We start from the raw sequence: 144,179 nt of genomic DNA, 5'->3' as shown, positions 1-144,179 counted from the left end.
CGTATTTAAATATTTGTTTGAATTTATTATATTTTCTTAATTCAAAATACAAAAACAATCATTAATCTTTTATTATTTGTTATTTATAAAACCAAAAAAAAATATGGAACCGCGAGATAATTATTTTGTTGACAAAAAATGTAGTAAAATAGATTCCAAGTCTTAAACATCTTTAAATTCTCTACAAGACCCAATTAGCTTGAACTGAAAACGATTCTGTAATACACCGTTAATTAATTAAATTTAAATAGAAAACATAAAAAACGGTCTTAATTGATTGAAATCAATATTAAATAGTTAAATTGGCGGTTTTATGCATAACTTTCGACAATATTAAATAGATTGGATGCTTTTAAATTATTTTATCAAAAGGTCAAAAACAGTTCAAAACTGGAACATCTCCCTAAAATTGAGGAATTTGATTTCGAGCACTCTGCAACATTTCCATTATCATAGTTTATTCTATCTTATATAGTCTTCTCTTAAGTAATCTTAAGTGAAATGTCTTATTTAAATTCTTGCGGTCAATGGACTATCTTATATATATTTCCAGTTCAGGAAATGAATCATTGATTGTGCTGATAAACTCAATTCATTGAGAGCCATGCAATTACTCTAACATATACCATCAGTTTACTGCTTCTCCTCTATCTTCCCAATAGAAACTGGGTTAATTCAGATGGACACACAATTAATTTCAGAGAAAGCATTTAGTTAGTGTATCTTCGAGAAAAAGTGTATTTTTTCCCCTTCACAGCACTTTTAAGTAATTTATTTTGGGTGCAAAATAGAAATGGGTGTTTCACTGCAAATTACTCTTAAATTGAAAAGTAACAGGGTGTCTGAGTAATGGGGGATGTCACAACACAAGTAACTTATGTAAGTTTTATTTATGGTTAATTGCTTTAAAATTGAGCAATTTCCTTTCAATTTGTTGCTGCCTTTAAAATAGCAAAAAAAATCAAGGAAAAATCTCTCCTTCTGAACTATTTAAATTTAAATCAAAAAGATTTATATGCAGTGATTTATTGGTCAATAAACTTGAAGAAATCGTATTTTAATTTGATCAAAAAATGATTTATAGAGATATTTTATTCAGTTTTCAAACTATCTGGGAAGAGTCTCTGGAAACGTGACTATTATTGATAGAAAACTCCCTCTAGTTCATCCCCGACATGGCACAGATCCAACAAATGCATATTTCTATCTAAGCTAAGCATGAACAATTACTGCGTGTAGCTATACGTAGAATTTTGAGATATTTAGGTAGATTAACCACTTTGTGATACTTTTAGCCAAGGTTATAGCCAAGATTTTTTGAATTAAATTGGGGCTAAATTAAAAATTACAGTAGACTCTCTCTCAATTGGGCATTTGGGGCAAAATGTCCGGTTTATCGATAGATTTGGGTGTCAAAGCCTTTGTAAATTCCACAAAAAGCGCTCAATTATAAAGAATCGCGATAAAATATGAGGAACTACAGCGAATTTGAGCGAATTAGCTTCATAATTAAACTTGAAAATTATCAACAAATTTTTTCGCCCGATTGAAAAAGAGCCGATTGAGTGAGAGTCTACTGTATCGTAATTGGTTTGAAGAGAATATTTTTGGAGGATTATCCCTCAAATAAACATTTTTCGAAAGAATTTTCTTGGAAAAAGGCAATACACTAATTTCAATTCAATCTTTATGAATTTGAGCTTATTAGAAAACCAACTGAATCTCTATAAATACGGTCTTCAGGTTTAAGGTTTATCCATGTGGCTTAACTGCTCTAACTTCTTATCAGCCTAGACTTTTTTTTGGATAATTTTGACTTAAAATTAAATATTAAGGGCAAATTATCTAGAACTAGGTTAAACCTCCAGTATGAAACCCGTATTTTGAACTGTTTTTTTTATGAAATTCGATTCATGGGTCTATTTCTGCAGCGATTTTACCGGTTTTGACGGATTGAGATTTGAGTAGATTCTTTTGGAGGATACTGCTTTGTGCCTTGAGAATAATCTATCAAAAGAACCGGGTTTTTGAAAAAAAAATCTTTCCATTAGATAAATCGGCAAAATCCTGTTTAGGTTCGATTTTAATGATTTTAAGGGTTTCAAAAAGTTGCTAAACTTTTTCATTGATTTTTCTAAGAATGAATATTAGCCTTTTTTCCTTAAATAAAAGTCATAAAAAGTAGCTTCAATTTTCTCTTGAAACTTGCTTTGGAGGTTTTATACAAGGACTCTGTTTATATTTCACCATAAATTTATTTCCTCATTGAATTTTAATATGTCAAATTTTATTTGGAAAAACCAGAATATTGTCTGGATAAATTCTCTAAAATATTTCCACCGAGCTTTTCTTATTCTGGTAAAGAAAAATATTCTTTTGTTTGTATAAAAACCTAATTGCAGAAGACAAAATTGTTTTTTTCTACAAAAATGCAATGTTAAACAAATTTTCAGTATTTTTGGCAGACGTGGAAAGCTTGATAGAATTCCTTAAAGCTTTCCTAATACGACATTGCACCTTTTTACGAACAGAAATCAAAAGATCCTTCAAAGTCCTCCCAAAAACCGATTTTGACGTTTTTTAACATTAGATTGTGTGGAACGTTTCTTAAAACAATTCATCATGAATCCGTTTTTAATTCAATTTAAATGATTTTGGGCTTTTTGGAGAGCTCATATGATTTAATAAGACATTTTAAGCCTGTAAAGGATTTATAAGGACCGTATAAGGTGCTTGACCTGTTCTTAGGGTAACGTGTGGTATTTCGGGACACTTTTTAGCACTTTCAAGTTTCAAACAGCTTAACGATTTCTCAAATATTTTGTTTCTTTGTTTATACAGATATTTATGTTCCTTATGCTATCCAGAATAAGATTCTTATCGAAAAATGTTGAAAAGTGCGTAATTTGTTATACAAAATAGCAAAAAATGTAAAGAAGTAAGAGTGGTATATTTCGGGACACTTGGGTATTTCGGGACAGACAAAAGTCGCTATTATGCAAATAAATTTCACCGAGCCTGATTATTTACCTTTAAGTAGAAGTTCTATACTTCACTCTTTCATAAAAATTTTGTTTAAATTTCACTTTTAAACTGACTTATATTGAAGAAAAAAAACTAAACACTGTTTGTGTTGACATCTGCAAAATTGACCACACTGAAGGTTTTGTAAAAAGTGAAATATGACACTCACAATTCACGCGTATTTCACGCTTTAAATCAAATAAAATTTCAAAAGTTTTATGTTTATCTGATACGTAAAGAGCTTAATATTTCATATAGAACTTAAAAATAATTAAAAAACAAATATTTATAGGATTTTTTATGTATCCCAAAATACCCATATTAAGTTCAGAAAAGCACCTTGTCCAAAAATACCACACGTTACCCTATGCGGGCTTCAGTCCTAAGGCTTAGCCATCTGGTTTAACCTAACTAATTCATAACTAATTTTGATATTGGAGTAGTTATTACAGGTAAATGATCTATTAGATTCCAAAAAAAAAACAATAAAATTGATTGCAATTTATTATTTTGAGACTTTGAAGATTTTGAGGAACTGGGCTAAACTTCTAGTTTGAAGAACATTTTAGGATGGCCTGATTCGAAGTCTTCTTGAATTATTTTTAGTTTTACACTTTTTATTTTGAATTTATGATCCCTTTTGTTTTGAACACATTGAACTAGATGGTTTAATGCAGGGGCCCAAAAAGCTTAATAAAAAGTTAAGCTATTTTTCACTTTTCCTTGTAAACATTTTGCAGATATTGTACCGCGACTTGAACAAATTTCCTCCTAGTTCTTGTATTATTTCAGCGAACATTATGTAATATGTATTTTTATTTTTCGAAATATATCAGACTGATTAGTCAATTCTCTTTAAGAAAAAACTAGCCATTAGTCGAAAACGTATTGAAAAATGAATGTCGAGAGGCCCCTGGTTTAATCCCTAAATGAGATGCTGGTGTTTACAAATCGGTATAATTAATTTTTGTTCACATTAGGTACTAGAACTAGATTACTCAAAAATAATAATCTAAAAAAATAAACATTTAAAATTTTTCATGAATGAGTTATTTTGATGAAATATCAAAATTAGTACAAGAAAGTAATTTTCAAAAATTAAAAGAATACCTATTTCATTAAGAAAAATAAAATATCTCCTTTTGCAGTTTTCTCGATTTACAAATTAAAATGTGTCAAGCAGCGTAATCCCCAAAAGCATTAAATTGCAATAGAAAATTTTATATAAAATCACAAAAAAAATATATTTTAGTAAATTGGCAAAAATCAGTGAATGCATCCTATAGCAGTGTGCGGTGGCAGCCAAAATCCTGAATGTTCAAAATCATAAAAGGGATAAAATTATATGGAGGAAAATGTTTAGGATAATTTCCCAAGACACAGAAAATTTCCGAAAAATTAAGAATTCGAGACTTTGGCCCATTCGGAATTTTGGCTTTCGGGATTTTAATTTATTGCTACTACAAATATTGCTTACAAAAATTGAGATACTAACCTCAATGTACGTTGCATTGCTTTGTGTTGTAAGGAGGTTTGAGCTGGGGATTCGCGGGGACATTTGCTGACTCGTGAGCACATCTGGTGGCAAATTGACCACAAGAACAGCCCCACGGGGCTGCAGTTGAATCATTTCCCTCGTAGATGGGACATTTATCACCCGACTGGCCGAAGTACAAGCCACTGGCATAAGTTTCCTCTGTTCCACCTGACTACCATGACTGCTGATGCTATTCATCGATTCAGAGCCAGGAAGTTGAACTTGCAGGCGTCGTGGTGAAGCATTTGGATGACTCTGGGGCAGAATGGCCGATGGAACTGCCACAGCAGTGGTCGTTGGTAGAGGCTGCGGAGGCGATGGTGGTGGTAAACTCATCACCCGAACACTTTGTGTTGATCCATAGACATCCAGGAAGGCATAGAGTTCGAGACTCTGATCCACATGCATCACCACTGTGGCTGGACCACCATTCTTACTTATAGTCACCTCACCCTTCACCGTCACACAAAAGGTGATTTCATCACCGCGATTTGGCGTCGAAGCAATATCCTTGCTCACCACCCAGTATTCCGGACGATCCAGCAAGAGATCCGAATCATCGGGCAGATCTGTGGGCATCAGTGTAGCCGGATCACATGATGTCAACCCCAGAGCCAGAGCACCAACATACATTGATTCAGTCCTTAGGACCTGAACAATGAGAATTTCCCCAATTCTCAACGGACGAGCCGTAAAGACATATCCCTGACAGAATTCCGTATCCATCCTCGTGGCAATACATCGATCCATGGACAGACGGATATTGCGTCCCTTTGTCCGATGGAAGGGTAATGGAACAAGGGGAGTATTTGGAGGGGGTGTAAAACGAATTGGTGGAAGAATCTCATCAGATCCACTTCCCAGACCCGTTTGTACCGACAATGCTTGGATATTTGGTATAATCCTCTCCACTTCTGCATCTGGAATTGATCTTCTTGGCTGCTGATACCTGTGATTGATGTAATTCCTCGAATCTAGGAACTCAATTGCCGTACAATTCCCATAGATATCAATAATTGTCCAGAGTGGATTTCTCGTTTCAATTCCCGGAATAAACACTCCCTTTTCCTCACCATTGATCCCAAAATGAACATCCCCGGACGCTGTGACATAGTAAAAGAGGATATTGTCACGTTCACAGTAGCTCTCATTGAGTGCCTTTACCCAATATCCCGGTTTATTTGTGAGATCTGGGCAAGCATATTTGGGCAGTCCATATCTAAGTGTCATTGGATCATTGTAGGTGAAACCAAAACGAATAACTCCGCTCCAATTGTTGGATATCTCATTGAATTTGACGCAAACGCGCTCATTGACCCGTACAGGACGTGAACTAAATGTTATACCCTTGCAGAAACTCTCATGGCGCCGTGCTACCCGGCGCTCATTGGAGATCCGAATATTTTCCCCATGGACCTGATGAAATGTCAGCGGTGGTAAATTGTTGGGACTTGGACATGGTACAGCACTTCGTGTTGCTGAAAAGATACAATTCAGAAAGGTAAAAAAAAAAACCTTATGGTTAAGAACCAACAATTGTTTATGAGACATTAGAATTTATCTTTCTCCTTCTGCCTTTTATGATTCCACGTACTCTCTATATATCGCAATCTTATCCTCAGTAAAGTTTTCTCCTTTCAAAAACTTCCCCAGAGCAATTTTGAGGTAGAACAGAGTAAAACATCTGCTCAACACATGCTCTCACCAGACGGAAAATATACTCCAACATAGTATAACTCAAAATAGCATTTCACTCCACAGTCTTCTTCTCTGGCTTGAAGCAAAGAGGAGACCCTCAAAATACCTCAAAAAATTCTCACAAAAGCCTATCTCTTCTCTACCAAAATTTCTTCCATCCCTCAAATTCACATCGAAGGCCTTCGATGGCTAAAGCCAATGGGAAGATGAGCCAGATGTTTGTACAATGATAGGTATAAAGCCAGGGGACAGCATGAGGTGTGTTTTTTGAAAGAAATCCCTCTACTCTCTGAGAATTTTTCAGGGACTATATTACTCTTCGTGCATTTCCCACATGAAAAAGTGAAGAGAATCAATTTGATATTTTGTGTGTCTCAAAACCAGCTGTCGCCAGTATTGAGATAAAAATAAGTACATATTCCTGCGGGGAGGAGACACCCTTGTATAGAACTGCATTTCCAACAACAAAATGTAAATTCTATTATCAGGCAAAACTTTGAACTTCTTCGAAGAAGTTTAAATTTACATCTTGAGAATGTTTCTACAAATTTGCCACATATGTTCACTGAGTGAGAAGATGGAGATCTCCCACTTGGATGCTAAAAGTACAGTGTTGAACAAAACTTCTTGTGAAATGCAGAGGAAATTCTTGATATCTTATTCACGATAGAGACAAAATTTAAAGTATTTCAACCAATGGAAAGTGTATAAGGTATTACAAAGCGAGATATAAATTTTTCATTTCGAAAATAATCATCTTCTTTTGGCTAATATTTGTAGAAATTATTGTGGGTAGGAAAGTTATAAGTTTTGAAAATAAAAAAGAGTTAAACTCTGGCAAGTAAAAAAAAACTAAATTATTTTATAGGGGGAAACTGGGGCACCACCAAACACGGGGTAGCAACATACACTGCGATTTTTTAATCAGATATTCGACTTCTAAGGACAAGACCTATATGAATTTATAGGCACTTTAGGGATTCTTGTCTACTGAAGAAATGGTTGAGATAGTCCAAGTAGTTAAGAAATAAAAATTAGTGTTCAGTGCTACTCCGTGTTTGGTGGTACCCCGGTTTCCCCTAATCTGAAATTTTTTCTTGAAAAACTAAGATTTTAAAGCTCTATTTAAACGAGGATATTTCGAAATGTACCCCTTTGTACGTTGGTGATCTCAGTTGAAAGTTTAGTAGCATTTTCATTACTACTCTTTTCTCTTTATTAAGTTCAGTCTTAAAAAAAAAGTATTTTGTTACAGAAATCACAGTTCTATTGAGCACAAAACTAATTTTACATTGACGCAAAGAAGATTAATCTTCTAAAGCGAATTATGGTAAAATCGAGTAATTCGGAGTTATTTCTAAATCTGAATTTTGAGGTTTCTTCACTGTTTTAGATGGACAAAAGAAAAAAAAAACATGAAGAAGTGCTTTTGAGTGTAGAGCGGTCTTCAAATTAGAGGTTTAGCCCAGTTACCAAAGATCTTAAAATCCTAAATAGCAACCAATTTCATTAATTTTTCAATACCAAACAGAGATCATTTTTTTATAACGCAATTAAGTTAAAATTTTCCAAAAAATCTTAGCTGATAAGAAATTAGAGAAGTTAAGCTTTATGCTCTAGACATATTTACGAGTTAAGAGTGAGACGGATTTACATAATTATAATTAAAAAAAAAATAAAATTCCCACCAGTTTCCCACTAACTAGGGTAAATGTCCTAATTCAAAACCATTTCCAGATGCTTTAACTTTGGCAGAAGATTCAACACATTAAGTTCATATTTTTTCTGAAGAGAATTACATAAAGTTGCTCCTTGACTCTTCTAGAATGTTACTGTTTAGTGAAAATTCTTTAGATATAATTTGGAAACTTCTTAAATACAAGAAAAATACGCGAGCGTAAAATGCTTCTATTGGAAATATATTAATCCAAATGGAGACAAGGGAAAGTTTCTAATTGAAGACAAACAGTGTAAGTGAAAACGAAAGGCTTCCAAAACCTTGTTGAGTTGCTCTTGAGTGCAGGATTTATTCTTATTCCTGGTCTTTTCTCCTTTTCCATTTAAAACAATAAGAAAATCTAACCAAAAGAATCATACTTCCGGGGTTTCCTATTGAAGCATTTGCAGATACTTCAGAAAAACCAAATTTGGAGCAAAATTAACTAAATAATGAAACTCTGGTATAGAAAATATATAAATATAATAATTTAGTACTGTATTTATCGTGAAAACCATGACGTTTCCATTTGGAGTAGCGAAAAATTTCCATTTGGAGCAGGTTTTGAATTAGCTTAATTTACCCTAAGCCTTTAGTCAGCTTAAGCCGGAGAGACGTATTAATCAGAAACTGATGGAAATAGAATCTGTTCATTATTTTGATTATAATTATGTTAAGCCGTATGTCTGTTTAGGGCATTTGGTCTGAAGCCCATATAAGAGCCTAAATAGACTCAGGCTAATCCTCGGGAAAATTTAGCATTTAGCCTGTAAAATTTGGCAGTATAGGTTTATTCGAAACTGTTATACACAGAAGGCTTAGGATTATAGATTAGAGGTTCCTCGCTTAGATTTCCTTTTCCAAACCCTTTACTCTCAAATTTTAAAGGATATTTTCGAGAATTAGCCTGAGCCTATTTGGATCCTAAAGTTTACACGTGGGTTTCCTTTCTCATTGCCTATGTGAAACAGTGGAGAAACATAAAAATCCGAATCCGAAAGGATTCCGAATTACTCCATCACTGAGAAAAAAGGGGATGCGATTAACTTTTTTAACTTACAATGCACCTAAAAAGCACAATATTTACACCTATTTCGGATCAATAATGCAGGGTAAAATTAACATTACCGGAATGTTATTTTAACTTTTTCGGATTTCTCTCAGTGATTTTACTCTTATGAGTAATGATCTATTTCTTCATTATTTTATCGCTTTGTGTACTCCACTGTATGTCCATCTTCTTCAAAATTTGTTACATTTAGACTATAATATGATACAACTTCTGAGCACCACATGATCAAAAAGATACTGATAGAAAGTTAGAAAGTACATAGTGATTTTTTTGGCCAAAGAGTTGCCGAAAAAACTAAAGTTTTAATACCTCTAAAATTGACAAGTTGATTGGCACTGAAAAATTCTCTTACCCACCAAAATTATACCTTAATTTCCCATAAGACGGCTCCCATAAGGATTAATATCTTTCTTTGACACTCATGCCACAACGCACATTAAGATATAGAATGTCCCATAGGTCTTTTCCCATACGTGCCATCGCGCTTTATTTTGGGAGGGAAAATCTTTGTAGGAGATTTAATCGCATTTGACTCGATCTTGGTGTTGTTAGGCAGAACAGCAGAGAACTGCACATCTGTATATAATTTTCACAAGATATTTCTCGATGGGGGATTGTGGTTTGCAATACCCTTGGGTAATTCTACACTTTATCACATTCTATATTAATAGGAAAATCCACCCTCATACTTGAATTTTAATTGAGTGGGGGAGTGTGTATTTTATTCATTATATTATGTTTTCGCTTGAAGTAAAGTAATAGTCATGTCATTCCAAGGACGGTCAGCAATCTATTGCCAGTGAGATTAATCCTCACAAGATGAGAACCAAGGATATTTTAACCATCAAAGCGCAAATTTATGATTGAGAAACTCCACATTTTGCTTTCAATGGCGAGTTTTCCAATTATCATTTATACACATTCCCGGCCCAATCAAAGGGTTCAAAATCGTGCAGAGTCTTTTCTACAAAATTGAATAGCTCGTATGTCTGGAGTGGCTAAACTCCCCACATCACTCCATCCAACCTGCAGATGTATCCATGCCTTACAACTTATTATTTATTATGGTTGAAAGAACAAAGAATATATTATCTTCATTTTGAATAATTATTTACGCTCGTATACTACGTGTTAAAATTTTTCCTCTTATAACCACTACACTTGAGAAATCAAATTCATGGCTCAAGTAATGGGCAAGACTCTTTTATTTTATCTTTTTTTACTAAACCACAAAAATTATTACATAAAAGATCCATAGTTTTTGGGCAACTTTTTTTTCTGCCTTTTTCCTCTTTCATACTCCACCAAAAATACTGGTGTTCATGACGCTTTTATCAACAGGAAAAGCGACATTCAAACCAACAGCTGCAACTTCCCTCAGCATTTGTTCACCAATATCCTGTTTTAAGATGAGGGGTTCAACCAAAAACACACACACACATTGCCACGATTTTAAAAACGAGGGGTGAAAATGCACTAAATGGAAAGAAGAGAGTATTTTTTGGTGAATTAAACTTCCCTCTATACCAGGGATAAACGCAGAATTTTTCAATTGCAATGAGCGAATTATTCTACATCTCTTGAATGGATACATGAAATGATGGTTTCCCTGAAGAATAAACCCTCCTGAAGTGTACAAAAACGTAATATCATGCTACGAAATGGGACTGTGAGAAGAAAGGGTATGAATTAAGTTGAAATGAAATTGGTGTTTTTCACCATAGTAGAAGCTCTTCTGCAAATTATGCCACAAACAAGGACACACTACAGTCATATGCAAAAGAAACATGTACAAAAATTGCAATGGAAGAAAACACACGCAACCCTTCTCTAATACACTATAAAATGGGAAAAATTTTTGAGTATAAACTGGGGAAGGAAAATACAGAAGTAGCTTATGTGAATTAAGGAGTCATTTCCATGGAGAAGTACATGAAGCAGAACTTTGAATTTCCTGTAATTCTTCTTCAATTTCTCTCCGACATTCTTCATGCAACAGTGAATTTTGTGCATTTTTCATGTCTTAGTCTTCTTCCACCTTCCTCCAAGTGCAGCCAGGATGACGAATGAAAAATTTTTTTTTACTTGAATATCAAAGCACCATTGGGTATTAAATTGCATATATTGAATGTGTGCGGATGTGATTGAAGCGACCAGAATGATGGGAATCCGCTGGGGATATCGTGAAGTTGGACACGAATTTCAGCAAATTTCCCACGGTTCAGATTTCATCACCATCCAATATTAGAGAATGCAAGAAGCAAAAGACGGAAAAGGTCAAAAAGTGAACGCTCACAGTCTCATAACATACGATGAAACCCAAATGGTGGGAAATGCGTCAATTTTCTCTTCTACCATAGGTGAATACCACCTCATACAACACTTGCAAAATTGTTACCTCTTTAGTGTCTCACAACATGTTTTTATATAGATTAGAAATGGCAATGTTTTATATCCATTATTGCATATTATGAATGAAATATTTCTCTTGATGGAGAATTCAAGACATTCCTTCAACCTATCCGTATCTCTCACATCAGACACATTGCTCAGCCAGAACAACATATACACAAAAAAAAAAGAAACCACGACATCGTGAATAGTGACGAAAACAATTGAATAATGGAACGATTCAATTTAAATCGTGACTTGGAAGATTATGTGTTAATGTCCTATAGGGACTTCTCTATAATGCATTTTCGGTGCAATCACACTGCACCGAAATAGGAATTGATTGATGCGTGAGCTTAGATGAAAGGAAAGGCTAAGAAATATTTAATTTTCAACTTACAGAAATATTTTAAAGTCATTAGGCTTCTTTAAATAGATCTCTTTAGTGAAGAAAATTAATCTGACACTTTGAGTCTTTAGAGAATAATTATTGCGTGAGAAAGACTTCTTTTGATGTTAAACGATGAATCGTTAAAGAGTTCTTATACTCCAATGGAATGTTGGAAAAGTTTGATTTGGAATATATCTGTGTAAAAAGAAATATTGCTCGGTTTGAAACATTCGAAAAACTTTATTTTTAATTTTGATATTAATAACTTTAACTTAGAGGAATAGGAAGACGTGGGGCAGTTTTGAAATAGAGGTTTTGCTCCTATTTTTTTTTATAATGGAATTGAGACTTATCATAATGTAATATAGCTTCGCAATTGGTATTCGGAGCTGAATTATATTATTAAAAGGTACCAGTTTCACTTAAAAGTGGGAGAAATAAGCCCAATTTCAAAGCTGCCCCACTTCCACCTATAATCTTCCTCCAGAATTTGATATACAGTGTGTTACTTTGGAAAACGACGTTAATAAAGTTATAGTTAATATTACTAAAGATCGAATAATAATATTCACATTATTTTTCCTTCTATCAGAAGTATAAGGTGAATCCATTTTAGTTTCACCTGAATAAATCACCAAAAAAAAAAACGTTTTTAGCCGAATACTTGAACTCTTTATCTATATTTTATATGTTATCTGAAAGTCGATTTTGATGATTATTTTTGTTTTCCGAAACTAATTTAGGAAGCATAGTATCGATTTCACAGTTTTAATTTTGGGATCATTAGTAACACTCCATATTTTTGAAAGTCTACATAATTTTTTTGAAAATATTAGATATTTTTCAGAAAAATTATCCTATTGGAATTCATTTGGACATGTTCAGAATTCAAGACTTGTCCCAATCTATTGATCACTAAATTCTACAGTGTCTACAGTACATTTCTTGACCTTTTAACCTTGAAAAATCCTTAACGGACAAACCAACGAGCATTGGGACGATTTTTCTCAAACTTCAAATTTGCAAAATGATGTCGAAATGACTCCATGGAGGTATCAATATCGAAAAATTATTTGAGTTTGAGCAATTGAAATACCAATTTTGCCTGAGTGTACGTCCATTTCGTGACTAACCAGGTGTAATTGTTTAAATTTGAGAACAACAAAAAAAAATACCACGCTCTGAATGGTGTCTTGTGAAAAACATCACCCAGTTGATATTTTGTAACACACACTCCATTTCTCTCTAATACCAATAATCTCCTCTTTTAGCTCAACATCCATACTTCGTATTTCGCGTCACCCACTTCTTCAACTCTTCTCCCAGTTCACAATGTTGTCGTGTCTCTTTCTCTAAACGTGAAAAACTATCTATAGACCAATTAACTATACCAAAAGATTCCCACGGCAGCAAAACGGTTAACATCAAAAGAAAATGTGTATATTTATGTTTACCATTGCAATTCCAAAGAAAGAGATGAGATATGAGAATATGCAATAAATCATTGTGCTTTGTGAGCAATAATGTTATTTTTCCTATTAATTAATTTGGACAATATTTTAATGTAAGATCTATTTTTCTTCCATCGCTTTTCTACTAACCTAATCCCATGCGAAATTTGATTTTCTTAAACAGTTTCATCTTTCGCTGAGTTGGTGGTACAAAGAGATCCATATTTTTGCATGAACACGATGCTGGTCCACCACTTCTGCATGCTTCCGAATTTAGTTCATTCTTATTCTTTTGAACACTTGACAAACCCATGACTTAAACACTGACTGAACTTTGAACTTTCTTTGACAAAATCAAGCACCAAAACTTTACAAACTTACAATACTATTTGTATTACTTTCTTAAGACAATAGCAAAAAAAAACGACTTAGATGGTATATTGTGCGTGATAATTGTATTTCCGATTGATGATTAAAGTCTTGGCATTCCCACCCGCTGTTTGTAACTAAATTTCCTCCTCTTTGGACGAGAAGCACGTCACGAAGAACTGTATTCCCCCAGCGGAACCACAACGACCCACAACCACTCGCGACAGCGTCTCTCAGTAAACTGATGCCAAGACCATATGAAGTGAGTGTGATTTGTGTGATATTCCAAGCAAAGCACACCAGAACGGCTGGCAAACGCCGTTGAACTCCCTACCCATCCGTTCTTGGTGTCTTCCTCTCTGTTTCTTCGATCGTACAGACAAAACATTGACCACTTTGCAATCGAATGGGCACAAATAAATTTTGAAAAAAATTTTCAGTAAGCGCAATAACAATATAAAATTGCTAATTGTTTGAGAATTCAGTAATTTGTCAAATATTAAAATTTTAACTAATAAAAAACAGGGGTGATATGATAACTTATTTTCGATACTATCGAATCGACTGTCGATTCTGAGAAATTTAAACGATAGCAGGACTTCCTGTAACTGAAATAGATATTTATAAACAGTCGCATTCTTTTAAGAATGTCACAATGAATGGCCCAACAATGCGTAAAAAGGCGACATTCACTTAGTCTACGAGATATAGTTTTATCGACACTGTCGACTCGATAGTGTCGAAAAGTTATCATTCCACTCCAGCTTTCAACGGAAAAAAAATGGAACCAAAATGAATACATTTTATGCAACTTACCGATGATTGTTAGGAAAAATTATTCACTGGTAAAAATAAAAGAATCAAATTGATCTAAATTCGATCCTTTTGCTAAGGATGGATCGGATTTCAAACTTTGAATGCATATTTTTCATAACAGAAACATGTTAATTTGATCCATCCTTTGCAAAAGGATCAAATTTGGATCAATTTGATCCTTTTATTTTTACCAGTGTTAGTTTGCTTGAATTTATTTCAATGATTAAATCTGTCAAAAACTTGGCGAAGAAACTTTCTTAGTTAAATATTTAATGGAGTGAAATTTTCCGAGTTTACCAATATATTTAGAAAAGTTAAAAAATTTTCTTGGATACGATTATGATGCATAAGAAGTGAAGCAGTCTTTAGGTTAAGGACAGAACATACAAATTTATCTCATAATGAACAAAGAAGTTCCTCCTATATGTCGTCAGTTGGATCAGCATTTGTCGTAACTTCCTCATCGCCTCATCAACACTTCTTCTAACACCATGGAAATACACACACTATACAAGAACCCCTGATGAGGTGATGAGGAAGTTACGACAATTGCTGATCCAACTGACATTGTGATCCAATTCACATTGTGAAGTGTGTAATTTACAAATAACCGTGAAGGATATTTTATTACATTGCACAAATATATTTAAGAAACATCAAGAAATAAGGCTAAGTGAAAACATAGCTGAAATTCTATCAATAAATATTGACATTCTTATATTTTTAATATTGGTTATTGGTAGTGTCTGCAATACTACAGCTTGGTGCATTCTTTATATTTTAATAAAGCAAATCTTGGTTAATCATTAAAACGCTTAATGATTCAAATATCTTGGGTTCAAATCCCCTTAGTCACCAGAAATTTTTTTTTAAATAAGTTGTTTGAACCATACGTCCACTTTATTGCATTTAATTCAACAGGACTTGAATTTAACAGCAACCTCATGCATTTCTTGAAAAAAAGTAATAAATATATTTATCCATGTCTAGAGATATTATTTGTGAGAAATCCTAATTCCTCCGTGGGATGTAGTGGAGCACTTAATTTTATTTTTAAGTAAATAAAATACTCTTTAAAACAATAAAATATTATTATAGTTCCATTGCATATTCTGATTTTCTGGAGCTTGAAAACAATTAAAATCCGTAGCCTAAGAGAAAATGAAATGGAACTAAAATATTTTATTTATTTTAAAAATGGATTTAATTGTGAATCAAAAACAATTGAAATTTCCCCTTCGATTGCAAAGGTGCGTCACGTGAACCGTAGAAAGTACACTACATACACACTCAATTTACTACACGAAAAATTCATTCGAAGAACTTTATGAATTATTCCCGCAACACTCTATCGCTATTTTTACGAGGCTCCAAAACATTGTAGAAATGGTAGAAATAATTGGGATAAATTGCCACTCAACCCTACAATTGAACTCAACGTATTGCCTCTTCTAATTGGAAGCTTATTATACCTATATCCAAAATAAAGGGGTTAGATTCCCCCCGTCCCCAAATCATCATTCTAGAACACCTCTTCAACCAAGCCCCAAGTATTATTATCATTCCTTATCATGCAACCAAACAATCGTCATATCGACCAAACCAAATATAATGTATGTGTTGTGCCTTGAGAGAGCCACCGGCAGCTGTTGGTTACTCTCTAAACAATTAATACCCTCTTGAGCGCTGACACGCGCCTGTAGCCAATGGCAAAGCAGAATTTTGGGGTCTGCTTCAACATCCAGCCGGCAGCTTGCATGACTTTTTTTTTATCGTCTCTCGCACTTCCCTCTATACCTCTCACATACTGGATGCCGCATATTCTTGATCATTTTGGCAAGGAAATACACACTAGCATAGAGCCTTCCATCAAGCAGATGTACCCACATTAATACGTCAATTGGGGAGCAAGCACATGGGGATAAAGTGCGCATATTAATGTGCCTTGCTCTTAATTGGGATCAATTCATTTCATCTCTCTGGGCAGTGCATTTTTTCAAGATGTTCTTCTTTTGAGAAAGTGGACAAATTGCATTTTAACGTGCATTTCTGAAAAAATTAGCGAAAAGCTGAAAGATGTCACAGATGCACCCTAAATCATTAAAAATCGGAAAAGGTGTTCATGCACTTCTTTGTTCTGCTTTATGAACATTAATAATCAGAATACAACCTGCAACCTTTTCTTGAAGAACATACTTTTTCGAAAATTGGATTCTTTACAAATTCTGAAGGTAAAATCCTTTAAGATTTTCTTCAAAGATCTCATTAAATTTCTGTCACTGTGATACCCATTGATGATGGTCTTAAGGCGCCTTGAAAGAGTTAACTGTGAATCTTTAAATAATGTGCTAAAGATTTGTAAAATTGGAAAGGGATGTAAGAATGCTAGGTTCAAATCGGATTTACAAAACTAATTTCCAAGTAAAATATTTATTTCTAATTAACCAAATTCCCAAAAAGATTTAGGAAAGTAACACTCCATTGTATTCCTAATGTTTCCCACGGAAAAAAATATCTTTTACAAACGGTATTACTAGAAAATCTTAAACCTGAAAAATATTTTTGGACAGTAATTTTACCGGCTTTATGTTGCATTTCATAGAATTTTAGTGACTATAAAAAAACAGCATAAAATATGAAATTGGCATCGTTTATTATTTTTATCAGTTAACCAATTTCAAATGAAATCTCTACCTGAAACTACTGAAAAATTTTCTCTAAGAACCTTAAGTGTATATCACCACCCGTTTCACCTATAGGCCAATAAAAAACAGATAAATTATTTCATGAACCGTAAATAATGTGTCACAACTTAAAAGTGTGTATCATATGTCATTTTAAAGACATTTATTAAAGTTATAATAATTTACAGCTTTCTCAGATGTATTGAGAGTAAATATGGGAAATCCTTCCGAGTTTACTTTTCAAATTCTCACATTTTACAAACATTTTATCAAATCAAATATCTCAATGGTTATATCGGTTAATAGTTTAATATTGTAAGACTATCACGTTGGAATGAACAGATGATTATTTATTAGATGACTTAAATGGACCTAATTATACTGTCTGTACAAAAATTATTTTTCGAAATACTGAAAAGAATATCATGCTTTAAGAAAGTAGGAGGATTAAGGAAAAATAAAGATTATATTTTTCTTCTTAGGATCGACTTATAGGAAGGGTCTCTCAAAGACGCGAGTTCACTATCTCTCATTGTCTGGCCTTTGTACAAACGACTATGGCATACACAGGTGAACACACAGGCACAATGGTTAGACATAATATTTTCGGAGCTTTTATGTCCACAATAAGAGAAATCCTAAAAAGTTAAAATAACATTCTGGAAATGTTAATTTTACCCTGCAGTGATCCGAAAACGGTGTAAATATTACCCTTTTTAGGTGTATTATGGGTTAAAGTTACCCTTCTTTCATGTTGAAGGTGTAAAATTAACATTAAAAAATGTTAATATAATTTTTACACCCGAAAAGTGTTAAAGTAATGACGAAAAAATATTAATCGTAACCTCTTTTTTTCTCAGTGCATTAACTCTTTCTTTAAGTCGACATAAATATAGATCGACCAGCATTTTTGTAAAAAAATAAATTTGGTTAGAATGTAAATAAAATGAATAACGTAAATTGTAAATGTCCAAAAATAGTGAAATATTCTTGGAAAATGCAAAACAAAGAAGTTATGAATTACATTGGTATTTTCGGTTTTATTTAAAGAGATCCATGATCATTTTTCAGTTTTTTAGGGGCCACAATGGAATATTTTACTGACCAAAATTGAATTTTTCTCTGATCATTTTGAATATCTCACTGATCAGTTTGCTGAATAACCAAATAATGTTTTTTTTTTCTAGAAATATTTTAAATGAGAATTCGTAGAAAGGAGCTGAATCAAGATAGGTATACTATTTACATCCCTACCACGGTTCAACTCATAACAATGTCTTCAATTTTTGTCGAAATTTAATGCAACTACTCGAATGGATTTTATACGCTGATGCAAAGCACAATAACCGAGTATACAAGCCATCATTAAAAATCTATCAATATTTTCACAGTAAATAAACTTTGTAAAGAAGGTTTATAGCTTTCTTATAGTAAGAAGTAATTCTTGCGAGAGTAAAAATCGCGCGCATCTATGATTTTCTAAATAATTCTTTTATTAGACAACCATCAATGATGGATTTATTAGAGCACAACGCTGAAGTAGATTACATTTTTTAACTTTTATTGAATCACATTAAAACAGATATTGAGTCACGTGCCGGGATATAAAAATGCACAACGTTACATTTTATATGAGTGTGTTTTTTGGTCGAACCTCCCCAATTTCAAGCCCTATAAATTTCATTGTTTTAAATTTGTCTGTACAACCACGACAAATTGAACAATGGCTCATTATTTGGAGATGTTCGGTGTTTTATGCAAAGTAGCTAATTTAACTAAACACACCCACGTGAGATGTTTTTAAAAATTACCTTTAACAATTTTTGGCAATATGTTTTTTGCTTGACTTTTTTATTTAACACATTTTCTACGCTCTGTGGGTGACTCTTTTTTTTATGGCAAAAATTGAAAAATTCTCACGTAACTTTAACATGAGAGTGAATGGTAGTGAAAAGGATTTTTTTTTGTTCATTTACTTTGGTCCATGACATCTGTCCTCAGGGCTATGATGGAAAAAACTATATTCATTTGTTATGTACTAAACGGATATTTCTATATATTATTTTGTTTTTCTCTTTCATTCGCTCCCGGCTCAATGCATCGGTTAGTGGTCTAAAAAACATCTACTGTGAATTGATCTCTTGGTGCTTAGGTAAAAAGACTCGATGTTGAGTATAGTGGGAGAAAGAGAGAATATATACGAAACAAGAAACCCATAGTACAAAATGCCGTGTAAATAGAAAGCACAAAGGAGAGATAGTGAACCAAAGTTTCCTTCAGTGCATTGCCTTACAAATCTCATACCTTCACTATTAAATGGACCTTTTCTCTCTCTATCTGTATACCTCACTAAATTGTAACTTATATAAGCTAGTCTCAAATAATCTGTGAATTTCTCTATTATTATACGAGACTTGCTGATGGAAACGACAATACGTTAGTTCTTCTTCAACTATTGAAAATATTTTAGGGATGAGACATGGTTTTGAGGCTGGTGTATTTGTGGAATGTGATTGTATTTTAGCTATCTTTGTTTCTAATAATGGAAGATGATACACATCATCATCCAAATGTTGAATTTTACGACCCAAAATGATTTTCAAGCTTTAGTCAATCAAAACTTCCGCGTACAAATGCAGTAAGAAATATTGCTTAAGAATTATATCTTCAGGGAAGCATTTATAGTTCTAAAGCGGATGTTAGATAGAGTAATTATATAAATAAATATTTATATGCGTTTATGAGAGGATGTTGCTAAAACTTACTCTTCTTCTTCGTTCGTCTTCTTTGACACACTATTTGATTTCGCCTACGATAAATTTTCACTTGAATATGAATGGAGCTCATTTTGTCTGCGGAAACACCACAAAATTTGTCATTCAACTGGTAAACTTGTTGATTCTCAAGGAGGTATATCTCTATATATCTTCTTTCTTTATACAATTAGTTACATTAGCTACTATTTCCGGTCATATTGATCTCCTCTGTCTTGTATCTTTTCTCTCCTAAATCGAATCAAATTGGAATCTTATAACAAGTCACACGGGATGTATATATCGAATTGTATATATGTATATATATATTAAAGATTCCCTCCTTGATGAAGCGCGCGCTTTTTTAGGATGGAAAAGTGTAGATGTTTTGAAATCAAAAATGAAAATCACGTCTATTTTACAGCAACGTTCCAGCTACACTGGAAGTCTCTGGTGGCATGAGTGAGAAGACAGGGCACATGATTTCATTCTTTGTTCACTCCAGTATAAAACTCAACACTACTACTCCATATGCCTTTCCTTTGAGCCACTCTTGCGTGGTATGGCTTCGTGTGATCAACAAATGCTCCCAACATTTTTCTCTTGAATAAAGCCACCGAGGAAATTATGTACAACACATAATCATATGATACATCAGCAAACTCAGAATGTTGGTATAATAATTTTCATGAATTCTCATGTGCCCATCCATGAAAAGTTATGTACATAAGATAAAAAAAAGAAATATATATTTCACTTTTTTACCCCTCTCTTTTCTTGCCCATTTTCAACTAAAAAGAGTCCGAATGTTTGCAAAAACTCTTCTATATATATTTCTTGATCAAACATTTTTAGATGGCACACTCACTACTTTTCATCTATCGACACAACTTTTTGGCACTTTTTGTCAATCCCACACCATAACATTAATTCATTAGCATGCTCACTTCTATTGAACATCAAATATATGAATCATAACAGTAAAATTTAATAGGAATGTCCTTCAGCTTATTTTTTTTCCTACTTCTTATCGTCCAATCTCGCCTAAACGATATTTCAGAAAGCAATACTATTGCGTTCAATTGATTCTTCACCTGATTCAAAATTAATAAGCCATTTATGTTGCTTTCGAGGCAAATGTGAATCTTGCATTTGCCCCATCGATCGACAGGATAATTCATTGGAATTCATGGCACCTGCCACGGTGCTTTTGCATCTGTTCCTTTCCCAAAACATTTACCTCTTAAGAACAGCGTTAATTTGACTGCATTGGGTTCAATCTAGATTTCTCAACTATTATATGTGAAAGAAATGGGGAATGCCAGATTTGAAATTATAATCACTGAACAAGCTTGGAAGTAAGGCATTTCACTATCTTAATGATTCCTTTTAGGCAGACCCTTAGCAGATGGACAATTCAGTTTTTCAGATTCTAAAAATCCGTGATAAGTCTATTAACATCTGCTTATGGAAGATTCCAATTGTAAATTAATTCCAAATGCATAAAAATCCAGTTTGGGGTTGAAGCTGGGTGACTTAAAATGAATTGCCTTTCAACTCTTTCAAAGTGTACAAAAATTGGATTAATGTGCAAGGTCTGACTATCTTTTTGAGATGAAAATTAATATTAAGACACAATTAAAAATAATTGCTTTACATACAATGTATATCGAAAATATCTTATCTATGAACTATTCATCATATTCAATTGTTTCAGTGGTATACTGAAAGAAATAAGTGTTGAAACAAATCCACACGGAAAGACACTTAGTATCACATTAAAAACCTACTTTGAATTATTTTTTTTAATAAGTGCAATGAGTGCAGTGACAAGTCTCATTTATATTTAGGTTGATGCTTATCATGTCAGAGAAAGTGAGTGTTAGTGCAAGTCTCATAGGGGAGACTGGGGCACATGTAACCGTTTTCGATAGATGCGAATTTGAGGTGATTTTCCAAGGACACCGTAATTTTTTGGAAAATCTTTCTTAGCTAATGTTTTACCCTTGGGTATAGGCAATACATCGAAGGTAATGCGGATGCTGGAAAACAATTGAGTTTTCCATAAAAATAAAATTTGTGTCACTGTGCATTTTTCTCTTTTCGCAAAATACCTGGGGTAGAAGTAAACACTTTCTGGGGAGGATGTAAAGACCCTTTTTTCCACCCTTGAAATTAACTTTGCACCACTTTCGATTATTTTAATTACTTAAGAGATATATAAAGACTGCATATTTTTCAAAAAGTCACGATAATTTTTACAAAGAATAATTAAAATAGCAAAAAAAACTAAAAGTATGCATATCAAAGACATTTTTCAATGGAGTTTCCCCATATTTTGACATCATGTGACTTTTTATTGAACACAGCACCACCAATTTTTTTCGTAATCTATGAATTATAGATATTTCGCATGAAGGTCAATTTCCTGCTCTTTTACCTACTCATTTTGTGAAATTGAAATTGCCTGTTTACATCTACCCCAAATGCAGTTTTCTGACCAATTATTTATTCTTTTGAAATAATGTGAATCTCAATTTCTTTTCTTTTCAAAGAAGTGGTATTGCTACATTTCGATTATTTTACACAGTTTTTAATTTCCAGGCGGAAATCCAAATGACCAAAATAATCGAAATATCAACATTTTCGGGAAAAATGATTTTTATTTTTAAAGTATTAGGATTTTATTGACCAATTCATCTGTGGACATACATCCCCATGCCCATGGTATCTATGAATGCTTATGGGTTTTATCCTCTGGAGTCTTAAAATTAATGAAAAAAATCACAGTGTTTACAACTACCCCAGTTTACTACTGCCCCAGTTCCCCCTACTATAATGGACCTAATGCATGTCAACACTCATATAGCTAGATATCGAGTGCCGAATTAACACTCATGAGGCTCATTGAGCAATTGTCTATTCATAAATTTTCAAGTAAAAGTTCATCTCGACTGAGGAATATGCATAAATGTTTTTGATTTGGGTACATACTTCAGTCGAGATAATTTTTGTTTGACAATGTTTATAATAGGGTATCGAATAGGAATGTGCTTTACGGCATCTACACAGTAAGAGAAATTTCTTTAAAAAATTCCTTTTTAAAGAAAATTTCCCCTATCCTTGTTGACAGAAACGTCAGAATTAAAAAAAGCATTTTTTGACAAAAATTGCTTCTAGTGTGTAGACACCATTATAGTGTTTCATGAAAGCACGTACACCAATATACAAATGTTCCGGAAGTAAGAACTTCGAGTTAAATAAATAAAGTTAACAGAAAAAAAATTAAAAAGAAATAAAAAGGAAAATAAAGAAATTGAAAATAAGCAAAATAAAGAAATTTATTCGTTTTTTTATTTGTGTTGTTGTATAAAAATTATTTTAATCCTCTTTTTCATGTAAATCATAAATATTAAAATATAATAAAGAAGACTGTAGAAAAAGAAAGTTATAACATAAAAGCTTCTATATACACCCAAAAAAGGTTGAAACAAGCCTCATGCGTAATCCCAAACCTCAACTGACGGTTATTTCGAATTTTTGATTTACATTAAGACAACACTCATTTCACATTTCAATTTGTTTCTCAACAATTATGTGAAAGAAATAGGGAATTCCAGATTTGAAATTATAAGTTCAAGTAACACTCAACCTTCTCTCACTCAGTGTAATATTGGAGTCTAGCCGTAATAGTGAGTTGAGAAAACAAGTGTTAAGAATTTCTTATTTTGATTTCTTTTTGAAATAAGTTTAAGGTGCTAAATTACGAAAGATAGCGACTTGGAGTCTTTGAATAATCCCCTACAAGTTGTCCTTAGAATCGTCGACAATAGCTATATTTTACTCCCGTCCTTCTCTTTATCTTTCAAAAAAGTATTTTTTTGGATTTCTGTAAAATATCTTTAATTTCAAAAATTTTTCTTTCATTTTGGTATGTTTTTTTACGTATTGCAAAGAACTACCCATGTATTTTTTTAACTAAATGTTTAAAGAAGTCTTAGATCCGTTAATCGCAGTTTAATTCTCAGTCATAAACGATTTACTGGAGATCATTGAAAAATCGCAAAAAAAGAGCAACTATGAGACATTCGTTCCTCAACTTGCCATTGTACCTAGTATTCAAGGTAACATTTGAAAATGAAGAATATATAATCCATTTATAATAGAAATATTCCCTGATACTATTCCTAATCCCTATTTTTTCATAAAACTCACGATTTTTTTTTTGGAACGGAGGGAGTACTACATTTTCTGAGCTTTAGAATTTTAAAAATAGTTTTTTTTTCGATTTCAGTCACAAGTGAGTCGTTCAAAATCATAATGTTCTTTGGTATTACACAAGACCTTTCATTTGCGCTATCAATCATTAAATTTTGACAAATACTCACAGGTTTATTGTGATTTAAAAAATAATAATAAGTGTATTCCATATTTCGATTATTCTATATTTCAAGTCATTCGGATTTATGTCAAATGACCGATATATTAAAATCATCAAGTATAATTGTCTGTGAGAAAATTTCAAATTTTAACCAACATGTTCCCAAAGCTCTTGACTTTTGTTATGTTTAGATAAACTCAATCATCAATTCATTACTCTTAAAAGCAATTATTGTAAATTTATGAGAGTTTTCCGAACAACTACTATTAATTTTCTTTTCACTAATTTTCCTCTTCAATGAAAAGTTAAATGGGAAACTCTTGGGAAAAACTTTATTAAACCGAATAATTTTGATTATCATCAGAGAGTTTACAAAAACCAATTTCTTTTAATTGCACTTTTTTCTCCATCGATATTTTGGTTCCTCGAGAGAAGAAAATTTGTCCCAAATGCTTCAACTGACATTGATGTTTGTGGTATTTTGTGCATGCAACTTTTGGTGCACCAGCCACATAAAGTATCATCTGCTCACTTGCACCTTTTGTTGGCAAATGGGTAAATTTTGTAATTTAGCGATGGACATCACCTGCTATATCTTTCTGTCTTGGAGAAGTGCTGCATCAAAATATTCTCTACAAATATATATATTGATTTATACTGCCTCAGAGAAATGAGCCCCGAACACCGTCTGCTATTGCTTTCCCTCTAGCAGATGCTCATTTCCTATTGGGAATTGGGAGGCCCTTTTTTCAGGCAGAAGGTGTGCATCCCTCTTTTTTTTTCTCGAAAATGATCCACTAGAGTCCCCCTTCTGAGAAAGATGGAAAGACTCCACCACGTCGGTGGGTACTATTTTTTGTTACTTGCAATTTCAATAGATCGGTCTCGTTTGGATTCCCATCATGCTCTAAGTTCCGGTGAGAGATGCACAGCAAAAATAAACAATCTCGTACGCTTCATGACTACACCCAATGATTTCTTGTCATTGATAGAGGTTTTCTTGTGTCTCTTTCACTAATATAATACAGGGTTATTTCAAAGATTTTAAAAATCGTGGTATTAATAGATAAATAGGCTCGAACTTCTAAAGTTTTTTTTTTACAGACAACTGCTGTATGAAAATTCAAATTATAGATTTTTTTAGTGACAAACGAATTATACTTAGTTTAATTTGAAATTCACTAAACCGAAAATGTGTTACTCCTAAATCTGAAGCAAATTAGTTATTACAAGTATTAAAATTTAAAAAGGGAGATATTTTTTTTTCGAAAAATTGTGGCATTAGCGATTGAACTTTTACCTTGACTTTTTTAGGGATATTCCATTTAATCCAAATTCACACCCTTTTCTTTCGATTCTTTAGAGTCGGGAAATTAATTCTTTATGGCTCCGGCACACCTTTTAGATCAGAAAAATTTCATGAAGTCGAAATTCGAAACCCTTTCTTTCTCACATGTTTTGCATATGTCTATCTCATTCTCTCGCATACCAAATTCGATTGAGCTAAATTGAATTTAGAGTGATGTTTAAGAGAAGAAGAAGAGTGCGAGAGAATAAGATAGACATATGCAAAACATGTGAAAAAGAAAGAGATCCGAAATTCGACTTCATGAAATTTTCTTGATCTAAAAGGTGTGCCCGAGCCATTAGCAATAGATTGCTTAAATTTGTTTGCAAAACACAAAGTTCTCTTAAAATCATCAAATTATGAGTGAATTTAATATCACGTACGATAAAAAGGAATGGAGCCTGTTTATAGACCCACCGAAAAGAAGCCTCAAAGCTGTCCTTCTTTATCACGGAATCACCTCAATACTCAATCTCGACTCACAAAAAACTTTGCGCCTAAATTTGTCGTTCAGCACTAACAGCACAAATTCAATTAACTCACTCAGAAACTCTATTAAAAATACAGAAGATAGAGTGTTAGATTTTGGAAATATTTTCGTACAAAGATGACTTTTTTGTAAAGTATTAAAAAAGGCATATTTATTTATATGGCGCGAGGAGCCCTCTATCAAGCCATATGTATAAAATTCTATGTGCTCAGAATTATTTCGGAAGGTATAGGGAAATATCATAAAAATGCACTCGAATGTAGTGTGAACGTGTGTTTCATAGGTGTCTTAAGTCTAAGTCTCTAAGGTTTTAATAAGTCTCTATGGTCTTAAGCAATCTTGGCTTCTTTAGCAATCTATTGCTGAAGAATTAATTTCCCGACTCCAAAGAATCGAATCTCAAAAATCCCAAAAACAATTTGCTATAAGATAGAATTTTTGTATTTTCAAAAATGACTAAGAACAATAAATGAGACATTAAGAGAATTCACAGGAGGCGTCTCTATGGTCAAATATATACCTCCAAGGACCCTCTATATTTTCCCAAAGAGAGCACCGAAATATCGGGTATAATTTGTTATATATGATTTTTTTAAACCTCAGTCCAAAGCATTTTTTGGAGATTTTTTAGGAAAACCTCATTATTTCACCCTCAAGGGGTGGTTTTACAGATTTCATGTACTAATATAAAGTTGTAGGGTAACTCTTCACCTTTCCAACGGATATCTAAAATTTAAATTCCGTTCACTAGAACCGGAGATATAATTAATAAAGTAAAACAAAACAGCTAAATGGCAAAAAAAATAAATTCTCAGAATTGCGATGTGATTGAAAAAAATTAAAGTCATTTTATAAATCAGCACACCCAATAGCATAATAATCAACTAATACTTCCTAAGAATTTTTTTCATTGTATACCTGTGTTATTATAGGTTCAACTGACCATTGTTAGCATCGTCACAATCCCATATGTATAACATTGGACAGTCGATATCACAATCGCATTTTGCAAGTTTCACATCGGGCATTATGATATGAATGATATAAAATCAAATTGGTGATGTTAACTTTCATTTGTCAGTATAAACGCCTGTATCTAATAGGAATTACCGAATTTACTATTTTTTTAGTTCTTAGAAAGGATAATAGGGAGGAAATACAGTGGGACCTCGATAAAGTCAACTAATAATTTCCAGGCCTGTTGACTCTATTGGATTCGTTGACTCTATCGGAGTCCGAGAAAAAATCAAAAGAGATATTATTTTATGGTTGTACTGGATCATTGATAAATTCAACACGATAGTCGAATATTTTATTTAATTAACCCATAAATTCTACACCCTCTGGTTCAAAAAAGTCGTATGTTTGGGCAAAAGTTGGGGATTAAGAAATGATTTTACGGAATATTTATATTATTAGTAAATATCTTAAGTATAAATTACTCTCCATGCGGTAATATTAAGGTCCGCCCACGATGTAAAGATAGCGAAATGGTGTCTTAAAGATTTCTCTTTTTTTTACTTTTATAATTAAAATTATTAACGTTATTAACTAGAATTCATTTTAAAGTTTTAGTGTAAAAGATAATATTGACAGTAGATCTTTCCGTTATGCCGTAACTATGGCTCTAAACTTCACAAAAATAGCAATACAAACATTTTTTTCTTATTTCTTCTTGTTCTGTAATATGGACGCTAAATGGTTAGAGATATCGACTTGGAGTCTTCAGACCACCCTGGGGATTAAGAGTTAACCTGAGAGGATTATTAATATAACTCTCATTTTCTCGCCACCGCTCCCGTTCACCATCAAAAAACGTATTTTTTGCGATTACAAGAAAACACGTCATAGGGTTTTTTTTTCGAAAGATGAAAGGGAGAGGTGGGGTGGACAAGAGAGTTGTATTAATAATCTTCAAGTTTATTTAAAGGGGGGGGGGGGGGGGGGTAGGGTCGTCCAAAGACTTCAAGTCGATATTTTTAACCATTCAGCACTTAAATCTTAAATGTACAAAAAAAATCGTTTTTTGCTTACCAATTTTAATTTTCTGTTGTTTATTTTTGTTTTTGATCCAATTTTTTTTTAATTAAAAAATTAACTTTAAATAAATTTACATGTTTTAAAAGAGATTTTTTTATGGTCGTCTATCATGTAAATTTTTCAACGAAGTAAGTTCTTTAAAAAGTTCGAATAAATTTATAAAATGTTTCGTCACTATGTTATACTAAAAAAAAATCTAGCATCTTGTACTTTTTTGTTTTAGTAATTTAAGTTCATATTTTTTGTTTGTGCTATAATATTATTCACTTCCAAATTAATGATAGCTCAAAATTCCTTATATTGCGATCATAGGCTTAATAAAAAATCTTAAAACGAGAGAGATAAGCAAAGAGAACTTTCAATCGGTGAAAAAGCTTAAAATCATGAAAAGAAAATTATTTTGGTGGATAATGATTACATGGTTAATATACGAATTTTATCATAATATTACCATATCCTTATATAGGGTGTCCCAGAAAATACGCAAGATTTAAATTGAGCGGCATTTCAGAAACAAAGGTCCCCAACGAATAATAAAAATACTACGTGACAGTTTATAGATTAGGGTTATTAAAAATCCATCACTAAATGACAGACCAATGCTTTTTTGTTCTAAAAAAATATTTAAGAAATAATTAAATAATTTAATTTAATTTAATAATAAATAATTAGTCCATTAGATCATGTAATTTTAGACCATTACATTTTTTTATTCGGTTATTCAAAGTTACAAGCCTAAGTCAACAGACCTACATTCACCTGTGTGTATTAAAAGAGGACTTTTAACCCTGAATTATCGAAATTTAGCCACATTTGTCCAAAAAGGTAATGAAAACCTTAGACGAAAGGATTCATATGCCAGCAAAGCCATGAAGGTTAATTACTGGATGCGATATTTAATACATAAACCCTATGTTATGTACTTTGTTTTCCAATTTAAAAAAAAAGTGTAATTGAGAAAAAAATGTGTTTTTTATTTAATTTAAATCTTGCGTAATTTATGGGACACCCTATATAAATGTTTTTTTCTAGTGCTTAAAGTGTTACGTTGATACACAAAAAGAGTGGTTTTACCCCTCTAACGGTGTTTTCTTTAATATGCGAAAAAAGTTCTAAAACAATGTTTTCTAGGATAATTAAGATCCAATACAGTCGAAAAAGCCATCCATTCTTCATTATCTTTTTTAGTTTAGGCGCTAGGTGAGAAAATAAAAAATTTTTTTGAAACTCTTTTTGCTTCTAAAATTCACATTTTTAGTTTTTTCAATTTTTTTAAATAAAATATACAAAGTAGAATGACATATCTTTCAGTAAAAAATAAATTTATTTTAGTCAGATAACTTTAAATCGGTATTTTTATGGAAATTGGAAATGAGTTTTTTTGCACAAATATTTTTTGTTGTTTTTTCTCTGACCTGTTACACAAAACTGGGAATAGCAACAAAACGGAGAGTCAAAATGAGTTCAAACTTTCAAGAGATGTTTATAAGACTATTACCGAGGACACTATAGCACTTTTAAATAAATAAAACCTTTATTATCGCTGTAAATGTGATTTTTGTGAAGACCGCCTGGAGGCGGTCTTACCCGTTAGAGGATTAATTTCGAAAAAAAATCATAATAAAGTCATATAATATTATTAGTTCAATAATAAAGGAAAAATTGACACTATCGGAGTCAATTTGGGTCCAAGTTGACTCTAACGGAGTCCGTAGAGTAAAAAAAATAGCTGTTGACTCTATCGGGGGTTAACTCTATCGAGGTCCCACTGTAATAACCTACCACTTACATTTAAAATATTTCTAGGAATCTCATGTCAAATTCTCGAACGTAACCAATCACAGTAGGTTACTAGTTATTGTTCGTTTTTCGATTGCCTATCAGAAATTTAGACAAGGCCAAAACCAATTAGGGTAAGTGTGCCAAATTCCGGCATAGTTGCATGCAAGCGCCAAAGTCTCAAGTTTGAAATGTAATATCTTTAATAGAAATTGATTTTTTTTCATTCCTTCTACTTTAGGAGTGTTACTTAGAACCTTGTAGACAGTTTATCGTCTTTATTTACTTTAAAATCGTTCTTAATACATTTTAAAATGAATAAAAATGTAGACATAGCTTGGGTGCCCTATTTCGGCCATCTTCATTCTCATAGTTCCTTGCCCTTCGGGAATTCTTCCAATGTCTTTTTCACGTCATCTCATTTGTCGAAGCTACATTTTTTTGTTATTCTTTTGCATTGTATAATCTCTGGAGTATGTAAAAACTAAAAATTCATGGAAATTCGAGGAACAAAAAAGGTGGCCGAAATTGCAAGCTGGCCAGAATTTGGCGCACTTACCCTATCTCGTACAACACTCCATTCGAGACACTTTCCCTTCTTTTAAGCACTGAGTCACAATTATCTTTAAAAAATATATTAACCAGGAACCAGTCAGAGATTTATCTGCTTATGTTTGTGGATTTGGACTCTAGTGGTTTCTTATTGCTCCGTACAAATTTAATGAAAGACCCTGTGCTAGGAGTTACCGTATTCCCACCGCGTTGCTGTCGCTCAGAACTAGTAGAGCGGCGCCAAGACTCTCTCAAGATTTCTGGCTCCGATGAGTTGTGAGCCAGAATAAAAAATCCTCCATCCAGCAACAACTTATTTCTCACAAATTACTTGACGAAAGCCATAATTGCTCTCAAGAACGTTAGATAACAAATAGTTTTTTTGTTCATGCTCCTTCCAGTTTGTGATAATATTCATTCAGCCTCTCAGCCACTGCCGGGACAATAAATTGCGCAAAATTGCGTGATAATATAAGATTTTGTATATAACAGAGAGGAGGCACGTGGATTGCAAAGCCCATAACTGCAATTTATGGGAATCTCTGTGCGGAAATTAAACTTTTTAGCAAAAATAAGCAAACCCACCCCAGCAATTTTCTCATAAACACCGAATGCAGAGGTACCTCTGCAATTAATTTGCATTGGAGTTGGAGATCCAGAAGTCGTAAAAGACAGTCAATAAACTTACTTGTTTTGTTGGTTGATATTCGAGTCCCCATTTTCCACAAAAAATAAAAAAAAAGATTGCTATGCAGGCTCTGGCCAGAGGCTGGGTTCCTCGGAATTTTCACTTCACAGCGCTTCCATGATGTGTGGACGCATGAGGCCGATTACAGATAAAGTGTATCACATTCCAATGCAATCTTACAATCTAATTATTCACTATTTTGTTTAGTGCTTTAGCGAAAAAATATATTTTACATCATTTTTAGAGACATTTCACTTTTTATATGAGAAAAAAAACATGACATCCCGGCTGTCAGCTGGAAATCCAATATCGAACAAAATATCGCCAAGGGCATCGATATATCGTTTAATCCGATTTTTTATTTGAAATTCAACTGACTTTTTTCCAATAAGAATTTAAAGATTTTCATGTTTTTCCTTATAAAAGAAGAAAGAATATGCACTTAATTAAACTTATATTTATAGAAAATTAGTATACGTTTGAAATTTAATCATAGATTTTCTTGAATAAATTTATTAAACAATGTTTTTTTGGGTTTTTAAATTTCCAAGACTGTTCCGACTGTCCTAGTACGCCATGGGACATTTCCGATATTTTTCCTACGCTTAGAGTTCATGGGATATGGGGATCGCCCTAACCAAAATATTTTGGTAACGTAAATAGAATTTACGTGTTCCGTTCAATTTGGAATATCTTGCATAATAAATAGTGTGGTTTGCATTCTAAACATATATAAGCAGAAGATTCATCTGCAGATACAGGTGTTAAGTTGCTGGATAAACACTTCGAAGAATTCTTGTTGTGCGTGACACTTTCCCATATCAAATGAAGAAAATCATGGAGCAAGGAGGATTACTCTCAATGAAATTCCGCGGGACACTTCAAGGAGTACTAATTGGGGACTGCTGCGGTTGTCCATATGAGGGAGAACCAATGGAACCTGGCACCAAAGTTGTACTGAAGAAGTTTCTGGAGAAGCTATCCGGAATCTATTTTAGCGCTCCTTATAAGCCCTATACTGACGACACAGCAATGACTATTTCTGTGGCAGAAGAGCTAATTGAGAACAAAGGAGTGGATCAATCGAGATTGGCCAAACGCTTTGTGCAGAGCTACGTAAAAGCCCCAAATCGCGGGTACGGAAGTGGCATCAATGAGCTGTTCAACAAATTCCAAGGTGCAAAATTCGAGAATGTTAAGCAATTGGCTAGGGAACAGTTTTCCGGAAGAGGTTCCTTTGGGAATGGAGCAGCTATGCGAGTTGCTCCGGTGCCTCTTTTCTGTGTTCGCAGTGAATCTGAGCTCGTGGAGATGGTCAGGACACAGGCAGAAATTACACACAGCCACAAGTTGGGAGTGAATGGGGCTATTTTGCAGGCACTAGCTATCCATCAGAGTCTCCATCTGAATCCCATGAAACCCATAGATACTCAGCATTTCATTGAGGAGCTCATGAGGAAGATGAAGCCAATTGAGCAGGATAATGATGAGTAAATAAGAAAAACATTTTGTAAAAAAAAAAAATAGTTTTAGGAAGACAAATTTATCTTGGGGCAGAAATGGTACTAGATTTCTTTTCTTCCAGCATCGATGATGGTGATCCTGAGCCATATAACCGCCAACTGACGGAAATCACAAAGCTCCTGGACAAAGGAAATCCTTCTGAGGAGGCTGTGGTCAATAGCCTCGGCCACAGCGTCTGTGCCCTCTATTCCGTCCCAACTGCCATTTACTGCTTCCTGCGCAGCCTTTCAGAAATCGATGGAATTGCCACAGATAATCCCTTCAAGCGATGCCTGGAGTATGCAATCTCCCTAGGCGGTGATACAGACACCATAGCCAGTATGGCTTGCGCCATTTCCGGAGCATTTTACGGAGAATCTATAATTCCGCCGTCGCTGCTGAAGCACTGTGAGGCTTCTGAGAAGATCACCAATCTCGCGGATTCCCTCAGTAAGGTTCTGCAAGAGTAGCTGAATAGCTTCTCCAAGTGCCTTGAGGAAATCTCACCCCAAGAGGGTTTTTTTCTTCCGCATGGAGCCAGTGAATGGGCTCAAATGATTTGCTAATTGGACAGAAAGGTGCAAGGACAATGCACAATATATTTTGGGTAATAATGTTTGTAAGTTGTTGAGGCACGTCATGTTAGAAGAAAGATGTATCTAAAAAATAAAATGACTGCTAGAAAGAATTTTCTAAAATTTGGATTTATTGTGTCTGATTTTTATTTCGTTTTACAAGCTGGAATTCTTTACGATACCCTACCTTTTCGTCCTTCCTAATGAAACGTGCCTGGGACAAAATCTTTGGAAAGAACAAAGAATGACTCAAAGATTTGAGCAATTTCTAGAGGTAAATGATTCGCGGATCTCTTACAATCTTGTTAGAATTACTCTAAATCAGGTCAAAAAATCATTTTTTAATTTTTTTTTATTTTTATAACATTTGAAAAATATTTTCTGAAAATTTCAAGTCAATCGAAGTAAAAGCCAATGATAAGCCTAGATCAGCTTATAGAAGTGCGATTCCTTCATTACAAATTTGGATTGTGGCAAACTCGAACGATAATATTTATGCATAAATAATGCAAATTTCGTTTAATAATTCTTAAACTATTTGTAACATATTACACTGTGCGACAAAATTTAGGTTTTTGTGGGTGTTTCTGACGAGAGTACAAAAAATTGTTCAGGGGGTCATTTAGAAATCTCAAATCTGAAATGCGTTTGTCCGGGTCACGTCTGGATTTTTTAATATAGGGTAAGTGTGCCAAATTCCGGCCAGCTTGCAATTCCGGCCACCTTTTTTGTTCCTCGAATTTCCATGAATTTTTAGTTTTTACATACTCCAGAGATTATACAATGCAAAAGAATAACAAAAAATGTAGCTTCGACAAACGAGATGACGTGAAAAAGATATTGGAAGAATTCCCGAAGGGCAAGGAACTATGAGAATGAAGGTGGCCGAAATAGGGCACCAAAGCTATGTCTACATTTTTATTCATTTTAAAATGTATTAAGAATGATTTTAAAATAAATAAAGACGATAAACTGTCTGCAAGGTTCTAAGCAACAATTCCTTAAGTAGAAGGAATGAAAAAAATCAATTTCTATTAAAGATATTACATTTCAAACTTGAGACTTTGGCGCTTGCATGCAACTATGCCGGAATTTGGCACACTTACCCTATGCATTTTTAGTTTTTTGCTGTTTTATAAAATTCAAAAATTTATATCTCCGGTTCTAATTATCCGGTGGTAGTCACATAAAGCTAAAATGACGCGTACTTTCATCCTCTATAACTTTCGTAAACATATCAACAACCTACGATGAAAATAAAGTGTATTTTTTAAAGATTTTTTGAAAAAGTACACCCAAAATTGTTCATTTTTCTGTGTCTTTTTCCATCTTCTAATAATTCTCCCACTTAGATAGAATATTTTATATGCCAACTACGGTAAAGTGGTACAAGTTGGACAGTGGTAAAAGTTGGACAATGGTACAATTTGGACAGATCTTTTTGTCTTGATAAATTTAGTACTTCATTTTTATTTGTATATTTTTAATGCTTTAGTTTTATAATTTGGTGCCTTGTGCTTAAAAACAAATTTTGTACTGTATTTATCAAGAAAAAAACCATGTCTAACTTGTACCGGCGAATTGTCCAACTTGTAACACTAATTCCAAATTATATCACTTTACCCTACTATGCCTAAAAGTGAGTATATTTAATATTCTTTCATATCTTTTTAGTTTGAATTTTCTATTTTAATTCGTTTAATTTATTGAAAATAAAGTACATTAAAATCTCTTATTATATTTAATTATATTGGTATCTTTGTCTAACCTACTGAAGAGCATTCTCTTTTGCACTCTCACTTACACATTTCATATAAAAAGAGGTGAAATGAAAGAAAGAGACGTATATAGAAATAGAGAGAGAAGAATAGTTGTTTGGCACTCATGACATTTCAACTTGAAATATCTCGAGAAATCATGGAGCAACCTCCAATTTTCTTTTTAAATTGGTCTACTCAAGTAGCGCTACAACATGAACATAAAATGGTTCAAATGGCAAAGGTCAATTTCGAGAAAACCTAGAAAAACCGGTTTTAAACCGGTCTAGAATGGTTTAGAACCGGTTTTTCAAAAAACTAATAGCATAGAAATCGTCGTGCATGCAATTAGATATATTTAAAAAAAAAATGAAGATATCTCTTTTCAAACCGGATATATTGCGAACTACGGACGCCCGGACGGCCGGCCGGACCCGAAAATGGCGGACTACCATTTTCGGCATCAGGGATGTTCAAAACATATACCCTGTGAATTTCAGCTCGATCGGAGCACTTTTAGAAAATCGGAGTATCACAATAGATGTGATTATGAAAGAATCACACCTAACTCTCGGAGGTAGAGCAGCAGAGCAGTTTTAGTTATGCATTCCGCCCGCGCGCACATATTGTTGTAAAACTAACTCTTTCTGGGCCGCAGCATATGCTGCAAGCCAATTTCGTCATTTTTTAATCAAAAATATCTAAGTTGACGAATTAATTAAGGTCCTACAAAAAAATATCTTACATTTGGACATCCTTACAGTTCTTAATCATCGACAAGAATAGAATTTTTATCAGTTCTGAATAATTAAAAAAAAACATTGTTTTTTTTCACCTTACCTATAAGGTTTTATTGGCTTATAGCCCATTAAAGACCGCAGACTAAAAAAACATTGTTTTTCACTGAATATTCATATGCTACTTTGGGTACTCAGAGTCCCAAAAGAGACGAAAGAGTTAAACGCGTTTTTCTCAAAACACCGTTATACAATGCGGTAATCAAGATTACTCGTCTACTGAACCGATCATTCTGCTGAAATTTTGCATACTTGTTTTGAGAAGTATTATCTACTGTTTGAACGAAGGATTTGCTCTTCCTTTAATCAGAACCATTTTTACAATTCAAAATGTGTTGAAAAATAGGGTAAAATTCAAATTTTGTTTTTTTTTTCAAAAATTCTTCGTTCATCCAGGGGTCCAACTAATCCTCTAACGGAGTATATTTGGTTTTTTGATTTCAAATAAATCTACTAGGAGAAATACTTCCTACCGCAAGATTTGTTTTTTGGAGAATGGTTCCAAAAATCAGCTACCAACGGTCGAATTTTCAAAATTTTTCAATTTTTTTTTTAAATTTTGTTCTAAAGTTACTCTTTCATATCCAAAAAGTTGAACTTTCTAAAATATTTTCGACACAATAAATTATTATCAGAAAAATGCATATTTTTTGACCTGAGAGACCCATGTAACCCCTTAAAAGTTTTTGCGGATCTCGAGGATCCGTTGTCAAGGTTGTCAACAAGGACATAGCCAGGATTTTAATAACACGGAGGACCTATTTTTGATAATCTCAGTTGGTATTTGATGAGAATATTTTTGGAGCATTATCTGATCGATTTTTACAAAGATTTCGGCAGATTTAGATAAAGTTACAAAAACGTTTTCATGGATCTGCGTAGCTTTTCTCTGAAAAATTGCGTTTTTAGCTTTGAGAATACTGTCCCAAAAGAAACGTTCTTAGACCGAAAAGGCTTAACACTTTACTCGGAAAATCGGTATAAAATTCAATTTTAATCCGATTTGGATGATTTTAAGTAATTCGGATAGCTGATAAAATTTTTAACTAGATATTCAAAGAGGTAATAAAAGTTTTTCTTCTGTTAAAAAAAAATCAAGTGTAGCTAGGATTTCTTTTTTTATTTTCTTTGGAAGTTTTCTACAAGTTTTCTGTTTAAAATCCACAAAATGAATCCATTTCCATATCGATTTTTATGATTAACCCATTCCTTACCATGGTATTGTACATCATACGCAAATTGAGTGAATTTAGATGATTTATTCCTGGGCAACTGATACTCGAATTGCTGTCGGGAATAGATTTTAAGTAACTTTAGTTCTTCAATTACTTGGGAAAAATACTCCGACAGTGATGAAAATACATTTTGTTATTGTTTTCTTGCCTAGCGGAAGGTCATCCAAAATTTTTGCTCAAAATGGCGGATTAATGGCGGATTAATCAAATTATTTCTAAATTATGGATCGAAAAAATTTTGTCAAGTTATGGTAATCCCATCGATTGATCTCGATGATAGGAGCCTTGACTGTGCTTTATGGGTGAATTTCATGACGAAATATTCAGATTTACTATATATTAAAATATTCAGAGGATAAGAGGATAATCGAAAAAATCAAATAAATTACGATTAGTCGACCAATTTATTACCAGTTGAGACTATCAAAGCTGGGTTTGATTGACTACCTTTCCAAAAAAATCAAATTTAACCAATGCGGTTTATAAGTGAGCCCTCCAAAGCCTCCAAAGTGATTGACCTTTAACCTTCAATAATTCAAAATGACGATTTTTCAAGTCGTCAGGATGAAATGTTCTCCTAGGCTACCTCTCTCTAATAACTGGAAATAAAAGAAATCTATAGTGCCATTTAAAAAAACGTCTAGAAATAATTATTTTTATTTGGGGTCATTGAAGATCGCAAGCTCCAATAAGTAAGTTTGTAAACTTCAAAGTGGTCACAAAATGGAAATAAACGGATTATATAATTGCTCTCTGTCTTAATTATCTTAAAATAATACCTGGGAGATTTATAGGATCGAAAAAATTTTGTCAAGATAGTAAATCCATCGACTGATCTCGGTCATAGCACCCTTGAAAAGTGCTTTGGGTGAATTTTAGTAAAAAAAAAAAGTTAAAAGTAAAGTAAAATTTTATTTTTAATTATTCATCACTATCAACTTGATTCCCTTCAAAGTAATCCCTCTCAGACATTTGTGCTAATATGGGCTGATATGCCAATAAGCTCAGATACTCCTTTAACCCATTCCATACCATGGTATTATACATCATACGCAAATTGAGTGATTTTAGATGATTTATTCCCGGGCAATTTTAATCCGAATTACTGTTGGGAATGGATTTTTAGTAATTTTAGTTCTTCAATTTCTTGAGAAAAATAGTCCGACAGAAATGGGAATACATTTTGTTATTGTTTTCTTGCATCGCGGTGGGTCAGGCAAAATTTTTGCTCAAAATGGCGAACGAAAAATGCGACATTCTGTCGAATTTGTTAAAATTGGCCTCTTTCCTCTTTCCTGATTTGAATTTTAGTTGCCAATTTGTTTTCTTGGATAGTTCCTCTATCTAAACCAGTAGAGTTTGTAATTAATTAATGCACAGAATTTAAATTCAGCGACCGTTAAGATGTATGTTTAACAGGGGCTTCCCGCGCCCCATGAAAGGTAAAAAAAAATTCTTTTCAAAAAATTTATCTATTATGGTCTGTAGGAAACTAATCCTAAAATATGAACATTCTATCTCAAGTATTTCTGGTACATTGACTGAATGGGTTAATAGTGATTCGACAATTTTCTGTAAGAAAATTCTTTACTTCTTCAACATTTTCATTGGTTTTTGAAGTTTTTGACGTCCATGGCTAATATCATCACAAACATTTTGTAGGTCTTCTGTGAAGAGTCTATGCCACTTATAAAAAATTATTTTTGTTTAAAATAGACTTCCCAAATTGGTAAACAATGCGTTGGAGCGTTTAATTTTATTTTTTCCATGCAAAATTTCTTCCAGATTCGTTGATTAATTTTTCAAATGAAAAAAATCGTCAAGCACCTAACACTAACATTTATATCTAAATATAATTTTATTAATATTATTATTATTTGTAATAATAATATTATTAATATTATCTTTATTTGACGGGACTTCATCCAATATGGATGGTTTCCAGTGAAAATATAATTTTAATTTCAACCCAATCTTGATGAATTTAACAGATTTCGTAAACGGGAAAGCTTGGTAAAAACAGCAAAAGGTACCTTTTTTTTAGGAAAATCCTGGGAAATTTATCAAATATTGAATGAAAAATACTTTATAGCTTTTGCTTTAGTAAAGCTTTTATGCAAAGTTCTTTTAAAGATTTATCAAAAATCCATTGTAAAACCGATTTTGATTATCTTGGGCCGATATGCAAAATTTTAGAGAATCCATAAAAACCTTTTCAAGAGAAAATTGTAACTTTCCTTAAAAAAGCTCATCAGAAGCTTTCGGAAAATCCTCTCATAAATATATTTTTAAATTTCTAATAATTTAATTTTGAGCAACGTTTCTTTAATAAATCCACCATAAATCTGGCTGAATGATTTTAGGCTTTTTATTAAAGCTCATAAGTTTTAATAAAAAAAAACTTTCAAGCCAAAGGCTCTTGTCCTGGATGGAAGTGGAACTGCCCTCAAGGTGAGATTTATTTCTTAATATTAAGTCAGGGTTCTGATTTTTTTGTTCTTTTATATTTTTTGAGTTTCATGCAGGAGTGTGGGGCCCAATGCGCCCAATAGACTCTTTCTGTTCTTCCCTCACCGCGTCCTTGCTTATCAGTTAAATTTGTGATGTTAATTAATCCTTGGGAGAGAAATATGCAAACATTGGTAAATTACAAATATTGCATCGATGATCATGATATTCAATAAAGTTATCTTTCCAGGATTTAGGGGAGGGTGGGGCAGTTCACCCCTAAATTGCAAAATGGATTTTAGGACTATTTTGCAAAAAGATGTAAAAACAGAAGTAAAACTTTGTATATTCTGTGAATTACAGTTGGGTTTAGGGTCAATAAAAATAATAATAATAATCCTTTAATTTCATTGGTCTATTGTGGAGAAGATGATTTCACCTGAATGGCAGAATGCGTGAAAGTCCCCCGTTGCGGGGCAATTTCAAGATAAATATGAGCCAATTTTTGAGAAAAATAAAACGTGTTTATAGGAACCTTGCGATACCAGAATTGATTAAAATTACTATTTTGAAGTCTTCTTAGACTCTAAAACCTAAAAATATAATTGAACAAAAACTTTATAACAGAATTTGAACACTAATTAATGATACAGAGAAAATAAAATATCGCCAAAGATTTTGAAGCCTTTTTCTCATTAAATGAGCAATTTTCTTTGAATTTTTATACGAAAGAAATGTCTTTTGTAGTGCTAGGCCAATTCTATACATTATTGGATCATTATGTCGCCTTACAACATGTATTTTTTAGTATAACAGTTTTATAATATTATTTTAAAGTCTTGAATTTTTATAATAGTAAAAAAAATTTACAATATCTTGCTGAAAACATTCTGAAAAGATATTATAACAATTAAATTTATCATTTTCAAGCACTTAAAAAACACTGAAAGATTATTTTTTTTAAATTTTTTTATGAACTTTTAGGAAATACTATTTTCCATAATTTCGAACTTTATCGACAAAAACAGCTACAAAATGTTTTCAATTATCATTTTAAGTTAATTTTGATTAAAAAAGTAAATTGTTAGACACTGGAAACTTCTTCGTGTGCTTGCATGAAACTGCCCCTCACGCACTTTCGGAACTCAAATCAAAATTATCAGAAACGTCTTAGATTTCATTCAACGCTAAATGCCTTATAATAATCATAAAACCACTGGTAATTTAATACAATTATGTTACTTTTATAGATAAGTGCAATAGTTTAGAAATTGTTTAAAATAAAATATTACAAAATGTTTCATTTTGATGCAGTTTTATAAAATCAATTACAGAATTCAAACGAGAAGCGTCACGAAATTAATTATATTTCATGAACGGGTCTCGGTTATCTCTTCAATAACATAAAGGTTTTATCCCATTCCTTTCTAAGGGATAAGAAGAATATGCAAAAATTGAAACTGCCCCGTCGTTAAGCTGCCCCACCCTCCCCTACTTACCAAATGTATATTTTAGTAGAAGCTCATTTACCCTTATTAGTCACTAAGCTTTGGAGCACAGTCTAAATTCCTGGGCTTAAAATTATTTTGCTCTGATGCTGATCCCAAAGCCTGAATCTTTGCTGATCCCAAAAGTCCGACTTATCTCCGAGATTGTTTCATCCAATTTCTTTAGTATCTCTCTCTAGCTGTAAAAATCGGTCAGAGGAAACAAGATTAAAATCCACAAATTTTTCCGTTAGTCTTCACATCAATCTGTGGGCTGTCTGATCATAGTTCATTAGTGTCTTGTGAGAGCTATTGAGCTCCATTGTCCATTTGCGGAAGTTTTATCCACCATGGATGGGATTATGTTTGCTATTTGCATACCCACAGAGGAAGAAGAGAAGGAAATGTTGAGCAATGCCCAGATTGCACAACCACAAGCATCAACACCTCTCCGGGCGCCAGATTTCAAGGACACCGATGGGACGGTAAATTGAAAATTTTATTAATTTCTCATTTAAAAAAAAAGCTAAACAGATTTTTTTCTGCAGGGAAGAATTCGGAGTCTTCAGTCACCATTAAATGAGGAGAGTACCACGTCCACGGAGCATCTACTTAAGGCGGATAATGAGAAAAAGGTGATCGTAAAGACTCCAACTCTCGTCCTTCCCGCGCTCACTGAAGGCTTCTTTTCCTCCAGTCGTAGATCATCTCTCAGGGCCAAGGCATCCCAAACCAAAAAGGTCAAGACCACCAATTGGGATAATCTGAACATCCCCAGCAATTCTTCCATGCAGGTCGTTGTTCAGCAACTCCTTTCTAGGGCCAAAATCGAGAATGCCGTGTGGAAAGAAACTCACAACGGGAAAAGGATCAAAGTAACATTTTCCCTGGAAGTTGGTCAGAAATGTGAACGTGTTAAACAGATTCTCCTGGAGTGGGGAATTGGAGTCCGAGAGGGATCTATTCTCACCCTCACGCCCTGTTTCTTCTTCAGTGCAGCATCCGCAGCTCCTGCTCCCAATGCTGATGATCCTCTCGAGGATGAAATGCAGAAAGGAGGTGCCTGGGAGCGTTTCGTGTCTTCAATTACTGCCAGATTCAATGTCGCACAATTAGTGGAAGAAGTTCGCTACAATGCAGAGCTGAGATTTGATTTTTTGTCTCTTCTAATCATCGCATCGTAAGTTCATCTTCCCTCTTAAAAATTAAAAAGATGATTCTAATTTATTTTTCCTTCCAGGATTCTTGCTGGATTTGGATTGGTAGAAGACAATCCCCTTTTTCTAGCCGCTAGTATGCTCATCTCTCCGCTGATGGGTCCAATAATCGCCTCAATCTTCGGAACTGCTATTAAAGATCGTAAGCTCCAGCGCTTGGGAATTGTCAATGAGCTCCTTGGAATTTTTATGGCCACGTTAGTAGGATTTGTCTTTGGTCTGATCATTTGCAGCGTCGACAGACGCTATGGAGTTGGTGAAGGTTTAACCCAGGAAATGCTGAGCAGATGTGAACTACATTCTGTTCTGGTAGGAGTTTTTATTGCCGTTCCTTCTGGAGCTGCCGTGGCCATCGGAATTCTGGGAGAAAATGTAGGATCTCTGGCTGGAGTGGCTATTTCTGCATCTCTTCTCCCACCAGCCGTGAATTCTGGCCTGATGTGGGCTTTAGCTTGTCTGTATAAGATCTACGAAGCAGATGGGAAGCGCTACAACTCTATCATCAACACCAACTACTACTCTAATCACCAGTCCATTGAGGTAGCCATAATGGGATCTATCAGCATGTGTGTAACGATCACCAATGTGATAAGTATCTATGTGATGGGAGTAGTATTTCTGCGAATCAAGGAAGTAGCTCCTATGGCCACACAAAACTATCGTCAGTTCTGGAAGCATGACGTAAAAATCGCGCGAGATTATAATAAAACCTGCCAGGTAGAAGATGCCACGTCTCTGCGTCAGAAACTCGCCGAAGAGATTGCCGGTTTCGAGGCTCAGTGTGACAATCGTGGTCAAGGAGTTCGAGCAGAGATTGTCCGACGTTTAACTCAGGGTCCAATGCCTTCAATCTACCACCATCAGCACACCTGGTCTCCCCTCACACATCCAGCTCAGTACCGTCCATCTGCCCAAGAGCTGGAAACACTGCTTATGAATGAGAGTCATCGCAATCATAGATGCTTGAGTCACCTGTACTCTCCACCTCGTCGCAGCCCCACAAGGCCCCACATGTCTGACCGCTTCTTCCGCCGTCGCTGCTCAATGCCCAACAATCCCATTAGCTCCACCTCCAAGAGTACTCTAATCAAGTATGTCCAGGATACAAAACTGGACGCCATCGCTGAAACTCCAGCACGTATTGGGGAGGCGAGAAGGGATACTGGGGATACTGAGCGTGGGAGAATTTTCACTGTAGTGCCCGTGGAAAAATTGGAATAATTTATTCACCTTAATTTCTGAACACGTTTAATTAATTTTTTATTTAAGTAGCTTCGTAGAAAGAATAAAACAGCAAGATCATTATAGAGAGGAATTATTGTGTTATTTAATTCAATAAAACTATGTCCATAACGTATGAAAATGTTTTTTTTAATCATTGATAAAATAAAAGTCATTATTTTGTATAAAGTAAAATAGTAAATGCATATTTATATCAACACTGCGAAGAATGAAATATTACTGAATAATTAGTAAAAACAGTGAATATTTTTTTTAAAGAATCAAGTATTTAAAGTAGCTTTTTATGCAAGACAAAATGCAAAAATCGAAAGGATACTAAAATATTAAAAAAAAAACATCTTGAAAAAGGTAAGTCAATGTAGGGGGAAGTGGGTCTACATTGTTATACGATATTTTCGCATATTTCTAAAGAAAACGATTATCCGTATTAGTGAAAAATTATTCATAGACTCCTCTAACCCTTTAAGGACGATTGGAACACCGGTGTCCCATAAAGAAAATAATTTTTCCTGACTACCTAAAGTTAATTTTTAGGTAGTCAGGAAAGTTAGAATCTAGAATATTTTTTGCAAGTCTCTAGCTATTTGCTATGCAGTAAATATTTAAGCTCAAAAATGGTGATTTTTTAAATTCTCAAATTCATAATTGATTTTATTTATTTTTTATACTTCTAATTTTTTTTAAGCAAAACCCTTTTGGCAATAAAAACTACAATACTCATACGTAATATTTTTCATTAAAGCGAAAAATATTATTCATTGGTATTGTTAAAAAAAATTACTTAAATTTTTGGGCTATTTTTTGTCCCTATCATTCATAGAAACACAAAATACACCAAATCAGACTCTGTTAGACTTTCCAAAGTTAGATGTAAGACTTATCATTGATTATGTTTCCCAGTTTAATTTTTTTTTTGTTGATTTTCATTCAGTAAAAAGTGTCTCGTTGTTAAGGCGGCATTTATAGGGGGGACTTTTGATTTGAAACTGTTCTTTCGAAATAAAAATATCTCATTGAGCTTTCTCGCCGTGTCATTTTGTCTACTCTCAGACGCACAAAACATCGCACTGAGCTTTTTCTGAGTGACAATTGCCTACCTTTTGGCGCACAAAATATAGCACTGAGCTTTCTTAGTGGAAATTGCCTACCTTTTGGTGCACAAAAATAACTCTTCGAAAGATCAATCAGCTGTTTTTTGTTATTGATAAATATAAAGTCCTGTCCGTGCATATTTTTCAAGAGTTTTCACACATTACACCAATGATATCTTTTAAAATCCCTAGTGTTACAGTGAAATTGTTTAGTGAATTTAATTTTCATTTTAATAGATTGTATCTCTATTTTTTAATAACAGTTTCACAACATACATGAGGAGAAGATCTGTTGAGTAAAATCTCCAAAAAACGAAATATTGCTATCAAGAGAACACAAGGAGTACCTACTAAAGTAAGATGAAGGTTTTCATAAAGTCTAGCTATCATGAATTATATAAAGGAAAACTAAACATTAGCTATTGTAAAGCAACTTCATTAGCAAACGTCTTCGGATTGTAAAGCAACTGTCGATGTTTCCTTAAATTCCTAACAACATGTCATAAAACCCTGCGGTGAGACGAGTTTGACACAATATCTTTTTTAATTTATTTTTCATCAACCATTAATATTTACTTGGTAACCATTTGGCTTTTATTAAATTATCAGGTACCTCAAAGCAAGTTCGAAACGTTTCGGAATAAAATAGAAAGTCTGCTAGACTTTCTATTTTATTCGAGACACAAATGGGAGTATTATAACAGCTAACTGGGAGATTTTATTCAGACACAAACCTCAAGGGGAGATTTTCCAAGACTCGCCGGTGCATAGCACAGTGGGGTGCATTTTTTAAATACCCTCGTTTAAAAGCAAGCTAAAGGGCTAATCAAAGGCCATGGCATCAGTAATTCTGGTCTATCGTTTTTATAAAATGAGACGCTCGGAGCGAAAAAACTCAAAGTCGTATGCATTTCCCTATTAAAATAGCGTTTTTTTTTGCTCTGAGCTCCTCAAATGATAAAACAAAAATTAATAAGATTTGATTGTCAGTATGAAAATAAAAAAAATTTGAAATGTTGTGAAACGGATAATAAATTTAATGATTTTATGTTAACTTGAGAACCTCAGTTATTTTTGTTTTTTTTATTTTTACACAAGATTTCAATTTTTTCCCATTGTGTAGTAGAATCAAGAAATCTCTGAACTTAAAAAAAGTTTGGAAAATAAGGAAAATGACATTATTATTATTTTTTCTTTAAATAAAATCTTATACTGGGTATGTGGCCTATTTGACTAATAGTAAGGGCCTTGACAGACCTGAGGATTGGCCGAGAGACAGCTTAGCGTAATTATATTAGAAATAATGGTTAAACTACATATCAATCATTTTCCATTAGGTCGTCTCTCGGCTTAAGTCGTAAGTGTGTATAGGGCATAAGGGCCCCAGTAGATTCAGGCTTATCCTCGAGAATAAGTCTGTAAAATTTAGCAGTAAATAATTAGGAAAATTTATGTAAAGAACCTCTAATCGATGATCCTATCCTATACCCTCAGTGTATAGGGGAAACTGGGGTACCACCAAACACTTTTGAAAGATGCGATTTTGACTGAATTTCCTAAGAAAACTGTGAATTTTAGAAAAATGTTGCTTACCCCATGTTATACTCTTGGATATAGGCTGCATATTAATGTATACAAGGATGACATGAAGCACTTCAATTTTCCGTAAAAAGGAAAATTGTATCACCATGCATTTTTCACTTTTTTCCAACCACCCGGGGTACCAATAAACACTTTCTGGGGCACCAAAAAACACCTCATTTTCTCACCCATTGAAGTTATTTTGGGCATTCACCACAACTCTTAATTATAAAGAAGGTATTGAAAATGTAAATAATTCTCAAAAAAGCACTGCAAAATTTAGAATGATTGACCAAAATAACAAAAAACTAAAGCACTGCACACCGAACATATTTTTCAATGGATTTTTCATCATTTTGACAACATTCGACTTCAGACTGGAAAGCAGCGCCACTAAAATCGTGGCAAACACTATACCTAAAGTTCAAATTTTGCGCGCTCTTCTGATTATTTGTAATAAAATCGAGAAATCATTCGTCAATCCTTGATTAAAATCATTTAAGAATCATTAAGAATCATTTAATGCAAAATAGGGTTCTTGAAACTATATTTCTCCTGAGTCTTGAATAAAAATCCCATGAATGGATATAAATTTCTGAAATCGAACAAAGAGGGAGATGACGAGTAAGAAAGATAAGAGGAAAAATTTTGCCATTCAAGCTACGCTCGCGACATCTGTAATTCTGAGAAATTTGCCTGTTTGTTGGTGCCCCAAACTCTGTTTTGTGATGGATTTTATATTCTTTTAAAAAAATGTGAACATTAATTTCTTTAGTAGATACATGAATATTATCCCAAAACATGTAGGAAAGTACTGGTGTAGTGAAATTTGATGTAAGTTATTTCAGTTTTATTTTCCAGGTAGATATATAAATGACTAAAATTATCAAAAGCTCACAATTTTGCGAAAAAATATTCTTATTTCTAAAATACTTGAATTATGTGGATCATTCTTTCTCTGGATAAGCATCCCTATAGTATCTATGATTTCATGTAAGTCTCATTCTCTGAAGTCTTATACCTATTAAAAAAATCGCAGTGTTTGGTGGTACCCCTGTTTGGTGGTGCCCCAGTTTCCCCTAACAGTTTGAGATAAATCCTTTACTGTCAAATTTTACAGACTAAATATTCTCGAGGATCAGCATGAGTCTATTTAGGCTTTAAGGCTTATCGAGCTTTTCTTGTCTTATTTAAATGTATCAAACTCATCAGAGTGAAAAAATAAAAAATAATTTTTTTGTGTTGGTATTTGTTTAAGGATTGAAGAGGCTTTAGTCCAAATTTGAAATTATATGTGAAAATATTAACCCTTTAAGAACGATTGGGTCACCGGTGACCCAAAAATGAAACTTTTCCTCTAGTCTTCTAAAGTTGCGTTTTGCTTTAAAAAGTCGTAAAAAGCGATTTTTTCTTACCCCCGATTTTTGACCTTCTCGTCCTCAAAGAGTTGAAGAAAAAAGCCAAAGCAAAAGTTTTGCAAAGAAAATTTTTTATAAACTGAAATTCTATTTTAGTATGAACACTGTTCTAAGGATTCTGAAAATTGAATATACATAGTACAAAGACTTTACCTTCGCCTGGCTGAAAACTATACTTTCTTCTGCTTCTTTTTCAGGAATTTATACTAAAAACAAAAAAAACAATGCATTTTCTCTATTGCTGTAGTGTTTTTATTTCTACATCTCTTACAAGAAAATCTATTACATGTATATTATTCTGTATTTCTTTTGGCAATACGCAAACACGATACTCTAAAAATATCAAGAACTAAAACAATACGACGGTGTTAGAAAAAAAAACAAGAAGTTAATCCTGATTTGTGTTTTATTACTGTTTTCCATACACCCAGATACGCTATTTTTTTTGTTTCTCTTTGTTTTTTTTTTGCAGTTTTATAAGAAGACTTGAAGAATGTCTAATATGTTATATTGCTTCTTTTTGATTTTATTTTTAGTTATATTTTCTTTCTTTGTCATTTAGTATTAAATATAGTGTTATTCTGCCATTTTTTCCACTTTTTTTCTCTCTCTCTCTACTTGTTTACATGCATTATGTGTTTTATTTTAAATGACGCTAAGTAAAGGACATTGAGTTCATCATTTAAAAATGAGCAAATGTTTGTGCATCTTCTTATTTCGTCGATTTGATTGTTGTTACCATTTTTGTCTGCCTTTCCTAATTATTTAATTTGACAATATAGTAAATAGCTAACACACACTTATTTTCTTGGCATTTTGCAAAAGTTTCTTTTTGTTGTCTATTATTAAATTGCTTTATTTTGCAGGAAGAAAATGTTAAAGAAATATTGGTTTCTGGATAAATTGGAGATATCTATTTTGTATGGATTTTCAAAAATGCAAAATAGTTTTTCTTTGTTTTCCACTGAGAAAAACACGGGAGGGACGTGTGGACACACTCACGAATATCTACTTCACTCGACTAGAGGCTGCACAAAATTACACTATTTTATACGGAGATTGAGGTACAAAAGCGGTTGAGACTATGATAAAATGTTATCCTAATACAGAGGTGCTTTTTTTTGCAGATTTTTTTTCTTCATCATATTTTATCCCATCTTGTTTATCTCTTCACTAACAAAATGTGGCCACACGAAATTGTACAATGTATAAAAGGCACATCTCACACACGTTTCTATATATCAAACTAAATCTCAAGCCAAAAAAACATTGTTAAACCAAAATATTTCTCTGTACACTGCGGCATATCAAATGTGGAATTGAAGTTTGAAATTTAGAATGAAAGTCTTTAAGATGGTAAGCATAAACAATATTAAGAACAAGAATAGGGAAAATGTGTCAAGTTTTCCAATATAAAAATTTGTAAAAAAACATGCTAATCCTCAAGGAATTTTCATAAAATCTTTTAGTTTGAATGTAATGTATGATCGGCGAAAGACTTTTAAAGCTTTAAAGATCTAGCCAATCAGAAAACACGATGAGACGGAATATTTTTAAAGATTAAATATTTAATTACATTTGGATAATGATTAAAGTACTGGATATTTAATCCTATTGAACATTATTGTTTTATCGTGTTATCTTAATCGTCAAAGTATGAAAGCATTCATAATACGTAAAGCTCCATCCAATCAGAGATCATAATGGAATAAAAATATTTTACAATATTAAATATTTAAAATTAGATGTAGAAAAGTATTATGGTGCTATTCCATTGAAACATTAACAATTTTTTTTAGTACATGACTGTTCTCAAGTGCTACTATGTATTAGTTTGTTTAAGGCAAGTCAAGGTGGGAGTTCGGTCTAGTTTTCGTTCTTCAATTTATTTTTATCAGCCAATCTTTCGATCCTGAATGGGATCTTTTTCAGGGCATCAAAAATCTGAGAGAGAACAATTATCAAGCAATTTTTAGGAGCACTACTTTTCCACCAATTCCTCTTTCAACACTTCCTCATCCATTACTAGTGGAAAACTCCACTGGATGAGTCCTAAAAATTGCCTGATAATTGTTCTCTCAGATTTTTGATACACTGAAAAAGATCCCATCCAGAATCGAAACGTTGGCTGATAAAAATAAATTGAAAGAAGAAAAATAGACCGAACTCTCACCTTGACTTGACTTAAATATTCATACGGTCGTCAACCAGAAGTACATACAGTGCTGTCTCTCTATATGCATAACGTGACGATGCACAGCTTTTGTGTCGGTTGCATTCAAAATCAATTTGTTTACATTTTGACAAAGTAAAAAAGAAAATTATTTTCTTGATAACTAATTTTTCTCGTTTTTAATTTTCTTAATTTTATTTGTCTGTCTCATATAATCGTTAAAATAGCACGAGAAATTCTAGAAAAAAAAATTTATTAAAAGAAAAAAAACAGGAATTTCAAAAATAATGTTGTGCATATTCAGAGAGAGAACTGTCAAAAAAAGTACCCAAACTATGCATATAGAGAGACAGCACTGTGTGTTGGTTGCTGTCATGACTGTTTGATAGTTTAGAACACGCCGAAGACTGTAAAAAACAGTCGAGACAGGAACCAATATAAAGAAAAGTCGATAATGTAGAGACACTTGGGAACAGTAAAATGCTAAAAAAACATTTTCATGTTCCCTTGGAATAGCATCATTAATCTAGAATTCCCGAAATTTCATTGCTCCACAGAATTAATTTTAAAAAATTCAACAGAGAAAGATAAATAGTTTCAGTCATCTCTCTGTATCATGTACGAAAGTTCAAAAACACATTTACATAACAAAAGTAATAAGTTCAGAAATCATTAATGCCTTAATATTTTGACGAACTTTATTTGTATTTATTAAACCTCTGAACTTTCTCATTCGATTAGTTTCTTTTACGAAATGTTGAAGTGCAAATTATTATTCTGCAAGAACAATTGAAGTTTGTTAACTCATCATAGATGGTGCCAAAATCGCATATATTAGATTAAATAACTTACAAATTTCACATGAAGCATTCATCGTAAATAAGAAAAAACAAGTAAGAATGAAAAAAAACCTTTTGATATTATTCTAAAGTTTAAAGAAAAAATACACTTGATATGCTGCAGTCTGTGCTCACAAGTCAGAAGAAATCGTCACCATTAAATCTGCTGCTTTTTAAGTATACAAGAAAAGGAAGAATTATTTCATTATCAATTACACAATCATACTTCTAAGTATCATAGTAGTAAATACAAGTGCTACTCTGCAAAATCCTATTGATGTTTTTTTTAGTATGTGAAGAACATACAGAAAGAAAAAACCAGAGAATGCCCAAAGAAAGAGACACAAACAAGTAGATGAAAACGCAAAAAAAAATAACACAAATTGTTAATAAGTCTATAAAAAACAATGCTGAAAGTTTTATTTTCTGTTTTTTTTTTCCTTTGTCTAAAAAATATAATATAATTTTGGAAGTAACACAAATTCTATGAAATAAATTGCAATAACTAATTTTTGTTTTTATTCAATGATTTTTTAATAATAATAATAATAATAATGCTAAAAATACAATAATAGCAAAAAAGAAAGGGTATTTTGTAATAAAACATGTAACTAAAAGTGAAATAACATTAGATTAAAGCTATTAAATGAGATTACCAATGAAATTTGATAATTATTTTCCCACTTGATTTGTTAATTCTTCTCAAATCTTTGTTTAACAAATATATTTTGTTAAGAATTACCAAATTACACAAAAAAAAGAGAAACTAATGTAGGCTAGATGTCTCAATAACCCAAAAAAAAAGCTTCATACCATTGTATTTTATTCACAAAAAATGTCATTTTAGAGAAAAAAAATATCTTTCTTAAAAAACTTACACAACTACCTCATCCAGTGTTAGAAAAAAGCGTTTTTGGAAAGAACATTATTACTATAAAAAAAAAGATTATCACCCAGAGTTACTTTTTTTTCCTTCAAATATTTTATCAGTTTTAGGATTTATACTTTACTCAAAATACGTGGTGGCCTATATAATCATTGTTTCTTATTCAACAAAAGTCCTACGTGAAAGTAATATTAAAATTAAAAGATCATTTTTTTAGTGGTAGTTTCCTTTAAGAAATTGTGATTTCTGTTAAACTCTAATTAATTATTAACTATTTTTCTTTAACCTTAGATACTCATAGAAAATGGCACATTTACTTCAACTAATGTATTGGGTTAGGCTGTATCATTTTTAGGCATACCTTCATTTTTTTGCAACGTTTCTTTTGATCTTGTTCTTTATGTATTTGGCAGGTTAAGCATGACCTTTTGAGTAAACCGTACTCCTGAATCAATGTCGCCTAAAGGTCTTCAGAAGTAGTAAATTAGAGTACCAATGATATTTTAAAAATTAATCATTCCCATGATCATCATGAAATATAAAAGTACACCGCGTATATTTCGTAGAAAGGAGATATCAGCCTTCAATTTTGAACTAAAGAAACAAAAAGTTAATTTGAAGATTTTGAGGAGAAATCTTGAAATTATTTTGGTTCATTTTCATTTAAAAAAAAATAGAACAAAGGAGCTCTATTTTAGCAGGTACCCAGTTCTAAGATACCTTTCTTTCCCTTACGTCCACAGGATATGAGACTGACAATTTCGTCACTTCAAAAAATGAATTTCTTCTGCAATTGCTTTCCATATTAGCAGCCAATTAGTTTTAGAAATTAGGCAATAGTGAGAGTAGAAAATAATAAGAATGTGAGAGATAGGTACTTCCTTCCCAAAATATTACACAGTTTCAGTAGCCTTGGCCAGTAAATAATTAAAAGTGTCCTTTTAAAAATTCTATTCGGTTAATTTGAAAGGTATATTAGGTGATTCATTTTCGTATCTTTTGGGACTCTGAGTACCCAAGGAAAAATATGGATATTTTAGGACAACAAATTTTTTTGAATTATTAAGTATCCCAAAAATCGATAAAAAAGGTTGTCAAAAACTAGGATATTTCATCCAAAATCTTGATTAATTCCTGAGCAATGATATGATATTGGCTCACTGGATATGTTTCGGTACGAAAAAAGAGAAAAAGGAGTAAATATAGTTCGTTTGGAACAGAAATTTTGTGCGTTTGTTTATACTATTCATCTTGCTAGTTGATAGGTCTAAAAATGTTTATTTGTCCAAAACTTTGTATTTGCGCCTATATGTGATCATATCGATCGCTCAGAATACGAAACGAATAACTCGCAAGGCAATAATTTACAAGAGAGCGATTTGAAGCTGAGATTTTACATGCAGAGTATAGGATTATTGAGATTTAAAATCTCCGTAACTTTGAAAATAATTATCTTTCAAGTATAATATTCACGGGGAAGGTAGAAGGTATAAAGAAGTCTCCAAAAAGCGAATAAAATGATTTTTGTAAAAAAAAATATCAAGTTGTTCGACTTAGTCGTCTATATAGTTTTAGAATTTGGTGTTCGGTCCAATTTGCGCAATTTGCTCTTCCAAATGTGCTTTATGTCGTAAAGATAGTTTTACTCCGAAAGATATCATCGATTGTGTGGGCCGTTGTCGTATCTGTATTTATTTTATATCAACATTTGATAAAAATTCTACTTTATGATGTTTGCAATTATGATGCCAATTCTGATACAAAATAAACGCAGATACAACAACCGTCGAGATAAAGAACGATATGCAATTCCTGATAACTAACTCAATCAGAATTACATTAGATTGTGGGAGCAAGGAAGGAAACTCCACGCGTATTTAGAGCTAGGTTTTACAACTAAATCGGTAAAATTTGGCGCTTGTGAAATTTGGTAGTAAATAATTTAACAAAGAAAACTTATGCGAAGGACCTCTAATGGTTGATAATAAGCTCTCAATGTGTGACAGCAGTTTCAGATAAATCTTTACTGCCGAATTTTACAGGCTAAATATTTTCGAGGATCAGCCTTAGTCAGTCTAATTGGGTCCTTACCCCCAATTCTTCTAAAAATTGGCTGAACAACTGCAGGATGTCCTTAGAATTTGCTTTTAAGAGCCCTATTTTCAAAAATCTTAATCGTCTTAATTATCTGGATCGCAAATTCAAAAATTGGTGCACAACAGGACTTTTGGTTGTGGACCCGTTCTTCGGATATTATAGGAATAGAGCATAGGGGGATCTAGACAAGGTTCGCGCGTAATAATCCTTCAAAGCAAGTATTTTTTTCTTTGTTTGCAAAAGAAGTGTGATAGAATCATTGAGAGAAAACCGAAAAAGTTAAAATAACATTCCGGAAATGTTTATTTTACCTTGCAGTATTGATACAAAAACGGTATAAATATTACCCTTTTTAGGTGTATTGGGGGTTAAAGTTACCCTTTTTCATGTTATTTTTACCCTTAAAAAGATGTAAAATTAACATTAAAAAATTTTGATATATTTTTACACCTAAAAAGTGTTAAAGTTATGAGGAAAAAAAGTTAATCGCACCCCCGTTTTTTTCTCACTGATGGGATAATTTGGAACCATTTCCATTTTGAATTTTTGGGATTTCCTTAAAGTGTTAGATGTGCAAAAGAAGAAAGGCACGTATAAAAGCTGTTCCTTTTTTTCTTTAGACACAGAAAAATGGAAAATTCTTAAACAGAAACGCAAATCCCATCCGATGCGTATGCAAATGACCTAGTTCTGAAATCTTAATCATTTAGTTTCAATTGAAATTTTTAAGTTTCAAAACATTTTTCATTTTTCAGCTAATGCTGAACTTAAGTTCCCGATCTCTTAGCGTGAAAATGTAGGGATTTACTAGTCCATTTCATTTACTCAGAGCTTCTAAACTTAAATGCTTCGTGAAGTCACGTCAAATTTCTTCTTCTCTTCTTCAAGAAATTTCTTGAATTTAGTGTCAAAATTTTTCTGTGTGTACTCATATCCCACGCCGTGGTCATCTTTTTCTGTTTGCTTATCTGAAACAGTGACGCAATCTCAAATATTCCAAATTGGAAATGGTTCCAAATTACTCAATTTCACCCCGATTGGTTACACTAAGAGAAATCCGCAAAAGTTAAAATAAGATTCTGGAAATGTTAATTTTACCTTGCAGTATTGATACAAAAACGGTATAAATATTACCCTTTTTAGGTGTATTGGGGGTTAAAGTTACCCTTTTTCATGTTAATTTTACCCTTAAAAAGATGTAAAATTAACATTAAAAAATTTTGATATATTTTTACACCTAAAAAGTGTTAAAGTTAAGAGGAAAAAAAGTTAATCGCACCCTCTTTTTTTCTCAGTATATTTCACATGAGGTTGATCTTAAGCGCTTTAATGGAAATTCGCATCTTTTAAAGGCTTTTTGCGTGCGAAATATGCCCACATACCCCTACAGCTCCTTGGAATAAAATCCAAGACTGTAGCAGATGTTTGAAATAGATCTCAACTCTTATTAAATTTTAACAGACGAAAAGTGAGGGAATTTATAGGAATATATAGGATACTGGCTAAATTCACATCTTGCCAAGTTGGATGTAAACGGTTACCTCAACTTGTAGAAATTTTGGAGAGAGTTTGGAAGCAATAGCACATATTTTATATTTCCATTCCAAATTCTCAGACATCAGAATTAAGATTTTTAAAAGGTACACTGAGAAAAAAGGGGATGCGATTAACTTTTTTTCCTTATAACTTTATCACTTTTGATGTGTAAAAATATATCAACATTTTTTAATGTTAATTTTACATCTTTTTAAGGGTAAAATTAACATGAAAAAGGGTAACTTTAACCCCTAATACACCTAAAAAGCATAATATTTACACCGATTTCGGATCAATACTGCAGGGTAAAATAAACATTTCCGGAATATTATTTTAACTTTTTCGGATTTCTCTCAGTGTAGTGACACTTTCGGGTAAAAAGATATCCATCCAATATCTTCAAAAATAAAAATTACACGGGGCAGTATAAAAATTTACTCAGCTTCGAGATTATCCAATTTTTTCTACTTTAGAATACCTCAATTTTGTGTCTTTGAGAATTTTTTCTGAATTCTTTTAAACTCTTTTTTTTTAATTAAAGGCAATGATAAAGAATCCCGTAAACCTGTAAAGTTCGGAATATGAGCGTAAAAGAGCTGCTTTTTATGCTGAAAAAAATCAGTTCCAATGAAAAGTTGTCCAGATAAACTTTGGAAGCTATTCTGGCTTCTATCTTTCCTATCGGAACACCTCAAAATCGGATCACCTCAACCTCAAAAATTTCTCAAAGTCGAACGACAAATCAATTATTGCGAGGCTTACTCAAATGGTCTTTTATGCTGTATTCATGCCAAATACAAAAATCAAAAAATGTCGTGTGAAAGTGAGGGAGTCTAAATTTCCTTTTCAAAATTTCTTTCTCAAGTTTATATTGTTGGAAAAAAGAAGAAGACACTGTTTTGTGAAAAGAGGATGGCACTGGAAAATTACACCCTTAAGAAAAATTCACTTTCGCAAAAGTCTGTAGCAGAAAAAATAGCGAAAGAATTCCATTTAAATTGTTTCTTGTTCACACCTTTTCAACTCTTTTCAGCGTTTAAATGTAAAATTGCAAAAATACTGAAGCCCTATATTTAACCATTTATACTTCTCTAATTCCTAATTCATAGTTGTTTTATTTCTCATCTGTCTCACTCTCACATAGATTAATTTACCTTTTATAGAAACACATGAAACAACAATTTTTTCACATTTCTGACATTTACGAGATTACATGATTTTTTTTTACTGATCAAGTTATGATACAAATTTTATTTTCTTCCCAAACGATAAAATTTTTTTTCATCTCTGTTCAATATTTGTTTTCCGTGATAATTGAAAAGAAGCGAATTTTTCAACACCCAGTTAACACTATCTCTTTTTTCCCAAAAAGATCTTATCTTCTCTTTTCTTCCGCCTTTTTTTCTTTTTAATTACGATTACACATCACCCTATCATGCAAACACACTGTAATTGTTACTCATATTCTTTTCACCACGATTTTTTTTAATCATTTTGTTTTTTTTTAAGAGTACATGCAAGAAATTTAGACTTTTTTTTTACATATATATTTATAAGAATAATTTGATGGCAGGAGAAGAAAACAGACTTTGCATTTTTTTTTAGGTAATTTGCAAGTGTTACAAACTTTCGGACCAACTTGTTTTAGAGCTCCAACAGATTACAACTTACTTTTCATTCTGATTTTTTTTTGTTTTTTAAGTGTATGAAATATATAATTTTGTTATTTGAAAATTTATTGCTCTTCACTGCTTTCAAAGTAATCTGAAGCATTACCACGACAAATAGGGCACGTTCGATTTGACTGATGACAAAAAAAAGTTGTGGCAATTAGAATTTTTTTTTCTCTGAAAAAGAAATATGATTCAATAATAAACAAAATATACTCACTCTCAGCCATTTGTCAACACATTTAGCATGGAATTCATGAGAACATGGCAGAACTCGCAGCATTTGGCGTGCCTCGAAGTCACACATGCAAACAACACACGATGTCTGGTCACCTATTCGAAGAAGAGAAGAGGATATAAAGAGAAGGTTTTATCATAGCTAGAAGTCACTAAATTTTCACCCAAATTACTTTACAACTTTTAGGATCACCACAAAAAGGTGACGAGAATTTTGCAGAAAAGTATCACGATACCGTTATGATTTGAAAGTAACATTTTATGACAGTGTTTTTTTTTCTCAAAAACTGTGCAATAAAATCTTGTCGGAAGATCTTATATTTAAACACACCGAAAACTCAAATGCCAAACTTAAAAAAAATCATTAAATGTATTATACATGTAAAGAATAACTTTTATTTTATTCTTGGTAATCAACTTATTTCCGCTGAACTTAAATTAGTATTCCTTATAAAGTGTCCGTAAATTAACCCTTTAAAAACATTCACATTCACATTTTCAAAATATCGAGATAATAAATTGTTAGAGGAATTGTGTCAAATATCGGACAAGCCTCAAAGTCCTAAATTTGAAATGAAATATTCAATTGAAATTTTTTGTTTCTTCCTTTTCAGGAGTCTTCGTTGGAAGCTTGAAATATATAGCAATAATATTTCTTTTCCCTATAAACTTATTCTTAATACATTTAAAATTGAACAAAAATATATAGATATTGCTTTGTGTGGTATATCGGACAGCAAGTTTCTCAAAGTCTCTCGCCCTTGCAAAACTCTTTCAAGAATTCTACTACAAAATTTCGTTCATTTTTTTTCAAAATCTGGTTCATTTTCTTTATAATTCTATAAATAAAAAAGGAATTTAAGAAACAAAAAAAGTGTCCGATATTATAAGCTGACCAAAATTTGACACAGTACTTCTATATGAGAAGTATGCATGCTGCACGATTTTTCCACCCCCTCCCCCAAATTTACACCTTCAACCCTCCGGGGATGACTTTTCTCAATAAATCTTCGCGTCTCAGATTACGCTGTTTGCACGTTTATCCGTCCGGCTGTCGCAAGCTCTAGAGTCCAAACGGTAAGAGATAGTGACTTGGGACCTTCGGGGGACCCCCCGCCCCCATAAGTCGATCCAAGTATCTTTAACGTGCCCCTAATTTTAACCCCACCCCTCCCCTTCCCCACCAAAACCATGCTTTTTTGGAATTGCTCGAAAACGCGTAGTACGATTTAGAGGTTACTTAGGCGGACATTTCGACCTTATACGAAAATACAGTTAAATCATTCTCAATGACGGTTTTTCAATGTCTAAAGGTTAAAATGCTCGACAGAGAGCGTACACTCAATCCCGGGATTATGAACATTTTCGGGACCGAAAAAACGCACGAAATGGCATTATGCATCGAGAAAATTTGCATACCCTCAGGGGCTTTCTTTCAAATTAATAAAAGAAATTAAAGTTTTATTATGAAAAAGAAGCACAGTGTTTTCAAATATCCCGTGTTGCGACATAGTATACATTCAGGCGTATTTCAAAAATGATTTCATAAATTGACTCCCAATGGTAGGCAAACTTGCATAATTGTATGTGTATAATTCCGTCAGGTGCATAATCCCGAAGGACTTAATGTCGGGATTGAGTGTATTTCCCAACCGAATGGTATACTATGTTTCGGCTTGTTGGAAAGGTCTGAACCGGTTCCAATCGGTTCTGAATCCGATTAACCGATAACTAATTTTTATACGAAAATAAAATATATTACTCCTGAGGTGTATTTTTGGGCAATGTTTTGAGTAATTTTTAAATCGGTTGACAACCGGTAAACAGTAACTGATGCGAAAGTGCTTTTGAGGTATAGCATCTAAGCGGTGGCAGCCATAATCCCGAACGCCAAAATCCCGAAAAGGCCAAAATCCCGAAAGCCAAAATCCCGAAAGCCATCCCAAATTTTTAAAATCCTGAAAGGGATGAAATTATATGGAGGAAAATGTTTAGAATAATTTTCCAAGACACAGAAGATTTCCCTTTGCCTCCAGCAAGCGAGGGTGCAATCGTGGGAGTAGCATGACACTAAGAATTTGGGATTTTGGCTTTCGGGATTTTGGCGTTCGGGATTTTGGCGTTCGGGATTTTGGCTTTCGGGATTTTGGCTTTCGGGATTTTGACCGGGACCCCATCTAAGTCAAGATTTCGAGCACTTCGCAAAAACTAGAATGTTTTGGTATTCCGTTTTTCTCAATATATAAAATACAAGTTATTCGAAGCTTGAGTCGCTCAAATTACAGGAGGTCCCGGGATTATGCACACACAATTATGCATTTTTGCCTACTTTTGGGAGACAACAATTTATGAAATAATTTTTGAAATACACCTGAATGTATACTACTTTGTGACTACGGAAATTTGGAAACATTTTTTGGTTATTTAGGTTATTCATCAGAAAAAAATTCTTTTATTAAGATAATTGTTTTTAAATATTTTAACAATATATTGAAGACCTGAAGACAAAAAAGTATTATTTAAACTGCATTTCTTTTGAACAGTTGCATTTTCTTGTTCTAGACTTATTTGAAAGAAATCTCCTGTGCATTTGCAAATTTTCTGGATAATAATAATAATAATAATAATAATGCCGGCACAACATTCCGTGAAGGAACAAGGCCTTCCCGCAAGTGGATTTCCAGACATGCATTATTTTTTCTTGTACAGGATGAGGTTGTCAGTCCCATGCCCGTGGAATCAAGTGCAGTGAAGCTCACTGGATGCAATTCGAACACTTTAAACGCCAGGAAAATTCCTGGTGACCTAAAGGGGATTCGAACAAGGGATACTTGCATCATAGAGCGAGTGCTCTACAACTTGACCCATTGGGTACCCCATTCTGGATGCATAATACTATTTCGCGCGTTTTTTTTCGATCCCGAAAATGTACATAATTCCGGGATCCCCTGTACCGTTTTTCTATGAGGAAGTGGAGTACCTTTGGATTGGGCTACTCTTGAAATAGGTTATTTTTCTCATAGTTTTAACTGAAACTGGAATTTATCATGATATAATTTAGCTCCACAAATCAATTGTAAAGTTAAATAACATTGTGATAAGGCTCAATTCCATTTAAAAATTGTAGAAAAAAAACCTGTTTAAAAAGTGCACCACTTCCCCCTAATTGTAAATTTTTTGGAATTTTTCAAACTTAATGTTCATTTCAGATTCCAAAGAGAGATCAATAAAAGCAATCAAATAATAAAGCCTCGAGGAAGCGTATTATTGAAGCAAATGGATTAATTTAAAATGTCTATAGTTTCCGGACAAATGTGAACTGGTAATTTAACCGACAATAATTTGGTAAATTGATTTTTGTCCAAAATTAAATTCTTTGACTTCTCTACAACTTTGGATATTTCTTGAAATTCAAGTATGCTTATAAAAAAATAAATATTCTTTGTGCAATTTCCGTCTGGAATTATAATCAAGAGATCATTCTTTTTATCAATTTTAAAACTAATAGCTCTACCATAAAAAATACAAATTGAAGTAAATTAAGAACACAAAAATTTTTGGAAAAACATTTACTACTCGCATCTCAAACATGCAAGCTCTCCCCTATCAACGTATTTTAGAACAATAATTAAACAAACAATTTATGATAAATCATATAATTTCACTGAGTTTTTGAGTAATAAACTTGTGATGTCAGTTAAAAAATATTTAGTGTAAAAGAAAATCATTTTAATAAATTTTCCAAAAAAAATGGCACTAATAGTCATCATACTTCTTTATGATCAATTAAATTACTTTTTCTCTCTGCAAAATAATAACCTCAAATCTATTTACGATACACTCACTGATATAGAAAAGTCAAATTTATATTTAATTTATTAGAATTTCTGTCATAAAAAAAAATCAGAAATTGAAAACCCTTAAAATTATTAGCTTTTTTTCTTTAAAAATCAATCCATAATTGTAATAAAAAATTTATAGGGGAACGTAACCATGGTTCGCAGATAGTGAACCTTAAAACGATGGAAATTTTCACCTTGTCTGTTGGCTTGTCTTTCGGAGTTATCACACTAGAAAATTTCACATTAAAGTTAAAGTGAAAAATTGCTCATTAAAACTTCTAGAACCACTCGAAATCGCTGATTTAGTCAGGACACATTGCTAGAATTGCTCAATGTCACGATGGCGGCACACGGGTTGTCAGATGAGTGTTTTTGTTTTTGAAGCATTTCAGTCGTTTGAGCATAAATGTGCGATTTAAGTGATGAAGAGGAAGTTTTCCTCCTGTACACTACTTTTATGTCGTGCAAAAGGACCCGCTAAGCGAGAAGAACGCGACCTTCACATGGTGTCGTTGAAATTCTCTGGGGCGATTTTTTTGGACATAATAATTTTCTCCGGATGACTTCGGATGAATTTAAAAAGAGCTGCTTCAAATCGTAGGGCTTTATTTTCAAAAAAAAAAAAAGACTACGAAAATGAGGGAGCCAATATCACCCAAATCCCGACTGAGGTGTGAGTTCCGGCGATTGGTGACTCAATTTGTCGCAAACGGCCTCAAAACCATCAGATCGGCTGCCTCTATTTTTGTATGAAGGAATATAAAATGCAGATCGAACATATTTCTCTTTAGCTTTTTTCTTACTTATCCTCTGCACAGATCTTTTTCAAGGTCTTTTGTCCTTTCTCCATCTCGTGCGCGATAAATAGTTGGTATTAGCACTACTTTTTATCACAATTTAATCACCAATAAATTGGTGAGAAAATTGTGGCGCAGAAACTACGCGATTGATTGCAATAAAGCAGTACCTGATGAACATTTAATGAGCAAATTTTGCTCATAAATTTGCTCAATTCTCATTAATTTGCTCATTAATTATCAATCGTATTTATGCTATTTTAATCTATTTAAACCAATTTTTGTGACTCGAGTCCACTTTTTAATCACTAAATGAATCATTTTCTAAAAGCTCTTGACGAAAATTGCACATTAGGACACACATATCTGCAACAATTAATGTGAATCACATTAAAATTTTAATGCGAAATTCTCTGTTGTGATACCACGGTTTGGCTTGTTTACCATTTCTCATCTCGTCTCATGAAGTTAATAATTATCTATCATATGGCTAAGAAATGACGAACTAGCTCTTTGCAACCAAAAAAAAAATCGCATCGTTTGAAGGTTCACTGTGCGCGAACCATGCCTACATTTCCCTATGTGAGTCTACATAAATAATCTTACCTGTATGTGTCTCAGCGTTGAACTTGTAACTGGGCAACTGATCAATTTCAGGTCTGGCCAGACCGCGTGGCTTAGCCTCACCCAAACGTTCAGCCAAACTGAGCAGGGCCTCGTAATTTTCCGTCTCGGGTGAGTCTGGGGAATTGAGCTCTGGCTGCCCATATGGAGACATTGGGAACATGGCGAGGAAGTTGAGCAGGATGCCCGAGTAGGCGGAAGTGGCCTGGAGTGGCATGGGAGTCTGGTGGGAGCCCAGCGCTTGATGCTGGATGGTGTGTCGGTGAGCATGTGGATGTGACAGAGGCTGCGGGGGCCAATGGAGACGCGTATAATTGCGCCTCGGTGGGGCTATGGACCGTCTCGCTGTCCGGTGCAGCAGTTCAATCTGCTGATGCGACCTGTTCTCCGTGGAGATAAAGATGGGCGGTGGCGGAGATACTTGGGCCATTTGCGATGAGGAATGTATATGATGAGCAGCAGCCAGAGGGGTCACGTGCATCTGGGTTTGGTGATCCATTGGATCAAGAGTGATTCCATCCGGTCGCTTATGCAACGACACAGAAAAAAAAACCAGGCGAACAATTGCCATCAGACAGACAATTCACGTAAGCAATTTTCAAGCAAAAGCTATTAAACTTCATTGTAAAAAAATGCAATTTCTAAAGCCTTTGTAATTTTTACAAAAGACTTTACAAATAATTTGAAAATGTTGAAAACCACATTGGCTGAGAATGTTATTTTATTTCTTTTCTTTTCATGAGAATTCTTCGATCGACGTTGAAGTAGATTTTGGCAAGACAAAAACGATTCTCAAATAATTAAAGCAATAATATAATAGGAAGCTGATCGATCTTTCTGTGTTACAATACGAAAGCCCTCAATCTATTTATGTGAATTCATTTCATGAACTGATTTTTCTGGTTTAAGAGGCTCAATAAACTTCTAGAATCCAAGAATTTGTTGGTTAAAAAATCGAGATCACTCTTATTGTAAAATTTTGCAAAATTACAAACAAAGAATTGAAGAATTTGACATTGAGATATACACTATTAAAAATTCTAAAAGAAAATAAAAATTACCGAAAATGAAGATAAACGACAATTTTAAATTCTTCCTCAAAAAATAAGAAGCCGGAAGTGCTAAAATAAAATCTTTGATAATATGGAAGATAAATTACACAATAGTAACAATTCAGTGACATGGGACATGTTATTTTTACGACCGATAAAACACTCGTAAGAGCCATAAAAACCACAGAATTATCTCATTAAGATATGACCAACTATTTGTGGGCAATTGAAAGTAATCGCAGCTAAATAAACACCGATTAAATATCAATTGCAAAACAGTCAGCTGTAAATTTGAGATTATTTAGGAAATGAATCATAACACAAGGTAATAATTAAAAGTATCTTTATGCTATATTCAAAATTTGGATGATTTCCAATTTTTTCTCTAATACCGGTTTCAGACTGGAGGTTTAGCCTAGTTCCCGAGAGCCCCAAAAATATAAATAACAAACAATTTTGTTGATAATTTTCCCCTTAATATCCAATTCGGAGTAACAATTTCATAAAAAATCTTGACTGATAAAGAATTAGAGTATTTAAGCCATATGGCTAAACCTCAGGTCTGTAGCCCGTATAACCTATAATGCGTCAACGTCAATGGTTATTTTTTGAGTTTTTCTCACTGTTTGTAACAAAGAAAAAAATTATAAAACGATAATTGTAAATCGTCATCATCAGACTGTAAATCAAACGCAGTAAACTTTGAACTTTATTTTCATGACAAGATATTACCAAAAATTTTGAGGTTATTTTGGACATAACCTAAAATATTGGATGCTGATTTCCATATGATTAATTCTGTATTGAAATACAGTAGACTCTCGCTCAATCGGCTCTTTTTCAATCGGGCGAAAAATTTTGTTCACAATTTTCACGTTTAATTATGAAGCTAATTCGCTCAAGTTCGCTGTAGTTCTTCCTATTTTATCGTGATCCTTTATAATTGAGCGCTTTTTGTGGAATTTACAAAGGCTTTGATGCCCAAATCTATCGATAAACCGGATAACATTTTGCCCCAAATGCCCATTTGAGAGAGAGTCTACTGTAGTTTTGAAAACAGATTCTAAATAATTTGAATAAAGCCAAAAAAAATCACAGATATAATAAAGAACTAGACGCTCTATACAAAAATTTTCAGGTTAGAATTTGATACATTTTAGAACAAAAGAAGTAAAGCAAAAACTGAAAATTTAAGAAAACATAAAAATCGTGGAGTATGCGTATATCTCTTGAATCATTAAATTAACAATAAATTGCTACTGTAAAAACAATTTATCTAAAATTCGTTCTGCTTATTTAAGGTTATGTTTAACATAACCTCTTTAAGATTACGCAAGATTATTTGCAAAAAATCAAGATGATGTCCTTGTACGCCAAAACTTTCTTTTGGAGTCTTTTATTTATTTTCTGCTTAACACTTAGGGGAAAGGCTCATAATTTTGGTCAGTTTCTTATTTTAGACACTTTGAGGATAAAATTGGACACTAAAAATAAATTGATTAAAATTATGGATTTTTATTTATTTATTTATATATTTATTCCAATATTTGATGAATAAATGAATTTTATCTAAATATTTGTTCTTTTTGGAAGATTTTAACACTAAATACGTTAAATTTTGAATATGATTTGAGTTGAAATTGCTTTGTTGAAAATTCAGTGTGAGCAATTGCTTACGAGAAATATTACAGAACTTTGTGTTTACTTCAGTCTTATGCCCAACGCACATTAATTTTTGTTTAGTAAACATGTTTTTGACATTTCAATGAGAGTGAGTGAGATCTAGATCTAGTCATTTCGCTCTATGTCATAGGAAATTTTGAAAACATGTTTATAAACAAAAGTTATTGTGCGCTGGGCATTATGACCGACGCACAATAACTTTTGTTTGTAAACATGTTTTCAAAATTTCCCAAGGGAATGAGCGAGATGACTAGATCTAGATCTCATTCACTCTAATTGAAATGTCAAAAACATGTTTACAAAACAAAAGTTATTGTGCGTTGAGCATTATGCCCAATGCACAATAAATTTTGTTTGTAAACAAATTTTCAAAATTGCCCATAAGAGTGAATGAAATGTAGATCTAGTCATCTCGCTCTCTCTCATAGAAATTTTTGAAAACATGTTTATAAACAAAAGTTATTGTGCGTTGGGCATTATGCCCAGCACACAATAACTATTATTTGTAAACATGTTTTCAAAATTTTATATGAGAGTGAGCGAGATGACTAGATCTAGATCTCACTGACTTTTATTGTAATGTCAAAATATGTTTACAAAAGAAACGTTATGCCCAACGCACAATAACTTTTGTTTAGTAAACATGTTTTTGACATTTCAGTGAGAGTGAATGATATCTAGATCTAGTCATCTCGCTCATTCTCATAGGAAATTTCGAAAACATGTTTACAAACAAAACTTATTGTGCGCTGGTCATTATTGTGCGTTGGGCATTATTTAGCTATGGTGAAGTACTAACAATGTTTCTTCGCCTTTTTTGAATGATATTATTGAATATTCATTGAATATTGTATTGATTCACATTATTGGTGATTTTTACATTTGACCTGAAGTGAGATTTGCCTTGTGAATTAGATTTTTCGTGTGAAAAATGGGAAATTTTCTAAGCATTCACCAGTGATGTGATAGTCCTTATTTTGGACAGATGTTTTTTTTTATCGAAATTTTGTGAAATTTTAGCTTTTGTGATGACCAGGTTGGACAAATGCCTGGAGAAACAAAGGAGCATCATCTCTACGAAAGAGATGTAGCGAGAAAAGCCTTGGACAGACTCCCGGAAAGGCCAGGGAATGAGCACGTACTTGTAGTACCGAAGTCAACTCAGTTTAATGAATGATATGGAAAGTTTCCGGGCTTCTTGTGACATTCTACGTTTCTCTTATACGAACAGGAAGATAACTTGGTAAGATTGGTTCATGAAATGAAGAACAATGGGCATCCTGTTGAGGCGGATTAGCTGTCCAAATTTACAGCCAAGTTGTCCAAATTAATAACCAAGTTGTCCAAAATAAGAGTCAAATTCACCTCTACATATCAATTTATTTTTAAACTTATTTTAAAACTAATTTTAGTTAGAAAAAAGACGACAAAAAGCTAGCCAAGTTTCGAAAGAACCCTTTTGGAAAAGAGAGTAACAAAAATAAATCAATTAGTATTGAAAATATTGCACTTCAAACTTGGAACATCGATGATTATAAGTAGACTGTACAAAATTATGAGCCTTTACCCTAATCTATCGTTAAAAATTTAGTATTTTGAAAAGATCATGAAATTCACAACTTTTATACTTTTTTTTTAACTCCGCAATGAAATTTCCGTTTCGATCCAACCAATATGTTCATCTTACCAAAATCTATCAACGCCAACATAGAATTTACTGTATGATACATTTCGAAACATTCTCATGAAGAATGATGTATAAATTTTCATTAAAAATTCATAATTCAAATAAAAAATTTCAAAACTTTTTGAAGGCTTGCAAAACCTCTAAAAATGAAAAATTTCAAGTAGAAAATTGTCCCAATTTAGGGTAAGTGTTCCAAATTCCGGCCAGCTTGCAATTTCGGCCACCTTTTTTGTTCCTCGAATTTCCATGAACTTTTAGATTTTACGTACTCCAGAGATTATACAATGCAAAATAATAAAAAAAATGTAGCTTCGACAAACGAGATGACGTGAAAAGGGCATTGGAAAAATTCCTGAAGGGCAAGGAACTATGAGAATGAAGGTGGCCGAAATAGGGCTCCAAAGCTATGTCTAAATTTTTATTCATTTTAAAATATATTAAGAATTATTTTAGAGTAAATAAAGACGATAAACTGTCTACGAGGTTCTAAGCAACACTCCTTAAGTAGAAGGAATAAAAAAAATCAATTTCTATTAAAGATATTGCATTTCAAACTTGAGACTTTGGCGCTTGCTTGCAACTATGCCGAAATTTGGCACACTTACCCTATTCTTGAAATATTTAATCATTAATGCAAAGGAAATGAAATCGATGGGAAAGGTTTTGGCACTCACCTGCTGCGGAATATGAGGATGCTGATAGTGAGGCTGTTGGGGCACAGCCATGGGGGCTGCAGTGGAGGCAAATCCGCTGAAATGGTGATGATGATGATGATGATGGTGGTTGCCGATTCCGCAGGATTGCGCAAAGGGCGGCGGTGGTGGTGAGTACATGCACTGGGGAATGTGAGGCGGTGGCGAGCACACGGAGATATGGGGAGTGGTCGAATAGGTCCACAGTGGCTCATGGCGCAGCGGCAGACTCACGGGCACTTGATTGATGTCCACCATGAGCGGTGGTGGTTGGTGCTGTGGCGATGGTGCCTGCTGAAAGATCGACGGAAGAGAATCCCAAGCACGCTGTTGATCTCTCAAGCGAGCCCTTCGAATTGGTGGTGAGCCCTGTTGTCCCATCTGTGTCTGCTGCTGACTCCGTGGTGATCGATGATGCTCCCAAACAGCCGGCGGAGACTGCGATGGCATCCGCGAAACACGCCTCCGCTTCCTCGATGGACTGTCCGATTTAATGCTATTGTCCGGACAGTACGGATTTTGATGCTGATGTTGATTTTGATAGTGATGATGAGGACTAATGCGATCCCTGTTTGGATTTCTGGGACCAGCACCACCTCCACCACCAGCTCCTCCATCAACCGATCTGGCATCGATATGTAGGTCTCCACTGCGAGAACTCTGCTTATCCCAATTTGGGAATTTTAATTTTTTTTTTCATTGGAAACATTTACAATAAAAACACACAAAAAATTAATGAAGGTCTTACCGAATGTCGCTGATGATCCAATGACGCGGCTCCCATTGTATGTCGCCGATCAGACATCCCCATGCGTCTATCCGATTGACTAGGTCCAGCACTGGTAATGATTGCAATAAAATATATATTTCAATAATACTTCTTATTAGTGCAAGATTTAAATTAAAAAAAAAACTTGTTTTTCTTTTTAAATCAAAACTTCTTAAATAAATCTAAAAGCTCTTCATATAGGAAAATTTCAAGACAGTATCAATGACTAAATACTGATTGACTGCCTTACGGCGTTATCACACTTGCACATTAAAATTTTAATGTGATTCACATTCATTGTCGCTTGTGAGCGTCCAAATATTTTATTTGTGTCTTTGAGTCACTTAATATTTGGGGTTTTTCTATTTATTGATAAAGAAGTGGACTTTGCCTGCAAAAATAAGTTTAAATTTACCCAAAAGCATAAATATTTTCCACATTAAAAAATTAAAGAGAAAATCTCATTAATTTTTCGCATTAATGCTATAAATCAATTTAGGGGAAAGGCTCATAATTTTGTCCAGTTTCTTATTTTGGACACTTTGAAGATAAAATTGTACACTAAAAATAAATTGATTAAAATGATGGATTTTAATTCCAATATTTGATGAAAAATGAATTCTATCTAAATATTTGTTCTTTTTGGAAGATTTTAACACTAAATACGTTAAATTTTGAATATGATTTGAGCTAAAATTGCTTTGTTGAAAATTCAGTGTGAGCAATTGCTTACGAGAAATATGACAGAACTTCGTGGCTTTACTTCAGTCTTATTTAGTTTTGGTAAAGTACTAACAATGTTACTTCGGTTTTTTGAGTGATATTATTGAATATTGTGTTGATTCACGTTATTGGTGATTTGTACATTTGACCTGAAGTGAGATTTGCCTTGTGGAATATATTTTTTCGTGTGAAAAATGGGAAATTTTTTAAGACATTCACCAGTGAGGTGATGGTTCTTATTTTGGACAGGTGTTTTTCTCACGAAATTTCGTGAAGTTTTAGCTTTTGTGATGACTAGGTTGGACAAGTGCCTGGAGAAACAAAGGAGCATCATCTCTACGAAAGAGATGTAGCGAGAAAAGCCTTGAAAGTCTCCCGGAAAGGCCAGGGAATGAGCGAATCCGCACGTACTTGGGGTACCGAAGTCAACCCACTTTAATAAATGATATGGAAAGTTTCCGGGCTTCTTGTAACATTCTACGTTTCCCTTACATAAACAGGAAGAGGACTTGGTAAGATTGGTTCATGAAATGAAGATCAATGGGTATCCTGTTGAGACGAATTAGCTGTCCAAATTTACAGCCAAGTTGTCCAAATTAATAACCAAGTTGTCCAAAATAATAGTCAAATTCCCCTCTACATATTTATTCATTTTTAAATGTCTTAAGACTAATTTTAGTAAAAACAAAGACAATAAACCATTGCTAAGTTTCTAAACAACTCTTCTGAAAAGAGGGTAACAAAAAAAGTCAATTAGTATTGAAAATATCGCACTTCAAACTTGGAACTTTGATGCTTATAAGCAAAATGTCCCAAATTATGAGCCTTTACCCTATATAAAATTTTGCGGGCCAAGTCTACATTTTTATCAACAAATAGATTAGATTTTGAATATAAAATGATTCAAACACACAAATTACACATTTGGACTCTCACCAGCGACAATTAATGTGAATCATATTAAAATTTTAATGCGCAAGTGTGATAACGCCGTTAGTTACATTAAAAAGGATATTGTGTTATAAAAAGAGATCATCTCTTCTTGAATCAGTAATTGTCATACACAGAAAAAAATATTTCGTAAAAATTCATACTTTTTCCACAAACATTGTTTATAGCACGATCACTTAACGAACATTTTTTATTGTTTTACAAACTTTTGTTCGTAAATGTTGGTAAAGTTTTGTTAGACATAGGGGAGACCGGGGAGGTTTGGGACAGAGGTAGTGTGGGACAAGGGAATTTTTGAAATAGGGTAGAGTCAGTACTTTTTCGCCAGTAAGCACTTTTTCGCCACCTACAAATAAAATCACTTTTTCAGAGAATTATGAGCTCATGGAACTACGAAATGACTATTACTTCGTAACCTCTAGTCCAACGGATCAGAAAACCATAACTGGTGCTCCACCGACTAGATTATTTACAAGTTAATTGAAGAAATTGTCGACAAGGTGAACAGTCACCAAAAAAATATGGAGTTCTTAATAAACTTGTCAACGCTCAGACAAATTGTCTTGCAATATTTTATGTTTTTGCAGTACAGTATTTGATATTTTTTCACTGAAAGTAACTTTGTTATTAACTAAGCTTCGCTCTAATATCATTATTTAATAATGTTTTCCAAAAAAATAAAGAAATACGGATGTGGTGAAATAGGGCTTACTTTTTTCGGTTGTGTAAGTACTTTTCGCCACTCATTTTTCCAAGCATTTTACAAGTGGCGCACCTCGCGGAATTTAGTTGAAACAGACGTAATTGTCAATTGATTTTTGTCGCAAACAAAAAATGTGCAAAAAATCATTCGAAATCCTCTAATAATTGTCTAATATAGGTGTTAAATAAGAAAAGTACTGTGCAATGTACTTTTGCGGGTTTTCGAAAGCTGCTGTTTCTTAAAAATCAATTAAAAACAAGTGGCGAAAAAGTGCTTACACAGTGGCGAAAAAGTGTTTACAAAGTGGCGAAAAGTACTGAAACATGCATTGTTGCAGGAAATGTATTTTTTCAACTAGATGCCCAAAAATTCCCGGAAAGTCTCCTGGTTCATTAGAGAGACAATGCTTCAAAGCACTTGTACAGAAAATTTCTTTTTATTTCGACAAAAATTGTAAGAATTACAAGGGTACAAAACCTTAAGGTGGCGAAAAGGGCTTACTCTACCCTAAATGGGATTTAACCACTATTCAATCGTAAACAATATTAAGATGTATCTTGACTAAAAGAATGGATATTCTCAGTATTATTGTATTAATTCTATGAGCACTATCCTAAAAATCGATAAAAATTGTATTTTTTGATTTCTCAGTTTTGCTCTTTGTATTTTATATCAGCGGTATATAATCAAAACTTTTTTATCTCATTAGCTAGCAGTATAATCTGGAAACATATTTTTATAAAAGTTTCAGAGATTATATGCTCTTGTTTTTTACTTAAAGGTTTTAAATACCAAAACTAACAGCGGGGATGTTTGGGACACCTGAAAGGGGATGAATGGGATGTTGATTTTCCACAAGATTGCACATGGCGTGCAATTTTTTATTGTCAAAATGGAGAGTATTTTAGTCAATTTTAGTCAAAATGGAGAGTAATTTCCATGGTCTTACAGCGCAATCGTCCGATTTTGGTATTACACTTTATGATACTACATCAGTTTGTAAAATCTTTATAAATAATTTCGCTGCTTTTTTGCCTATTATACAGTGTATATAGCAGGCTATTCAGCCGGGTAATTCATGGCTTAGTTATCATGTCCTGAAGCTGTTGTTGCTTAGGATATCGATTTTGATTAGTTTGAAAGGCTAGCCAATAGTTTAGATCTCGCCAAACGTGATTTTTTCGCCTAAATACAGCAATAAATGGTAATAAACTGTGATTGGAGTCCGGATTTGATAGTCCTGCCACTGGATCATGTCTAGATACGTAGTCTGATCTCTGTGATATGGCCTACGTCATGTTTTGCAGCCATTTTGTTGGACAAAAATCCGTTATTGATACACTTTTTCATATAAGAGCGTAGTTTACTCAAATATACCATTACTTAGGTTGTAAGTGAAAAAATTCCGGAAGTGTTCATGCAAAATGCATTAAAAACAGCCGGAAGTCATTATATTAAATTACTTTTTACGTAAGATAAGATAAGATTTTGCCAGGGGTCAGTTCTCCATTTCGGATATTCCGATGCATCCAGGCCACCAATTGGGCCCCTTATGCTTCCCCACTCCTATTCTATCTTATCCCCCGATACGGGTAGCCGCTCAATATCACAGCTCTGTGAGCAGTCAGTGCCGCTACTATATCAGCATCCCTTCTCGGTGTGTGTTTGGGATCAGTGACAGCGAATATTTGTATCGACTGAAGTACCGCTTTCATGTCGAAACTCGTTTTCGTACCAGCCTCTATTGTTTAGGCGGTTCACTTTTTTTTGCCAATATGCACCATTGGCATTACTATTCATTCATTCACTGGACGAATTCAAAGCCGATATGGCATGAGAAATCTTTTTCTGCTGCTGCTCAGCTTTGAACCCCAGACCTCGCAGTCATAGAGCTACTACTCTATCCACTGACCCACTCGAGGCCCTACTTTTTACGTAAATAGTTCATAAAATAAAATCTTAGAACAAAAAGTAGCGTTTGGGTACAAGTGACAAAATTGTACCAATGCATCCTTTTTTTAAAAGGCTCTACAAAAATATTAGTAATTCTCCTAAAAAATTCTAATAAGACATAATTTGTAGCTTTATAAGAAAGCTCACTAAGAAAAAAAAAGTTTCAGTCAAAATATAAATTAGATCTTGAGATATTAAATCCTTTATAGAGAATTTTGAAACATTGGTACAATTTTGTCCGGCACTGTAGGTCTAAAAACATTTAAAGTTAATGTGTTAACTTGATAGCAAAATGAAACCTGTCTCTTGAAGTCCGTAAATATTCTTTCTGCCGTGCTATTAATCGAATTTATTAAACATAAATCATAAGTAGGACATTTTTTTTATGAGAGGTCGACTTTTGTAGTTTACTCGTTTGATTTTATTAAAATTATTGGTAAAATTCCTCTCTGTTTCACAACTGAATAAAGAATCTAAAATTAACACTTTATGAAACAAAATATTATAAACTTAAAAAAAAAAGTATAATCATATTAAAATTCTCATTCTACCATTTGCCTCTTGCTAACCGAATCCGTATGTATAAAATGCACAAAGCTCCCGGGAGAGTGCATTTTAGAAACAAAGGAAACAACGTAGAAATTTCTTACTATTCCAATTCACTACTGTTGCTCATTTTTTTCAAAGTTTTTCACTAAAATTTATATTTAAAAAAAAAGATGCTATCAAAAAATTTCACTAGAACTACTCTCTTGTGAATATTTGGTGGAAAACCAAGCCAAACTGCACCACATCATCACAATGCACATTTTTCACTAGGGGTTGACTCTTGAAGAAAGCCGCTTCACAGTTTGAGATGCAACCAACGAACTTAAAGTGAGGCCAATGTAAAGAAAAATTTTCTATGAGACCCTTGAGAGGACTAAGGAGTCACATATACTCATATACATGCATTTGCCATCAAGGAATTCAACACCAACGTGTTGAATTGGTAGAGGATCGAATTTGAGGGAGAAATATATGCCTGAAAGTTAGTTCTCATTTTGAAAGGCAAATCTTGCAAAAGACCGTACATTTATGTGTAGACATGTGTTATTTTTTTCTTTTTATTCCTTCATCATATCTGGGTCCCTATGTACTATAATCTCGAAAATGTATTGCAATAAATAACAAAAATTGAAAATGGTTGTCGATGCTGGAGAGCAGGTACATTTAGTCCTTTTTATATTGAGAGGTTTTTCTGTCTGGCACAGGGTGTACAACAAAAATTCCAGGTGTTCAAAATGTTTTAGGAAATAATCCTTAAAAATGTGAAGTATATCGCCAAAAATAAGTTTAAAAAGGTATTACTATCTAACTAAAAATAATTTCTATCTTGGCAATGAATAAAAGAGTTATAACACTTTATTACATATCAAATAAGTGTACTAAAACAATAAGTAATGCCTATGCATTAGAAACAGGACATATTAGTTGCTTAAAGTGATTTTCTTAACTTGTAAAAATAAGTCATGCAAAGAAAAGGAATTATTATAAAAGATAAAATCTAAATAATAGATAAAGTGTTGATTTAGTACAGTCATGTACCAATTTTTTTTTCACTTCGGCAACAAAAAGACACTTAATATGCAAATGTCTGTAATCGAATATTTATGTAATTTAGTTGACGTTTTACATTTATTATGATGCTGTAAAACATTTATAAAATACATGTACTAAACTACGAATAAGTTCATTATGTAAAAATTTTCGTGTCCCGTAGTAGTGCAATTCAAAAATCTACTTCCGAAATTGTGTCTTTGCGGTATGAAAAAAGCATTTTTTTAGCATCGAAGTGGCACAGACGATGGGAAGGCTATTGTTCGAGTATTCTAAAGTACATATAGCTTTCACATATAGCTTTCACCTCGTGTAGAATTAAAATCGGTAAAACGGTTAAATAACTCCAAGAAGAAGACAATGCTGATTACTTTGTTACCAATAATTTTTGATTGATTTGGACCATGTAATGGCTTCAATTCTGAGACCAAGATCAAGATCAAAATTTCAAACTGTCAAATATTTCCAAGATCAAGATTTCATATTCTGACGCGAAACATTAATGGAACTTAAAATGTCTTAGCTAAGAACCAAGATTTCAAGATTTTCCACAATTAACGACACGTCACTCTTGACAAATATTTTCATTTCTTTGCCGAATTTGTTGAAATCTCGCCGTATAAATTAGAAAAATTAATTATATGTTGTATTAAATAATATATTACAGTCATTACAGTACATAATCGGGAATAAAAGAAGTGCAAACAAAACTTGTGACATGTGATAAACCCTGAAATGCTTATGCAAGATGTGATTCTTTTGCAGGTATTCTCAGGGTGTTGTACTTTGAAACGTACATCTAGAAATATGTACCATTATGGTGCTGGCACACCTTTTCAATTGAGTGAATTTCAATCGATTGAAATTTTACCTCTTACTCTTTCAAGGTGAAATCAGATATAGGTGTCTCTTTCTGTCAAATGAAATTTAAATTTGAAATTGGAATTTAAATTTCAATTTCAATTTTCATTTGACAGAAAGAAACACATATATCTTAGTCTACTTTGAAATAGTAAGAGGTAAAATTTCAATCGGTTGAAATTCACACAATTGAAAAGGTGTGTCAGCGCCATTACGATTAAATTACAAGATCAAATATAGCATTTTTCATAATCATTTTCGCTTTTTGTATCATTTCTTATAGAAATATTCCTCATCAAAAACAATTTCCGTATGAAACTCTTCGAATTGTTACTATCTTGAAAATTCCAACTACCTCCAGAAGGTTCTTGGAATTATTTCAAGAAAACAAGAAATTTGACGTTTTGAAATCTTGAAATATTGGTTCCAGAATTGCAAATCTTGATATCCACACGGTTTGTGTCTTGGATTTCAAGATTTCAAGACATTTGACAGATTTGACATCTTGATCTTGATTTTTTGATTTCAGAATACCAAAATCGAAATTATCTTGATCTTGATCTTGGTCTCAGAATTGAGGCCAATATCTCAAAAACGGACATAATAGGTCAAACACGAGCGAGTAATATTGTGACACGTGACTACGTGCCATGATATAGCACTTCTATAGTCCAAACCAACATTAAAACGCTGAATTGGGATATGCTATCGCCCACGCTATATTTTCCAGACTGAGATCTTTTCATATTATTTTTCTTAAAAATGAGACCCGAATGCGATACTTTTGAGTCAAAATAATAAAAGTGGCACTAATAAACTGTAAGTTAACTCGAGAAAATCTTCATAAAATTATTTAAAAGCTGAGATATTGAGATATATGTTAGAAGAAACACAATAATATTTTATCGTAACTTCCATCGTTTATAAAGCCGTAACTTCCAACGTATGGAGATTCTGGAAGTTACGACAATTTTCTAAAATGCATTATATCAATTTGAATTATTCTAGTGATAATAAGCGCCTTTTTTGACTGCATTAGTCAATAATACTGTTATCACTGTCCTTAAAAGCTTTTATTTCATAAGTTTTATTGAATAAACTTTGTGCGCCACGTGTCGCTTGTTTTGTTTTGAATTCAATGACAGATGGGTAGGGATTTTTTCTCACTTTTTTCTTGCAAATATTGAATTAAAAAGATTTCATGTTACAATATTCGCACTGTCTTTCGATATTTGGAAGAGTGTATAAACGTTTTATTGAGAAATATTGCAATTTTGCTGCAAATTACAAGCCACGCAAGTGAGCAAAAGAAGTTACGGCAAATTCTGATTATTGAAAATTTTGTATGGAAATTTGTCGTAACTTCCCCAAAAATGGAAGTTACGACAAATTCTGATAAATTTTTCTTAATTAAGGGCACTTACGATAATTTTTGTTTAAAATAATTTTTATTGGGATTATAAAAGTTTCTTTTTCACAAGTGTGTTTAATAAACAAAATTACGCTGATTCCAAATATGTATATATCTCAAAATCGCAAAAATGAAGTTACGATAAATGCTGATTTAACTGACGAAATATTTCAACTCAAATAAATATTTCAACTCAAATATTTCAACTCAAATAAATATTTCAACTCAAATATTTCAACTCAAATAAATATTTCAACTCAAATATTTCAACTCCTTATCCCCCAAGAAGTCGTATTTTGATAGAATTTTGGAAATCTGAAGTTTCGAGTTTTTTGACGAAACGCTGTCCGTCTGTGCATTCACCCGTTATCACGCCTAGAGCTCAAACGGTTATAGATAAAACCATAATTTTTGGGATTGCTCGAATACGCGCAGTGCGATTGTTTTCATTTTTGAATATGTTTTTGAGGTTGTTCAGGTGCATATTTCGTCCACGAAAATACTATTCGATCATTCCTAATAACGGTTTGTGAAGGTCAAATGTTAAAAAAGTTCTAGATAGCGTATTTATCGATAAATCGTATCATTTTTGGGCTCGTTGTAAAGGTCTTGCACGTTGTAAATCTGACAAACTGAAGCCAATTTCAATCGGTTATGAACCGATGATGAACCGGTTCATAACTGATAACTATTTTTATCCGAAATTCAATTATATGACGTCTAGGATATTTTGGGCAATGTTTTGTGTAATTTATAAAGTGATTCAAGTCATTTGTGAACCAGTAATTAACCGGTTATGAACCGATAAGTAATTTTTGTCCGAAAATCAATTTTATTACTCCAAAAACTATTTTGGGCAATCTTTTGAGTGATTTATGAATCGGTGCAAATTGATTGAAATCCGGTGAACAGTAAATAATGCGAAAGTTATTTATTTTTTGGGTGTATCATCTAAGTTACGAGTTAGAGCCTTTTTATAGATTAAGATTTTTATACACAGTCAATATTGGTTATTTCTATTTATTGTATTTTTCTTATACAGCATGTTTCAATATCCTAAATATTGATGAATATTTTTTTTAGAGTGTATAGATATTATAAAAAGTTGAAGGAACAAACAACTTTTTACCATATTTATGATAAGAATGAGAGATTGATAAATTTTTCTTTAAAAAAAAATCCATGCTTTGATCTTTAAATAATTTTTTTCAGTTGAATTTAGTTAAATTCAAGAAATTAAAGGCGATAGTGCCAAAAGTCACTTTAATCATTTCAACTCCATTGATGCAGTTGAATAGTATTACTTCCTCTACGCAGAGTCAGTGAGAGTTCTTTTGTGAATACAATATAAACCGAGCAATTGAAAGTCCTCTCACAGAGTCCTAAACAATTTCAGTGCGAGATTGCTGCTCACCAGCGCTCTCACATATTGAACAAAGAACGAGGAAAATGATCCAGTGTGGCCAAGTATAAAGTTATTATTATTCTTTAGCACAAAATATATCATTGTGTATATTGGTCTCACCCGTGATTGTAGCACGGCTCCATGTCTTTATACCACTGGCCATGACTATGGTTGCGTTGCGAGTGAGGGTGGGATGAAAATGGTATTCTGGAACGATTTCTAGGTGCAGCCCCACGTGAATATGGACGCCTAGATGATCCCGTATGATTGGAATTCATATTTTGTCTTTCTTCACAAACGTCTTGTTTTTTTTTCGTCAATTAAACCACCCGCTTAGATTACTCTGAAATGAAAAGAAAAGAAATAGTACAATAACATCATTTGCCCATGTATTTGCAAAAAAAATAAATAAATAAAGAACCAGCAAAAAGTAAAATCACACAGGAAAGACATTACGTAAGTGACAAAAGAGAATAGTATGCAAAAAAATAGGTTTTTGATTGTTTCACAGACAAATGGGAGATGTTGAAAAAAATTGAATCTATTTTTTTTTTAGCTCTTTTGGAAGGCACATTTACATCAAAATACACAAAATGCTATGATACACTCTTGTTGTTACTCATTCAGCACGCAATTCCAGCATTTTGCCCCCAAGTGAAAGTAATATCTCTCATTGGATTTGGCGCCGCGACCATTCCAACTGACTCTTTTTTTTAACATCTATAGTGTCTTTTTTTTTAGTTTAGATTTCACATTTTGCACTCCAAGAGATATTTGCAGAAAATAAGCTAAACTCATCTCTCTGCCTGAAATATTGGACCCAGATAAACTTCTTTTAACTCAAAAGACACACAGACAAAAAAAAATTATCTCCATCCAAGTAGATCACAATCATCCTTCTCGTCTTATGAATCTCACCATGAGACTTGTGGCAGTTCACACTCCATGGTTTGTAATAATGTGCAGTCGTGAAAAAAAATATATAGGGTGGTGGCATTACTTATAGCCAGTCTATACTTGCGGCCTCTTCGCAAAAAATCTTCAATTTTTTCTCACAAGATGATTTCAAAGAACCACAAAATTACCAATATTTGATGTGCTATCATTAAATGAAAATTTTAAATTGACTTACTTTAATATTTCGGTACAATAATAAAAAATTTAAGGAAAATATTTTACTGATGCGGATTACGATTAAAAAGGGACAGATAATCCTAACCGGCTTATGTAGGTGAGATTCTTAACGTGAGCTAACTCGGAGTGCATGCAAATTCGATTTGATGCTGAAGTAGGGAGACGCCATTCAGTTATCTTGAATCAAATTCGTGAAATTATACAAGTTTTGTATTTGAACCAAAATGTCAAGGATTTGGATGAACTGACAGAAAAGTGTTATATGGGTGAAATGTAGACCAGAATATTCTCTATAATTTTGCCGTAGAACTTGAACTCATCGACTACTCAGAAGCCAAGATAAGCGAGGTTTTTTGTTTCTTAACTCGTTTTTTCATCCAGAGTGCCCCAAGTGTTCATTTGTTGAACTTCAACTAAATCAAAGAATTGTTGTAATTTGCGGGACTTTCCATTTAAACCCCTATTTTAAGTGTCTCGGTGGAGTAGAGGCAGTCAAATTGGCATCTGAGTGATTTCAAAGCGTTATTATTTGAAAAATCAATTTTTTCACACTTAAACGGCAAAATCTGAGTGATAGCGTAGTCTGAGCGGAAAATGATGTATGGACGAAATGTAGAGACAAATGTGCTCTACAATTATGTTGAAGTAATCATCAAAATCGGTTCAGCGACAGTCGAGATAATTGAGGTTATGTGATATTGAAATTGGTTTTTCGACTGTGGCGCCCCTGGTGTTGGTCCCACGAAGTTCAAATATTCTAGAAAGTTGTAGCATTTGGTGAGATCTTTCGTTTAAGCCCTCATTCATCAAAATCGGTCACATAGAACCGCAGATATGATTTTTTGAATTTCGTGAACTTTGACCCCTCATATCTCCGGTTCTATTGAAACCACAGCGCACATACGCACCATTTTGGAAACGTCTTAGACTGGACTACAACATACTAAAATTTCATTAACTTGCACAATGCAGTTTTTGACAAAAGTTACTTTGAATTTCGATGAATTTTGACGCTATCACAGCGCCACCTGTGGTGACTTTTTGAACTTCCATCTGAAAGTGCTCATCGAGACGAAACCAAAAAGGTAAAATTTAGGTCGCTATGTTAGTTAGAACCGGAGATAGAGGCCGGTCAATGTTCGAACTTTGACCCCTTATAGCTCGGGTCAGGGGTTATGGATCGACTTAAGGTTTTTTTGTTTGATAGGTATAATCAACGGCTACAACATACTAAAATTTCAGCCCGATGCACAATGGAATTTTTGAGTTATTTAACTTATAAGATTTAAAAATTTTCTTTTTAATAATAGCGCCCCTAGCGGTGGTTTTATGAATTTGCGATGTTAGAAGGGAAAGTGGCATTTCACGAGAGCTTTCCAAAAAGCCCTCACTTTTTAAATTCTGACAATTAGAACCGGAGTTATGGCCATTTTAAGAAATTTTTTTTGGACCCTTATAGCTCGGGTCAGGGGGGTCGGGGGACCTTAAGTTTGGTATTGATGGAAAGCTCTAAGGCCTCGTTATAACATACTAAAATTTGAGTCCGCTCGATGCCATAGGGACGGAGCTATTGAGAAAACAAAAAAAGGGGGTCTTCAAAATGGCGGAAGGAGGGGTGGGGGGTGGGGGGGTCAATGCACCAAGTTGCAATTTTCATCCGATATATAACCTTTGCCGAAAACCGCAAGTCGATATCTTTTTTAGTTTAGGAGCTATTAAGCTCCAAAGAGCGGCCGGCCGGCCGGCCGGGAACGTAAAATAGCCACATATATATTCGGAATCAGGAAGTGGCGAAACACATTTTGGCCAAGTTTGAGGTCGATCGGACGACATGAAATTTTGTTAGGATTATAGTAGGTGAGATTGTTAAGAATCTCACCTAATACGTCAAATCGTTAAGAAATTTACTAACGATCTCAAAAATTTTAACAATTAAATATTGTATGTTCAATCGAAAATATTTAGTACTATTTTTCAAAACTTCTTTCCTTAATAACTATATGTTCTTTTACTATTAAATTTTGATAAGTTTTTAAACAACAAATATAAAATTAAGATGAGGCCATAAGTTATGACCAAATTGATAGGATTACGGACTTGTGGCCACGGTATTCAACGTGTGGCGCCCTCACACCATATGTGACACTATTTTGATTTGGAGAGTTGTCAATTGTATTGTTTTTATTCAATAATTCGGTGTTTTCTGGCAAACATTTAATGAAATTTAAGGTAAGTAATGAAATTGTAATATAAAATAGTTTATAAATAAATGTAGTGTAAAATCTGATTTCAAGATTCCTCGAGAGTTGCACATTTATCTCATGAATTTGTAGTTTGTTACAGATAACCTAACCTTTTTTTTCACTATTTTAGGACAATGATACCAGTAAATAAATATAAAGAAACAAAAAAGAGCCTCAATATTCAACTCACAGGCATTAAGAGGCATTGATAATGCAATGACCGCGACCAGAGTATTTCACGTGTATCACATGCCTCTCACAACTCTCCTCAATAAAATCTTCGGAAAGGATCCGGAAGAAATATCAGACCACGAAGGCTTTCGCAATGCCCTTACAAATGGAGACAGAGGGAATTATGAGGTGGGTTTTTCATGCAGTCAAATATGCATTTTTCATTATAAAAAACGGATGGCGGGCCTCAGTGAATAGAAGGATGACAAGCAATTAATAGTGCAATGCTACAATCATGAGTAAAAACTATAAAAACTTAAGAAAAAAAATAATAAAAATTTATGAAACTACCTAAAATCTTTTTCTTTTCTTTTGCACTTAAAATATTTTATTTCTAAGTTTATTTTGCATCATTTTACATTGTGGCCATAAGTCATTCCACGAGCGGCCATAAGTTCGTAAAAGTGGCCATAAGTTATGAATTTTACATTTTGGGAAAAATCATACTTTTTCTGAGGCTTAAGGAAATTTCCTAATACATTCACCGTGATATATCGAAAGGAGGTACTTTAAAGAAATTACAATTAAAATTTTATCTTATATAGTCAAAAAGAAAAGAAGCTGTGAGCAAATATGTCCTTAATATGGCCATAAGTAATGCCGCTACCCTACTACTACTTCTCCTTGGGAAATCACGATAGTGGCAATATTTTACCAACGGATCGCATAACTTTAACTCTCCTCCAATTTTTGCCTCTCTCTGTGTTCTTTGACTCGTGTGGCTTAAGGTTGTCTCGCATTTTTTTTTCGTCTTCATTTTTGCGTCATTAAAAAATCAGCCAAGAAGACAAAAACGACACTGCCAGTTGAGGATATTTTTTTTCAGCAAAATCACAATGAACGCAAAAAGTACAACAAAAAAAATACACTCAAATTATTACACTGAAACTTGGCAGAGAAACGAATTTTTGATTTTTTTTTTAATACAATTGAATTGTTTTTTGTGTAACTTCGGCCAAAGTTTCAAGGAATAACATAACTTTAAAAAAAAAGTCATACACTTCTTTAAGGTAACTAACCGAATATTTGCAGAAAATATCACGAAAAGGAATTACCGCACTCATGTCGAATGATAAATATTTGGAGAATTTAGCGAGGAGTTAAACAGCAAACTAAACTCAAAATATCCGCAAAAGAATTATTAATAATATCGTGTGGTGTAAATATTGCTATTCTCAGAAGTGTCTCGAATAGTCTCTTTCGTATTTAGGTTGACAATAATAAAATTGTAATATATTTACTTGAAAAAAAAAAAAAAAACAATTGTGAAAATATTATTGAAATTGTTGAAATTTACGTCATTCCTTTTATCTTAATATTTTTGCTCACATTTATTATACCAAAGAAGGTGAACGTAGGGGGAGGCTTTGATGTTTCGCACATACGCTACCATCGGACACTTCGAATTTCTCCGGTATTACTTTATAACTTTCACTGATGGCTATATATTTTAGTAGCTAGTCTTAAATCACACCTTTCCTGAAAAAATTGGGAGTCTAATCCTTTTCCCCTAGTTTTAGGAAACAAAAATTAAAAACAGGTCCAAAACTGTAATTTTGCTGTGCAATATTTCATACGATTGTGCACAATTAATATCACTTTTCTGAAAAACTACTATCACACAGGGTAGAAGGGTTATTAGGAATCAGATTTAAGTAAAAATCTTTTAGGCTGAACAGGCACTTTTTGTGGGTGGAACAAAATTCACAAACTTGACTCAGATTCATCGATCGCACATAGAAGACATGGCTTCTCTCACATTTTCCAAGAAACTTCATTTTAGATGCGATCCCTCATATTCACATCTATTGTAATCTACCGATTTGATCCACCACTAAAAAGGAAAACTTAAAAATCGTAAAGTTGATAAACAAGAAGTAATTTGACTCAAATAGGTTGCAGTTGAGTAATTATTAAGCAATTTTGCATTTCTTTGATATAAAAATATTTTTCAAGCTTGCACAAACTGAATGTGCAATGAAAGAATCACATCTACAATAAGCTCACACAGTTTACAACTGGTTTTTGACAATCTTTGACATAACCTCACTATTGTGTTGTTTTTCATGTCAAAGAAAAGAAATTGTCCGTAAGAAGATGTTTTGTGAAAATTTTAGCTTGTTCACCTGCTGAAGCTCAATATCTGTGCTAAATCCCGATTCCTGCAGCTGCAGGAACAGGGAAATCTTCAATGATGCGCATTCAAAGGTTTTTGTGCATATCCGGCTCCGTGGAGGAATGGTGGAATCTTGTGTGGTCTTCTCGCTTGCAAAGTTTTAGTCAATTTTTAGCTTTAAAAACTTATTGATTCGTGTAAATTTGGTGATATTTGGACTTTTCAAGAAAGTATTCATCAGATTTAACCGTTTCCGGAGTGAAATTCTCGTAGAATCAAGCAAAAAAATGGTTTTTAATGTCAATAAAACATCTCTCATAAAAGTTCCAAAAAAGTGATATTAAAATGTTTTATTTCTTATAAAAATGGTTTAATCAAGTAGATTAGAGTTCCCTTTAAACAATGATGTGCAACTTTTAGTGTCCGGTGCAAAATTTACGGTGAAAATGGGGTGTTCAATGATGGCGTGAATCGTGTGCGATAATAGAAACTTGATTCATCTATCGGACAAATCACCATTCAATTTTCATTTTCCTCTGGAGGAAAATCTAAGGATTTCCTGGGATTTTGTTTGGTGGGATTATGAACCTTATAAGTAAGACATTTTTTTGGCATAGTTGGAGAATCCATACGGTTTGCATGGTAGTCAGAAAAAATCACTGAACTTGAACATCATTTTTGTGTGCGAAAGTTCAAAGCCTCCCCCTACATTCAAGATACAAAAAAAAAGCCAGTTTGAAAAATTTTAAAACTGCAATAAAATTTGTCCACAATATTGAGTTAAATTGTAAGACCCTGGCACTTATATAGGAACAATATCTTGTGACCCAAACCACAAGTAAAAGCAATTTATACGACGGAATAATCATTTCTTTATCTGGGATTTTGTTGTGAGTGAGCTTGAAGGTTACTCGAGCACTCAGAGGCAGCTTGAAGTAGCTTTCAGAAAACAAAAGCTGAACGTAGATTCCAGAAAAAGCACAACGTAATGTTGAATTGAAATGTAGAGATGTTCTAACAGTTTTGCAACAGTATAAAATGAATAGTTAATATTCAGAAAATATTGACTTATCTTGGAAAACGGTAGGAAGCATATGCTTTATGTGAAATAGCTGAATTCAATCGGACAAACGCAATTTTAACACCAGTAGAAGATTTAAAAGAAACGTAGGAGAAAGTGTGCTACCTTCGGACGACTATAGCTTCGAACAACTGAGTTTTTTTTTCAATACGTGTTTTAAATAATTTGACCTATTAATAATTACACATTAATCGTCAGTCCAATGCCTCAAATTTCTAGAAAATAACCCTGGGTCAAATCCATTATGACATAGAAAAAAATGAGTTGTTCGAAGCGCGCTTTTCTCTCTATAGCATATTTTGAAAATGAGATTGATATGAGGAATGAGACTATTAGAAGAAAATCGAAATTTATGAAAAGTTCGGGGAAGTGGGGCAGCTCTAAAATTGGGTTTTCCTACTATTCAATACTTGAATAATGGAATTGATCCTTATTACAATGTAATTTAAATTTAGCTAAATTATATGATAATAAGACACAGTTTCATTTAAAAATAAGAGAATAAAGCCCAATTTTAAAGCTGCCCCAATTCAAAGGTGACCCATTGCCCCCTATCGTAGAGAAGGGATCAAAATGGATTAATCTAAAAAGAAATGTTAAAATAAACTTATTCATATACATACATAAGTCTTCCGTGAATATTAAAAAAAAATGATATTTAAGATATGGATGGACAACACACATACAAAATGAGGAACCCGATTTATGTTTGGTATTAGGATCAATATTTTTTTTCTAAATATTTTCATCAATATTGCGAAATCATCATTATCATTTTCAACTGCTTATCCCTATTAGGGGTCACGGGCTTAGGACTTCTAGGTTAGCAGCCTACGCCTGAAGATCATCCTCCGTCACTTCAGGATATTGAGAAATGAGGAGTGAAATTTATCAACACGACATCATAAAAATTTTGACTTGTTTTACTTTTATAATGTTTTCCAATTTTAAAATTTAAAGTTTTATTTAGTTAGCTGAAATTATGCATAGCCCGTCAGACCTAAAGTTTAGTAATAGAAAGAAAAAGTAGGTGAGATTTTGTTAAGAATCTCACCTAAATGGGCAAGGCTCCCAATTTTAACAAAAGAGAGGTAGAACTAGATATTCAGATATATTACCATGAATCACAGCTTTGAGAGTATAAATTGAGTTATTATGAAATATGGGCATTACAAAGCATTGGCACTTTTCCCTACATTTTAACAATTTTTCTGAAATTCTTTTTTTTTTTCTTTTAAAAATGCAGGTGTTGGAATTGGAGATTTTCTGAGGCCACTTACAAAAAAATCATTTGAAGAAGTAGACAGTGTTACTAGTACAGTAGACTCTCTCAAATTCGGGCATGTGGGACCGAAATGTCAGCCGAATTAGACAGAAATTCGGGCGACAAACTTTTTGAAATGCAACGATTTCTTATTCATGTTCATATAGATATTGAGTTTACACACTCATATATATCGTAAATTGCATGAAAATCCCTCAATAATGCAAAATCACATCAAAACTAAGACAAACCATGCCAAATTTGAGCATATTTGATTCATTTGATAATCATAATCAAACTTGAAAAATGACAACCTTTTTTTTTAAATGTAACCACTGCCCGAATTAAAAAGTATCCCAATCTTAAAAGAGCCGAATTTGCGAGAGTCTACTGTGGATTTATACGAAGTCAAAAAAAAACAAACATTTTCTATTAGAAGATAGGAAGAACTCGCATTTTAACGAAAGATTTATGCAAAGAGCGTCAATTCTCGGATTCAAAGCTCTCATTGTAAAGCTGGCTACGCATTAGCTAAAATAAGGATACGTGGACCTTCAATAAAATTGATAAAAACTTCAATAAATTGAAGAGAATTACTGATGAAAATGCCTCCACAGAGAAATTTATTCGTTTCATTAATAACACTTTGTTATATTGATGAAATTTTTTCCTAATGTGACAGCATAAAACAGTAATCACCAAATCTTCCGAACTACATATCTTTCAGGATCAACCTGATACTATTTAGAGCGTTTAGAAGAGCTTTACACTTTAGGGCAGAATCACATTGACAATAAAACGCTCGCCGTACTCACCGCATTTCGTTAATTTACGCATTTTCTTGTAATTCATAAGCAAATTTTCTATTACCGTATTACTTATCTCATACTCGGTGGCACTAGGTGAAAATAATATAAAAAATTGAAGAAATAAAACGAAAATTCGATAAACGGTGAGCAAAAAAACTGTACAAATAATTTCTCGTACAGTTTTTCTTTGCTCACCGTTTTTCGAATTTTCGTTAAATTTCTTCAATTTTCTTATATTATTCTCACCTAGTGCCACTGAGTATGAGATAAGGTAATACGGTAATAGAGAATATGCGTAAGAATTGCAATGAAAATGCCTAAATTAACGAAATACGGTGAGTATTTTACTGTTAATGTGATTCTGCCCTTACACGGTATTCAGACATAAGGTTTAGTCATGTGAATTTTCTTATCTTTTTCCTTGTCACGCAAAATTTTTGGAAATACAGTGGGACCTCGATAGAGTCAAGTAATTATTTCCAGGCCTGTTGACTCTGTTGATCTGAGTCAATTTGGATCCAAGTTGACTCTATCGAAGTCCGTAGAGTAGAGTGAAAAATAGCTGTTGACTCTATTGGAGATTGACTCTATCGAGGTGCCACTGTATCTGCAAATATGCATTAAAATTGCTGGTCGAGAATTTTAGGAACTGAGCTAATCCTCCAGTCTGAAACCTGTGTAAGGGCCCAAATAGACTCAGGCTGATCCTCGAGAATATTTAGCCTGTAAATTTGCCAGTAAAGATTTATCTTAAACTGTCATACACTTAGGGCTTAGGAACATCCAGTTAGAGTTCCTTTTTATAAATTTTCATTACATAATCCTTTATTGTCAAGTTTTACAGACTAAATATACTTGAGGATCGGCCTGAGTCTGTTTGGGCCCTAAGGGCCTTGACAGACCTGAGGATTAGCCGAGAGACGGCTTAGAGTAATTAGTTTAGAAATAATTGTCAAATTACATTTCCATCATTTTCCACTAAGTCGTCTCCCAATATTTAGCCAGTAAAATTTCGTTGCAAAGATTAATCCCAAACTGTAATACACTGAAAACTTATGTGTTTATACATTCTTACGACTTAAGCCGAGAGATGTCTTAAGAGTAACTATAATCAAAATAATGACATGACTAAATTTCTATCAATTTCCCACTAACTAAGCCGTTTTTTGGCTTAATGGCCTTTACACACTAGAAAAATTTATGTGCATCTTGAAGCAAATTCCCTATTCTTGTGTAGGAAAAACTCTTTAATATGGACATAAATTTCTCTAATGCGTATAGGCCATAAGCCGGAAGACAGATTGGTCAGAAACTGATGGAAATGTAATGTTATTTTTTTTTTTTTTGAATATAATTACGTGAAGTCATCTTTCGGCTTAAGTCGTAAGTGTCTCAAGAACCATAGGATCATCGTTTAGAAACCATTTACATATCGCTCCTTGGAAATTACAAGGGGCCAACTATTTTTCGGCCATTTTTCAGGAAACAGCATGAAAGATTCAACTTTGTGTAAATAAGTATCTCAATTTAATGACTGAACAAAAACAATTTATTTCTTTTCTATTTGTATGAGCATTAATATAAACATTGAAACTTTTATATTTTTACCTTTTAAAACATGTTTTTTAATGAGTTAGCTCCTTGTCGTTCTAAATGATGTGCAAACTTTGCTGAAATTAGAATGACAAGTCAACTTGCTTGAGTTAGTCCCCTGTTTCACAAAAATTTTAACAATGGATATATTTTGTGCCCCTTTATTTCAAACAAAATTATGCAAGTATTCAAAAAGATTAAAATTTTGAAAAACTTTTCTAATAACGAAATTTAATGACTTAGGGGAAGTGTACCAAATTTCGGCCAGCTTCTAATTTCGGCCACTTTGTGTGTAATTTCGGCAATGCAAATAAATTAATTAAAATTATGTATGTAATCTTCGAATAGTCAATGAATTCATTTTGCTTTCAAATATTTATTCATTGTAGGATGTATTAACACAAAGACCATTAAATTTTAGGTATAATTTGAATTTAAATTGCGTTGTAAAAACTCAGTATGGAAAGAGTCTTACAAAAAATGTGACAGATCGATTGTGTTTCTAGCAGTCTTGTGATTTATGGTGAAGTGCAGAAGGTTTTCCTTCTGTATTTTTCATGAAAATTGATTAATTTTCATTAAAGATTGTTTCTGTTTATGTTAATAGTGAATCAATCTTTAAATTTCGGGTTAAATTTCCCAACTGGATCCTTTATTTCGCGTAAACAAGTATATACTTTGTGAGCGTCTCTCCGGTGAGGAAATGTTGCCTATTCCGGCAACATCTTTTGCTTTCCTAAATTTCTTATCCATTTTATGTTTTTTTTTTCAATTTCTGAGTTCTACAATGTCGAGAGAAAAACACCATCGCTTCTATGAAAAAGATGATGTGGAAAAGGCCTTGGAAAAGTTCAGGAAGGGCAAATTGCTACGGGAATCTGCGCGTAAATTTGAGATGCTACTCTTCAGGTTTTCAGGACAAATTACACGGAAGATCTCAGGGCTTGTTGGTCATATAAACGTATTAAACTAAATATTAAACTCGTTCCGTTTGACGTTTTGAAATTTTCTATCCGTTGCGTCACAAAAGGCGGTCAGAAAAAAGTTGGCCGGTATTCCACACAAAGTGGCCGGAATACGACCCAAAGCAATGTCTATATTTTTAATAATTTTTCAATATTTTAGGAAGTGATTTAAAGAAAACAAAGATGATAAACTAGTTTTCAAGGTTCCACACAACCCTCCCGAAAAGGAAGTAACAAAAAATATCAATATGAATTAAAAATAATGCATTTCAAACTTAGGACTTCGGTGGTTATATGCAACTATGCCGAAATTTGGCACACTTACCCTATATCATCTGAAAATTTATTAAATTGTCTTTTTAAGTGCATTAGAATCTCAAAATCGCAAAAAAGTGAGTTGACCCCTTGTAATTTCCAAGGAGCGATATTATTTATTTCATTCACTACCAAATATTACTGGCAAAATATTTTCGAGGATCAGCTTGAGTCTATTTGTGCTCTAAGGCCATTTAGGGTTAACAAAATTACATAAATTTTCTCTTGAATTTAAGTCTTCAAAAACATGTCCTTGGGACTTTAATTTTTTTTATAGGACTTGCCATTCTCTAATAATAGGATTTTTCGAACTAAAAAAACAGCCCGTGATTCCGTCATTTGAGTCTTTTTCAAAATATAAAGATTATAACTCGGAATGTGCTGATGTTCCTCAGCACTTTCCCATTGTTTACAGTTTTTACACACACTGTGCTGAAAATTTGTGTTCCTCGCAAATTCTTCTCACCCAAACTCCGTGCCAATTGCTTTCTCAACAACTTGGCCAAAGCCAAAAAAGACTACCCAAATAGCCTCCTCAGCGAGAAATCTCTCAAAAATAAGTATGCTGTACTTTCACACGAACCACAAACACAGATGGGCATCGGAATTGCGTAGCACTCTCTGGAAAACCAGATGAAGCCCTTGGAGTGACCAGCTTCCCGGAAATACAATAGCTGGGATTTTCTTCAGACAGCGGAGACCGCTGGGAAAAAGGCTTCCTTGGGATTTTCACGGTAGGAAGTGAATTTGGTAAAAATGCAAATAGCAACTGAAAATTGACTTCCCATGGATTTTGCACAGAGACTGAACAATTTTTTTTTTTTGCAAAAGGTCACTCCGATGGAGGATGTGTTCGGGTGTAGACACTTACTGTAATGTTTATTGTCTCGCCCAGAGAGTTGGAATCATTGGGCAAAAACAGCTGAGATTGCTGATGGGGCCTCTTGTTTTTTTTTTTGTTCCGTTCCTACACAATCAGGGTCGCCATTTTCTGTCCAACAAATTGTGAACAGAAAATTTTGCTCCATGGAACATCGTGTGGGTGCTTTTTGGGGAAGAGAGAGTAAAGATGATGCATGGTAATTTATGCTCGTGGCATTAAGTAAAAACGAAATTTTTGCTATTGATCCATTTCACTCTACGACGTGAAATCACTTTCTTTGGACTACGACGACGGTATGAAATAAACATCAAACCCCACCCCATTTTTTGCACACAGCGCCATTGCTCATGGGCATTTTCAGCTCGAGACTTCCGGATTTTGAACGGGAGCCTCCCCCATATCCAGGCGTAATTTTGTCATTGGACTCATACAATTTCTGGGCAAAATGAATTATTTTGCGATGGGATTTTACTAGGAAAAATTGAAGGTATTTTTTTCCGTGGCAGCTGCTGAGGCTCCCCATCATTCATTCACACACACACTTACAAAATCTACGCACATTTCCACACTACTTACGTCTCGCAACACACACTCTTTATGCAATATGACTCGCACACACTCCTATTTGCACTTTATATTGATCGCTGACTCGATGTGTACTAATTTCCCATCAATTTTCACACAATTCACCTCTCTAGAACATCATTGGTGTATCACAAACCTCTCTAGAAAGCACTTTTGAGCATTTTTCCACACTTTTCAGCACACACTGCTCGAGTTTTTCAGGTGAAAAAGCCCAAAATTGCAAGACCACCTCAGCCTTTGTGTTTTTCTTCAAGAGCGCACTACACTGTATTGCCAGATGAAACACATATGCAGATGGCAGCACATTCGCCTGCAGATTTCACATTTAGATCTGCAGGCATTTTCCCCTCCTTTTTTACTCTACTGAAAAATTTCCCCTTCAATCCGCCGATGTTTTACCCTCAGTCAAACGGAAATAGCCGTAAGTAGAGGACGTGTGGAAGGAAGAAAATTCTCCTTTTTGGAAGAGTTTTGGAGCAGAGAGAAAAGAGGAAATTTTAACAATATAGGACAGTGGCTATAAGAACAACCCAGCATTGATCGTTTGGACTTTTAAAAAGTGGAAAGACGGCGTAGCTTATAAATCTTTGCAAAAAATTTACAGGCAAAGACGATATTTTCTCTGCAGCCATTTGACGAAAATTTGATGGTTACTAATTGTGATGGTATAATTAATAATTGATCGAATTTCTTGTCTTTGTGCTAAAAGTGAGTGATTTGAAGACCCAAAATCCAACAAGAGACAAAAGTTAGCAGCAAAAAATTCCCCCCAGAGAGCATTGAAACGCAATAAATCTCCATTGTTCTTTGTTTGCAACGAAGCGGCCATCTTGTTTTAAATTTTCTCTTCGAAGCTTGTGTTTGAGACGCAGTTTCTGTGTGATACGCAAAAGAGCACCCTAAAGTCTCTTTTGGCCCCTTAAAACAGTGTCTCAGTGGACTGATTACTATTAGGGATTGGACAATAGTGCAGAAATAGTGGTTTCATTTGGCAAAAAAAAGAGTTTTCTGTCTGAAAAAAAAGTTCATTTTTTTGAAAGAAAGAAAATTTCTCTTTTACCCCCTCTCCATTTCTACGACACAACATTTGTCGTAGTACAGTTTCCCGCCGCTGCGTTGCGCTGTTCAATGCAGAAAAATTCAAACGAGAGACACAAATGGTGTTGTTTTGGATCCAGCAATCAACGGTGTTTTGTTCTGTGATAAAATTTCATTCTATTTCGGTAAAGAAAAAAACACTGGAAAATACCACCCGCACTTATCATAAAGATCATTGTGTAGCAACTAAAATTGTGTGATCCAGAGCAAACAAAAAGGTGAGAAAAAAAGATAATTTAAAAAAAATAGATATTACAGTTGTCGTAAAAATAATAGAATCAGTCACAAAAAAAAATCCTGTATTTCCACTTATAAAAGGTTTAAATTCAATATTTTTAAAAATTGAAAAAAATTGCGACTCATATACTCATGTGGAATCGTAAAAATAAAAATATATCTTTTAAAAAATATCTACAATAAACTTTATTTTTCTATAATATAAATCATATCCTTCAATTATAAATTTTTGAAAACATTACAGTGCTAAAAAATTATAAATTTTCATTGGAATAGCACTTTGATTACTCATCCTTTAAACATCAAGTTCCAAAAAATGTCTTGAGTATCGGTCTTCAGCTTATAGGCTTAGCCCAGTTCCTTAAGGGCCTTGACAGACATGAGGATTAGCCGAGAGACGGCTTAGAGTAATTGTATTGGAAATAATCGTTAAACCACATTTCCATCATTTTCCACTAAGTCGTCTCTCGGCTTAAGTCGTAAGTGTGTCTAGGGCATAAGATCATAAATTTCTCTAAACAATCTCTGATCTATTTCGATGTCGAGCAGAATTTTCTCTTTTAGTTTTTTATTCTTTTATTGAGATTTTGTGTATTCAAAAAATTCTAAGATGTTCTTACATGACTGGCATGTACAACCTGAGAAAGAGCTGCGTTCCACCGCCTTGCTCTGGAGGTTGGTCACCAACGCTAAGATGACGGTGGACGCTGAAAACTAACCGGGATCTCATTAAAACGAAACTGTACTTCGAAAACTTTGTTGATGAATACAATTATCTATATATCTATCTATATCTAGATTCAATATGTAACAGATCATTTTCCCCTCACTGAAATCTTTTTTGAAATTTTGCATTTTTTTATACATCTTAATTTTGAGAGCCGTATAATTTTTTCTCTGCATATTCAGAAGGATTGTCTTTTGTGACCTACTCGTCCGTAACCCTTTAAGGACCATTGGGCCTCGAATGACCCAATAAATAAATCCATACGGTTATCTCAAGTTATGTCTAAAAATTTAGTAGAAAAGAATCATTTTTTCTGACTGCCAATTTTTAATCCACTCGTCTCCAAAGGGTAGAACATTTATCCATTTTCCGTGGTGCAATTAGTAAGAGCGTTCGGCTTTTGGGCGGTGTGACCCTTGGCTCGACTGTCACAGTTGTGAGTTCGAGTCCCGCCCGGTGCAAATAATTGAAGCGTCTGAATAATAAACTTGTAAACTACACAATGTACAAAATGGCAATAAAAGCCCGGTTACATCGAAATAAATAAAATAAATAAATAAACCCCTTGCCTCTACTGTGATCGCGGATTTTGGGCATCATAGCTAGTTACGCTAGTCACCCATATCTTTCGATACTTCACCATTTCAGTTTAGACTTGATTGCGAAGCAAAAAGCTTAAATTTATTTTTACCACTTTGTAAGAGTTGAAGCACCTCACAACAACAACACCATCATGATATCCCAACATAATGAAGTCTATACGTATATACACGATTGTTTTGCAATTTTATTTTAATCCAATATTTTACATTCTCAAAATTATGCAAGGCCCTAATAAGTAAAAGCTTTCAAGATCTGAGATCTATACGGCATTCAGATAAAAATTATAACATTAATAGCTTCGGACGGACAGCTTTTAAATCAGAATAATTTCATCAAATCGAAATTCATGTACCATTAATTCCGAAACTTTTTGCATAAGTTTATCCCAGTCTTTTGTACTTTTCTTCTTTTAAGCATCACACAAAATTCAATTTAGTTCAGCCTAATTTTAAGAGCGAAAGGGTGTAACAAGTATATGCAAAACCTTTGAAAATGAAAGGTGTACCAAAACCATTCCCGATTTATGAACAACTAAACAAACGAATGCTTTAAATTTTAAGAGTCTCATGGATTATTTGGCCTTATTCAACTATTCTAATGTCGAATGTTATGGGTCCGGCACACCTTTTAGATCAGGAAAATTTCATAGAGTAAAAATTCGCTTCTCTTTTTTCCTCAAAAGGTTTGCATAAGTCTATCCCACTCTTTCGGTTTAAAAATTGGACCGAACTAAATTAAATTTGGTGTGATGTTCAGAAGAAGAAGATTTCACGGTAAAATATTTTCCAGGATATAACGTGAGTTTTATTTCAACTTGTAGGCCAGAGGACTAAAAAAAATAAAACAAACATTAGAGAAATCTTTATTTTAATATAATTGTTTTCCTTTAGCACTGTAACCCATTAACCATTTTTTCAAAGTCCACAAAGATTTTTTTTAATTAAACGTTTGAAAATTAGGGCAGGCATAAATACATCCTTCGTTGATTGGGTAATCAGAGGATATTTAGTAAGACGAAATTAGAGAAGTAGAATTTCTGTTATGTTAGGAACCCTTGCCCGGTACTTTACAACCCTAACATAAAATAATAAAATTTTCTAGCCCAAAAGTGAGAGAATTTATTATGTGGACACGGACTCAAGCTGATCCTCGAGATTGTTTAACCCGTAAAATTTATCAGTTAAGGAAATTTATGCAAAGAGCGTCAATTCTCGGATTCAAAGCTCTCAGTGTAAAGCTGGCTACGCATTAGCTAAAATAAGGATACGTGGACCTTCAATAAAATTGATAAAAACTTCAATAAATTGAAGAGAATTACTGAAGAAAATGCCTCCACAAAGAAATTTATTCGTTTCATTAATAACACTTTGTTATATTGATGAAATTTTTTTCCTAATGTGACAACTTAAAACAGTATATCACCAAATCTTCCGAACTATACATATCTTTCAGGATCAACCTGATACTATTTAGAGCGTTTAGAGCTTTACACTTTAGGACAGAATCACATTAACAATAAAATGCTCGCCGTAGCCTCACCGTATTTCGTTAATTTACGCATTTTCATTGCAATTCTTACGCAAATTTTCCATTACCGTATTACCTTATCTCATAATTAATAATTATAAGAAAATTGAAGATAAGAAAAGGAAATTTCGATAAATGGTGAGCAAAGAAAACTACGAGAAATTAATCGTTCAGTTTTTTTTTGCTCGCCTTTTATCGCATTTTTGTTTTATATCTTCAATTTTCTTATGTTATTATCACCGAGTGTGAGATAAGGTAATATGGTAATCGAGAATTTGCGTAAGAATTCCAAAGAAAATGCGTAAATTAACGAAATACGGTGAGCATTTCACGGTCAATGTGATTCTGCCCTTAATCTGAGACACTTTTTCTTTTAAGCAGTAATGCAAAATTATCTTTATAAAATATATTAACCGGTAACCAGACAAATACTTACCTGGTTACGCACGTGAACTTGAACTCAGGAGTGTTCCAATTAAAGTAATATAATAGATTTTAAGTGTAATAATATTAATTTTTTTTTTTGGAATATAAAAAAGAATTCACCTAATCTTAATGATCTTCATTTGACTTTCATGATAATTTAATGAAACCGCGAAATATTCCATTTTTTTTTTTAAATTCTACAAAGATGTACTCTTTATGTGAAATTACAGAAGCATTATATTTCTTATACAGGATAAAAATATTTAAAAATCGAAAACACCCACAATGCTATTAATTTTCTCTAAATGAGAAATAAGGTGACTACAGTAGACTCTCTCTCAATTGGGCATTTGGGGCAAAATGTCATCCGGTTTATCGATAGATTGGGGCGTCAAAGACTTTGTAAATTCCACAAAAATTGCTCAATTATAAAGAATCACGATAAAATAGGAAGAACTACAGGGAATTTGATGGAATTAGCTTCATAATTGATCGTGAATATTGTCAACAAAATGTTTTGCCCGATGGAAAAAGAGCCGATTGAGCGAGAATCTACTGTATATTATTTTTACGATTACTGTACATTACGGTTTTTTTTACGTTCATACAACATGAAAAATTCTCTTTGATATCGACTGCGTGGTAATATAGGACATCACCTGGAGGGAACACACATTGCATTTTTCTTATTCGTGTAAGAAACAAATCACCAATTTTACTACCGCGTGGAGAATAGTTATTAAGGGAGCTGCGTAACATATTATACATGTTCAGTGGCAATTCCGAATTTTTCATTGAGTGAATTGCCACCCTGACAATTTTGGGAAGAAAAAAATAAATAAAGGACAAAAAGGATAAGACTTCACAGGAGAGTACAAAACGAGGAGCCACAGAAACAATGACGAATTCGCAGAATAGACCCAGCAGTGGCGGAAATCGCTATAGCGGTGGTGGACAATTTAGTCCGCCACATCATCATCAGCAGCAGCAGCAGCAGCAGAAAGGAGGCGGTGCCTCTGCGACTTCAACGCCAAATGGGGCACCAAGTAAGGGTAGTGCGCGGAAGTCTCGTAGTCAGAGATCACCGAGCGGAGTCACGTACTTTGCAAGTCAGTCGACACTGTACTTTACGCCAGTTAGGCAAAAGAATCCGACCAGCCAGTCAGTGACACCAACCGGTCAGCACCAGATGATGAGCTCTTCACCGCCCAATTTCTCACATTTTGCCGGCAGTAAGTGCTACGAGGCACCCGCCCCCACGGCACTCCCGCGGCCCCCAGATCACTGGAAGGTGCCAACGGCCAAGGGGACGATGATACCTACGCCTCCAAAAATGGTGCCAGTCCTAAGTACATCCAGCAAAAGTTGTGCTGGTGTTCTGACAGACGGAAAATCTGACATCTTCTCGCACAATCTCAAAATGCTGCTCAATATAAAGGCCTAGGTGAAAAATAGCATTGATGCTAAAAAAAAAAATTGACAAAATCGTCAAGCTGTGGATATGATTAGAGCAAAGGAGGATTCAAATCGTGAGCTTTAGATTTAGAGTGTGATGATGATGATGTAGTAAGAAAGGGGAGCCAAGATACGACAATGTGCAGCCGTTTGACAAGTAATTCTTCTTTTATTTCTGTTCTACAAGTTTTTTTTTGTCTCTGCAAATTATTAAGAATATTTTATAATTTTTTTTTAGTAACTGTTTACCATTTCAAAAGAAAATTAATCGAGGAGAGGTGTATCTTTTAAATTTTTAATAATAGTATTTTGACTATTTGAGTGACTCAGTGAGTGTGTGATGGAGAAGCATCATTTTGATTGATGTGGACAATCACACAAAATACTATTGTAAATCATTTGAAAGACTATCCCAGGGGAGAACATTTCAACATTAAGAGAGAGAGATATAAGCATTACATGGAGAAGGAAAAATGTCGTTTTGTATTGAAATTGATGAAAGTTTCTTTTTTACCCTAATCATTTGAAAGAATCATTGAAAACTAAATCCTTGACCTGTATAATCTACAATTTTTAATCTTTATTGATTATTTTTTTCGAGAAAAAAAAGAATAGTTTTATTTGGAAATTGTGTTATTTTACAAAGATTTTTTTTTCTGAAAATAATCTCATTTTTGTAAATTAATCAGTTGATGCAAAACAGATAACAAACCAATTAGACGATTTTTATAAATGTAGAATAAAAAGATTTAAAAAAAAACACTCAACACAAAACGAATACTATTTTTCTTGTCATTTTTCACCAGTGTGCTTTTTGACAAAAACCTCAAAACTTCGACAAACCATATTAGTGTTTCTTGCAACATAATTAATTGTTACTTTTAAAATAAAAGAACCACCTCATTTGATCTATATAAAAAAAAATGAAGTAAACTAATAATATAGATGTCAGTATTTGAAAAAAAAAATGAATTTTGACTAAGAGAAAACAGAGTCTCTAGATTTTGAATAACAATTACAACTAGTTGATCCTGTGATAATTGATATAAGGGACGACTTGTAAAACTTTACACACCAGAAAGTTTTTGGCTGAAATACGATGGCTATAGCGAAAAAGGAAGAGATATTGCAGAAATTAGGAGATTCATGATTGAAGCACAAGAGCTTTCATTTTGTGTACAATTTGACAATGAAATGGACTTGAATAGAATTCTTGGCAATTTAAGTTTATCACTGTGTATTTTTTTTTAGAAATCATTTCTAGTAGCTGTAAAATGGATCAATGCAAGGGGACTCTTGAAGCATTCATTTTAGCGTTTGATTGTTGAATCCTAAAGTAAAGTAGAAGTGTACAAGTGCATTGGAACGAACAAATTACCATTTCACTATGCATTTTAATTCTAGCAGTTTAACAAAATGTCTAAACTGCTAGTACTTACATTGTCGAATCGGAAAACTTGATCTTTGATTTCGTGAAGAAAACAGGAAATTTTTAGATTTTGATGTATAAGTTCTAGCAGTTTGGCTTTCATCTGGAGAGTATAAATTTTTGAACAAGTTCATCGTTTCTCAGCATAGTTATCTGATGTTCAAAACAGAAGATTCAAAATTGTCGTGGGAAATTATGAAATGTCAAAACTGCTAGAATTTACCTAGCAGTAATATCACGAACTCTGCATTTGCGAAGAAATGCCATCAAAAGAGGGAACATTTTAACAACTTATTGATTAATCAGCAGTTTTTGTGTCTACTGTTTATATTACACAGCGGATGCAACAATTGCCGAAGGTACGTCAAAACTGCTAGAATATACATTCGCAGTTTGACATTAGCTGTCAACAACAAATTGCTTTAATTCCCTATAGCTCTACGCCTCGGGAATGGGAAAAAATCAAAACTACTAGAATTCATATCAATATTTCTAGCAGTTTGATAATCATTTCATAAAAAAAATATAAGGAAATTTGTTCTCAATCTTCGTAAAATGTACAGAGACTAACTCGGAACTGCTAGAATTAATGGTGCTTAATCCAAAATCAATGCGTTAGTACATTCTATTTTACTAAGTTTTTAGTAATATGGGATTATACAATCGGGCGTATAATTTTAGAAAGAAAAACCAAAAGAAGTTGCATATGCTGATTTAAATTTAAAGCTATTAGAATTATTTCTAGTAGCTACTTTTTTCAGTTTCATGCAACTTTTTGGAAAAATGTGGACAGAGTTCCCTTGCAGAATTTTAAATAAATAAAATATTGCATTTATAAGATATGGAAAGTAGATTTTCACTAAAAAATAAATAAATAAAAATTGGACAATTTCCCAATCACTGATAGGAAAAATAGTAGTTTTAACATTCCACGTATTAATGATTGTATTCTTCAGTAGTAAATATTTGCAATAATTTTCTACATTTTACTTTAAAAAAAAAATCAGTTGCTCTCTTAAATGGAACACCGTGAAACACTAATACGCATTCTCGAAGATCTTTTTTGTTTTTTAAATTTTTTTGTTTGGTTTTTTTTTTACTTTCAATTAGTCAAATTAAAATCAATATGAAATAAAATATTATAAAAAAAATTTTGAAAATAAATTGTAAAGCAGTAGATATCACACAACCGCCCAAAATATTTCAAAGTGTGACCCGAATCTATTGGAATAAACAAAAAATTAATGGTAAAAAAAAATTGAAAGTCAAAGAATTGAAGTAAAAAAGAAATGTCATGAGTCCTTGTGGAAGACAAGAAAGGCAAGAAGAATCTGATGGGTAAAAAAAAATATTTTAAACAAGTTAAACAGTACAAAGATAGAAAAATAATGATGGTAAATGAAAATTGATGATGAATTTAGGTGGAAGGAAGAAGAGGTGTAACCCACTCGATTTCAATAAAAGGTAATTACAAGAAGAAAATAAAACAATGATTTAAGGAAAAAATTACAAATAGTGAAGTGAGAGTAGAGGATGAAAAGAAAATAAATGTTGCCATCGAGAAACTACTGACATTCTTCGCCAAAAAATTCAAAATGTAATTAATAGAGTAAAAGGCATTAAGAAAAAAAAATGCATGATGGGAAGACAATTTAATGTTTGCTTCAATACCATTTTGATGAAATATTAAATTTGAAAGGTAAACAAATTGGCTTGTTAAGCATAAGAATTTTTGATGAATTATCATTTCAGTGAGAGCCACAGGTAAATTCAAATTTTATTATATCGCGCTTTTAGGTTTTTCTTTCTTTTTTTTATTTAAATGAATGTTAATAAAGTTTTCAAAAGATTATCTTTTAATTTGTTTTAAATCCCGAAATACTTTTTTTTGCAATGCAACGTATAGAATTTTGAAAAAAAAATGTAAATTTGAATTTACTTTTGGCCTTTAAGAAGTTGGAAAGGTGTAAGAACACAAAAAAAAAACCTTAGTAAACCCTAAAGATAGTTTTACAAGAGTGAAGGATAAAATTTCAAAATATAGTTTTTAAGGATTAATAAGGTGATATGAAAAGAAATAACAATATGCAAAGGGAAGAATTTTTATTTTATATGTCTTCCACGAAACATTTTGTCAACTTTTCTAAATAAAAACAAACAAAAATAAAAATGTGAGAAGACATGATGATAAGAATGAGCTGATGATGGTCAACAGAAAATTGTGCAACATCGAATTGTGTTGAATTTGCGATAGATAAAATTTTCTAATTTGCTACAGAAAAAAAATTAGTAATTTTTTTGTAGAAGTGATTTTTATTGATAACAATAATACATTCAATAAAAATCGGCGTATTTTCGTAAATTCACGCAATAATAGAAGAAGAAATTGATGGAAACACAAATTTCTAATAAACTAAATAATTATTAAGGGAAAAGCAAAAAGAAGTTTGAAAGAAGAATAATGAAAGATTTTAAGGATAAACATAAAGAATACATTTCAAATGGTGTTTTAAATGTGATTTGAAATCCGTGTAAAATTTATAATATTCAGAACAGAAAAAAAAATCAAGAAGATAAATGTAAAAAAAAATCCGTGTATAACTCTAAAAATAGAAATTCTCAACCAAAAATTACTGTAGACATTGTACATTTAAAAAAAAAGAAACAAGAAATTATTAATGGCAAAATTGCAATAGTTCAAATTTACTTTCTTCACCTAAAAGAAAAAAAAATCAGAATACTTTTATTATTACCCAATAATGCAATGTGTTTTTGTTTAATTTTTGTTTTATATGCTCATCATTTTGTTTTTTTTCAAGAGATATTTTATTATTTTTAAATAAATATAGAATTTTGCAGTATATTGTAGATTTAAACAAGAAAAAAATTATACCAAGAAATAAATGAGGTCTTTAATTTAAAAAAAAAAAACAACAACAAGAGAACAAAACCTTTTACCAAAATTTTAAAAATTCCACATTTTTTTTGCTAAATAGATAATAAAACCAAAATTTCCCAGCTTATATATCTTTTTTTTTTAATTCTAGCGAACAACAGTATTTAAAAATAATTCTTTCAAAATCGATGAGCGTCAATTATGGTTGAATTTTTCTGACTAATGCAACCTCAAAATCAATTCAAAAGATGGAGAAAAAAATAAAATAGAGATTTTAAATGTGAGAAATAAACAAGCGTAAAGATTGAAAAATGTGATTTTCATGATAAAAAGAAACAAATGATTACAGAATAAGTTTTAAGAAAAAAAAGAAGATGCATATTTACTTTCATAAAAGACAAGATAAAAAAAAACTGCACAAAAAAAAAGAAAAATTTTCCTAAACAATCACTTACCCTTTTCCCCAATCCCAAATATTCCTTTCCATTCCTCGGGACCCGAACGGTCCCCACAGAGATCATTAAAGAGTTTAACATCAAATCTTAAAAAAAAAAAACACAAAAACCAGTCCTTTTGAGGACTAAAAAAAATCATATCAAACCCGGTCTGGAGGAAGGATGCTATGCAGAGTGCTCGAAGCAGACAAAGAAGTGACTGATAGAACAATGAACTCCCTCTGCCTGGAAAAACGTTCTCAATCCAATTTCTCAGCTGCTGGTGCTCCCAATAATACCGCGGAGGAAATGATGGTAAGAGAGAATATATAAAAAGAAATCATACCATTTGCTACATAAGAGATTCCATTATGGAATTTATTATTGGCTTTTTCTCTCTTCAACTTTCTTTACAACCCACAGCTTCAGTCTTTGTGAACTTTCTGATTGTATCCATATACGAGGTTTTTTTTTGTCAGGTTTCTTTTTCAGAAGAGGCATTGGAGCTAAATTGGAAGAAGACCGAGGAAGATGGCTGTCGAAAGTATAGGAGATGATTTTAAAAATTGAGTTTTCAGGTTTACTTTGGAGGCTATAAAATAATAATGAAGGTGCGCTCTTAGTAGCAGAGAACTGAGTGTATTTTTTTCTTAATAGACAATCGGGTTAAATCATTTAAAAAATGCAAATAATCGCTGAAAAAGTAGGTGAGTGTTATCATTTATTTGCTTTTATATACCTACCATTTGATTTCACAGGGGTAGTACTTAATATAAATAATCCTCTGCACCTTGAGAAACCATTAAGCTCAATGGAATGTACAGAAGGCGTTTTTTAGAAGGGGAATATGGAGTAGTTTCAGCTAGTCTCATAAAATTAAATAGGGAAATTTATTTGTTAAGTAGACGTTTTATCGATCCCACTCAAGCTCAAGTCTCAATCAAAGAGAGAGGAGTAATATTTCTTCGATTTTTCCATTCAAAAGGTCATCATACGCATAATTTTGTGAATCTATCCCTGACAAATTTTTTTTTTTTTCAATGTGTAGGCGCTTTAGAAATGCAAAATTATATTAACCCTTTAAGGACGATTGGGTCACCCGTGACCCATAGAGAATATAATTTTTCCTGACTACCTGAAGTTATTTCTTTCTAATGTTTGTACATAGGGTAAATGTCCTAATTCAAAACCATTTCCAGACGCTTTAACTTTGACAGAAGATTCAACACATTATGTTTATATTTTTTCTGAAGAGAATTACATAAATTTGCTCCTTGACTCTTCTAGAATGTTACTGTTTAGTGAAAATTCTTCAGATACAATTCGAAAAGTTCTTAAATACAAGAAAAATACGCGAGTGCAAAATGATTCTATTGGAAACATATTAATCCAAATGGAGACAAGGGAAATTCTCTAATCGGAGACAAACAGTGTAAGTGAAACCGCGACGAAAGGCTTCCAAAACTGTTGAGTTGCGCCTGAGTTCAGGATTTCTTCTTATTCCTGATCTTTTCTCCTTTCCCATCTAAAACAATAAGAAAATCTCTCCAAAAAATCATATTTCCGGGGTTTCCTATTGAAGCATTTGCAGACACTTCAGAAAAACCCTTTTTGTTTTCAAAATAGGTAATTATTTCATTTGAAAACTTCACGTACCGTTAACAATAAAGATAAGCACTTAATTTAACTAAAATCACCCATAAATATGACATAAATGTTAAACAAAACAAATAAACAACAGTCACCTCATTGTGTTTTTCATTGGAAAACATGGTTGATCGATGAAAAATTCAATGGTGAAAAGGTACACTTTTAATTTTTCTGAGAAATTAACAAATTAAAATTTGTGAATATGAATGGATTTTCGCTTTATTTGGAGCAAAATTAACTAAATAATGAAATTGTGGTATAGAAAATATATAAATATAATAATTTAGTACTATATTTATCACGAAAACAATGACGTTTCCATTTGGAGTAGCGAAAAATTTCCATTTAGAGCAGGTTTTGAATTAGCTTAATTTACCCTAATCACGAAGTAGAAAGATGTAGGAATCTAGGATATTTTTTGCAAATCTCCAGCTATTTGCTATATAAAAAATATTTGAGGTAAAAAATAACGAATTTTCACGTTGGTGTTTGATTTTTAATATTTTTAATATTTATAATTTTTTTAAGCAAAATCCTCTTGTGACTAGGAACTACAATAACTATACATAATATTTCTCAACAAAGTAAAAATTATAGTTTGTTGGTATTTTCAGGAAAGCTTCATAATTTTCATGGGTCATATATGACCCAATCGTCCTTAAAGGTAAAAAACACCGAATCTGGCTCTAGTCGATTTTCGAAGATTTGAGGTTAGACTGTTTCATGTTTGTGTTTATGTGTGCGCAAAATAGTTAATTATTCGTGTAATATTGTGTGATATATCAATTAGCTGAGATTTCCCAGTGCAATACTGACTGAAGAAGGTAATATTTTGATAGTTTATAAGAAACTTCTGCGTATAGATAGATAGATAGATAATTTTATTCATCACAACGCTTTGCGAACGCAATACAGCTCAGTTGTAATGGGAGATTTGTAAATTTGCGGCCACCGCGGTCTAAGTGTTGGTGTCCAACCTCCAGAGTAAAAACGGTGGAAAACTCCTTCACAGGTTGTATATGTTATAAATGTTATAAATTCATAACTTTTTACTCTTGTACATGATTTCAAAAATAGAAAAAAAAATTTCATGATCAATGAGCCCGAAATCATCCACATATTATGCCCGGAAGATAGCGATGATGTCGACAATCTTGTCCTGAACGAAAGCGACATCATATATTTGGAACAAGACGTGGATGAAGTGGACTTTGAAGTCTTCATCGAAAACGCATCAACTCCGGAAGAACTTCCAGATCCACAGCAATGTGCAACTGTACGTCTTAAATTCCCAGAGACAAACAACATTGCACCTACCCATTACCATCAAACATGTTTCGAAGAAAACTGAGGTGCACATGGTGCTATCAGAAAAGAGGATTATAAGACCAATTGTTTTGTGAGGCATGCAACATTTATCTCTGTGTTACCTTACCAGTATGCGAAATTTGTTTCGATGAATATCATAAAAATTAAAAATGAAGTAAACAATAATACATTTTTTCATAAAAAATATTGTTTTTGTGTACAAATCTTCAAGAGTCTTTGACACCAAAAATTGAATGAGATTTCTTAAAATTAATTTTTGATCGTTTTAATTTTTACTCGTACTCTAAATATTTTTTTATTATTACAAACATATTCAAGTAATTTATCTTTCAAAAATAACAGCAAACGAGTAAACTAATCGTCTGGAAAATTTTGTGCTTTTTTACCTTTAAGGACGATTGGGTCATATATGACCCATAGTTTTCTAGGACTTCTAGGGATGGGAAAATTTCTTTTTAACCGTAAATCTCTTATTTAGGCTAAAATATCGAGGGAAACTTGATTTTGTTGAATTTCGCTCAGCAGAAAGTTTCTCGTCCTTAACCCTTTCGCGTCCCACTTTTATTCAGCAGATGAATTCATGTAAAATTGAGTTTTTCCTAATGCTTTGTGATCAAATATAATAGTTCTGAGAGGAAAAAAATTTTCCATTGCGTGAAAACTCGGAAAAAGTCCGGATCATGACCCTGTTGTCCTCAAGGGAAGTGTACATGCCATTTTCAAAATCTATATCACGGGCTTTTTAAGAGTTTTTTTTTGCTTGAAGTTACTAATTTGGCCAAAACCATGGCAAACTGGATTGTTTTGATGAACACTATACTCCTGGTGTTCAAGGAATTTTCCTGGTAATCCCTTGAACAGTCACTGTCACAATATTTTGAGTGGTTTTTGGCAAAAATAAACTTATCCACATATTTATTCACACACAATACAATTGCACAATATGATGAGACGCTTGCAGAATACTCTAAAATATTGCAAAATATGTTATAATTCATCAGATATAAGATGAAATGTCCAGGAGCAAGATGTCCCACCTGCATTTCACAAAGAAAAACAATGTCCCAACTACATTTCGCTATAGGTTTGGGACGAAAACACTGTTACCCTTGCCGACAATAGGGTCATATATGACCCGGAAAATTCTACACGCTTTTCTGGAAAATTGAGAGTAGTTTATTATATCAAAATATGCAATATACACTCTTTGGATATTCTATTTTGTGTTTCTAAAGAACTTTTTGCTGAAAAAAATAAATTAATATAAAAAATTTTGAAAAAGAAAAGTCATTTCACAAAGTTCGAAAATAGTGATTTTTGATCTCCAATATTTTCCTTTCCTGAATATCTGGAGTCTTGAGAAAATTAGCCAAGAATCTTACATTCTTCTATTATGATGTCGTGCACAAACCGATAGATTTCAATTAATGTAAATAGTCAAAAAAAATTGTTTTTTCCCCGGGTCGTATATGACCCTAATGACGCGAAAGAGTTAAAGGGCTAAATTTTATTAGAATTATATAAGGCTCTGTATATCATTCCATAGTATATAATGCTTGAAACCGTGTGGTCCGTGGTCCGTCCAGATTAAACTTCTTTTCATCAGTACTGAATTTATTAAAATTTTTAGTTTTATATTCATTTTCTATAATAATAATAATGGTGCACAACGTTCCATAGAGGAACTAGGCCTTCCCACAAGGGGAGTTCGGGACATCCATTATTATTTTTTCTTATACCTTATACATTTTATGGGAAGATAAATTTTGTGGATCACAACTAAAATGACATCTGAAAAGTGTTGAGTAATACTTGAAGATGTCCTGGTATCCTTTTCCAAAGCCCAACACTGTGATGATGTCATCTTGCAGCAGGATGATAAGGCAATTCACAAAGCAAGACTTGTAATGGAGTGGTTCCAGGAGAAAAGAATTGCAAAATTAAATTTGGTCAGCAATGTCCCCAACCTACGGTAAGTGCGCCAAATTTCGGCATAGTTGCATGCAAACGCCAGTCTCAAGTTTGATATGTAATATTTTTAAAATAAATTGATTTGTATTATTCCTTAAGTAGTATTGCTTGGAACCTTTATAGACAGTTTATCGTGTTAATTTTCTTAAAACATCTTAAAAATGTAGACATAGCCATGGTGGCCTATTTCCGCCACCTTCATTCCCATAGTTCCTTGCCCTTCGGGAATTTTTCAAATGTCCTTTTCACATCTCGTTTATCGAAGCTAATTTTTTTGTTATTTTTTTTTGCATTGTATTATAATCTCTTGGGTATGCAAAAACTAAAAATTCATGGAAATTCGAGGAATAAAAAAGGTGGCCGGAATTTGGTACACTTACCGTAAATCCTATTGAAAATCTGTAAGGAATTAAGATATATAATATTTACAGAGGAAGTAAGCACTGTCGGACCGTAGAGGAGCTCAATCATGCTAGATGCGCATGGAGTAAATTGAACTGAAAATTCGTCGTAAATTGATCTTAACAATATGCCTAAAAAATACAAAGCATTGAAATTATTCTCGTTGATTAAACATTTTCATTCTTATTTAAATTAAATCGGCATAGTTTTATATTTGAATTTTGTACTAAATCGCCCAAAAAATTAATATTTTGGATGGCGTACACATACGAATGCAAATGAACGTGGGTCACTACTATAAAAAGTGTTTTTGGGTAGACCCATATTACACTCCCTAAATCTAAAAGATTCGTCCCTATTTTAATATAGCTCACTGTCAGATAGCCCAATGTCTAAGAGAATCCAAAGCGGTTTTTAGACTAATAAATGCTTAGGGTCCAAATAAACCCGTTGATTCTTGGGAAAATTTAGCCCGTAAAATGTAGTAGGGGAAGATTTTTAGGCTTCGCACGCACGGCTTCAAATAATTCATATTTACCCCATATTTCTTTAGCGAATCTGACCTATAGTGGCAATATATAATATATTTTACTAGCTAGTCTTAAGGCAGACACTTTTTATTTTTTTCTGACCGATTTTTATTTTTTACTGCTGATTTTTAATTTTTTACTGACCACTTTTTAATTTTTTCACTGATCTACTCGAATATTTCTACTCATATTTAATTTTTTGTTGACCACTTTATTTTTTACTGCTCATTTTTAATTTTTTTTGGCTGCTTTTAATTTTTTACTGCTCGTTTTTAATTTTTTACTGACCACTTTTTTATTTTTTACTGACCAATTTTTATTTTTTACCCAATGTGCAAACAATTACTCCGACTCAAAAATGACTGGATTTTGTTGTACAAGAAATGGTCAAAAAATTACTCCTAATTGGAATCTTAAAAATTAGTCGTATTCGCGTCAAATTTTAGTCAGAGCATTACTCAAAATTGAGTTAGTAATACATTAGTTATTTTACGGGCTTAAAATTTACTCTAACATGAAGTAATAAAAGCGACTCCAAGGGACGGTCCTTTTCCGTACGAAAAAATGACGCGCCAAAAACAATGCACTTGCCATCCTTCTCTACCGCATATGTACGAAATCGACGTACGTAATCTCAATGAAAAAGTCAAATGCACTCCACAATTTTGTACTATACTATCACCTTAAACACTGTTTTCTCATTAATTCTTCACATATTTTCTTGTTTTTTTGCTACTTTTTATGGAATTTTGGTCAATTTTTTCCAATTTCACTACTCAGATTTGCGAACATTTTTCTCATTCGATTATTGCTGAATAAGTTGTCCGACATGTCGAAAATGTTCCAGCTGGATGATAACAACACACAAAAATTTTTTAAAATTTTCACTAAATAGGACTTTTAGACACAAGATTTTTATCACACAATACTCCTGAGACAGGAGCAAACACCTGAATAACGAAATTTAATTTTCCATAAAAATTGTCTGGGTATTTATTAAGCAAAACACTGCCTGATTTTTGCTTATTTTTTGTTGGCACTGTCTTTTTCTAAATTACAACACATTTATCTACTGGAGGAGCTTTTCCTCCTTTTGATAAGTGAAATTTCCCTCAGACATACCCAGCGAGGACAAGATTATTTATAGGGACACTGGAAGTCACTGGAAGAGCCCATTTTGGCGCGTCATATTTTAGTCGTGGGCGAGTAATCTCAGATTTATTACGACGCCAAGTGGCTTTCGTAAAAACCGTCATATGATTCCCCACTTTCCGTCATTCGACGCTCTGACGACCGTCACAGGACCCATTTTTGGATCCAGAATACATATATCGAACAATAATCTTCTTCAAAATTGCCGTTTGGGTATTGATCATATGATAATGTTTTGTTTTTTGCTGATCACTTTTGATTTTGTGCTGATCATGTTTCACTTCTTACTGACCGCTTTTAATAAAATACTGCTCTTTTTAATTTTTTACTGACCATTTTTTTATTTTGTACTGACCATTTGGAATTTTTTTGCTGACTTACATGTCGAACTGTTGGAAAACGTAAAATTTTTAGGGCCCCCACAAATGGGCATTGGGCCTCCACATTTCTAAGTCCGGCCCTGTCTCCAGTAGATCAGTAATACCAGAAGATCATGCAAAAAAACTAATTCACGGTGAACTCTATCTCGTTAGTTCGAGCATTCCGCAAAGCTGGGACGCTTTGCCATCTCTTTTGTTTATAATAAATACATTTTTTCCTCGGAGCACTGTGAACTGAGTCCAAGATCAATTCAGAAAATTGGCTTCTAGCTCCATATAAAAAGGTCAACTGAAGTGAGCTTAGGTCACTGAAGCTCACCCTCGATAATAGCTTGTAAAAATTAGAAGTGAAGGGTTAGTTAGAGGGAAAAATAACTTTAAAAGGCCAAGAGAAAAAAGTTGTGATTAGAAGAAATCACACCTAAAAAATTAGGACGCCCGACGCCGGTGGTATTCTAATCGTCTTTAAAGAGTTAAGAAAATCCTCCTAAAAGTCAGCCAAAAAGAAGTTACGATGCATTGATAAGGATAAAAAACGGATTCACATCATTTTAAAGAATTTCATAACATTAGAAAATAAAATTTTTACACCAAGGTTAATAAAGAAAACGTCATGAACTGTATTCCTTCGAACGTTAATCTTTTCACATTTTCTTCAGAATTAAATTATAAAAAGGTAGATTTTAGAGATAAATGTAATGAAAAACTACAATTTTAATAAGATATTAAAATTGTCATTAAAACAGTAAAAATATTATAGTTTTAGCTTGCCAATTAATTTTGACAATTCTTGTAATATCGAATGTGGTAGATGATTACTTTTCAAGAGTTTATATTTAATCAATTTTTCCAATTTTTAGTAAAAACTGAACTTTGATGAGATATTTTGAATTACAAACACCAAAAGAATAATTAATAATTTTCTGCCTAGCAAAGAAAATTTCAGTAAAGTGCATAATTGAACGAAAATAATAAAAAAAAATGTTGCAATAGATTAGATTAGACTATAAATTTAGATCACAATTATTTCGTATAAAAATAAAATGGGAATTAAAAGTGACTTAAGAGAAATAAAATATTCTTTGAAAAGAGAAAATTAAGAATTTTTTCGAACCGTTTTTTACTATTGATTTATTTACTAACCAAAAATAAATATTCTTAGTTTATTTAATCTTTTTCTGACTGATTTGATTTTTTTTTGCGGAAATCCCCTAATCCAATTTATTGAGTAAAAAAAGCCCATATAAAGTAACAATCTCCTTCCTAAATCTTCCTTGATGCTATACCTTCTAATTCTGGACATACTCTCTTATTTTGTTTATAAAATATAAATTACTAAGCACAATTCGTGAACCCGTGCTTTTCAATTTGGCAATTTTAGATCGATTTATTTTCTATTTTCAGCACACTTTCCGCCAAACAGATTAATAACACGCAAGCAGATTGTATCTGATATCTTGCAAGGGCTATAAATTTTTCAATTTTTCCCCAAGAAGAGACTTTCGCAAAAATTGGTAAACATAATTCAAGCCAAGTTTTCTAAAAATAAACCAAAACAATCTTCAAATGACCCCCAAAATTTTCCAGCAAAAAGAACAAAATGAAATTGCGATTGTGAAAATGCCCAAATTGATTAATGAAGTGTGATTTTTTGCAAAACAACCGAAATAAATAGCACTTTATTTAGGGTAAATTTAGCAAAATGCTGGAGAGAGACTGTGTAATCATTTTGGCGCAATTTTCTTATTCATGTAGTCAAAATTGCGCCAGATTTCGCACGATAAAATTCACAAAAAGGATTTGAACTGCGCGGAGAGTTTATTGAAAATGCAAATTGCGTTCGATTCTCTTTTATTTATTTTTTTTTAAATTTCAAACGCCCATTGAAATTTAAATATTGCTGAATCAACGATAACTTTTTTCTGTTGATGAATATTCAAGTAGCTCTGACTCAGACACGGCTGATAGATGATGACTAGTAAAATGTTGCGAACTTTGGCGAAATAGTAGTGAATCAAAAACTCTAATCGACCCATAAAAAAAGCATAAGTCCGTAATAATAGGAGAGAATCTTGCATAACAATATGAATTGCAACACTAATGGATCCATTGTGTGAAATTCATTGAGAATTGTTTAAAAAATATTGCATTCTGCGTTCAGGTAAAACATAAATGAGTCTCTTGGAGATTGAAAAAGAGATTGTAAAGAATCTGAGCCGAAAAGAATAAACACCACAGATAAACCCTACCGCATCTTATGGAAATTGTGATTATTTCTTCATAAATGTATCCATAAATATTTGTAATTTAAATTAAAAATTTTCTTAAAAAAAAAACACTTTCATAATTACCTCAAACTTCAGTGGATTCATCATTCAGCCAGTCAATAATCCTCTCGTTAAGCCAAAAGATAACCGGATTTCGAATCACACGCAATATCTGTGAAGTACTTGGAAAAGCCCCAGATCTATTCGCAGCAGCTACAACAAATCATTGTCACTCACCCGGAAGCATTTATCGTGGGTTTTAGCGCATGAGGTTCTCGACTCGAAATTCCTGTTAATTGTTTTTTTCTTTATTTCTCTGTGTAAAATGCAAGACACTGAAAATGTTACAATATATTCCTAAGAGACAATTAAGGAGGGAGCGGGTGGATCAATGCACGAATAAATGATGTATTGTGGAAAAAAAAAGAAGCTTATTATGAGAAGTTATTAGAGTTTACATCATTGGACGACCCATTCCTCGGCCCATTGGCATTCCTCCGGCCTGTGGTGCTTCTTGAGATTTGGGACTCTTAATCGTCTCATCCACGGACAGGATCATCGTTGCAGCTTCACAGGCAGCCGTCAGAGCATTTATCTTCACAACAGATGGCTCCCAAACGCAAGCCTCAAAATTATCAGCTATATGCTCCTTCATAATGTCCACACCATACCAGCAATGTCCTGAAAAAAAAAGCGAGATATTTTCCCTAAAGTCATCCAGGAATTCCCACTTAAATTATTGTTCTTAAAATTCACTATAAGAAAGAATATAATCAAGTTTGAAATCTTTGAATTTTTTTTTTGTTAAGCTCATATCAAATATACCGATAACACAGTCTATTTATTCGAAGCACCATACTGTTTACATAATACGCCCCTTTTGTATCAACAAAAACAGCTTAAGAAATACAATGAAAGCAAAAATAGGCTAATCCAGCATTTTTCATTAACCCTGAAGTGCTCTTCACGAAATGTTTTAGCATCCTTCTTTCAGTGCGCATTGTCTAGCTTACTTTTCAATGTTCAGGTAGAGAGCTGATTTTTTTATACTGCTCGAACTCCACAGAGAAAGCAGTATAAAAAAATAATCCCTCGATTTTTTTACCCCGTGCAAAATATCCGCCTTCCGCTGTTTTTTCGACCACCGTGAACCAGTTTTCTCGACATAATCTTCGCGTTAAAGGTCCAGGCGTTACATTACTACGCCTAGAGGTCAAACGGTTGGAGATAGAGACCTGAGACCTTCGAGAGACGTGCCCCATAAATCGACCCAAGAACACGGTAAACATGCCCTTCATTTTGATATTTATATTTATTTATACATATCTTAAACATATAGGGGAAGGTTTTGAACCTTCGTACTAAAAAAGGAATCCAAGATTTAAGATTTTTTACTGAATGCCACACAAACCGAATCAATTATATCACTATGTCAAAAAAATCTCTTATTTATTGGGTTCATAATTCTGCCTCACAAAATTCCTGGAAGTCCTTGGATTTTCCTCTACAGGAAAATGAAAATGTAGTAGTATTTTTTACGAATGTATCCGGTATCGGAATGCTTCGTACCATTTCTTCCAACCCCTGTAGGCCTCATTTTCCCCGGAAACGTTACACCGGAAACAAAAATTTGGGCATCACTACTTAGATGGAACTTTCATCTACTTCTTTTCACTGTTTGTAGAAGATATCACGCATTAAAAGATCAATTTTAAGCTATTTTTCTAACACATGTTTTTTGCAATCGGAAAACCATGTTTTCCCTGCATTCTGACAGTCAGTTCAGAGCTCGGTTAGGTGTGATTCTCTTATAATCACACCTATTGTAATCCTCGGATTTTCTCTGACACCTCCAAACGTATTATTGTGATTATTTGAGAAGCTAAAACTGCAAAAGTCGTTATTAAACACTCAAAGGGTGACTTACAAGAAGAATTTAAAAGTTCATTGCGTGAAATTCATAACCTTGACACGGTATTTGTCATTTTCTTTGTTTTTTTATGGAAGTTGCTAGGAAAGTATCAAAGTGTTTTGTTTGATTTTTCGGCATAATTTGTGAAATATTATAAAGTCTGCAGTGAAAATCGAAGGTCATACATCCATATAAAAGGCTAATAAAAAATATTTGTGATAATTTGAAGTTAAAAAGGAGAGAAAAGTGATTTAATTTCGTGTTGCATTCAAAACAAGTTTTGTGAAATCTTGGACAAGTTGATTTTGTGAATGAATTTGGTGGTTTTGTGCAGTGAAATCATGTTCACAAGGAAGAGAAAGATCCTTAGGTACCCAGAGAAATAGTTGCAACAGCAGTTAGCAGCTGATAAGGAGAAAAGCTCCTGGAAAAGGCCGCAAAGATTTCCAGATTCCTAAGACCTCTTTTTCTGGAAGAATGGATAGTAAATATCGCAAAAAACATCTGAAGAACGACAAAGAGGAGCCTCTACAGAACTCCCAAAGGAAGTGGAAAAGGACCTGGGCGGATTGAGTATCCAAATCTGCTAAAAAGTTTCATTTGCTTTAAAGCTGTAACTGCTGGACAGCGCGAGGCGTCTGTGAAATTTACAGAACCTCTTTTTGGTTGGATGTCCAGGAAGTTCTTGGCAATTAGGGCTCCTGAACTGTTAACCGGACATAATGGAGGAATTAGCATTACCATACAATTTGCAAGTATACACAGAAAACCCTCAACATTTGATTTTCTACATATTTCGTATGATATTTTGTCGTTAATATCAATATGTCCAGCTTTCCAAAAATTTTGTCCAGCTTTTCAAAATTTTGTCCATCTTTTCAAAATGTGTTGTTTTTTAATTTGATAGAATATTCCAATTAATTGGTTGAAATATCTATTAAAAACTGTTAAGATTCTGTTAAAATATTTCACAAACAATTTCATGATGCAAAGAAAATGAAAAAATATAAATTTATTCGGCTTAAAAATTCATTTGAAATTGAACTTTTTCTTAAGTGTCTCGCTTTCCACCATTCACCCTATTCTAAGTCGACTTAGAATTATATTACTCAGAGAGATATGTATGTTCTTCCTGGGACCGAGATCTACAACTGGTGAAAATTTAGTGGTCATCCAGCGTTCGGGTAACGAGATTTTTTCGAAAAAAATTTCCACGGGCATCATAGGAAATCGCCAACTTCAAACTCCAAAGGGCTCTCCTGATTAAATTCAATTAAAAAGGTGGTCCATGTCTTCTTAAATGACTACAATCCACTTTTTTTCACTTTCTCACCAGTCTAGATTCCAAACTTCAAGAGATATTGATTTCTAGTCTCCGATGACCCCTCCAAAAATGACGTTACAGTATAGACTCTCTCTCAAATGGGCATTTGGGGCGAAATGTTATCCGGTTTATCGATAGATTTGGGCGTCAAAGCCTTTGTAAATTCCACAAAAAGCGCTCAATTATAAAGAATCACGATAAAATACAAAATTTTTCGCCCGATTGAAAAAAAGGGGCGATTGAGTGAGAGTTTACTGTACACTCAACTCTTCGTTATCCGGCACTTGGTTATCCGGGTGACAGCTGCCATACACTGGCGGTTGATATATTCAAAATTATTTTCACTAAACATGAAGTTTGTCCAGAGTGAATTAAAGTATTATTAACATTGTATCGAAGTTTTTAACACATAATTGTGATAAAAAATGAAACATAAGCACACCATCAAGAAAATTCTCCTTTTCTTTGTCAGACAGAAAATAAATTCACACTGCACAAAATAGAAAAACCGTTGATCATTCAAAAAACCTAAATGTCATTTTGTCTCCCAGTCAGCCGGATAACGAAGAGTCTACTCGTCTACTGTATCTCGTAACTATATTTTTTCTCCCCCTCCCCTTCGATCTTACACTATCCCCCTTCTAATATGTTAAAAAAGTTTTTTTTTTCGATTTATCGCAAGCTTTTTCAATGATTTTCGGTTACATCTTGTAGCTAGTTCAGCTGAGCATTTCGTCCATCTTCCATACCGGAAAAGTCGTCATCCTGAATTATGCAAGGTCAAACTTTAACCCCTCTGAAGGTCTATTTTTCACAGGATTTCACAAAATTTTAATTTATTTGAAAGGCCTTGAAATTTCAATTGCGACTGCATCAGCCCCAATCGGTAATGAATCGGTTTGGATCTCTCATAGGATTTGGAATACTCAAAGAACAGCTTTTGAGAAGGTTTTTTTTCTTTGAAACTAATTTTGAATGATTACAAAAAACTGATTAAAATAATTTTAATGAAAAATTTTTGGATTATTTGGGTGGCACTCAGATCTTTCAAACAAAATAAAAGCACTACCGGATACATACTTACCGGTCCAGAAATACAAGAGCATTACTAGTTGAAACTTAAGCGATTGTCTGATCATAATCAACCTAACTAACAAATTATTTTCTTGTTAATTCGGAATATTCTCTTCTTTTAAACAGAAAAATAAAATTTGCTTTACAAACAGACAGTATCCAGCCTCAATCTTATGTGGTTACGCTCTTGAATTCCAGCTCTGAACATGGTCATACATCTCCGGCAGTTTATTTACCAATTTAAATGAACTTTTCTTTCTGTTTTGAGAATCTCACGTTTAACCCTTTAACGACGAGACAGTTTTCGCTGACTGAAAAAAGTGACTGAAAAAGAGAAAGTGACCATGCTTGATAATGTCCAACCTTGATAATAACTAATTTTTTCCTATGTTAATCAATAATTGTGACTCATGGCAATATATTTTAATAGCTAGTCCTAAGCCTCACATTTCCTGAAAAAATTAGGAGCGTAGCCCTTTTTTCCCAGTTTTGGGAAGCAAAAATCAAAAATAGACCCAAATCTGTAATTTCGATGGATGATATTTCATACGATTTTTCATAGTTAATATTATTTATCAAAAGAAATTTCAATTACAGGTCATTGAGGGTTGACCATGGTTAATATTTCTGGAAAAATCTTTTTCCTAAGAAAGCCTTGTTGTGTAGGTGGTGGAAAATTAATAAATCCTGCCTGAGTCCATGCTTTAAAATAAGAAAGAGCCATGCTTGATAATTCACTATCATTATGTCAGATTCTTTCGTCCTCACACCTATTGCAATCATGCGATTTGATCGAATACTAGAATCTAGAAAGTAATAACTATAAAGTCAATAAATCAAAAATAATCTCACACAATTATGCCGCAGTTGAGTATTTATGGAACAAATTTGCATTATTTTCACATAAGAATATTTTTTCAAAATTGCAAAAACCGATTACACAATGAAAGAATCACATCTAACATAAGCTCCTACAGCTTATAACTGATTTTTGTGTATCTTTAACATAACCTCACTTTCATATTTTGTTTTTTTTTCAAAAGAAGTAAGTTCATGAAGATTGTGAAACATTTTGTGATTCAGTTCAAAGTAAGGTGAGTTAATTATTTTATTTATTTTAGCGATAAATACAATATAAAATATATTCTATTTATTTACGCAGAAGATCCAGAAGATGGTTAAAAACAAAGTGAGAAGCGAGAAACGCAACAGTTTGGATGAGACAGTCAATGCAGACTAATCTTCAGGAAATTTCCCAAAACAGAACGAAAACTAGGGACAGGACACTTCTGCAGCCTTTGGAATCCTGATCTTCCGGAAAGTCAGCAGTGGACTTTGAGTTCAATGGTTTCCGGAAGTGGTATCTTACTCAATGAAATCTTACGAAAATCTTTCTCAATGAAAACCGCTTGAGATGCTCAACTGCCCCTGAGGGTTTCTCAAAATCTATACTGATGGTCCTGTTCATCCGATAAAGCTTTAATCCTGAGCCAAATCCCTAATTCTGCTACTGTGTAGATTGGATATCTTCAGGGAGTTGTGCGTGCCTCCAAAGAAATTTTTAGAGGATATCAGGCTTCACATGGCAACAGTGGAACTTAGGTGGTCTTCCTCTCCACGTTTCTATACTCACTTATTAACTTAAAAATTCATAAAACAATGGAAAATAGAATTGTTTAGTAATATTATTCATCAGATGTTTTATTTTCGTTTATGTCAATTGACATAACCTTCAACTTTCGTGTCCATATTTTAGAAGAATGGTTTCATTTTTGTTGTGAAAATACGTCCTAGAAAAATTGCTTAAAAGTGATTCTTTATTATCTTATCCCATGTGCAAACAAATTAATCAGGTAGATTAGAGTTCTGTCTAAATATTAATGTGTCATTTTTTGTGTCCGGTGTAATATTTACAGCGGAAAATGGGCTTATATAGGTAGGGAAAATCTCTATACAGGTAGGCATCTGGTCCAACCTTTATAAAAATCGCCATTGTATTTTCATTTTCCTTCTGAGGAAATTAGAAGGATTTCAGGGAATTACTTCAGGTGGGATTATGAACCTTATAAGTAAAACATTTTTTTGTCATAGTGGAAAAAACGCTGCGATTTATGTGGTAGTCAGAAAAAAAATCCAAAACTCGGACATCATTTTACAGTATCAAGCATGGTCATTTTCCCCTACATCTAATCTTCGAAAAGCAAACAGAGTCTAATACTGATTCTGTGTATTTCTTGCCTATACGAACGATAGGGACAAAAATAGCCAAAAAATTTAAGTAATTTTTCGGACAATACCAATGACTGATAATTTTCACTCTAATAAAAAATATTATGTTTCAGTTATTGTACTTTCTTGTTCTAAAAAGGTTTTCTTAAAAAATTGGGAGTTATAAAAAATAATTAAAATCAATTTTCAATATCAGAATTTAAAAATTCGTCATTTTTTTTGAGCTTATAAATTTACTATAAGGGAAGAGTACCAGCGATCGGCAGTGTTCCTCGGATTGTCAGATTAATACCGTATTGTTGCTCCAAACAAAATAATTTAAAAAAAAATATTATCTATTTTTTACTATTTAACTCTCACAAGAATGCACTACATTAGCTCAGATTTAATTTATAAAACCAATTTTCCGTAAGACATTTTATAAAATTCGTGACGATCCGAGGTACAGAGTGAAATGTTGCAGTTACACCTATTTTTTATTAATTTATTGTAAAAATAAAAAATTCAAATGCACAGATATATTTAAATGGATAACTAATAGACCATTTAGCATAAACAAAAATACCAAATAATATTTTAGGGCTTATATTTTCAAGTAAACATGGAGCATGTCTCTTAACATTCCGATCCGGGGTGCTCTTCCCTTATAACAAATAGCTGAAGACTTGCAAAATTATCCTAGTTTCCTGCAAGCCTTCTACTTTGCAATTACGTACAAATATAAGAAAAAAAGACAACTTTAGGTAGTCAGGAAAAATTATTTTCTTTATGGGACACCGGTGTTCCAATCGTCCTTAAAGGGTTAAAAGGGATATAAAGCAAACAATAGTTGCAAAAAATCATAAAATCATTTTAAGGTTAATTTTGAAGATAATAAATCGTGTAATTTAAAGCAAATATTATGAATTTTGTCTTTCAAGACATTTAGGCATTAACAACGCGGTTTTAAAACTCTAACAACCGTAACAACACAAAATCAATTGTGCGTAGCCCATTAGACGTCATTCAGCGCGATTTATTTTAAATCGGTTCATTGGCTTATCTGATTTAGTTGAAAGTGAAATTTCTTACCTTGAGCATGCTTCTGGCGCAATTTGTTGAGAATGTTTGTGGCATCGAAGCCAGCATTGTCACAGAGTTGCCTGGGAATCACTTCGAGAGCTTTAGCAATGGCTCCAATAAGAAGTTGCTCCTTTCCTGCAATTGTGCGTGAGTAATCCCTGAGAATTTTGGACAGTTCCATCTCAATGGCTCCTCCGCCAGCCACAACAGCGTCATTCTTGATGGTACGCCTCACAATCATAATTGCATCATGAAGTGATCTCTCTGTCTCCTCGAGGAACTGCTCAGCACCTCCACGGAGGATCAAAGTGCAGGTCTTGGCATTGGTGCAGCCCTGGAAGAGATTGAAACGTTCTCCGCCAATTTGACGTTCTTCGAAGTGCTGACAGGTTCCGAGATTGGAATCAACGAGATCATGAACTGTGGTCAGGACAGCTCCTCCACAGGCTTTCAGTGTACGACGGAGATCTTCGTCTGGAACGCGTCCAGCGCAGAACATGTCTCTGTCGGCGAAATACTGCGTAGCTACATCTCCAATGGGCAATTTGGAGAGAACAACATTGGCTCCTGAAGCATGAATCTTGGCCAGTTTGTCATAGAGAATCTGCCATTCGGCATCAACAATTTTCTGATATTCCTGGACATTGTCAACGCGGATTTCGGCATTGGAACGTTCAGCTTTGAGCTCCAGCTCGATGTTGAGCAGGGCTATTTTGCAATTCTCATACGATTTGGGCTGCATCTCAAAGCCAGCGTACGAGAAAGTCTTCTTGAAAGCCACTCCAGCCACCAAGAGGGAATCCTCAAGAGCTCCTCCAGACACTTTTTTGATTCCTATCATATCCAGAGGCAGAAGCTCATCCAGTTGCAGGACAGCATCCACCACCATCTTTGAGAAGAAATCCTTTTGCTGATGGATCAGCTTGGAATTCATGGCTGTGGCTGCGCATTTTGTGAGGAGAGAACGAGTTTCCGCCTCATTGTTCTTCTCAATCTTCACTGCCAGTTCCTCAATTTTGTCCACGCACAATTGCAGAGCTTTTCTTATGGCTTTAATGATAATGCGCGGGTGAACTCCTTCCTCAACAAAGGGCTTCACTTGCTTCAAAAACTCTCCAGCCAGGAGCACAACACTCGTTGTTCCATCTCCTACTTCAGCATCCTGCGACTTGGCAATGTCTACCAGTGTCCTGGCTGCCGGATGGACAATGTCCAGCAGCTTCATGATGGTCGCCCCATCGTTGGATATCGTGGACTTACCGCCACTGACGATAAGTTTGTCCATTCCACGAGGACCAAGAGTTGTCCGGACAGCATCCACAATAGCTTGGCATGCATTGATGTTAGAGATCAACTGAGGCTTTCCCTGAGAAGTATCAGTGCCCTCCTTCAATAGAACAATCTGGGGTTGCTGAAACCAAAAGCAAAAACCTTTATTTTGAGAGAGCTCCAGAATGTTCCATCAAGTGAGGTTATGTTCTCCGACATTCAAAGAAAACCAATTTCCTTGGAAAATTTTCTCTAAATGCACTAAGCCACAACAATTCGAGACCGTGATCCGCAAAAAATACTAAATTTCTGTCCAAATTTCCAAAAAAATGTGCAAAAACAGAAAGCACATGATCTCAACCATCGGCATTTTGTTATGCTCGTTTTTACGACAATAACAAAGTCAGAATAGAATTATTACTAAAATAGAGGTTCCTTGTTGCAGGATCTTACCATTTTGAATAAAAATGTTCACTAAATTACTGGGAATCAGGAATTATTTGCGAAAAACTTCACAGGAGGTGTCGCGAAGAAAAAAGGGAACCGTACTTTTGTTTGACAATCGTCATACTCAACGAAAGCCGAGGATTTCCGATTAAAACTGAGCGACTTTTTCAAAAATATTTTTTTTGTGTTTTTGTAACGGAAATTTGTAAACTAAAATATTTTATGCCCCAGTAGGGGGAAGTGGGGCTCCTTTGAAGAAAGTGGGGCACTTTTGAAATTGGAATTTTTATCCTATTTTTAAATTGAATAGACATAGGGGGAAGTGGGGCACCTTTGAAAGTGGGGCACTTTTGAAATTGGAATTTTTATCCTATTTTTAAATTGAATAGGGGGAAGTGGGGCACCTTTGAAAGTGGGGCACCTTTGAAAGTGGGGCACCTTTGAAAGTGGGGCACTTTTGAAATTGGAATTTTTATCCTATTTTTAAATTGAATATAGACATATCATAGGGGGAAGTGGGGCACCTTTGAAAGTGGGGCACTTTTGAAATTGGAATTTTTATCCTATTTTTAAATTGAATATGGACATATCATAACGTAATTTACCTTCTCAATCTGTTTGAACAGCTAAATTATATTACGATAAGGCTCAATTTTATTTGAAAATAGGTGAAAAATCCCAATTTCAAAGGTGCCCCACTTCCCCTTACTAGTACACCTTTGAAAATGAAACTACTTTTAAATTTACTTCACAATTCACGCATAAGAACAAGAATTATTCACTAGAATTGCCTAAATTGGCTTAAGTCGCGAGTTAACTTCCACCTCACAAATAATTGTAATTAACAATAATTATTGCACGTGTACTGAAACATGAATTTACAAATATAGTTTCATTTTCAGAGGAGTATTAGTTCATTTCAGTAGAAATATCTGCATAAAAACCCACGAGTTATGTTTTGTGAGTGCCAGAAAATGTTAAGCCTCGTTTGTAGTGTGTCAGGAACTGACTTGGCTATAAACGAGCTTAGTCGTCTCTGGACTTTAGTCATAAGTGTGTCTAGGGCATTAACACTGAGAAAAAATATAATTAGAAGAATCTCTTCTTTACCCAATATTCGATTTACCAGAATTATATTAGAATTAAGATTAGATGTAAGATTACAGACAGATGAATATATGAAGGTGGATTAATAATTTTCCTATTTGTTTATTTTATTATTTTATTTAATTTTGCAACATGTTTAAACCAAGACATATTAATAATAATTTTTTTAGTATATATTTTTAAGGATCTTCCTCAAGATGAACTGTTCGATTGGATTTATATTCATCCTCCCACAGAGTAGAATTCTGTTGACGTGGTCTAATGAGCATTTTGGCCGATTTTAAAGAATAATTTCCCAACCAGTGTTCCCAAAGAATGCCAGTGAATTTTCCACTCCTTGGCTCAGTAAAATACTTCCCATTGAGATTGGATTCACCACATCCCCGGAACCACCAGCCACTGCCAAAAGACAAAGCACAAGGCAGAAGATTTGCATTGCTCTTATCATTGTCTCGGTCAAAAGTGCTGAATAGCTGAAGATTGTGATAGAGAAGAGAGTCTGGAACAATTCCACGATAGCCATTTATCTCCAGATGATAGAGAGATTCCTCTGCACCAACATAAAATGTATGATATTCAGCCCAAACAGCATTTCCCGCAAAATCTTCCAGTTCTACACGAAGTTCTTGATCTTCCTCATTTGTTAGTTGATGAATAAAGTCATTTCCAAACCAAAATTCACCCTCAAGGCTTCCAAATCCATATTTGTAGTCATTCCAGGATCTGTTGAAATTCTCATTGATAGGGAAATTTCCTCTTCTTTGAATAACAGTCCATGCTGGTCCGGTTGTAGCAAATTCACAGAGTCTTCTATTGTACAATTTCCCATTATCATTTGGCTGATCATAGAGACCAAAGTGGTAGACTCCGTTTTTTCTTACTTCCACTTCGTGGCATGAAGATTTAAAGGGCTGTCTGAATTCATTAATGATAGCTTTGTCAGATTCAATCGGAGAAGATGTAATATTTGTACTTGTGCAGGATTTTTTCAGTGCAGAAAAGTTTTCTTCGAAGATCTTTTGGATTTTGTAGATCACTTCTTCAAATCTATCAAAACCAGTCTGGACAAAATTGATTTGATCATCCAATTTCTCGTCAATTGACTTAAGATTCTGCAGAACTCTATCATAATTTTTTGGGTTTTCATCACCTATCTCATTTGATCCATTTTTGCTTAGCTTTTCTAAAGAATTTATCACACTATCAACTTTCTTCATGAGATTTTTTAAATGCTGAAGAATTTGCTTCATTTCTCTGCTCTCGATATTTTCAGTTGGCAATTGAGAAGAATTGGGAAGGTTTTTGAAGATATCGGCATTAGTTTGTTTAACAAATCTTTCAAAAGTCCTTATTTGATTCTCAATGGTTGATAAATTTTTAATGATTTTCTCCAAATGTGAATCGTTTTTAGCATTAGGATTCTTAAAATGATACAAAATTGATAGCATTTCATGCATCTTTTCATTCAAAATATCTACTTTCTCAAAAATATGATTGACTTTGAATTCGAAGTCTGCAATTATCTTCTCTAGTGGTAAATCATTTTCTTGGCCTCTGAAACACAATGAATATGTTATTGATATACACTTTTCGAAAAAAATAGAACTTACAACTTTAGAAGATCAATTTTCTTATCCATAGATTTCATGTGATCTGACCATGCATTGATATGATGTTGCAAAATATACCAATTTTGTGTTTTTTCTTGCAGATTTTTTATGCTGGTGTCCAAGTTTGTGGTTTGTGTGAAGATCATCATAAGTTTTGGCTCAAGATTGTGCAAGAAAATCCCATTGAGATTGTCAACAGCACTCTGAATTGATTGAATAGATGCCCGAATTGATGTTAAATCTTCATTTTTAGGAGTATCATCATCTTGATGTTCACCCAAAAGTAGTTTCGTGCAGAGAACAAGTGCGAAAAGAACAATGTACTGCAAAGATATAAAAAAATGGTGGTGAAAGAATTTCAAAACTGTAAATATTTACATAAGGAAATATGTATTAATAGCTGTATCAGTTGGAAATATGATTGAATGTATTTTTAGTGCTATTATTTTTGGAATACAATCAATATAATTGTAACTTTCACTTCTCAGTCTATCAATTAATTGAGTTTCTAATACCTTTTTTGACATTGTAATTGAGTATAAAAGAGTAATTTGCGATTTAAAAGCCAAAGTAGCGACAGAACGTTTGCCTCTACCAAAGAAAGATTTCAGACTGATCTATAAATAAATGCGATGGAGTTAAGAACGATTCTTTCCTTTTATTTTTTTGTCTAATGGAATTTAGACAATCTCAATAATGAGAAATTTGATACTTTGTAATGCAGAATTGCCGATAAATCTAATAATTGCATTTTATAATCATTAACTTAAGAAAAAAATTTATGATGTTATAAAGTTAAAATAAGCGGTGGAAAGAACTTATTTATTAAGCTCATGAACTGGCTGATGCTTGTATGATGTGATTTAATGTAAGCCAGGATTAAAATTTGAAGATATAATTGATAAAATATTAATTTACAAAAGTTATATTATCACAATGATATTATTTTGAAGAAGTTAATATGTACTTCATTATTAATGTTCACTAAGTCCAAAATTTCTATGAATGATTTCATTATAAAACTTAATTTACAGAAGAAATTAAAGTTAAAAGTTTCAATTCAACACATATGAAAGAGGTAGGTATAATTATAATAAATATCATAAATATAAAATATTTATGATGTGGTTTAAATTTAATTAAAACTACAACAGAACTTAAAATTGAAGATTTGTTCGGAGGAAGAGATTGCAATTTTATATAAAAATATACCACCATTGCTGTGTATAGTTTTAAGTTTAAATTTAAATTAAGGTTTGTAATAAAAATAAAAGTGCTATAAAGTATAAAGTAGAGCAAAAAAATATTTTATTAAATTAAAATAACTCAAAACCTGACAGAAAATATTTTTGATTGATCCCAGACCAACTTCAATAAAATTTACGTAGGCCTTTGAATGCATTTTTATGAAATTTTCTCATTAATATTTTGTTAACGCTGACGGTGTAATTAAATAATTTTTTTTATTTAGTATAGTACAAATGTAATTTACTCATTGCATTTAAAATTTTTAAATTACAGAAAGTCGCTCAGTTTAACGAAAGTGTTGCCCAATGCGAAAAACACCCGAAAGTAAAAGTGACACTTCTCGATGAGTGGAAAAGTTTCGTCAGATTCGTCATACCTCTCGCATTTGTGTTTGAGTTTTTGTGTGTTCCTTTTTTTTCTCTTTTGCCTAAAAAAGGGTCGATTATGAACCACTCCTGTCTCCTCTTCAATGCAAAAAAGTCTCCTCTGTGCTTGCTGTAAGACACCGCAAGGCGACTATGTGTTTTGTGTAGAAACAAGGAGTGAAAAATTGAGTGAGAAATCGTGAAAGTATTTTTTCAGTGTGAGGGACGAGGTGTTGCCAAGAGGGGCGGAAAACTTTATCATTTTACACTGAGCTGTGGGAATTTTTATTGTGTGTTCTTGGCGTGTGGAAAAGTGCACATTTTCGGGAGGTTGAGTGTGTGATAAAATGTCGCTATTCAACATATTCGGGAGCAACAAGAAGAGCCAGTCCAAGGATGGCGGGGATCGGGCTAAGGGCGGTGCACTGAACATTGGAACTCCGACAAATGTTGTCCATGGAGTTCATGTTAGCAAAAACCACTTAACTGGAGACCTTGAGGGTCTGCCAAAGCAATGGCAGAAGATCCTCAATGCCCTGATCACGCAGGATGAGCAACAGGAAAATCCTGATGCTGTCTACCAAGCGCTCAAATTCTACAACTATTCCATCAAGAAGAAGGACCAGACGGAACCGTTCAAGCCTTTTATCACTGAAGAGGCAATTGTGGAGGAATCTGCTGAGATTGACAAGTACATGAACAAGAATGTCCATCCGAGTGCTGACTCCCTGGGCGGCAAGAGCAGCAGCGATGAGAGCTACAGCTCAGACACTCCACCCCCACTTCCTGAGAAGCGCCCTGTCACAGCCATGCTACCCAAACCGAAGCTCCTCCCAAAGCCAAAACTGTCCAAACCTCCAGTTCCGGCCAAATTGCACAGTAACTTCGACAATGTCCAGGATCTATCGCAGATCAGCCATATAGAGCAGCCTGATCCCAGTCCGGATGATGGTCTCATCCTTCGGCCAAAGGACAAGGATGCCACAAAGCGCGTCCCCAAGACGGATGAGCAAGTGTACACTGAACTGCGGAGCATTTGCAATCTGGATGATCCCACACAGCGATATGAAACGAAATTAGAGGTAAATGGGATAGAGTTATCGCGATGTGAGAGAAAACTCAGCATTGCGTGACTGTAATTGCCCCAAGAGATGCTCTTATGTTGCACTTGCACTCGAAAATGGGGGAATTTATTTGACATATTGTTAGTATTTTTAGCATAAAAGCCACACATTCACAGAGAATTCTATTAGATGCAAGAACTGGGAATAATCACTGTCAAGGGCTTGTTTGCTTATGCAGGCGATGATTCTTTTATTTCTTCATTCAAATTAGAAGGAAAAACCAAATTTAAATTTTGAATTGCTTTTGACTGTCAATCCACCCAACAAACATTTTCTGATTCAACTTTAGAAGAGGGGTTTTATTTCTTTTTTTTATATTTTCTAAGGTCAGTGAATTTAATGTAAATATTGCGTTTTTTATTGACCTCAAGAAGCGGTGCTAAAATTAAATGACACAAGTTTTTTGAAAGAGTTTTTTCCAGTAAATTTTGGTAAAGATAACGTAATATTTTCGAAGTGTTTCCTTAAATTTTCAATAATTTTTCTATTGAGCAACAAATACTTAAATTTTTTCAATAAAACATTTTTCTTTGATTAGCGAAGCTTAAAAATTTGTAATATTCAATATCAAAATTAAAGATGGTCTATTATCAATCAAACACTAAAAACGCACTATAATGCGCAACGCACAGTAACTTTTGTTTTGTAAACATATCTTTGGCACTTCAGTGAGAGTGAGTGAGATCTAAATCTAGTCATCTAGCTCACTCTCATAGGCAGTTCCGAAAACATGTTTTTAAGATTTCCTATTAGAGTAAATGAAATCTAAATCTAGTCATCTCGCTGTCTCTCATAACAGAATTTTAACACAAATTAATTAGGGTAGTGTCAGCCCTTTTGGCCATGTATGCACTTTTGGCCACCTAAAGTAAAATCACATTGTCAGGCAATTATGAGTTTATTTAGAACAGGAAAATGGGTCTTATTTCTTGACCTCTAATTTAACGAATCAGAAAACCATATTTGATTTTGTATTTACTTGATTAATTCTAAGTAATTGAAAGAAATTCTCGACAAGGTAAACAATCACTAAAAAACATGGGATTCTTAAGAAACTTGTTAATGTTAAGAGAAATTGTTTTGCATTGAAAATATTTGATGTTTTTCAATGAAAGTCCATTTCCTAATTAACTAAATTTTATTGTGATATCATCCTTAATAAGATTTTCTAACAAATTAAATGAAAATCGGACGTGGCTAAAAGAGCTTACTTTTTTCGGCTGTGTAAGTACTTTTGGCCATTAATTTTCCCATACATTTTACACGTGGCGCACCTCGCGGATTTCAGTAAAAACAATCGTGACTTTTGACTGATTTTTACATCAAATAGAAAATGTGCAAAAAGTCGTTTAAAAATCTCTAATAATCACATAAAATTGGTGTTAAATAAGAATACGACTTGTGCTGTGTATTTGTGAAAGTTTTCGAAAGCTATTTATTCTGTTATTTTATTAAAATTCTACTGGAAACAAATATCCAAAAAAAATATGGGAATTCTCTTAGATTATTAGGAAGAAACGGCTCTAAGGTTACAAAATTTCATTTTATTTAAATAAAGATTATAAAAATTACAAGCACATGAAACCCTAAAGTGGCCAAAAGTACATACTCCACCCTATATAGCGAAAAAGGGTGTCGCGAAGACAATTGAACAATTTTCATTATTTTTTATGAAGGAAATATCTTTGGTAGTTCTAAACTACTTTAGAACATTGACGGATCATTATACTGCTTTAGACCATGTACTTTTTCGTATAACAGTTTTCAACAGTATTTTAAAATTTTGAATCTTTAGAATAAAAAATAGATTATCTCTATGAAAAAAAATCTAAAAAAATATTATAATAATTAAATTTACCGTTTTTAAACACCGAAAAAAACACTGAAAGATTATTTTTATTTTATTTTATTTTTTGTTAATGAGCATTCAGGTACTCTATTTCGGTAAATTTCTAATTTTATAGACAAAAACAGTTATAAAACATTTTCAGTGAACATTTTAAGATAAATTTCCAAAAAAAAAATTAATTATTGGACACAGGAAACCTCTGTGAGTACTTGCATGAAACTTCCCCTCACGCACTTTCATAACTCCAATAAAAATTGTCAGTATCATCTTAGGATTCATTCAACGATAAATACCTTATAATAATCATAAAAGCGCTAGTAAATTAGTACAATTATGTTACTTCGATATATAATAGCAGTGGTTCAAAAAGTGGTGAAAATAAGACATAATAGAAAATTTTATTTTGATACAGTTTCACAAAATCAATTGCAGAACTCAAACGAAAAGAGTCACGAAATTAATTATTTTTATGAACATGGGTTTTAGTTACCGCTTCAGTAACATAAAGGATTTATCCCATTTCTTTCAAAAAGATAAGAATAATATGCAAGTACTGAAACTGCTCTACACTCCCCTGTTGTAATATTCGCATTGAAGGTGAATTAGCCATAATCTTGTGATAACCTGAGACAAAGAATTACTACATTTAAAAAGAGAGTTTTAATGCAAAAAATGAAACTCCATTCGAACGACAAAAATCATCATATTTTTTGTACATTTTTTTGGTTTTTGTTACGTTATTGTTACGTAAAGATTACACTCTACTTTCAAATTATTTAACTTTTCCATCGTTTGAGACTTTGGGTAAGCAATATGAAACAAAGTTTTTTAGGGGCTAAAGAATCCATGAACTTTTTCCATTTTCTAACGTAGAAATTACGATATTTATTCCATATTTTGCTACTTGGGTATTTTCTAACATAAATTGTTACAAAAGTTCATTAGCGATTTTTTTATCAAATGTGGTCATTGGACGAACTTGCAAAATGTGAAAACTTTTATAGTGTAGTAAATTATCTATTCATTCCATTAGATGACTAAAAATTCGACTCGTATCAGTTATACCGAGAGCTTCACAGAGCTGCTTACAGTGACCATTTGATGCTCACTGGGCTTAAACGTTGTCCTACTCCAGAACTTATCATGAAAATTTGCCATATGACATTGTCATACTGTTACAGAATTTCCCTATACCGAAGTTTTTTCTCAATATATCGTGATATGAACTCTTTACCTTAACTACAATATCTGTGAACTCTTGGCATCCAAAATTCTAGACAGTAAAAAAATCATTGAGAATCTCAGTCTCATTACACCAGAAAGAATATTATTGTTGGTTCTCACATGGAATTTCCTTCATCATTGTGAATCCGTCTTGTGGAAGTTTTTTTTTTTGGGCGAAAAAGTAAATTCATGGGTTTCATAGAATATTTCATTTATCTTATCAGCTTTATCGTTGACGGACACATTTTATTATTGAATTGCAGAGAGGCAGTGACGTGGCTTCCTATCTTATTGGGAGTAAATTTTTCTCCCAATTTTCACGATTGACATCATACATTTTGGCTTATAACACTGTGTATTGCAATAAATGGCCAATTGGTCTTATCTGTGACAATGGACCTCCGCAATACACTCCTCTACTTTTGATTGTGTACACCCCAAATATGGGGTTTCGGTACCTTTCCATTCGGTACACTTCAATAAAATTCACGTAGTTTGGATTTTTGGTGATAATTATTTCATTTCCGGGAACTGTGACAGTTTAAAAAAAATGTGTCATTATCTAATTCTAGATTCAGATTCTCCTCTCCCAAATGGTTATTCTCAACTCTGTGGCATGGTTTTTAATTAATCAATTATACTTTCCATATGACTTATTACAATATCTCTCAAAGAGAACGAAACATTTTCTCGGGAATATAAATCAATTTTACACGAGAATCTTATCAGTTTTCATTTTATAATTCAATTTATGCATCCATAAGTTGTCACTCTATTTTTAGACTACAAGTATAAGTGGGGTCAGGGAAAGTATGCAGTTTTGATAACTGATATAATGATTTTTTTTTAAAAACTTATTTCCAGGAAAACATAAAGGTTCATGATTCATTATCTCTATTTTGGGGACAAGAAAGAGTTTTACTTCTTGTAATTTTTCGTGGAATTGTGCTTTCTAATTCGAAGTGATTCACTGAGATTAATTTATAGCGCCTCTGAATTGGCAAAAGAGCAAAGGCATGGGAAATTTTGAGGGAAAATGACAAAGATGCATCATTATCAATTAATTTTTATTGTTTGCGATAAATTATTTTTATTTTAATGAGGCGGCTTTTTAGATTACGTCTGGTTTCTTGTAATAGAGGAAGAAGAGCAGTTTCTTGTACACTGAGAAAAAAGGGGGTGCGATTAACTTTTTTCCTCGTAACTTTAACACTTTTTTGATGTAAAAATATATCAACATTTTTTAATGTTAATTTTACACATTTTTAAGGGTAAAATTAACATGAGAGAGTGTAACTTTAACCCAGAGGCGTGCAAGAACCGTTGAAACCGAATAAACGTCAAAATAAGTTTGTTCAGATAGCGTTTTGACTATTGACGTACAAGTTTCTTTTGACGTTTTTTCGGTTTCAAACGGTTCTTGCACATCTCTGGTTTAACCCATAATACACCTAAAATGCATAATATTTACATCGTTTACGGATCAATAATGCAGGGTAAAATTAACATTTCCGGAATGTTTTTTTAACTTTTTCGGATTTCTCTCAGTGTATTCACAACTTTGTATGCTTCAATTCTTCTCATTTGCATTAATGGGTTGCAGCGATTGCAGGCTTAGGACTTATCTAGGGTAATCTTGGTTGCCTCTAAATTTTCTGCTATGTCAGGAAGTTTTTTTTTAAATAAATTTTGAGATGTTCATAGGCAAGATCGCGAATTTGATAATCAGACCACTTTAGAAATTATTGCTCCTTATATTGGGAATCCTAAAGTTTTTTTATATTGAAGAAAATAAATTACGAAGGATTAAGCTTAATAATCTAAATATGGATTAAGGAAATTATCTTTTTCCATATTTTTGGGTTTATACCAGTTTATTAACGATTAAATTCATTCACAAATTTGAAAAAAAAAATCTGAATTAGAAAATCTGGACTGATTGGGCCTGATATATATCGATTGAAAAATTTACTTGTAATAAATCCAAATTAATAAATTCTCCGATCATAGGTAAGTTTGGAGGAAAATGTTAATCTGGACTAGGGGAGACTGAGGCAAAATTTGTCAAAACGAAAATTTCAATATTCACTATTTTCTAAAATAAAAAAGACTGAAAAAATAAAAAAGACCGATTCGTCCGGGTTTAAAATTTCAATATCTTTCTATAAAATCCAAATTTAACCAAATTGGTTAAAAAAATAGTTCTCCAAGTTGATTTACATTTGACCTTCTATAGTTCAAAATGGCGGATTTTCCGCTTAGGTATGTTTAGTCGAAATGTTTATCTGGACTATTCATATCTAAGACAAATCTGAAAATCATTGAAATACTTGGGCCAATTTTAGGAAAAACCGAAAAAATATGGTTTTGGCGGGGATAGTGGTGAGGGGAAAGAGGAGAAAAACGTCTGGTCTGTAGATAATGTTTTTTATTGAGGGTCACCGAAGACTGAAAGTTAATATCTTTCACCGTTTAAGCTCCGGGGCGGTGACAATTTGAGAAAACACGGTTTATGTAATGCTCTCTTTTTGAGTTCGAGCAGTAAAATCATGTCAAACTTTACAAGATACGTATTTATAGTGTAGGAGTAAGCTTGATGTATCTTATATATTTAATAAAATTTTTTTTTTGGGTTTTGCAATATTTACTTTCCCGTTTTTATTTCTAAAGTGTAATTATATTCTCAATTTCAGTTAAATATTAATACAGAAGTATCATTTTCTGACTTTATCCACGCTGTTCTTACATTTAAATGTAAATAACTATGTTTTAATTAAAAACTACTATGTAAAAAAAGCAATGATTTTTTTGCGTGAAACCATGCAAATATATCCGTTTTAACAATATTTTTGGGGAAATCTTGAAAGCCTTGTAAAATAAACTACTGTCTCAAAAATCTAAAATATATATATAAAAAAATAAAATACTAGGGGAAAGTGGTCTGCCTTTGAAAGCGGTAGCCATTGAATGTCTCAATTTTTCTCTTATTTCTCAAAGCAAAAATTCTATTTTGTGAATTATAGTTAATACTATTAATTATTTTCTATTAACTTCGATTTACAAAATGAAGTTTTAGCTTTGGGAAATTAGAGAAAAACTGAAGCATTCAAAGGCTGCCGCATTCAAAGGCAGGCCACTTTCCCCTATACAAATTGCTTCAGGTAAAGCCAGATGCGTAAAGTATGTAAGATTTTCTTTTTAAATATACAAATAATAATCGAAAAAACTTCAAAGTTACTAATACCGCCACTCTACGATATAATAATAGTTCAATTAATTTAAAAAATAATAAACTCACATGAACTGCCCCACCATTCCTTATTTGTTTTATTAATATCTGAATTGCCATTCATTACATAAAAAATAATTTATTCGAACGACGTGTACTTTTATTATAGATCGTGCGGTGTATCACAATTGCATGCTCTCTAAAGATAAAGATTAACTGAAGAAAAAAATATTTTGGGTTTAGACTATTACGATTTTACGAAATTACCTAAGTTCTTGAAATCCAATTAAAATTAGGCCATAAAGTCACCGGCAGAAAATTAATCCGTTTATTTTTTTTTTATTTTAATTTAGTTATTTTTGTAAGCGCCTATTACTCGTAAACGTGCTAATTCACAAAAAGCATGCAAAAACAGAGAATCTAGTATTTTTTACGGCACTTCTAAATGTTCCCATTAGATATGTGATTCACAAAGTTGCAACAGAAATCTCTTAAGTTTATTAAGGTTAATTTACGAGGAACGAGATGTAGATATAAAGTTGCATAGCACTGTAAATTAATTTGTAACTTTCGTTTAGAATTTTTAGATTTTGAGAAGAGAATTCAATATATATTTGTAAATGTTTGAGGCAACTAAATTTACTTTGTTTTAAGTATTTTTCAAAATTACTTCGTTATTCCATTACGGAATTAATTTGATGTTATGGATTTCAAATATGATTTACTTTTGCTATTTTTTTTAATCATACGAATTAGTTCCAGGCGTTCCAGGTTAATCTTAGTTCAGAAGAACGTGCGTATGTTTTCTTTTATTTCGAATTACAGGAATAAAATTCTAGGCTTTTCGAAAAAAAAAGAACATAGAAGTTACGATGTTTATAATAATTCTCAAAGAAATAGAAAAGAAGTAAACAGAACATTTTGTATAGACGTTTGTGTGAAATAATTATTTACAATAACTTGAATAAGATACTTAAAGTATCCTGAAAAGTTGCCAGGAATGAGTATCGAATGAGCGATATTGTTCATTTTGAATTAGTAAAGCAATAAAATGATTAGAATGACCAACAGAATGCACTAAATTCTTGTTTCAGTCTGCAAAATATAAAATTAATTAATTACTTAATAAAATGCCCGTACATACAATAATAAGATAAATCCACAAAGTACGTTGCTCTTTGACTTAATTTATGTTTATAAACATTTGCCCATTCCTGATTTTCTCTATTGATTTTGTAAATTAAAAGCATATTATCATTCAAATTAATTTCAAACTTTTAAATTGATTTAAAAAAGTTTAAACTTTTATTTAATTTAAATAGAATTTATTATTAGTCATATTTTCTGTATGATGTGTCATTGTATTACAAATTCTTGTAATTCGAAGTATCTCGATTGAGGATAGAGAGTGAAATTTATTCCGATAAAAATGCTTAATTTTAAATTAAAATACCTTGCTGAATTCAAAAATCCTTTCTTGAAAAATTTTCCAGTGAAATTTTCTTTTGGACTAACAAAATAGCACTTCAATTTATTTTCTGAAAAATTTATTAATAATTCATGAGTCATCTCTTTGCCTTGCTGTGTAAAAACCTTGTGGAAATGAAGAGAGGTGAAACCTGATTGAGGCTTCGTGTTACATTAGGCACAATGGTTGAATGTTTTTGTGCAGAAAACAAATTCAACATGTGTTTTGTAAAAACATAGTGATGGTTTAATGAATTCTTCCAAATAAATATTGTAGATGAAATTGATTAAGAGGTTTATCTATGGAATTTAAAGTTTTAATGTAATTTTAGGATTATTTGTTGTTTCTTTTTTTTTGTTTGTTTGTAAGAATATCAATTTTAATGGATTTCAATTAAATGTGTAGGTCGGCAAAGGGGCTTCCGGTGTAGTGTTCATTGCTCTGGACTTGGAGACGGAGCAGAAAGTGGCAATAAAGACCATTGATCTTAAGAGTCAGACATCAAAGGAACTTATTCTCAATGAGATCCGTGTGCTTAAGGATTTCAATCACAAAAACTTGGTGAACTTCCTCGATGCCTACTTCCTGGAACCGGAAAATCAACTTTGGGTGGTGCTGGAGTACATGGATGGAGGTCCACTGACAGACGTTGTTACTGAGACGGTAATGAAGGAGAGACAAATAGCTGCTGTGTGTCGAGAAGTGCTAAATGCAATAACTTTCCTGCATGGCCGTGGCATCATCCATCGGGACATCAAGTCAGACAATATCCTTTTGGGCATGGATGGGAGTGTCAAAGTGACAGACTTTGGATTTTGTGCCAATATTGAAGGGGACGAGAAGAGGCAGACAATGGTAGGGACTCCCTACTGGATGGCACCAGAGGTAAGTTTTTCACCAATTATGCTAAATTAAAAACAAAACTTTTGATAAAAGTAAAACCTTGTCTCATAATCTAATTTAAAATATTTAGTATAAATATTTTAGTATAATTCGATACGATTTAGGTATATATCGTAAAATATTGCTCACTAAATAAATCTTGCGAAAAAGGCTCAGGACTCTTTACTTGACCTAAAATTAATTTAATTACTGCAAAGCTATTAGGGTGGAGTAACCACTTATCGCCACTTTTAGAAAAATGTGAAATTAATTTGATTATAACTTTTGACCCCTTATTATAAGATATCTTAAATTTTGACACAAAGTTACTGAGATGTATTGACTCCAGATTCGTCAAAATAGTAGTACTCCAATTTAATGCTGAACTACTTAAAAAACTGATTTGTATTAACAATGCAAAAATAACCAATTCGTCGCCACTTTTTACCACTTTTCGTCAGTTTTGTAACCACTTCTCGCCACCCTCTTGAAATCGTCCAAACTCGATTATTTTGGGAAATATTATGCAAAGAATACATTCAGAATTTCATTTTTCTCATGACCACCTTATTATTACTCACTTTAAATGAATTTTCTTCCATTTTATTGGAGAAATCAAATTATTAGACTGTTGCAGAAAGTAAACACATCAGATTTGACAACTGAGAATCTACGAAGTGAAGTTAGCGTCGCCTATTAAAAAGCAATGGCGACAGGTGGTAAAATCAATTCAAAACATTACCACTTTCCGCCATGCTTCATTTTTACATAAAAATAATATTAAATGAAATATTAATAAACTAAATACAAATTTTATGTATTCTACGAATGTAATTAAATATGCAACAGACAGATTATTTATCCAAAAACGTAAATTTTGTTTGATAAAAATTTGATGGCACTTGTTATATTTGGTAAGAAATATTGGATTCGATGCACTTGCTTAAAATATTGCTCTAAAAAATGCTTAAAATCGTACATCCAAAACGAATAATTAATATTTTTCGACTCTATACGTAGCAGCAATAAAAATACAAATAACTTTGCGGCTCATTTATTTCATAAATCATGAAAAATAGAGATTTCAATATAGGTGGCGAGAAGTGGGGCACTGGCGAGAAGTGGTGATTCCACCCTAACGGTCCTAAAACCACTTGATCCTAATTCAACTGGAGCTAGAAAAAATTAGCGCAGTTCTATATCGATAAAATAAACACTGAGGATTATTTTTGTCCACTCCATTTTTAGATTTTCAGGGTGCTAAAATCAATTGAGATACTGCGATTGGATTTTATGGCCTTCGTAAATTTAAAGTGATAGCGAAATTTATTTTATCGCAATTAAGAAATATAGAAATTAAAATAGTAGGACGAGGTCGATTTCATTTACCTTATGATCAATTATCCTGCGGTCTAAATTCATTAAAAAAAACTTGTTAATATTAACAACAGGATTAGTTGGCTGCTAGGATCTATTAAATTGTAGTTCGTATAATGACCGTGAAGATAGGAATGACTAAGATATTGTCGGTCGGGGTTGGATCAGCAACGAATGCACATTGTACAAACGAAGGCAATGTATTTAGCCCAGTTGTAGATACAATTGACGATGTGTAGTCTAAAATGATAAAATGGATGAGGTAAATAAAACGTGCAGTAATAACAAATAAATTGCGTTTAATAGCCCAGAAAATTTAATTAATAGGCAGCTGTTAATTGATTGATAGTTTATGGACAGATTAAATGACTCATAGGCTGCATCCTAAATTACTTTAATGACTCTTGGGAGCTATGGAATCGACTATCTTGAGAATGGCAGTATAATTTGAATCGGGAGCTAAAATTAATTTAAAAAATAATACTTTTAGTCCAATTATACATAAATCTATAAAAAAAATATTGATAGAAATTTTAGTTGATATTTTAAAACGTATGTTTTTGCAATATGAATAGCACGTTGCGCAGAATTCTTACTTAGCTAACTTACAGCTAACACGACTTTGGAAAATTTAAAATTATGGAAAATCTTCAGTAGAAACATTTCGTGATAAAACTGGATTCTGAAAACATGCAAAATTTTTTGTTTCAATTCATTTTCTTTTCTTAACTTTTAATTAAAAGTAACTCTTAATTATAAACATAAAAAAAATATTTAATTTATCTTTTGAGACACGATTTTCGAGGAATTTTTTGAAAATACCGTCGTAGTCAACATAACTCCGTAAAAATTTATCATAAATCAAAAAGGAATTATTTTCTTTGGACAGATGAATATACAGGGTGGCTGAAAAAATGCAACAATTTTCAGTGCACATAGCTGCCAAACCGCTGGTGACAGCGCTTTCATATTTTGCATAGTTGTAGTTCATTTTATTGGCTAAAAGCCTACAAAAGCATTTTCGATAATTATTTTGTAAAACTTTTTTAAACCGTAATGGAACTCAAACGTGACAATTTAATGTTGCTATATCTTGCAAGAAATGCGGAAGCAGCTATTGTTAGGGCTCTTCAAAACCGGAATGTAATTAAACTTTCCGTTTTTCGAAACATAACTTGGTACAGAAGCAAATTGAATAAAATCTGCGTCACATTTGCAAACAAACGATCTCTGAGACGCATAGATCGCAAATAACCATGAAATAAATATTGTTAAAGGACCTCTATATGAAGCCATAAAAATCCTGAAAAGGAAGAGACATCGTCGATCCTCATAAAGAAGTTATGTTCGATCGACGACGGAGTAAATTCGCTTGCACGTTCATGGTCAGTTTCAGAAATGTCATCTTTTCTGATAAGAAAAATTTTTAATTGAGCAATTAATGTTCAAGCAAAATAATTGTGTCTATCTGAAGGAAAGATCATACGATAATTTAGACGTTCTAATGGCCACCGGAAGTCAAGGACCACCTTTTTGTGAAAGTCTGGACTTCTTTGAAAGACAAATTATCACTTTCCACTGGGGTTTTTAGACTGTACCGTCAAAACGATTGCCAATATGTTTCTGGAAATTGTCCTGGAAGGAGTGTTGGAGTCGTGGACAAACAAAAATTTTAGTAAGAAGTTATGGAAGTTCTATCAAGACACGACAACGTCTCATAAATCACGCTCCGAATAAGATTTGGCTAAAAAAAAAAACGTTTCGTACTTCATTTTGGGAAAACAATGACCTCCACAATTCTTGGATGCAAAATCGTTTGACTTCTCCAAAAGAGGCATTTTGTTGGTCAATGTTAGGACTAAAAAGTAGCAAAGTATCGATGAGCTGTTAAGGCAGCTCTTCCTCGTGAATAGCAGGACATTCAGAAGGCTGACATTCGTGCAAACTACGATGCATTTTCTTACAGACTTAAGACCATAGTCAAGTCAAAATAAGATCGTATTGAACAAAACCGATAATATTCTAAAATTTTGATGTATTTACTACCATTTTTTCTTTATTTCAAAAAAGTTGAACAAAAAATGAGGATAATAGGGTCATTTGCCTAAAGCGAGACAGTTTGGAAAGTTGGACAAAGTAGTGTGGAATGTGAGACACCTCCTTAAAAACTTGATAATAAATCAATTAAATATTTAAATTTTCGATAAAAAGATTATTGAACTTAATTTTATGATTATTTTAGATATTGTTAAAGTAAAATTAAATTGTTAAAGTTAAAGTTAAATTGTAAATATTGTTAAGTCCGTAGTGAAAATCGAAGGACATACATCCATTTAAAAGGTGAATAAAAAATATTTGTGAAATATTACATTTAAAAAGGATAGAAAAGAGATTTAATTTCGTGTTGCTTTCAAAACAAGTTTTTTGAAATCTTGGACAAGTTGATTTTGTGAATAAATTTGGTGGTTTTGTGCAGTGAAATCATGTTAACAAGGACGACAAAGATCCTTAAGTATCCGGAGAAATAGTTGCACAGCAGTTAGTAGCTGATAAGGAGAAAATCTCCTGGAAAAGGCTGCAAAGATTTCCATATTCCGAAGACCACTTTTTCTGACAGAATGGATAGTAAATATCTCAAAAACTCCTGGAGAAAGAAAGACAAATAGGAGCCTCTACAGAACTCCCAAATCAAGTGGAAAAGGATTTGGGCGGATGGGGAATTGAAATGTGCTAAAAATTGCATCCGCTTTAAAGCTATAACTGCTGGACAGCGCGAGGCGTCTGTGAAATTTACAAAACCTCTTTTTGGTTGGACGTCCAGGAAGTTCTTGGTAATTAGCGTTCCTCAACTGTTACCCGGAAATAAAGGAGGGATTAGCATAACCATCAAATGTGCAAGTGTACAGAGAAAACCCTCAACATTTGATTTTCTACATATTTTGTATGATATTTTGTCATTAATATCACTATGTCCAACTTTCCAAAAGTTTTTGTCCAACTTTCCAAAATTTTGTCCATCTTTTCAAAATGTGTTATTTTTTTATTTCCGTAAATTTTCCGATTATTCAGTTGGAATATTTAATAACAACTGTTAAGATTCTGTTAAAATATTTGTCAAAGAATCCCATGATACAAAAAATGGTAAAAAATAATTATTTATTCAGTTTAAAAATGCATTTGAAATTGATTTTTTTCTTAAGTGTCTCGCTTTCCACAATTCACCCTATAGCGCTTTAGTTTGTTGCATTTTTTTCAGCCACCTTGTATACATACCTCAGAAATAACCGAAAAAATTTTCCAAAAATAATAAAATTTCAGTTTTATGAGTTTTTTATAAAAAAGAAATATTTTTATGTACAACAAAGCATGTTTCGCCCGGAAAAGTAAGTTATTATCCGGCAGTTAACCCTTTAAGGACGAGTGGGACACCGGTGTCCCAAAAACAAAAACATTTTTTGACAATATACGAAGTTATTTTGTCCTAAATAGTCCGAAAAATCAGTTTTTATTTTTGGGACACCGGTGTCTCATTCGTTCTTAAAGGGTTAATCCCTAGTCAATACTCTCTTCTAGAAGAAGGATTCAAAATTTCAATACAACCGGTTTATTAGTTATTGAGAGATCGTGACTATAATGACTTGACAGAGTTTTAAGAAAAATGCAAATAAAGTTGACGCTCTCCACTGAACAAACCTTAGGTTGAATCTAAAAAAAAGCCATTTTTAAATTCTCTTTAAAATATACTAGATGCTAGTTATATAAATTAGACCCATTTTTGTTAAGATTTGCGTGCCAAAATTTTATACTTGACTGACCAAATTTCTTTTTTACTAATCAATTGTTTTTTTTTTTCCAAAAATGATTACCTTTTAGGTGGTTACGCGGAAGCAGTACGGCAAGAAGGTGGACATCTGGTCCATTGGTATAATGGCAATTGAGATGATTGAAGGTCAGCCACCGTATCTGAACTCACCTCCCCTCAGAGCTCTCTACTTGATTGCAGCTAATGGACGGCCAGAAATCAATAGTTGGGACAAACTTTCGGCAAATCTGCAGGACTTTTTGGATCGATGCTTGCAAGTTGAAGTTGACCGGAGAGCATCAGCTGAAGAACTTTTGCGTCATCCCTTCCTGGACGATTGTATGGAACTCCGAACACTGACACCTCTCATCAAAGCTGCCCGGAGGATTCTCAAGAGGGACTAAGTGAGTGACATTCAGCATTTTTTTCTTTTATCGTGGATTTAGCAACAAAAAAAGAAGAAGAAAAAAAAAACAAGCGTATTTGAGTGCCTTTGGAAACGGTTCATTCTTTGTGAATTTGATAAATTCAATGAGTATTCTGAATATCTCCACATTCCGCACTCTATTGGTTCTTCCACCAAATAAAACATTACTATATCACAATAAAAAAAAAGAAAATACCGAGGAATTTTCTTTGTCCTCGCTTTTTGATAAAATTTATTCTATTATTCTAAAAAGAAACAATTTTTCTGCACAGACTTCAGTATTTGATATAAAAAAAAATGAATTTTTCGACGAATTTTTCAATGCAGATAATCACAGCTAGATTTTTTCTATAATTAAAAGAAATCAAATTCACGATAGATTAAGTGAAAATGATTTTTCTTTAAGCTTAAGATGACTTATTGAGAAGGAGAAAAATGTGTTTAGATTAAGAAGAGAGCTGAGAGCTTACAGTGAATTTTTTTTTCTGGATACCGGACAAAATGATTTTCTTTCCCATTCGTGCAACTCTTTTTCCAGCCAAATACCTCAAAAAAAGAGAAAGAGTGATATTTCCCAAAAGTATCTTTTCTAAATGAAAAATAAAATGTTATATTGCTTCATTTTAAGTAGGTTTTCAAATATTCAAAGGTCAGCCAATTAAAAGTATAGTAAGAGAGAGAGAGAGAGAAAATAATGCAATTATTCACAATTGAAAAACAAGGGAATAAAAAAGAAGAGAAAATCTAAAAGTCTGATAAAGGAGTGTTTTTACAATTGCAATTTTTTTGCTCTTAGATAATACATTTCCAATGGATATATTTTGATATAAGGATATCCTTCATCTTTATACAATTGAGCACAAGAGACAATTGTTTAATTTTAGTATACTAAAGAAAACAATTGTGGACAGTTTTTTGTACATAGTCGATGTGTTATTTGTAAATTTTTAAAATTGAAATTATACTTTCAAATAAATATTGAAATAAATATACAAAATAAATATTTGAGATTTTTCGCCAGTTTTTCCATGGATTTTTTTCTCAAAAAAAACAAGAAAATTTTAATTGTGATTTTTTTTGCTTATTAGTAAGTATAGGGTAAGTGTGCCAAATTTCGGCATAGTTGCATGCAAGCGTCAAAGTCTCAAGTTTTAAATGTAATATTTTAAATACAAATTGATTTTTTTATTCTCTCTTCTGAAAGAGTGTTGCTTGGAACCTTGTAAAGAGTATATCGTCTTTATTTACTCAAAAATCATTCTTAATAAATTTTAAAATGAATAAAAATATAGACATAGTTTTGGTGCCCTATTTCGGCCACCTTCATTCTCATAGTTCCTTGCCCTTCGGGAATTCTTCCAATATTTTTTTCACGTCATCTCGTTTGTCGAAGCTACATTTTTTGTTATTCTTTTGCATTGTATAATCTCTAGAGTACGTAAAATCTAAAAGTTCATGGAAATTCGTGGAACAAAAAAGGTGGCCGAAATTGCAAGCTGGCCGAAATTTGACACACTTACCCTAATGGCCTTTAATATAACAATTTTATTGACTTCACCTTCAATCTTTTGTATTATTCTTGATTTGCACAAAAGTTTTCTTTACTTTTTGATTTATATTAACTTGGGGGGTACCGGATGTGCAGTGTAGGATATATTGGCATAATTTGGAATCCAAGCTAAATGAGAATTTTCAGACTTGCACATTGTTTCAAATTAGCAAAAGAAAAATACCAGGAATAAGGAGCCTTTTTGAGTGTAGGACTTGTATTTCTTCGAGGTCTTCTTTTCCAGGAAAAGCATTTTTGATCAGCAAGTTCGTAAATTTGGTAAGTTAAAAAAATCAAAATAGTCAGTAAAAATGTCAATTATCGTAAGAAATAATCCATTTTGATAAGTTCATAATTTCTTCATTTTCACTTGCCAAATATTACACTTTATCAATTTTCCTTTTTTTCTTCCTCTCCTTAGCCCTTTAAGAACGAGAAGGTCAAAAATCGGGGGTCAGAAAAATCACTTTTTCTGACTTTTTAAAGCAAAACATACCTGACGCATTAACAGGCTGTCTTTCTATAAAATTAAATTACATATATTTATAAAATTAAATTTTAATCTAATTAGTATTAAAAAATATCTCAATTTTCTTAAATATTTCCGACAGCTTGAGCTCAATACACACCCCTAATATGTCCTTAATATGAGCTTCAGACCTAAGGCTTAGTCATGGCTTAACTGCTCTAATTCCCTATAAAACTCGATTTTTTGAAAACATTTAACTTAGAATTGGATTATTAAAGATAATTAAGTTATTAGGCTTTCAAGAAGCAACAAAATTGCTCGCTATATAGGATTTGGTTGGAGACCTTCGGGAACTGAGCTAAACCACTAGTCTGAAGACCGCTTAACGCAAAGATTAGGTATTATAAGGCTGCAGGAATTCACTAGCTTACCTCTGCCATTAATAGTATAATAAGCGCACATGAAGAGGACGTGATCAATGTGCTCTTACTCATTGCAAACCTCTCATAATGCATCCTCGACCACATTATTTACCAATTTTCATTTTTCTGACCATTTTCACCAAAAATAAGGGGCACTCAATGGGTCAAAGTGGTAGAGCACTCGCTCTATGATGCAGTTGTTCTGAGCTCGAATTTCGTTTAGGTCATCAGGAATTTTTCTGGCGTCAAAGGTGTTCGAATTGCATCCAGTCAGCTTTACTGTACTTGTTTCCACGGGGCATGGGACTGACAACTCCATCCCTGTATAAGAAAAAATAATAATAGATGCTCCGATCCGAACTCTCCTTCCGGGAAGGCCTAAGTTCCTTCTATGGAACGTTGTGCCACCATTATTATTATTTTCACCAAAATACTACCCAATTTGTTGAAATTTTCTTTTCTTCACTGCTCATCTGGTACAATGAGGTAATCACAAAATTCAAAATTAGATCCGATTCCAAACTACCCTATTGTACCTTTCCTGGCATTTTAAAAATGCTTTGATGAATTCAGAATTAAATATGATACATTTTTGGGCTAAAAGTTTCTTTAACCCTTTAACAACGAGACAGTTTTCGCGGACCGAAAATCAGCCAGAAAAACTAAACCGTTAAACAAAATCAGTAAAAGGTCTTACATCTAATCTTAGAAAATCCAACAGAGTCTGATTCGGTGTATTTTTTTCTTCTATGAGCGATAGAAACAAAAATAACCTAAAAATTTAAGTAATTTTTCTGACAATATCAGTGAATGATAATTTTCACTCTAATGAAAAATATTATGTTTGAGTATTGTAATTTCTTTTTCCAAAATGGTTTTGCTTAAAAAAATGGAATTGGAAGTATAAAAAATAATTAAAATTAATTTTCATTATGAGAATTTAAAAATTCGTCATTTTTGAACTTAAAAATTTACTATATAACAAATAGTTGAAGCACTCTTAGAAAAGTTTAGACGTAATTACTAATGAAAATTAGTTGTTCGGGCGATTATTATCAAATCTATTTAAAATGGTTCTTATATTCTTAAAACATTATACTCATAATAAATTTATTAGTAGTGAGAATAGAAGACAATATTTACGTGGATAAGTTGCGGCAATTATTTCATAATGCTTTCATACAATTATATTTGCTTGTGTTAATTAAATGAAATCATTATCCCAACTAATATTGGTCACTAATTCCTTTTAGTTC

The 144,179-nt window shown here is 33.1% G+C and overlaps 8 protein-coding genes across 15 annotated transcripts in view; 4 read left to right on the top strand and 4 right to left on the bottom strand.

The window, feature by feature from the left end:
- Nucleotides 1-31,555, bottom strand: part of LOC129808098 (protein neuralized) — a 36,675-nt gene extending 5,120 nt beyond the window's left edge. Inside the window, exons 1-2 of one of the 2 annotated variants that reach the window (XM_055857816.1) lie at nt 31,182-31,555; nt 4,520-6,039 (exon numbers count right to left, since the gene is read on the bottom strand). In XM_055857816.1, the coding sequence (XP_055713791.1) occupies nt 4,520-6,039; nt 31,182-31,212 (1,551 nt within the window). In that variant the 5' untranslated portion in view covers nt 31,213-31,555. Of the gene's footprint in view, nt 1-4,519; nt 6,040-19,915; nt 20,347-31,181 lie in introns of those variants that run through there. The other variant, XM_055857808.1, reaches the window with a different exon arrangement.
- A 226-nt stretch (nt 31,556-31,781) lies between these two features.
- Nucleotides 31,782-33,372, top strand: LOC129808502 (ADP-ribosylhydrolase ARH3-like). The gene is made up of 2 exons (XM_055858281.1): nt 31,782-32,671; nt 32,767-33,372. Exons 1-2 carry the CDS (start codon nt 32,007-32,009, stop codon nt 33,152-33,154), a joined length of 1,053 nt encoding a protein of 350 aa, XP_055714256.1. The 5' UTR covers nt 31,782-32,006; the 3' UTR covers nt 33,155-33,372.
- A 7,685-nt stretch (nt 33,373-41,057) lies between these two features.
- LOC129808083 (uncharacterized) lies at nt 41,058-43,557 on the top strand. The gene is made up of 3 exons (XM_055857776.1): nt 41,058-41,468; nt 41,532-42,163; nt 42,224-43,557. Exons 1-3 carry the CDS (start codon nt 41,334-41,336, stop codon nt 43,419-43,421), a joined length of 1,965 nt encoding a protein of 654 aa, XP_055713751.1. The 5' UTR covers nt 41,058-41,333; the 3' UTR covers nt 43,422-43,557.
- A 4,202-nt stretch (nt 43,558-47,759) lies between these two features.
- Nucleotides 47,760-91,231, bottom strand: LOC129808193 (RING finger protein 44). Of its 6 annotated transcripts, none has more exons than XM_055857993.1 (7): nt 90,933-91,231; nt 77,843-78,065; nt 68,096-68,186; nt 67,330-68,007; nt 62,216-62,759; nt 56,954-57,066; nt 47,760-56,867 (listed from the first exon to the last, which is right to left on the bottom strand). In XM_055857993.1, the coding sequence occupies exons 2-7, from the start codon at nt 77,998-78,000 to the stop codon at nt 56,799-56,801; spliced, it is 1,653 nt and encodes a 550-aa protein (XP_055713968.1). In that variant the 5' UTR covers nt 78,001-78,065; nt 90,933-91,231; the 3' UTR covers nt 47,760-56,798. The 6 variants fall into 6 exon arrangements, with proteins under 6 accessions (XP_055713968.1, XP_055713979.1, XP_055713940.1 ...); XM_055858004.1 differs by having other exon boundaries at nt 91,078-91,220; XM_055857965.1 differs by having other exon boundaries at nt 90,057-91,213.
- A 102-nt stretch (nt 91,232-91,333) lies between these two features.
- LOC129808781 (proline-rich nuclear receptor coactivator 2) lies at nt 91,334-101,773 on the top strand. Of its 2 annotated transcripts, XR_008752458.1 has the most exons (3): nt 91,334-92,257; nt 96,211-97,171; nt 97,253-101,773. XR_008752458.1 is itself a non-coding variant. In XM_055858641.1 (2 exons), the coding sequence occupies exon 2, from the start codon at nt 96,458-96,460 to the stop codon at nt 97,001-97,003; it is 546 nt and encodes a 181-aa protein (XP_055714616.1). In that variant the 5' UTR covers nt 91,334-92,257; nt 96,211-96,457; the 3' UTR covers nt 97,004-101,773. The 2 variants fall into 2 exon arrangements, 1 of the variants encoding a protein (XP_055714616.1); XM_055858641.1 differs by having other exon boundaries at nt 96,211-101,773.
- Nucleotides 101,774-111,740: 9,967 nt separating this feature from the next.
- LOC129808217 (T-complex protein 1 subunit eta) lies at nt 111,741-120,903 on the bottom strand. The gene is made up of 3 exons (XM_055858025.1): nt 120,778-120,903; nt 119,065-120,466; nt 111,741-112,135 (listed from the first exon to the last, which is right to left on the bottom strand). Exons 1-3 carry the CDS (start codon nt 120,778-120,780, stop codon nt 111,909-111,911), a joined length of 1,632 nt encoding a protein of 543 aa, XP_055714000.1. The 5' UTR covers nt 120,781-120,903; the 3' UTR covers nt 111,741-111,908.
- Nucleotides 120,904-121,975: 1,072 nt separating this feature from the next.
- On the bottom strand, nt 121,976-124,015 carry LOC129801902 (fibroleukin-like). Its single transcript, XM_055847383.1, has 3 exons — nt 124,004-124,015; nt 123,489-123,811; nt 121,976-123,432 (listed from the first exon to the last, which is right to left on the bottom strand). The coding sequence occupies exons 1-3, from the start codon at nt 124,013-124,015 to the stop codon at nt 122,058-122,060; spliced, it is 1,710 nt and encodes a 569-aa protein (XP_055703358.1). The 3' UTR covers nt 121,976-122,057.
- A 1,058-nt stretch (nt 124,016-125,073) lies between these two features.
- LOC129808251 (serine/threonine-protein kinase PAK 1) lies at nt 125,074-141,484 on the top strand. Its single transcript, XM_055858086.1, has 3 exons — nt 125,074-126,183; nt 134,401-134,880; nt 140,128-141,484. The coding sequence occupies exons 1-3, from the start codon at nt 125,449-125,451 to the stop codon at nt 140,458-140,460; spliced, it is 1,548 nt and encodes a 515-aa protein (XP_055714061.1). The 5' UTR covers nt 125,074-125,448; the 3' UTR covers nt 140,461-141,484.
- Nucleotides 141,485-144,179: the final 2,695 nt, after the last annotated feature.

This window comes from Phlebotomus papatasi, chromosome 1, assembly GCF_024763615.1.
Source record: "Phlebotomus papatasi isolate M1 chromosome 1, Ppap_2.1, whole genome shotgun sequence".
NCBI lineage: Eukaryota > Metazoa > Arthropoda > Insecta > Diptera > Psychodidae > Phlebotomus > Phlebotomus papatasi.
The sequence above is the reverse complement of the archived record's forward strand: the minus strand, read 5'-3'. Positions and strand labels throughout refer to the sequence as shown.

What these genes read in the sequence shown, in the direction of transcription:
- LOC129808502 (XM_055858281.1), top strand. Translation starts at nt 32,007, where the DNA reads ATGAAGAAAATCATGGAGCAAGGAGGATTACTCTCAATGAAATTCCGC. An exon ending in ATTGAGCAGGATAATGATGA is followed by an intron (nt 32,672 to 32,766) that starts GTAAATAAGAAA and finishes CTTTTCTTCCAG; the next exon opens with CATCGATGATGGTGATCCTG.
- LOC129808083 (XM_055857776.1), top strand. Translation starts at nt 41,334, where the DNA reads ATGGATGGGATTATGTTTGCTATTTGCATACCCACAGAGGAAGAAGAG. An exon ending in TCAAGGACACCGATGGGACG is followed by an intron (nt 41,469 to 41,531) that starts GTAAATTGAAAA and finishes TTTTTTCTGCAG; the next exon opens with GGAAGAATTCGGAGTCTTCA. An exon ending in TCTCTTCTAATCATCGCATC is followed by an intron (nt 42,164 to 42,223) that starts GTAAGTTCATCT and finishes TTTTCCTTCCAG; the next exon opens with GATTCTTGCTGGATTTGGAT.
- LOC129808217 (XM_055858025.1), bottom strand. An exon ending in GCGCCAGAAGCATGCTCAAG is followed by an intron (nt 112,136 to 119,064) that starts GTAAGAAATTTC and finishes TTTTTTTTTCAG; the next exon opens with GACATTGCTGGTATGGTGTG.
- LOC129801902 (XM_055847383.1), bottom strand. An exon ending in AAAATTGATCTTCTAAAGTT is followed by an intron (nt 123,433 to 123,488) that starts GTAAGTTCTATT and finishes ATTGTGTTTCAG; the next exon opens with AGGCCAAGAAAATGATTTAC.
- LOC129808781 (XM_055858641.1), top strand. Translation starts at nt 96,458, where the DNA reads ATGACGAATTCGCAGAATAGACCCAGCAGTGGCGGAAATCGCTATAGC.
- LOC129808193 (XM_055857993.1), bottom strand. Translation starts at nt 78,000, where the DNA reads ATGAATTCCAATCATACGGGATCATCTAGGCGTCCATATTCACGTGGG. An exon ending in GAGCCGTGCTACAATCACGG is followed by an intron (nt 68,187 to 77,842) that starts GTGAGACCAATA and finishes AATCATTACCAG; the next exon opens with TGCTGGACCTAGTCAATCGG. An exon ending in GTGTTGACAAATGGCTGAGA is followed by an intron (nt 56,868 to 56,953) that starts GTGAGTATATTT and finishes TTTTGTCATCAG; the next exon opens with TCAAATCGAACGTGCCCTAT.
- LOC129808251 (XM_055858086.1), top strand. Translation starts at nt 125,449, where the DNA reads ATGTCGCTATTCAACATATTCGGGAGCAACAAGAAGAGCCAGTCCAAG. An exon ending in GATATGAAACGAAATTAGAG is followed by an intron (nt 126,184 to 134,400) that starts GTAAATGGGATA and finishes TTAAATGTGTAG; the next exon opens with GTCGGCAAAGGGGCTTCCGG. An exon ending in CCTACTGGATGGCACCAGAG is followed by an intron (nt 134,881 to 140,127) that starts GTAAGTTTTTCA and finishes ATTACCTTTTAG; the next exon opens with GTGGTTACGCGGAAGCAGTA.